Here is a 144,179-nt window from a genome sequence, read left to right on the forward strand (position 1 = left end):
TAGTTACTGGTTTTTAGGGAGAAAACTCTACTTGTTCTTTGTTCTCAAACGTGCTTTCTTCGTTTCCCCAGCTTCATGCGCCTGTTTTTCTGTGGCTTGCTCCCAGTTACCTAAATATAATGTTGTGTCCCTAGCCCAGAAGGGGAGAGAATGTCACATTACCTCTTAGGAGGCAGTTGCTTAATACAATGTCCCTTTCTGGAGGCAATTAGAATAGCTCTTCATTCTTTGTAGGTGTTTTTCAGGGGAGGGCCTGTGTCCTGTACTAATTTTAGGTGTAAGGAGGAGAGACGATGTGACCTGGTTTTAGTTTAAGAACAATCATCCATGTAGGGACTGGCAGTTTGTGTGAAGAAATGACCTTCATGTGCAGGGCCAGAATTCAATTACCGCTTCTTTTCAAGTACACGCATGGCACCGCAGCACAGCTCACCCGGTTTTATGTCCACTTGATATTTAATATATTTCATTCAGAAAATGGTGTTTTTACACTTGGCTGTCTCAAGGGTCAGAGAGTAAATCAGTGTCACAGGATTACCAGTGCTGCACAGGGAAAGCCAAGATACTAAAAAAGCACGAGGTCAGACGCATTCAAGGTCACACTAGCCCCACTAAGCTGTTGAGGAAACAACGTGACTACGCAGACAAAAACTTGAACGTTGATGCTGATGCCCAAGTAACTTTTTGTGCGGGGTACAAGGCACACCTCGAGTCACAGGAGCGTGCGGGTGGGTGCCCTGAAGCGAAAATGACCCCGCAGCCGGTTACTGGGGCCAGGGGTGCCGGCTGCCGGGGGGACCGTGCGAGTGGGGGCCGCCCCAGCGCCCCCCGCCCCGGCGCGCTCCCGGAGCCCCGCAGGTGCCGGCGGCGGCCGGGAACGCGCATGTTAGCCAGGCGTTGGGGAGGGGGGGGGTCGCCGCCGTGTCCCCGGCGGAGGACGGCGACCGCCCCTCTGCAGCGCGCTGCGGGCAGGACGCCTGCGCCGTGCGCTGCCGGCGGCGGAGGGCGGGCGCCGCATCCCCAGAGCTCGGAGCTGCGGGCACGGGCGCCGGCATGAGCGGAGGCTCCACCGCGCCCAGCCGGAGCTGAGCCGGGAGACAAAGGGGAGAGGTCTGCCGCCATGGGGGAGCCGTTCCGTGCCCAGCCCGCCGCCCCGGCGGGGCCGCCATCGCCCGCCGCCTCCTGCTCGCTGCTCGGCGGGCTGCTGCAGAACGGCTTCCACCCCCCGAGCCAGCCGCTGAGCCACGGCGGCTGCGGGGAGGCGCCGCACCCGCTGCTGCTCCGCCCGGAGCTGCCGCCGCTCAGCCACGGCTCCGCGGCCAAGAAATGCCGGCTGCGCCGGAGGGTGGACTCGGGCCGGCGGCACAGGCCACGTAAGTGACGAGCGCGGCGGGCTCAGCGCGGCAGCACTGCGGGGCGGCCCCCTCCGTGCGGCGCTGCCGCGGCCCGGCCGGGCCGGCGTCGCCATCGGCCCCGCTGTCAGGCGGCCGCGGGTCCTGCCCTGCAGATCGCCGCCCGGCCGGGGCTGGCGGCCACCCGGCTCCCGCGCCGCGGGCGTTCCCCCCCGCCGGTGGCGGCCCGGGCGGGCGGAGCGAGGGCCCCCGGTGCCGGCCAATGCGGCGGCGGCGCCCGGGCACAGCCCCGCTGCCGCGTGGGCCGGGCCCGCCCTGCGCCAATGGGGCGGCGGCGGGCGGGGAGCGGCGGCCCGGCACAAACGCGGGCGGGCGGCGGGCGGCATCTTCGTGCCGTGCTGTGCCGTGTCCCGCGTCGGGCGGCGCCCAGGGTCCTGCCGGCCTCCGCCGCCTCCTGGACGCGCCCATGAAGCTCATAGAGCCCAAGCAGTGCTGTGAGTAGCGCCTGGGCGGGCGGGGGTCGGCCTGGGTGCCGCTGTGCGGCGGGAGGGCGCAGCGGTCTTGGTACATGCGCCTTCTCCTTCCCCAGAGGCTGGCAGAATTAAGAAAAAAGTAGACCTGGGAGCTGAGTGCAAATCATTCGGACTGAGGCGGGGGGGGGGGGGGGGGGGGAAGTATATTGCAAGCACGATAAATTTGTAATACACTCCTTACGGTCATTGCTTGTGGCTTTGGTTGGTTTGGGAGATGTTCATGAACTGGCTGCTCATGTTTTGTTGCAAGGCTGTGAGTCTCAGACATCCATATTTGTAATGTACTTAATTGTATAAAGTTTGTTGATTAATGGTATGTTTTACTTACTTGATTACAGCTGACTTCTTACATTTAGGTATGGAGCTATTCAATAATTTCATGGTGAAACTCTACAAGTAAAGCAATCCCATGGAATTGGAGTACTCTGTTTCTTTACAGTCTCACTTTGCTAGCCCTTCAAATAAAGCAAACGAATGTTTTCTTCTTTGTTAAAAGTTCAGCATGTTCCAAAAGGGTAATCAAGGATAGTCAGGATCGCAGCTACCTGCTGCCAAAACTTAAAGATGTTTCTTACTCAGTAGGAAGTAGTGTGCATTCAGCTAGTCTGGATTACTACTTTTTTCTTTCTTTTGAAATGAATACTTAAAAAACTTTTCTGTATAAGTCAGAAGAATAGTCAGAAGGAGCCTTGAAGAGCTGCAGCTTTCACAAGGCTACTTATTAGCCAGTGCCTTCTCTGGCGTTTTTAAATGTTTTTGCTGAGCTACACATGCTATTTTACCTTAGAATGTTCTCAGTATTGATTAATCATACATAGTATTTGTAGATATTTAATTTAGTCTTCTACCAAATTTAGCGTATTGGTGACAAAATCATTCTCTGACAGAAACTGGTTTTGTAGTCTTTGTCTAGCTTCACACTTTCATTCAGGAACAAAAACTGCAGAACTTGGACTAACTTATGTTTTGATTTGGTGTAACTAAGAAGGGTCAGCACTTGCATATCAAACTCTTCATAATGTTAAAAACTATTTTGAAACAAAGAACGAGGCTTTTATGTATTCATGTAATCACTTGAATAAGAAAGAATGGGGAATTTGGTATTTCCCTCATGTTACCGAAAAACTCGGAATAAAACTTATCAACACCAATTTGATGCAGATAAGCAGACACTTCTTTATTAACGGCTGGGTGCACGGGTGAATCCTTTCACCAACGACGCACACCATGCACCAAAATCATACATCTTATGTGGAAGTACTCATACATATTCATTAAGTATTCATGCATAAACATAACAATTCCTGGAAATCATTATCATACTCTCCTCCTATTTCCGATTCTGCACAGTAGAGTCCAGAAGCACCTGGAAATGGGTCTGGGGTGTAATGTGAGTCGGTGGGTAATGAGTCGGTGGTCGCGATCTCCCCCTGTCGGAGTTACCTATTGCCTGAGGACACTGTTTCTTGGCTTAAACTTACATGTTGCTTCAGCCGATTTCCCTATTTTCCCATTAATTTGGATTCTGACATCTCTCTGCATTCTTTCAGGTTATTAAATACCTTATAAGTAAAATTATCTTGAATCTTAAGCCTGTTATCTATAGTTCTAAATGTTCCTACTAGGTGATTCTGACCAATTCTTTCGGCCTTGGTACAGGGCTGTACAGGGGAGTTCGTAGTAGCCTCGGTTCCTGTATAGAGTGCAAATGCAGCATAGGATTTTTACTAAATATCTCTTATAATTCTATATTCCTATTAAAATTAAACAAATTAATACTAATCTATATTAATAACATATCAAATCAGTAACATTGGTATACTGCTGTTGGATTGGGGTGTATTTATTTATTTAAAGTCTCATGAACAGCAGCTTGTAGTTGGCACCACCTGTCAGCTTTTCAGTGACCAGTATAAAAGGAGCTGATGGTTTGTTTCTTTGGGTGGAGGTAAGCCTGGGGTGTTTGTCATCTCTGCTGGAATCTGCTCTTAATACCTGTTTAACAGAGCATCTTGTCTCAGGGACTTCTTTTCTAATGCATATTAGGTGATGATTGCTGGGAGTTCTGTGTTGTTACTTCATATCAAACTAGTTGTCAACAAAATCCCTTTGAATATTGGAGCATTTTTAAGAAAGAAAAGAATGTGGTAGAATTTTCTTCAAGCAATTGCAGTAGAAGCCCTAAAAGCATAGATCTAGAACAAAAAAAAAAAATAATTTTGAAAAACATGGCAAAAAATGAAAGGCGAAGCATTGAAGAAGTGGTCATAGGACTCGGAACTGACCTTGTTTTGGTTCTGTTGTTCTGACTTACCAAAAATATTCTGAAAATAAGAATTCAAAACAGTAAGTGGAAACATGCATATACTGATTATCCTTAAAGATTCTGTAAAATGTAGGGAAATTTTATTACAGCTGTGCTCATAGAACAGGAAGAGGAAGATGTATCCTCAGGATATTTTCCTGCAATTTTGGAGCGTTTTTGCCAGACTTCCAACAGTGATGTGATAAAAGCTTCCAGACCTCTCTGTTTGGAAGAGCTCTGCCTTGGGTAATTTTCCTGCCGTCCTCAGCATGGGCCAAGGGGAGCTGGGGGGGCTGAAGCTTTGGCAAGAGCATGGTTTTTTTTTTTTCCCCCTGCAACTTTCTCTGTCAAATGGCCCTCAAGAAAAATAGCCTTCGCTTGTGCCTTAGACCCAGAGCCAGCACATGGTTCATCAAATGCATCTGTTATCTAAGTGCAGTGAAAGGTGGGGAAGGAGGGAAGAAAACAGGTGAAAAAAACAGAGTTTGTTTTTTGTGGGTTTTTTGTTTGTTTGTTTGTGGTGATGTGGGTGTGTTCGGGGTTTTTTTTAATAACTAATTAAGTTCTCTGATTTGATTTCTTCTATGCCCAGGTAGCACCCATGCCAGCAGGAAAGGGTGAGGGGGCGATGAGGCCCCTGGGTGGGAGAGGAGGCCAGAGCCCACCTGGGGAGGCAGGAGGGGTTGAAGTGTCTCACAACTGTTGGCTGGGGGATTTGGCAGGCCTGACAGCAAACAAAAAGGAAAATCAATATTGTGTTTTGTTTCTACCCTTAAGAAAGGAAATATTTTAAAAGGAAAAAAAAATCAAGAAAAACAATGAATGTATTTCTTTCAGTACTGAAAACAAGAACCAGATTCATACTGCCAGATTCGGTCTGCAATCACCCTTCCTTTACTTTTTGAATATTATTGAGGTACACACGTTTATGACTGATGAGCTTTCTTAATGGAAAGCACCATGTCTGGCAGCAGTGTGACAGCCGCAGGGATTTCCAGCTGGTGCCCCGGCTGAGTAGGTAAATGGCTTAGGATGCAGGTTGCACCCCCCTGCAGATGTTGTTCTGAGCCCTCTGCAGTTCCAGACTGCACTGCACTCTTCGTGCTGGTCTTAGAGCCCTTCCCTCAGCTGGCCTCATGTGAAGGATTGCAGCAGAGGAGTGGGAGGCTCCATGGGAATTTCCTTTGCTGAGCCATCAGGGCTGGTCTGACCTGTGCTGTTGTGTTTTAGGGCACTGCCAAGCACAGGAGTGTTCTTCTGCCTGGCTGGGGCATTCCTGCCACGTAGCATTCCCATTTCTTAGTCTGAAGGACTCTGTTTCAACAACCCAGTGAAGTTTTGTAAGATGTATTTAACACTTAGTAAACAAGCCCTTGAGCTGGCTCGTGTTTTTGCAGTTAATTTAGTACTTTACTAAGCACAGCTACACTGTTGGTTTCTAAATCTGGTGCATTCGGTGTCTTTTTTTGTCCATACAGCACATTTGAGAAGGGTTTTACTAATTGCAGTTCAGTAGTTCAGACCTGTTGTATGTTGAGATCACTCTAATTGCATTCTCAGAGTATGCATAGAGCTTGATGGTGACGCTTATGACTTTATTTCGTTGAAATTGCTACTCCCATCTCATCCATGGAAATGCTTTCTGTCTGAAACACAGCTGCATTATGATTTGCTGTGATAAATGTTAATTGATAAATGAGAGTCAGCGTCTCTTGTTTGAACCTTATTACAGATTCCAAATTAAAACTCAGAAAGCATTTTTCTGGATGCATGAATGGTAAAAGGTATGGGGAAGAATAGGTTTTGGAAAATATGTAGAAGATCCCACAACTGGACAGGCATCATGTTTTTAGCACGGACTGATTCTTGCATTAATCATTAAAGCGAACACTAAAGTGACTCCCGTGCTAATGGATTAAAGCAATGCACTTAACAATATGTATTCCCTGCTCATTGATGTGTGAAAAATCTTTGTTTCCAGCTTTTGTGAATATATTTAGGAAGGAGGTGATTGATGCTCCTGCTACATGCAGTTTTATTGCAACTCAGAGCTGCAGCTGCCTCAAGTTCAGCAAACAGAATCTCCAAGTAAAGATTAAAAGCAGTTTCCGTCTGTGGGAATACAGTAATTCCTGAACTGGGAGAGGTCTGGGTCCCAGTGCTGGTGACCAGATCTCAAAATCATTGCACTTCAGCCAGCAGTGGGAGCTCTCTGGAGCAGATTTCTGTTTGTGGTCATTTATTAGCTAATGTGTGCAGCTTCATTTTGCATGGATGATGTAGCTGATGCATGTGAGGTCCACAGTGCCTCACAGTCAGGTCTTCACATGTTTATCCGCATTAGGAACCTTGTGGTGGGAGTACAAATGCACCATGATCACTTGGAAGACTTACGAAATGACACAGCAGCTCTGATCTGTCAGTCCAGTTCATGATTTCAGTCATTGTCAGTGCAAGATCTGCTGGATTCATACAAAGGTGTATTTCAACACCAGGTTTGTTTAGAAAGGGTAGGAGAGTGAATTTGTACTGATGTATATTCAAACTGTCCTGGCACCAGACTCTTCTGTTGATTTAACTCACCTTAATGCCATAATTCATTAGAACCAACTCCATGGATACGTGTACAGTAAGTGATGCTTTGTACTGAGCAGTGGCAAAGAGCAAGGGTTGTTTTCTGTTTAACACGTGTACAGCACACACAGGTTTGCTAGTCTAATTCTACGTACGTATGGATCTATCTTAAGGTTAATTTTTTTTTTAGATGAACACCTGTAGTTCTGCATAGTGGAGCCTGTTGACTTCAGAAAGTATAATTGCATGTGAAATGTCACACAACCCTTTCCACTTAGTTCTGTTTAAGAATTTTGCAGTAAGCAGGGTGCTTTATCCCAGCCTGTGAGATAGCGATGTTGGTTTGAGTTTAATAGGAGTGTGTTTAGTGTATGTGTTCAGAATGTAATATGTGTGTTTTTGTGGATGTTGACAGTGCTTACGTATTGTATAATGAGCGTTGTCTGTTTTAAAGATTGGATAGAGGATTGCTAGGTTTTAAGAATGAGGGGGAATTGTTTCTGTTACTATTTGGTGCATCAACGTCCCTTCCTTATGCCTCTGCATTGTCTATGTTTCTCTGTTTTTACTCTCTTCATTTATTGTAGAATGTGCTTCTTCCAAAAATTGTGTTCAGAAGACCGCTTAGAATATGGAATTTAATGGCATAGGAATGAAAGACTAATTAAAATGAATGGATTGTGAGGATGTGGGCTTGGGCTGGAGGAGAAGGAATGGGTGTACGTGGCAGGTGAACAAGGAGGCGGTGGGTGATACGGAGCTGTGGATGAGGTTGTGCTGTTCTGATAATGCCTTCTGTGTCCTTACCATTGATCAAACTGCTGTGGATTTTAGAAGGTGACTCAGGCTTTGTTTCTGTGGTCTGGTCTGTACAGATGTACAAGTGCAGTGTTTGGTTAAATTTGTGCCAGCTCCATGTAGGTGCTGGGATCTGTCCATGGGCAGCTGACAGGAGGTGGATTGGAGATACCTGAGCTTCAAACATAGAGTGAGGAAAACAGAATTCTGCCTCTGCACTGCTCTGCTAGCAGTAAGGCTTTTGCTTTTTCTCTCTCTCAAATGGTTTCTTCTAATATTCCTCACTCTCCTCTCTGTAAGATCACTTTTGTCTATAAAACTTACTTTGCCTTATCATCATCTTTTTTCCTCTTTTTTTTTCCCTCAATCCTCTTCTTTTCCTCAGGATTCTTGTAGGATTCTTAGCTGTAACCTTTCCTGCTGCCTCTGCTGGTTTGGCTTGCTGTCTCGTGATTGAAGACTGTGCTTCTGACCTTACTCTTTAATTTCTACAAACCTGTGTGGCACCCCTCAGAAGTGCCTTTGAGTGGCTGGAGCTGAAACCTGGATGAACAGTTCTTACTGAACCTGTTTGCCTTCGGGTGGCCATCATGAGACCGTAGTTGGTGGAACTTGGTCAAGAAACTCTGGTTTTCATTGTAATATCCCTAAATAATTAAGTGTGCACACCAATCTGTGTGGACTAGAAACGCAGCACCATAATTTTCCATACCCTGCTGCTTCATTTATTTATACATTTTTAATTATATTTAAATTTAAAGCTCTGCTTTCTAGGAATACTTTTTCCATGACTTTTTTTTTATATTCCAACTACACTAATTTATTTCTTCATACGCTGTCCCGTTCTGCTTAATTCTGTAGTAAAACCTATGACAGACAACTTGCTTAAGAGCAGTACAGGTAAGGCCGTGTAGTTCAAAAGTAGTTACTTGTTTGAAAAGAATTTGTAACTTGAATGAGTATCATCTGACAGTATGTACAGTAAAACTTTAAGGTGGTTTGCTCTTTCTCTTGTTTGAAGTAGAATAAGATTTTGCTTTAGGAAATTGGCTTCTTTAGAGCAGTTGAGTACTTTCAGAAGTATTCAGTGTGCACATCTATATATTACTGAGAGTGAAGCAGCAATAGGAGATTTATCAGCTGACTGATGCTGATTACAGACATCTCGTTCTGCAAATAATTTGTTTTCTTTCAGGTAAAAAATGAGGATACAGTAATTTTTCACCCAGTTAAATCCACAGTGTATTAACTTTCTTTGCCAGTATGGATTTTCTGTATCAATAGCGATTTTGAGAAGAGAGACCTTTTATTTGCTCGTGGAAGAGGCCAAGCAGCACACACTGACCCATTCCCTCATTCAGACTGCAGCTGGAATTGGGTAGTGAGGCTTGTAATGGACTAAATGAGCTGTCGGAACTTTGCACTCCCTGAATAAGATTCAGCAAGCTTTTTCCTAGTTTTTAGAAGAAAGAAGATACTGAAAATTGAGATCTTCATGTACTTTGTACAAGAAGTAAATTTAACTTAGGAGATCCACACATAGAGACGTACACGCAGTTGCTGAAGTTTTATTCTTTAACAATGAATGAGTCTGATTCTGAAAATTCCCAAGTTTGTGGGAAATCCCAAATTCTGAAGTTGGAAATGGCTTTAAACTCTGACGCTGTTCTGGTGTTTGACCATCAGCGAGAACCTTGTATAACTTTGTCTGAAGTTACCCTTCTGTAATGTCATTGTCTGTAGGGTGGGTGTGTGGCTCCAGTAACACCTACAAACCACCCAGGGCATTTGGATGAAAAAATTCTGAGAAGTCTTTGGATGATGATGATTTTACAAGGTAGTTTTTAAAATAGCACTTTGAGGTTTGAGTGGTGTGGGTGTTTTTGTTTGTTTGCTTTTTTTTGTCTCCTCTTGAAACATTGTTTAAAATGGTGATAAAATGTGTGCCTCTGGCCTTGTGCAGTTTTTCTAAGTGTATGGGGTTTGGGGGGTTTTTTTGGTAATGGTCTTTACTGGAGGTTCTTTGTTGCTTGCAAAGTTCATTCTGTATGTCAGTTGAATCTGAATTTACTTGTAAAACACGAGGCCTTGGTTTGTTCCTGTAAATTGCTGGGTCATCTTGGTTGACTATACTATGAAATCTAGTATTTGGTGAACTCTGTAAGATAACTCTGCGTTAGAACAATTAGAGACAGTGTGGTGCCACTGGCTCCTTGTGGACAAGCCCTTTGGAAGCTGCACTTCTGCTTTAGTTCAGGGGATGGTTAAAGTGCTGCAGAGGCTCAGACAAGGCAAAGGCCTCCCAGGTTCTGCCACACAGTTCACACGATCTGCTACGCGCGGGGTTCTCCATCGTACAGTGATGCAGTGGGATATTCACATCAACAAGGCTTTATTAAAATACTTGTCATTTGAATCCAAAGGTAACAGACAGACAACCTTCAGTTTTTTCAGGAAAAATATGTGTGGTCGTTTTATTATCAATTTAACATTGTCTTCTAAACCCAGACTCTGTTGTGGATTTAATTTTAAGTTGATCTCTGCTCAGTAAAATACTTAAACCTATGGTAGATTTTTGCTGCAAACAATGGCTTAGGTGAGACTTTTCTTTTTCATAGTTGTTTTCTGTTATGAGAAAGTAGAGATGTAAAGAAAACCAGGGGTGTTCTATGTATTAAAGCATCCCTAACTGTCACACCACCCGGTGGTTCCCTTGTCTGCCTCCTGCGGTTCCAGGTTCTGAGCAGTACCAGGAATTTGGATGTTCAGATCGTCTGACGTGGTAGGAAGGAGTACTTGGGTGTGTGTTTTATCTTTACCACTTACCTGGAGTGAAACAAGAAATTTTTTTTTTTTGCTTGTTCAGATTTATTTGAAGGAATAATGTAATTCTAGTAGTGAATCAAAGGCAATTTTTTTACCCATTTCCTGAAGCCATAGTTATAGGCAAATAATAGTGTTTTTATCTGCAGTGAGAACATGTGTACATTGTGAGTGGTCCTGGTACAATGAAGTGTTGATTTCAACTATTTCACTTGTTCTGATTTCTGCTGTCATTTAGCTTGTGCCTTAAGTACTTAGTGAGCAGCCTTTTATTTATTTATTTTCTAAAAAAGGTACTGTTATACTCTTAAAGACGAAGCATTGCAAGTATTAAGTGATTGTGAATGTAGTGTCAGAGGATTAAAGCCCGGAGCTCACTTTCCCTGTGCAGATACAGTGGTTCCTTGTTCTGGTCAGTGTGATGCCGTGGAAGAGACTGATCACTGCAGTATCTCCCTGCACAAACTGCCCTGAGATCCTGCTGATGGCCAGGCTGCAGCATCAGGCTTCAAGTCTCTTGATGTGAGTCCTTCTGTTTGAAAACCCTCAGGGAAGAAGTGTACCTGTGATACTGCCTGGAAGAGTTAACTTGTTCAGTTTTGAAATTAGGGCAATTTTTCTAATTGTGCTACTTCCAAGAGCTGTTCTGTTGTTGGTTTACCTTTCATATATGGGAGGTTCTGCTTTTGAGAGGCAAAAAAGTTCTGTAGGATTTAAAAAGATCAGTTTTTATAACACCGATTTCTGATCAGGTGTACATAGGGAGGTGGCCAAAGGTAATACCAGCAGTGGTGACTCTGAAAATCTTGGAGTAAAAAGCCTTGTTCACATTTTTTAATATTTGATTAAACAGCTTAGAAGGATTTCCTGGTAGTTATTTGGGCACTAACAAATGGTCAGGCTATTGTAATATGTATGTTAAGCTCTCTCCAACGTTCAGGTGTAATCAGGATCCTGAACCTGGTATTAGCCCTCTCACTGATCATATGGGCCGGGTATATTGATGGAGTGACACTGAATGTCTGCAGGTGCCTGACTTGTCACACACACGGCACCTCTGGGCATGTGAAGCAGGTGGAGTCTGCAGGTGTGCAAGGGTCAGCAGGTGTGTATTGTATGAAAAAGGACCTGTCAGTCACACAGTGTGTTCCCTGGGTTTCGGTGAGAGCATTTCATGGGTAGAGCATTACACCAATGATCCTTCTCCCAGAGGCAGGGAAGGCGAATCACCAGGACACTGGTACCTGCCTAAAGTCACCAGAGAGTCCGCTGGCAGGAGCTGCCTCTGCATCTCATAAATCTCTTGTCCATTTTATGTCCACACAACCACAAGAAGACATTCGTATTGAATTATTTTCTTAAAAACTCTGGAAGTGCTGCTCTATTGTTACAGGCATTGTATTTCAGAATGCTTTCAGGTGTTTTCAAGCGTTATAATTCTCCATATTCAGAGAAAAGAGGAAAAACGCAGACCCCTTTTTTTTTCTTGCACTGAAAAAGGGTTGCACACCCAGATGCAAAATCCCCTCCCAAAGCAGATTTTACAGCTCAGTTATTAACCCCTGGAAAAGAATTCACACTGGGAGTGCTGACAGTTCCCTAATTACAGAGATTCTAATAGAACCCGTAATAATAAGGTAGCACCCAAGTTCGCTGAGCTGCTGTGTCAGCTGTCGAACCCAAGCTCACAGAAATCTCTTTCTGAGTGGAAATGTGGGGTGGTGCCATTCAGGGCTGGTTTGCATCTGCTGTTCTCGGTGAGCATGCTGGCTGATGTATGAAATGGTGTTTTCCTGCCGTTAGGGCTGCCTGGCCTGCTGCTGGAGGTGTGTCTGAACACAGCTGAGGTTATCTCTGTGCCTTTGAAACGAAACCCAGTGCATTCTTAGACTAGATAAACACCAGTGTTATTCTGGGCAATTGAGGAAGGATTAGCAGTGTTAAAAATGTTAATTTTTCTTTTTCGTTAAAAAGATCCTTAAGGCTAACTTCACTTTGAAGCAGCGGTATTTCAGTTACAGTGCAATAGTCTCCACAGCAACACTTGCCCACACGGGGTGGGAAACTGATACACCAGTGACCCAATTTTTCAAGGTCTGTCCACTTTCCATTCTGCTGTGTCATAAGCTAAAGATTTTTCCAACTTACTTTAGACTATAGAAACTAGTTAATGGAGTTGGACTTGGTGAGAGCAAGGGCCTTGAAGGGGCATTGCATGTGCAGTGCTGGAAGTTCCCCTGCGGAACAAATCCTGTCCCAGGTGAGCTGCCGTCCAGAAGTGAGCACTGGGTCACGCTGGGTGCTGTAGGCAGACCACAGTCTCTAGGAGCAGCTGATACTTGGACTTTTTTTCTGGGCTGTGAACACACTGCCAACACAACACCTGGTAGTGCCAAACCAAACATCTGAGCCTGGGTCCTTCTAAGAATTGACCTGATTGAGCTGTAACTGGTAGTCTGGTGTGCTGCGAGACTTCTGGAGTAGGAGAAAGATAGAAAGGGTTGCTGCTAAAAACAAACATCTTCTGTGCTTGATTTTTAAAACATACTTTCAATATGGGATGAAAAAGTACATTTTTAGAGTAATTTTGTGTAGTAAACAGGGCATTTGAGATAACGGTGATGATAGTGTTGATGTGTCTTCAGGAGCTAATCTTTAACATAACGGCTTCTCTGATGGCTGCTCAGACAATCACATTGATCACTGAGTGCTGCTGAGACACAGACTGTGCTTCCAGCATTGATCCATGACAGCATGAGAATACTTTGGGTAAGTAGTCATGTATAAAATTAACTGCAGTTTTATTTTTCAAGTGATGTAATGTCAGGAAAATTAAAGAAGTCTTCACCCATATCAAAAAAATCAGTTTTATTTCATATTTATTGATTATAGTGTTTTAATTAGCATGACTTCATTTCTAAAAAATTAGCAAAATTGTATTGTTTTCCTGAAAGTAAGCAGTTAAGTACTAACTGAAACATAGTTAAATTTCTTTGGCTCTTAGAGCTGGAAGGAACAAGTTGTTTTTGCAGGTGGATTCATAAACATGGCTGTAATATCTAATAATGCAAAGTCTCTTTTCTTTTATGTTATAAATTAAGACAAATGCCAGGATCTGGTTTTGGTGCTACTGGATGTCCTCTCCTGCTAACATTCATTTGGGGGAAAAATGACTGGAAAATGCTGAATAAAGCTTGAAGGCCTGAAGCCATAGGCTGGGGCTCTCCCAGACAGCTGCTGCTTCAGCTGCAGCCATTGAGAACCCTCCGCAGAGCCGCCTCGGAAGGGCCAGGCGCTGCCTTGGGCTGGCAGCCATTTTTAGGCTGTTCTAAAAGCCGGTGGGAGAGCAGTGCTTACCCCTGGAGCCCAGGCTGGGAGCGCTGTGTGCAGGTCATTGCTGCTGACCTAAATCCCAGACCTGGGGTTCAGTGCTGTGCAGTGTGTGTGCTGCACAGCTCAGGGGGCAGCAGGCAGTCACTGCTAGTGCTTTGGGACTGGGACCACCAAAACTGCAGGTCAGGGGGAGACACGAAGGGAAAAGCTCTGCTGTGCCCTGCAGCCACTTACAGCTGCTGTACAGTTTTCTTACTGTTTCTGTTTGCCATGTCCTGATGGCTGTGGTAGTATGGTGTGTGCTATTTAAAGCTGACTGATAAACCAGAGCCAACCCAAGGTGTTGCAGGATCCCACTTCTCTTGTCCCTTAATCAGCAGACAAGCCATTGCCGTAATGTGGTGGGACAAAATTTCTTGTCCTTTCATGTTGCATCACAGCGAGAACAATGCAAGAATAGATCTCTGTCAATTTTTTCAGTACTTCAAGCTAAAATATCTCAGTTATTTTAAAATGTTCATTTTGAGATGTCAGTGATGATCCATGAGGCTGGGAAGATTCTTAATTTATGAAACCAGTTTGGCTGTCACATCTCACTTTTCAAACTTAATGGATTCAAATTCCAAGTTATTTTTCCCTTGCATTCTGAGTCGCTCATTTTATTTTGTTGATCTGTGATAGAGAAGGTGGCTGAAATAAAACTAGAAGAAAAAAAGCAAAAATTATTAATGTCCAGGTGATAAGGATATGTTCTTGCCCTTATCTCTTCTTCTCGACACCCCTCACCACCTTTAGCCTCACTTTTTTCTGCTTTCCATGCTTCCAGTTTGAAACTGGGTTTTTTATCTTTTTGGTCTGCATTTTCTTCCTGTTGCTCTTTGCTGTGCTCAGATCCTGGTTCTAAAGAGATGGTGAGTCTTATTTTCAGCACTCGATGACTGACAGTGGAATTTCTTTGATGAGGCAGACTGTGCCTGTAGAGTCTGTTCTTTGGCTCTGGCACCAGTACAAGCTTTCCCGAGGGCTCGCTGCTGAATGTGATGCTCATCTCTAGTCTAGACAAAACCTTGGCACCTTTGATTCATTTACTGTCTCTTTTACATTTCCTTCCCTGTATATCCAAACACTGATATTGCTTGGAGTCATGTTTAGAATATTTAGTACAAGCAATTAGAGAGCTTTTTGGCTACTGTCTTTTTATTTTTAGAATCTCTGTGAGGCAGAGTGAGGGAGTTACCTCTGGGGAGTGCAGCTGTCAGCATGTGTTTTAGATTCCATCTGTGGCAGAACTGAATTTCTGCATGGCTCACCAGACCAACCTGCAGCCAGAGGACTGGCTCTGAAGAAATCCATGCTTTTGGTTCCTGAGGTCTTTGACTCAGTCCTGAGTATTCTGGCAGTCATAGCCAGAACACTTCAGTGTTTTGTGGTGGGTCTTTTTGGTTTGTTTTGCCTTTTTTTTTTTTCCGCACCAGGAGTGGGACAAATACAAATGCTATTAAAGAAAAAGTACAAAAAACTTCAGTGCTGGTAGTGGGTCATTACCACAGGTAGTTACAAACTGTACAACAGAAAGAAATTTGCTTGCTTTTGAAATGTGAACCATCTTCTAAATGTAATAAGGGCACAGAGAAGTACGCTGTGTTGAGAAGTGACCCTACTTGTTTGGAGAGCAAAGCACGGAAAGGCAGCCCTGCAGCTGGGGGTCAGCTGGGACCCACTGAAGCCAGGAGCAGGCTGTTGGGTGCCCGCCGCGGGGGCTGCAGGAGCCGGTGGTGCCGGGGCCAATCCTCCAGCCCAGGGGGGCTCTTGCCAGAGCCAGCAGGTTCTGCGGAGGGCAGCGTGCCTGGGCAGCGAGCTCTGGCCCAGCACTGCTCTGCTCTGGGCAGGGGCAGCTGCTTTTGTAGGACAGTGTCACTGGCACAGAGACTCAGACGGGGCAGATGGCACTTGCTGGATGTTTTCCTGAGATTTCTGGCACAGCAGAAGTTGTCTCCAAGAGTCTGACAAAGTTGCCCGTGTAATCCGTTTGTGTTTGTCAGTGCAAGGAAAACAGATTTTTCAGTGTTTTTAATTTGCCTTTAAATAGAGAATAGGAAAAAAAGATCCTAACTCTGTATTTTTTTGTCAGACAACAGCTTAGAACCAGAGAAGAGATACTTATGAGTAAAATAAAACATTCAAATTACCTTAGTGGATCATTGGCAGCAAATTATGTTTCTGTGTTTAAAAACAATGACATATTTTGATTTTTAATTGGAACTGGGCACGCAACTCCTTGAGGTTTTTTGAAAGCTTCACCATTCCCAAATGCCACCTTCAGAGATGTACACATTACAGAACAGGTTAAACTGCCCCTTCAGTTTTCTGCTTGAAATGTGTCATAACAGTTCAGTTAATTTTGTTCAAAACCTGTAAATATAAAGGTTGTGATGGTAAGTAACAGAGCTTTGTCTCTCTGCCAAAAAGGCACTCAGTAGCATCTTGCATTGTCACTACAGATTTTGGACATAATAAAAAAGTAAGCAGTACTAATAATGACCATAGCAAAAACTGATCAATAACACCACTCTATAGATATCCTAATAGCAATTAAAGTGGGAAGTTCATGGTAGTTTTTAATTTTGCAAGGGAAAAAGACTCACTGAGTAAATGCTCGCTATTCCTCTGTGAAACTTCTTGTGAAGGGAGAGCAGCACGAGCCAGAACTGTGGCCTGATTTCACATGTACATCCAACTTCCATCGTGGCTTCGAAGTGTAGAACGGAGAGTCACATGCAGCTGGTTTCTCCATAGCTAGAAAAGTTAGAAACAGAGGGATTTCTGTATTTTCAGAATGACCTCTTGTACTAAGCTACACATTTTCCCCAAAGCATTGTTTAATAAATCTGACACACTAATGGAGTAACTTAAGGTCTGCAGGGAAATGAAATAAAACTTGTCATCTTTTAAACTCTTTTAACCCTGATCTACAGCTTCTGAAAGAGCACTGGGGACGGGGGAAACGGATTTTTGTGGGCTTTGCAGTGAAAGAATAGGTAGCATTATCAAATGAAAAGAGCGTGTTTGTGTTGGTCAAAAATAACCATTGCATGCTTGTGGCTAGGCGTGTTCTTAGGAGGATTGATGCTTAAGTCACTGAAAGGAAGGAGAAGAAGAAGTAATGACTAGAGAAGAAGTTAGTATTAAATTGGAATGAAACTAAACAGAAATCATAGGCTACTATAAAGTTAGTCCTCCAGCATTCTGGAAAAGTCCTACTAAACTGAGAGTCCGAGTCCTGTTTCTGTTCTGTTATTTATGTAAGTGAATGGTGTATCTTAATCCAATTTTAAATGAGGGAAGAAACCTCCAGAACTGCTACCAATTTAACTTTATCTTGAAAGTCTTAGTGTGTTTTACCTGAAAAGTTGAGTTGCGAAGGAGCCTGGCTGGTGAGCTGCAGGAGGCGTGTAACACTAGCTTCTGGCTGTGCGTCCTTCAGAACGTGTTTAAAACGTGTCTGAGATACAGATGATTGGCCCGTGCTGTGTATTCTCAGTGGGTCAAGGAAAATACTGTTTCCTGAGCAAATTAGTATTTTTGGCTCTTTTTTTGGTGTGAAGAGAGGTGAAGGACTGCTATGTTCCAATGCTGGGTATAAGTTAGATTCCTTTCTGGCTGACACAGATTTTATTAATGACACGTACTTGTAAATCCTGTTCGGGTAAATGGAGCAGTTAGAAGATCAGCATCACAGAACATCACAGCCATCATTTAGATGCCAAGAGGTTTTTCCTTCATAAATAGACAAGAAGGGCAAAAGAGCAGTCCGGGGTCATGAAAGAATACTTGGAGTGATACGCGTTCATATGGTTATCATGGAGCAGTTAGGATCACAGTCTGTATCTCAGTTTCCTGCTCTTTCATAATTACAGTGTGACGTTTAGTTACAAATCCTTATTCATATTGGTATGCTCAGCCATCGTTTACTGAAAGAACCAGGACAGTAATTAAATCAGGCACACTGCCTTTCTTTTCTCCTTTGATTTTATATGTACATTGAAATGAAATGTCTTTTTTAATAATAATATCTGCAAGCAGAAAATAAATGTAATCATAATCATTGTGACAAATCAAAGCATACCATCCTATTTAAAGCAATTCTGCATTTTTAGATGGCAAGGGTTAAGTAGGGTGCCAAGTGCTGCTTTTCTGTCCTGCTTTGTGAGTGTACCGGGTCTGGCTGAGCCAGAATTGGTTTTCCCCTGTAACAGCCCTCATGGTGCTGTGTTTTATGTTGGGAGCTGGCAGGGTGTTGATAGCACACTGGTGTTGTGGCTACTGCTGAGTGGTGCTTACACAGCACCAAGGCTCTTTCTGACATTTCCCCCCCCCACAGTGGGACGGGGTGGGCAAAATCTTGGGAGGGGACACAACCAGGACAGCTGACCCGAACTGACCAAAGGGATATTCCAGACCATATGACGTCTGCTCAGTATAAAGCTGGGAGAAAGGAGGAAGGGGGTGGGGTCACCCTTCGTCCTCCAAGGCAACCACTACGCGTATCGGAGCCCTGCTTCCTGAGAAGGCTCGACATCGCCTGTTAATGGGAAGTAGAGAATAAATCTGTTTTCCTTTTTTTGCTTCCGCGCGCGGACCTTTGCTTTGCTTTGCTTATATTAAAACTGCTGTTGTTTTACCCACAAGGGTTGGATTTTTTTTTTCCTTTCTTATTTTCTTTCCCGTCTTTGCCCTGTTGAGAAAAAAAGGGGAAGGGGGGGGGAAGTGATAGAGCGACTTGGTGGGTACCTGGCATTTAGCCAAGGTCAAACCACCAGAGTCTTTTTTGGCGCCCAACGTGGGGCGGGACAACAGCAGTTTATATTAATTGTGCTATAGCTATAGCAGTTAGTAAGCGACAAGCTCTTGTGCTGGTCACAGGTTTGTTTATTGCTCTGCTTTTCTTTATTTTGCTAAGCTCAGGAACATGCTGGAAGAAATTGGGAACATCATGAGTGGTTTTATTCTGCAAGCTCCCGAAGTACTTATTAATTCTTATGTTAGCTCTTTGATACTGTTCATTGATGCTATTTGCCTATTGTGGGCTGTGTGGAGCTCGTTAGGTTTTTGGTGTAAGAGAAGGCAAATTTTGGGTGAGAGAATACCAAAATGTGCCCTGAGGCGGCCTGTCCCTGGGTGGCAGAGGGAGTGGAAGGATTTGGGCAGATTCCTAGGACGGTTATCACCTCCTGTAGCCTGGGATCTTACCCCTGAACAGGCAAGCAACCCCGCAAAATTGACACAACACCTGATAGAAGGGTGCCTTGTCTATCCCGATGAAAATCAGCAACTCCTAGCGCTGTACTGGGGCCTGGCCTGTGCTTATCGAGCTGCAGTTCAGTGCTCTCAAAGGACTGTGGTGGAAACGGGAACTCAAACAAAAACAATAACAGCAGAGATTGCCCCAGTAGTAAAAAAGAAACAGTGGACAAGGAGAACAACAGGTCCATACCCTCGATTAATAAGGGACGAAAAAGAAGAGGAAGAAGCGGGTCCTTCAGCAAAGGGGTCAGAAGAGGGAATAACAGAGCTCAAACAGGAGGCAGAAACTACCTGGTCCCTGACATCATCAGAACTGCGAGATCTGCGGAAAGACTATAGCCGCCAGCCGGGTGAGCGGATTGCTGCCTGGCTGCTTCAACGCTGGGATAATGGGGCTGATGCTCAGCAGCTGGAAGGTAAGGAAGCCCAGCAGCTGGGTTCCCTTGCTAGAGATCGAGGAATTGAAAGGGGAATTGGAAAAGAAACAGGAATTTGCAGTCTGTTGAGACGGTTCCTTTCAAGTGTTAAAGTAAGATATCCCTTCAAGGAAGATCTTACGGACAACTCCCCAGGGAAGTGGACTACTGCAGATGAAGGTGTGCAGTACCTGAGAGAAGTAGCAGTGCTGGAAGTCATCTATGGTGATCCAGATAATGATGAAGCCCCTAAAAATCCAGAGGATGTCCTGTGCACATGGGCCATGTGGAGGAAGGTGATTAAAGGTGCACCATCCTTGTATTCTGCTGGCTTGGCTGCGATGTACTATCCAGAAATGGATGTGGGAGAAGGACTAAGATGTACGCCAACTGTGGAGGCAGTCTCTTCCTGGCTTCAGAACTTTGAAGAGAGTCTTGGTACCTCCTCATCTCTACGGGCGAGTGCCTTAAATGTCAGGAGCACCCCAAGAAATCAGTTCTCTTCCACCCCAGTCAGAGGGAAAGGGAAACCTAGGCGCATGACACGTGGCGAACTTTGGTTCTTCCTGCGTGACCAGGGGGAGAACATGAGGAAGTGGGATGGTCAACCCACCTTCAAGTTGGAAGCTCGTGTACATGAATTGCAAGGAAAGACCCCTGCCAAGAAGACATCCAAGAAGGTTGTTAATGTAGCTGGTGTGAAACCGCAAGAAAGTAATCAGCGATCTCCCAGATACAGGAAGACTGAGATCACCTCCCTTGGCCCTGATGAAGGAGTCTCCGGCCTGGCACGGCAAGGGTCAGACAGTGAATACTCTGACCAAGAACAGGAATAGAGGGCCCCTGCCTCCAGCCAGGAGGAGGAAAGGGATGATCGGGTGTATTGGACAGTGTGGATTCGATGGCCTGGCACATCAAATCCACAGAAGTACCAGGCTTTAATCGACACCGGGGCACAGTGTACATTAATGCCATCAGGCTATAGAGGGGCAGAACCTATCTGGATCTCAGGAGTGACAGGCGGATGTCAAGAACTGTCAGTACTGGAGGCCAAGGTTAGCTTGACCGGGGACGAGTGGGAAAAACGTCCCATTGTAACTGGCCCAGAAGCCCCTTGTATCTTGGGCATTGACTACCTCAAGAGGGGGTATTTCAAAGACCCAAAAGGATACCGATGGGCTTTTGGTGTGGCCAGTGTGAACACAGAGAAAGTCAAACAGTTGTCTAATCTGCCTGGCCTCTCGGAAGATCCTTTTGTTGTAGGACTGTTGCGAGTTGAAGAACAACAGGTGCCAATTGCTACGAGGACCATGCACCGACGGCAGTATCGCACGAACCGAGACTCTCTGGCTCCCATCCAAGAACTGATCCATCAACTGGAGACCAAGGTGTCATCAGTAAGACACATTCACCTTTTAATAGCCCAATATGGCCAGTGCGAAAGTCTGACGGAGGGTGGAGGTTGACAGTAGACTATCGTGGCCTGAACGAAGTGACGCCACCACTGAGTGCTGCTGTACCAGATATGTTAGAGCTCCAATATGAACTGGAGTCAAAGGCAGCCAAGTGGTACGCCACAATCGACATCGCCAATGCATTCTTTTCAATTCCTTTGGCAGAAGAGTGCAGGCCATAGTTTGCTTTCACGTGGAGGGGTGTCCAATATACCTGGAATTGACTGCCCCAGGGGTGGAAGCACAGCCCCACTATTTGTCATGGACTAATTCAAACTGCACTGGAAAAGGGTGATGCCCCTGAACATCTACAGTACATCGATGACATCATTGTGTGGGGCAACAAGGCAGAAGAAGTGTTCGAGAAAGGACGAAAAGTAATTGAGATTCTTCTGAGAGCTGGGTTTGCCATAAAGAAAAGCAAGATCAAGGGACCAGCACAGGAGATTCAGTTCTTGGGAATAAAATGGCAAGATGGACGCCACAGGGTTAATTCTACTCAAAATTATGCCTCCTCAGAGTGCTATGAGTGATAGTTTCTTGGTGCTTGAGGCTATAGCCAGAAAACTTGAGGTGTAGCAGGTAAGTCTCCCTTTGTTTGTAAGTGGGAATGGTGTCGGGCTGTCATTGTCACTTGATGTATTTTCTTTCTTGGTAACAGGCAGATGCTGGAATAAGCCCGCATGTTTTCCCCTCAGCTCGTCCAGGCTCAGCCACTAAAGATGCTGGAGCAGGGATGAGGCGGTCAGGCTCCTGTGAACGGTGACTGCTTCCAGTCCTTGTGTGGTACCATGTCTGCTGCCTCCCGCCATGGTTCCCAAGGGACACACGGCTCATTCTGTAGTGCTGTTACTTCCTTTAAGGATCTGTTCCTAAGATAATTCTTCAGTTCCCTTTCTCTTATTTTTCAGTTATTATTCCTTATTCTCATTGTTCTTTTACAGGGCTGTGTCAAACTATACAAAACCCATTACTGTTGTATGGTTTTACAAAATATTTTTTCAGCTACATTTGAATTTTATTCTTTCCTTCTACCATTTGTTTGTGGTCTAATTTTTTTTAATGGCAGGGTAATATTTCTTGATGTATTAACAGTCCTCCTCTAACCAGTCAGAGTAGCGCATATTCATTTTGTTGTAACGCTTTTGCTCTGCTTCCTTAATTTTTTTGTTTTTGATTGCATTTTAATCCCTTTCCCTTTGTCCAGCTTTTGATGTTATTTAAATTTTGAGCTGTCCGTTGTAAACAGTTGTCTATTATGTTGTTAGTCTTTTGTTTTTGAGGAGTTGTAATGGATTATTTAAGCCTCCTATGTATCTCTGGGACTCTCTGCTTCTACTTTTTTCACAGAAGTAGACTTGAATTCTGTTTTCACTTATTTCTGAATTATTTTCCCCACATGTACTTGAAATCCAAGAGGCTCAAAGTCTTCTGTTGTATGGGTTCAATGACAGTACAGTATCTCTTGGTCAGCAACCTTTGTTACTTTTCAATTCCATACCTTTCTCTATTAGTAAGAGGTTATTTAGAATTTATTTTCCTTTTTATGGATTTACCATACTTATATTAGATTCTTTCAGTATTAGCCTTTTTATTAAAGAAACTGAAAGCTTAGAATTCAGCTAGCAATTGTGAACATGTAAACTCTGATTTGAATTTTTGGTTCTTCTGTAGGTTTGTGAAATCTTGGATCAAATTGCTAAACTTGTCAGAGGGTGCTATGCAAGTTGAGCACAAACTAAAGCACTTTGAATTCAGACGATCTTTCTTAGTCTTAATTCCTCACCTGTAAAATAGGGTGAGTATTTCTAAACTTTGTAGTCAGTTTAGACTTTATGGCTTTTAAGCAAGAATTCTTCTAGGAATTTATACTAAATTTATACATCTGTTGTGTCCTCTAAAACCAATTCAAGGATTTTTGATTTGCTGATTTTTCCCTTTTTTTTTTTAATGATTATGCATGTAAATCTGCTAACAGGACTTCTAAATGATTTTTTTATTTGCCTTGTAAAATGTAGGGCTTAATCCGTTATCAAGCGTTCAGTACATATTTGTAAACTACAGGCTAGAACTAAAATACTGTATTTGTATCACTACTTTTTTTTTAACTGTTGTAAATTCACAGGGAATTGTGAAGAGAGGTGAAGTTGTGTTCGAGGCTGCCAGAAGCCGCAGAATCCCAATCCTGATGGGAACACCTGGAGGTGACCAGAAGAGGACAGTGCGGATTGTTGCCGATTCCATCCCCGACTTGCCTGACCTGGGGCTTATTGACAAGGAGCTGGCAACCAGTGGAGCTGGAAATCCCAAGGTAGAACAGATGATTAGAGACTCTACTAAAGCCTTAAGCAACTTGTCACTGCAATGACAACTTACTGCATTTTAGGAAGCAGCTTCCTGGTTTAGGAGCAGGAAGTCTCCATATCATTATCAGGGTTAATATAACATATTTAAAAAGGACTCAACGTGCCAGTAAAATAACAGAGTAGAGATAATATGCAGTCACAGAATAATTGTGTCTAATTTCTGAAGCTATCTTGAGCAAAGGCAACAAGTCCTTCTAAGGTATTTGAGACATACACTCAGGGGTACTGTCTTTCAGTTTATAATATTACTGTAGAAAACTCTGATTGCTTCTCTTATTGTTATGGGTTGTCTGTTATGTTGAAAGAACTTGTAGCTGGTATCCAAAGACTGTCCCAGACCTATTTCAGATGATGCAGTTCAGACTGTGGTGGGAGAAAGGACTAAACTACTGGCATTTTTTTTAGATACTGCATTTTATTTATTGCTTTTTTTATTGCAATATTGTTATAAAATGGGTTCTGTGCGGGCTTCAACTGTCAGTTCAATACTAAAGTTCAGTGCAATACTATAAAAAACAGTTCAGTTGGTAGGCTTTTTAAGCCATAGCCTATTAGAATGAAAGTTCATTAATTTATACTTTATTCCTGTTGTTGATAGGGACTTAAATCCTGCTTATAAACACCTTGAGAAATAAAATATGAACTGCCTTTGGCTCCATATGCAAATGAGCCATAAGGGCTCAGCATTAGCAGTCTAGTTTTTGCCTCCTGCATATAAAAGGCAATAGTTACTTGTAAATCACAGAGTAAAGAAACTACAATAAAATGAAAACTGGTTTTAGAGTTCTGCAAATTCCTGCAGAAAACCTGTAGAACTATAGGGTATCTTTTATTATTGCCAGCTTGTCATGTATAAAACAGGGAAGAGTAAATCTTGATTTTTTTTTTTTTTTTTTTCCCCCAACTAGTGCTGTGTTTTTCACTTGCCTGAAGAGTAACGGTACTCATAGTTGCAGTCATAGTTTGTAACCAAATTGTTCATATTTACAGATAAAAATACAGTGAAATTTCTACATTAAGTTAATGTGCTAACTTTATATGGGAGCTTCTAGGAGGACTTCGGAACAAAATAGTGTATTCAAAAGCAAATTCAGTACACTAACTGTAAAGTTTGGGTTTATTTAAGCTGGTATATTTTGCATTAGGTACTGTTTGTAGCATTGGGTTGTAAACATACTAAACTGTATATTTTTCAAGAGCTTTTTTAAATTCCAAGTATTCACTGGTTTGTAGTGTAAGTTTCACGTCATATTTAGGTTTGAGCCTTTCTATGAAGGAGCACCAGTATTTTCCTTGCAGTAGAATTGGTGTGTAAGCTGTTTAAGGAATGTTTAATTCTAATTAGAATGCTTACCTCACTTAGTGTTAATTTTTAGATTGGGCTTTGTTGATTGTAAGAACTTGCATAATTGCTATAAATATCTGCTTTAAAACAGATTTGACATATTGCACGAATCTTGAGTTGTAACACTGTTATTGAAAAGCACTTTTAAATTTCTTACTAGAAGGACCATCAGAGTACAACTAATGTTGAGATTTATTTTTTCTATACTGTCTGATGTTACTGAAAGATGTTATTCTTTCATATATTTTTTATAAAATTATAAATTACATTTCTATAAACTAAAACCCTGTCATAGTACCATATGGTCTTTTCCAAAACATTTTCTGTTTGTGTTAACATGTTTATATTATTTTCCCTTGGTGGAGATTAAAATGATGTTGAACAATGCTGACTGACTTTCACTTTCTTTTCACTTCCCGTGTATCTTGGCTGTCAAAAACTTCAAATGGAACAGTTTATTGGAAAGACAAGGAGATGTGTTTTTCATAGTTAATGTAACTGATACTGCAGTGAGTCTTAAGGGTGAGTAGTACAAGGTTTGTCAGCGGCGAATGACTTCTCTAAGAGTTAATGTGTTGACCTCTTAAGGTGAGCTTGGAAGTTCTGTATCCAAATACTTTTTAAGATGTCATCGTAGGGGGTTAAAGTCACTTTATAATTCCAAGTTATGTGCCATTACCTATGTTGTTGAAAGTCCTGTTTTAATTATTTTATTGTTACAGGTGTTAAACTGTAAACTAAGTGTCTGTTAAGCTGCGGTAGTTTGTTAGAGGTCTTTTATAGATCAGCATCTCAGAGAACCAAACATTTGCAGCAGAGCCTGCTAGTTTTCAGACTCACCGGTAAAATTTGTGATTGTTAAGCAACAGCCACACTGACTGCATTTTCAGTGTTCATTGTAAAGTTAGAATTGGTGAACAGGTAACTCCTCCTTCGTACTTTTCAAAAATTTTGATTTAGTGTCATATTTGACTTGGTTGTTAAAACCAAAATATTAATTTCTACACATTAACAAACTGGTCCAAGATAAATGTGTACTATGTTTCAAAAAGAAGTGGTGAAACCATTTCTAAGTTGAATTTAGACCACAGATACTGTACGATTCACAGTTCAGCTTTATTGAGATTGCCTGGCTGTAAAAGGAAGGAAATTGATGTAACATGTACTTGGATCCATTTATGTTTAAGGGGAAAAAAACCCAGTTATTCTTTCTTAAGATGGAATAAATCAGTGATCATTAGGCAAAGTTCACTGAAAATTTCATCATGAAAACCTTGCCTTGACCTACCACCATCAAAATTTTTAGCTTTGACAAGAACTTTTGTGGAACACGAAGACCTATGAAAGTCTCCTAGGAGAATGCCATATAGCCACAAACTTTATGGGGGAAAAGGGTTTTGTTGGTTTTTTTTTAATTGCAGTGGTAACTATAAAATCCTCCCATAATAGGAAGGAGTGTTTCAGAACTGATGCCCTAACTTACAACCAAAAAATTATCTCGAGGAAAGATCTAGTAGGTCTTGTCTTTCATAATAAGGCATTAGTTTGACTCAAATTACTTAGAAAACAGAGAGGATTGTTCAATAGCTTATAGTTAATGTATGAACATGCATTTCTTGCTAGTCATCCATGAGTGAAATTTATTTAAAAAATAAACTGAAAAGTTGGTGTTTTCGTCTATTTGATTTGACAGTTGGTGCATCGAGCTCCAGCCCCCCTTGCCTCTCTGACAGCTGACACGCAGTGTAGAGCTTGGCACTGGAAACACTGGGTGTTGTGCTTACACTGGCTAAATCCTAGCTTTAGATGGTAATAGCAATCTCTTTCATGCTGAAGGTATGATTTTTTTTTGTTTGTTTGTTTGACTTTGGTGTTTTCATTGTGAAGTCCCAGACTTGTATCATGAATACAAGGAAGAATTTGAGTCACACTTTTAACCGTTGAGCATGCCTTCATTCATCCCCTGATGACATCTGTACTTTGTTGAAATCGCCTTTGCAGTTCCCCTTTGTTATCTCCAAGGTTTCTTTGGTCTCCAAGGCCCGCTCAGGACTCCTCCGCTCCCATTGCCAAGCTCTCGTGAGGGCTCTTTGAGCTCCTTTTTTCCATTTGGAACCCTTCCTGCATCCGCATCTGTTACCCCAGTCGGTCTTTCTGTCCTCCCATCCATTCGGTGCACCTCCATTCAGTTCCCCAGCCCCCTGAGGACATCTCTACTTTGTTCGATTCCCTTTTGAATTCGTTGCATCCCCGAGACTTCTTTGGTCTCTCTAATCCCCGTGACAATGCCTCTCGTTTTGCCAGAACCTTTTCTGAAACCATCTTTGTGCTCCAGAGCCATCTATTTGTTTTCCATCTTATCGCATGTCTTATTTGGTATCTGGTATCCCAAAGACGTGTGTCGTCAGCTTAGATCTCTTCCGGAGTTTTTCAGAGAAGAGGATCACCTTCATATGTTATCGATAAATCTCCTGTGGGGGTGTTTGTCATGTTTTGCAATTTATTTTTGTTCTAGCAACTTAGGTGTTAGTTAGGCTGGTTCATACAGTTTCTGATACATGTCATGCAATTCCGTGGTTTTTTGTCTATTCTGTCCTTTGGGACTCTTAGGGGAGTTAGTCAGAATGTCAAGGTCACTCTGAATTGTTGGCAATGTGCAGTAAATAATTTATATTGCAGCCTGTGGTATTTCTGAGAAGGAAATCTTATAGGATCTAATTCTGCTTTGTTCTTTACTCCTATCTAGAACATGGTTTTGTTAGAAGTTAGGTCGCGTGCGTGGTCTTGCTAGAAAAGAAGCGAACCCAGTAGCATTTTTGTTTTTCACAGGAAACTAAAGCACATCGTTTAGGATAATGATATCGCTATTGCATGTACCCAACTACTTCCCGACATCACCCCCCCAAGAGAGATGACAACGACAGCACCGCCACAACACAGACGATGACATGGGCCCACGCCCCCCCCCCCCCCCCCCCCCCGACAGGCGACGACTTCGGCCCCACCCCCCCCAAGACAGGCGTCGAGCTCGCCCCCCACCCCCCCCCCACCAAGACAGGCGACATCGCCCCCCCCCCAAGACCTCGACCCCCCCCAAGACAGACGATGACCTCGCGCCCCCCCCCCCCCCCAAGACAGACGACGACATACAAATTTCTAATGGAGGTCTCTGTATTACCATCCCTTTTTTGCGTAGTTCTTTCCTCCTATTCATGAGGTTTATTAAGTATGGTTGCAAATTGTCTTTTTCCAATACTGGGTGATCAGTGGGAAATTCCATATCATAGGGCATACCATATAGCATTTGGAATGGGGATATTCCAGTATCAGTTCGGGGTTGGGTCCGGATATTCAGAAGTGCTAGGGGTAAGCACTTAACCCAAGACATCTTTGTTTCTAACATGAATTTGGTAAGTTGTTTCTTGATTTCCCCATTCATTCTTTCTACTTTTTCTGAGGTTTTTTGGATGCCAGGGAGTGTGGAATTCCCACTTGGTCCCCAAGGAAGTCAATGTCTCTCTGATTATTTTAGACACAAAGTGGGGACCCCTGTCCGAATCGATTACTTCTATATTTCCATACCTAGGGATGATGTTTTCTAAGAGTATTTTTTTACCACAGTATTTGCTGTAGCTCGAGCGGTGGGAAAGGCCTCCACATAATGAGTGAGATGATCTACCAATACTAGGAGGTATTTGTACCGTCCTACTTTTGGTAGTTCTGTAAAATCGATTTGAATTCTTCCAAATGGTCTGTATGCCATATCCCGTCCCCCTTGAATCTTTTCTCTTAGTTGGTGCTTATTAATTTTCTGGCACGTTAAACAGCTTTTTATTATTTCCTTAGCAACATTATAAATCTCTATGCACATGTATTTAATAGCAAACTGATCTACTAACGTTTGTACTCCCCAGTGAGTTTTAGTATGGAAATCTTTCATAAGTCTCCAAGCCACTGTCTTCAGGAGAACCTTCCTCCAAGCCACTGTCTTCAGGAGAACCTTCCTCCCATCAGGTAGTTCAAGGAGCTGCCTAACCTGTTGTTTGTTTTTGGGAGCCTGGAGAGAAAGAATTCCATTTACCCTCCCTGGGTCTAATTTCTCGCTTTCTTTACTGATCCAGTGACCTAAATACTTCACCTCTTCTTCTACAAATTGCAATTTAGATTTGGATACTTTTAATCCTTGGAGGCTTAAGAAATTTAACAACTTAATGTTTTCCTTTCGTACCATACTAAAGTAACACCTTCCCCCAAGTTATAATCTTTTAAGATGTGTTCGAGGGCTTGTCCAAAGAGGTTAAGGGACTCAGTAAAACCCTGAGGCAAAACTGTCCACCTCAGCTATTGTTTCCTAAAGGTATCTGGGTCTTCCCATTCAAAAGCAAAATAATTTCTACACTCCTCTTTTAGAGGACATGTCCAAAAAGTATCTTTCAAGTCTATTACGCTATACCACTGATTTTCAGGATTCAATTGATTTAAGTAAAGTTATGGGGGTTTGCTACTACAGGAAATCTGGTTACAGTTCTTTTGTTGATTTCTCTTAAGTCATGCACTAATCTATAACTCCCATCTGCCTTCTTAACGGGCAATATTGGAGTATTAAAAGGTGACATACAAGGTTCTAATAACCCCTGATTAAGGAGTCTCTCTATTTCAGGCTTTAAGCCTCTCCTGCCTTCTTGTGGCAAGTGATACTGTTTGATTCTAGTTGGGATCTCTGGGTTTCTAATGGTGACTTCAAAGGGGGTGATATCCAATCTACCCACTGTCTCTGGGGTATACCATACTTCTGGGTTAATCTTTTCTTCATCCGCCACTGTGAGGGGGCATAATCTGACTTTGAGTTCTTTTTCTTCTACTTTCAGATTAATTCTCAATTCTATAATCAGATCCAAGTAAATTATAATCTGCTTCTGGTAATAATAAAAATGTTCTAATCACATATTTGCATTTTGATTCAACAATCACATCATGAAGAACCAGGGCCTCAAATGGTTCACCTTTAGCCCCTATTACACTGATTTTTTTCTGATGATACTTTACAGCCTGGAGGCAGAGCCTGAATGGTAGATCTTTCGGCTCCTGAGTTCACAAGGAACTCTACCTCTTGTCGCTGAGGACCCACTTTAAGTTTTATCAAGGGCTCTTTGTTCTTTGGGTCCCCAGCACATAGAGCCCCTGACCCCACTAATCTTCAGAAAACATTTTCTCATCTTGGATTCTTCTCCAGCAAACCTTCTTCACATGCCCCTTCCTTTTGCAATAAAAACATTCCACTTCCTTCATATTAAAGCAGGCAGAACCATTCAATGAATGAAAATCTCTGATCCCAAAGAAACCATGCTCTCCAGGTAGTCATCACATAAAACATCCATGTTCTGCACAGCTTTATTACATGCAGGTACTGGGGAATGCACAGAACAGTTTTCAGGCTAAAATAATGCAGTTTGCTGCATGTTTGAGTTGTTACACACTCTGCATTGCCTCCTCTCAACCTGAAACTCCTACTCCTGGGTCTAGACATTTAGAGCAAGGGTAGTTTAAATCTACCGAGACTGTTGCCCATGTACTTCCAGATGCAATCAAATAAAGCATCTGGGCAGCTATACCACACTCGCGCTGCGCGGTGTTTACATAGCACATCACAAATTACAAAACTGGTAAGCTCTAGGCCACGGCCTGTTGAGGAGAAAGTCTGCAAAGGGCACAGCAGCATCCTCCTTCTTTGGAAAAGACACAACATTTTTGAGCTGCCTAGTCAGTGCGCTACAATTATGTCAGTTCCCTGTCTTTTGGCTAAGAAGTACAAACCAGATTAGCAGCTCCAAAAGAATGTGGTCTGGGAGCAAATTAGCTTAAACTTGGCTCCCCAGCCCATATACCTGCCTGTATGCTAGAACCCTGATTCTCTTTTTTTTTTTTTTTTCAACTCCTGCCAATGATGTAAGAGAGCTGCCTGCTTGAAGAACAGGCAGCCAGATTAAGCTGCAGATCTGCTCACTTTTTTCCCTCTTGGAGTATTGCTTTCACTCTGATAATGTTTTACTCCAATTTTCTTATTTAAATTGATTCATCACTGTTAAGAAAAAAAAAAAGCTGCTGAAGCTAGCCAAGGGCTTGTATCTATCACAGTGATCTTTTGATCCTTGTCTACAGTCCTTAAAATACCAAGAGGATAGAAAGTTCTAAGCTGTCACCTTCTGATCACCAAGTCAAGCAGGCAAAGGTATACTGAATAATAAACGAGTCAGGAAGAAGTGAAACGACATTTAAATAGATCATTATCTGGGTATCCAAATTGATAACAAGAACAGTACCACCACTTCAAGTAGGAATCCACCTAAACTTTCTGAGCTTCTCTCAGCAATTCCTCTCCCTTGCCAATCTTCTATCTTTTCTAGCTTCTTCCTAATATTCGCCCAAGACTTAGCCACAAACTGACTCTTTAATAATGCCTGCCCCACAGGGGTGGCAGGATCTATTCCCGAGTACAACTGTTATTAATATTCTGCCCTCGGGGAACTGACTCTCTAATTCCTTGAATTATGATCATTCTTAAATCTGCCATGTGGGTTTGGTGGCCTGGGTCTTGATTATTCCAGTTGGGTTTTACCAACAGCCGCTTCTGATCTGCTGTGGGACCCACTTGATGTTGCTGGTCCCAAAGTCTCATACCTGCCCTCCTGATCATATCTCGTTCCTCCATAGTAAATAGAATTCCTAGGATAGATTGTAATTTATCCCAGGTATATAAATTTGGGCCAAGAAACTGGTCCACCTGTTTGGCTACGCCAAGCGGGTCCTCTAATAAGTTCCCCATTTCTTTTTTAAAATCTCTCACATATCCAGTGTTGAGGGGAACAGCGACATACCCTGCTCCCGGTTCCCCTTGTGCCCCCACTCTTGGCACAAGCATTTCTCTAAGGGGGTATAATCTTCCTTCCTTAACTTTGCTTCGGGTAACCCGCTGAGGGGGTCCGGAAGATTCGGGGTCAGAATCATTGGTTACAAGTATGAGCGGGTTAGAAGCGGGGGGGGTGCTCAGCACAGAGCCCCCTCGAGACAGTTTACTGCAGCCTGTCTCTGAGCAGAAGCCTAAACGCTAATTTGGGGCCCCTCGGTGCCCCCTGCCCCAGCCCCAACCCCCCCCCCCCCAGGGCAGCTGGGTGCTCAGGACAGGCCCTCCCGGCTGGGGAGTGGGCAGCTCTTCCCCCTCCCCCCTCCCCCACGCTGGGCCAGGCTCCGCAACACTGCTCCAGGGCTCGGCTTGGGCACGCTGCTCGGGTCGGGCCTGTGGCGCCCCGGGAACAAGCCCTGTCCCAGCTGGAGCCAGCAGCGGGAGGAGTTCAGCTGCCCCCTCCCATGGATCCAGAGGGCTTGCTTTCCCTCTGTCCCATCTTCCAGAGTGCCACTTGCTCGCACTCTGGGATTATCAACCTCCTAGTGGGATATCCGGCAATTCTTCCTTGCCCCCACCCATGGATCCAGAGGGCTTGCTTTCCCTCTGTCCCATCTTCCAGAGTGCCTTCTTTCACACACACACACGCTCCCCTTATTCGTGACTCGCTCCTTCGCAGGCTACGAGAACTGCACTACTAAAGGGTCCGCACTCGGGTGATCTCTTCGAGACCTCTCACTCATTCGCACTCTGGGATTACCAACCCCAACCGAACGGATAACTGCACAAACGCAAATACTTACTCCTCCCCGGAGTCTTCGATCGGTCTTCGTGCACAAAATTTAAGGGGTTCTGCAGATTCTTTTGCTCACTCCCGAGTCCGAATTAAAAGGGGTTCAGATATCCAGCGTTTTGGCCATGAGATCCTCAGACTGGGGGTATCTGAAGATAGGGCGCCTCCCCTATCTGGGGTTTCGCACCAAAAGATCTGGATCTGAGTCACGGCACTAAATTTGTTATTGATTAATTGTAATTTAGTGGGAAATAACCACTTCTCAATTTTTAGTGATGAATAAAATTTTATTAGCAAGCGGCGAGTGAGCAAAACAGCGCTGGGTGTGCCGGGAGTCTCTGCTCTACCAAGACACACACCTTACAGGACAGCACTGAGTCCCTTTATAGTGTAGGCTTCATCCATATTCATGATGGGCGTACCCTGAGGGGTCTGCAAAGTTGTAAACAAGTTTCCCGGGCTTTTCTCCTGTTTTCCCGGGCTTTTCTCAGGTTTCCGTCACAGAAGGGGGGATGACTCAGCACAAGTGTTTTTGTAGTGGCTTGGAGATGGGGGCCATTTTAGGTCCCTTCTAACAACTGATTTTAACAATAGAAACTATATACATATATCTTATTTCTTATTTACATAAGAGAATTACAAAACTGTTCGGCCACAACATCCTGACTACAACTTCTTTTTCCCCTTGAGATTTGAATAACAAATACCATATATGTTTTATTGCAACAGGGAACGAGACTTTCTATGTCTGTATGTGGAAGAGGGAAAAAAAGCATCTCTCTCAACTATTCTAGCTAGACATACATACCTCCAAACCAGACAAAACTGGCTTACTCCTCTAACCCAGGAGGGAACACACAGTGTCCATCAGAGGCTAGAAAGGTCACAGAGCTTCTATTTTCCTTCTTCCAAACTAGTCCACAGATGGGAATCGGTGCAAAACAGAAACACACCACACCTTTGGTTTTGCTCCTCAATCACCTTCAGTAGCAGGGAAGTGTATGTCTGAAAGAGCATTTAAGCACAGAGTTAAGTCCAAACACCACAACTAATCTAGAGTTAAGACTTTAGTACTTGAACAACATGACTTTGCTTTCTGATAGATAAAACAAACATTTGCTTAGGTTTTTGATGCTGAACAACATTTAATATGTCCTTGTGAAATTAAGCTGAAACCACAGACAATAAAACTCAAATGCTAATCTTTTTAAAAATACCTTTTTTATCCATGTTTGCAAAGAATCAGAGTCTTGTGTAGAAAGGGGCTGTGCTATAAATGACAAATGTGTTCCTAAAGGCTCCAATTACCTAGTAACAAAGAAGGGAAATAACCAAACATTATGCTAACATTGGGTTGGTTTGCCATAGTTACATCCTCTGATGTTTCTGTGACTGGTGACCTTTCAGAATAAATACTACAGGGAATAGTCTGTTCTGTGAAATGCATTTCATTTTGTTCAAGAGGCCAATTTAGTGCTTTCAGGTTTTCACAAGGTCAATACAATCTATGTACACACAAAAAAAGAAAAACAGAACTACACAGACTTCTGTCTTTTCATTAGATACACTGTGAAAAAAACCCAAAACAATAGAAAGGAACTTCCAGGATCTCTCCCACACAGAAGGCAATTTGCATTTCACTGCAGGAACTTTAGTGTCACCAAAATCTTTGTTTTCTTGCAATAAAACATAACTAATACACACACTTGGTCTAATGGGAATTTAAGACTCAAAGAGACCATCTGGGTCATTGAAACAAGTTCTTTGAATCAATGATTAACCTGAAAGGGTCTAAGAAACATATATGCCAAGTACCACAGAGCATAGATGGTGTTCTATTATCTCACAACGTATGACTGAACACCTTGGGACCAAAGCATTATTTTGACACACATAAAGTCCTAATTATACACATTTATCATTCTTTTTAACCCAGAATGGTAAAACAGACTCCTTGATCTCATGAACACTGCTAATCAAATTTGCTGTATTTATCCTTAATTTTGACAGAGAAGTCAGATAAAGAAGCCTCGGAGTTACTTTGGTGCCAGACATTTCACACACGGGAAAAGAAAACAAAAGCATTGTGTAACTCCTGTACAACAGGAGACAGAGATACCTTTTTTGTTTACAAAACCTCTGTATATCCACTGAAAACAGAACTGATAGTGCTAAGACATCAACCCCTCATACTTTTTGTCTGACTGCTCTATATGTGGCAAGCACCAACTGATTTGCGTTTCCTCCCTTTATAAAATTTACTTAAAATACCAAAGGAGACATCTATCTTAATTTCATTTCCTCTTAGAAGGGAAAAAAAAAAAAAAAAAAAAGAAAGAAAGAAAGAAAAAAAAGAAAGAGAACAAGCACACAAACCAGACAGGAAGGTACAGCTACCCCTGCTGCAGTGGTTATGAGGCATCAGTGGTCATGGATTGCAAGTGAGAAAATCCCCACAAATTACATGACATGATCTAGTCTCCATTCACAAGCACAGCTGCAATCTAGCATAAGATGGAATTGATACGCCTGACCTAAAATCCTAAACCAAGAAAAGCTGCCTGATTTATGACCTCCTTATTATTGCCAGTTTTCAGTCCTTAGATCCTCCCAGAACATATAAACTAAACAACGCACACATAAACCAAGTAATTTTTAGCATGGATTAATTCCCACATTTTGAAGCAAATGCAAACAGCACTGGATAGACACATCATGACTGTTTTCATAGGAGTAGCAAAAACTACCTAATCAATTAAAACATTAAAAAAAAATATATATATGAATTTCCTGCAGAGAGAAATAGGCTGGAACCCTACTTTCACTGAATGAGAAAGTCTGTGGTTAAAACATAAAAAAAATATTCTCTGCCCCTATTAAATTTGATTGTAAGCAGACTGATTTCAGTCACAGCACAGACTGGCATAAGGAAAAAGGAAGAAGACATAGTTCTACATTTAAATACTTTGCACTAATGTAGTGCTCTGTACCCAGAGGTCTTCAGACACTTCATAAAGTGTGAATAACTGCTCTTCTCATCTCCCATTTAAAGAAACAAAAGCAACAATGCTAAAACAAAAAGTAGTGAGAGAGCTGAGAAAGGACTTGCAGACAGGTCTCACCTCCAAACCGAAACACGTATTTGGATCAGTTTGACCCAAAATGAAAATTAAAATATCCATGCCCCCCAACTGGAAAATTCAGTTGCAGTATTCCAGAGTCATTCTCCGATTTTTAACTCATTTGCCTAGGCAGGATCAGTGCTGACATGGAAATATGAAAGACTTCTGTTTGAAAAAATCAGAATATCCTGATTTTCTTAAAAGGAATTCCCATTTTTCTCAGCCAGTCACAGATTCAGGAAACACCTTCAGTTCCTGAGAAGTTGTATTCTCAGCAAAATTGGCTATTAATTTAGCAGTGCTTTGCGTTGGCCGATTAGCAGTCAAACCTACATTTCATCAGACAGAACATGCTGTCTTCTATTTGATATGGCAGAGCCCTGGAAAGACTCCTCCTTCATGCTGTTTATTGAAAACAGGATCCATTTAGGTATAAAAACCAAACAAACAAGCAAAAAAAACCTCTTGCAGTTTCAGCAAGTTAACTCATCAGTATTGGCTTCTGTGATAGATAGTAAACTATTTATTCATCAAATTCAGTTAAAACAATGGAGAAGTAAATCACCACCTGAGCTATGTAAAGCTAATATTGCTACATTGTATAAAACTAACCGACTAACAGCAAGCCTTAGCTTAACTAAAATAATAAATCAAGGCTGTGTAGGGGGTAGGTAGAAGATATAGTGGTGCGTCCTTATCAGAGCTTTAACAGAGACATGTAGAGACAAGAGGCAAGCAGAGACATGTCAGAGAACTACAGAGGCTGCGCAGAAACTTGGGGTGAAAAGTTCAACGGCGAGGAAGAGGAGATACTTCATCTCTACGACCACTATTCAGGACTCTGCGACCACCGCCCAGAACTGTTGAAGTTTACTGCGCAGAGAAACCTCATTAAAATATGAAGCGGGGGTAGGCGGGGATAGATTATGAATATATATGAGAGTTTCATTAATATACATCACTTTGTAACACATAAGCAAGACGAAAAAACTTCGAAAGTGCGCGCCGTTGGTGGAGTTGAACTCCCCGGCCGCCCAGCGCTGTTTTGCTTGTTGCCGCTTGCTAAATAAACAATTGGAATTTTTATTGGCCCTGTCTCACATCAATTTGAGAATTTACCTATAACAGCTTCCTTTGTTGAAGCACCTTGAGCCTATTAGAAACATACACCTTCACTGACATCTTGCTGTTCTGCTTGGAAAATTCAGCAAAAAGCTACCTATTTATCTTTGCATGTACATCCACATAAGTTATGTCAGCTGGCTGTCACCAGTGTGACCAAAGTTCTAGGCACACAGGTTACTGACCTCAAAACACGCTGTTTGAAGTCCTTGTTTGACGTAATTTGTGTTATTCTCTACGTCAATAGCTATTTCATCTGTTGTCTACTATATTTACAACTGAACAAAATAAAGAGAATAGAAACTATTACTCAATGCAGTTTTCCTTAGACATTCTCCTGTCTCACTACAGGAATAATTTCAGCTATGCTAGCAAATATCCTGCCTTTTAAGAATAAGGATGTATAGGTATCTGCAATGAACATGAATAATTTCTAATGTTATTAAAAACTCAAAACTTCCAATTTAAGAATCATAGTTGAGAAACATGAACCCCTCACAAAAATGTGCCTGACTTTCCTCTTCATTACTTCAGCTGAAAATCATTCAGAACTACTACAATAAAATCATGCTCCATATTTTCACTGCACGATGAACATGCAATGTGGAGGTAGTATCTGACTTTTTTTAGGGAAGAGTGTACGTATAGCCAAATGAAACTGCGTTCCCAGCAACCAATAACACTGAACTTTGATATGAATTAATGATACAGAGGAAGGGCAGGAACAAAGGGAACTGGGGGGCAAAGGGGAAGATAAGCAACAGACTTGCCTAAAAAGAGGCCAGAAATCCCAAACTTGTGGTCTGTGTTCTCTTCCCATCAGAGGCAGGCATGGGCATTAGCTGTGGTTTCAACAGATCAGACCTGCATTGTGATATTCCCTTACAAACTGCAGCCAAGGAGGAGGGGCAGGGCAGGGAGAAAAAAAGAAGGAGAACAGAGACAGGGGGTTACAGCCAACAATACAATATATCCATCCCAAGCAAAGATGGCATGGATCTTCTATCATCCCCATGTCAATGTTCTCAATAATATTCATCAAACAATTTATTAAGAATTCTGAGGTGAAAAGTTTGTTCATAGGAATGTTCCTGTGATGAGGCTTTAATAAATCACAGTTCCTGTATGGAAAGAAATACATACCACATTAGACTTCCCTTGTCAAAGTTCACTGCTGAGATTCTTGGTGGCCACAGCTGCTTTAGACACCCAGTAGCTACTACAGCATTCACCTAAAACTGAAACCAAAACATCAGATAAGAAAAATTGGCATGTGTAACACATACTCAAGCAGCACTGTGGCATAATTTGCAGCGTATAGCTACATTTGTTATACCTGAAATCAAGCCTCATGTTTATTTGTAACAGCAATAGCCATCTGATTAAAAAAATAATAAAACTATAGCATCTATTTCTGAATCATTTGTCTTGGATAATTAATTTGCCAAGAGCATGAGTCACCCAGTTAGAAATGAGTTAGAAAATTACTCATTTCTAACTTTATACTAATATTATCCTTAAAATAAAAGGATTCCTCCCTTACCCCTAAATTGTTGCATGTTTTGTTTCTTTTCACAATGCCAAAATCTGCTTTATACAGAATTTTTGGATTGTTGGAATAATTATCTTAGGTTTATAACGCCATTCACCCAGAAAGATCTTACGGTGCTTTATAAATGTCTGTGTATTCTTCAGTGCACCCACATACATGATGCAGTACATGACAGTACTTGGCAACACTATACAAAAGCACCTGACTGGAACTGCAGTCAGATCCTATAATCTGTTGAAACAGCAAAGGGAAACTCAGATGCACAAAACTGAATTACTAACAACAGAATTTTGCTGTTTACAGCTCAGTTTTTGCAAAATGGGGTTTATTCTGACTACAGAGGGTCAGATCAGCCAGTGCTTGGTAACACTCATCATTTCAGTGGAAACCTTTCAATTTCTTCAGATTTCAGCTGTGAGCAAACTTTCAGTAAGGAAGCCTGGCCTGCTTCAAAACTCTTCTCATCCTTGGCTGCAGCATGTTGTGACAACATCAGGGCAGCATTAAATGGAGAACTTTATGCTGAACAACATTTGGAAATACTCTCTCTAACTCTGCAAGTCTGGATATGCCCAAAGGCTGCAATCCAGCCAGCCTCCTGCATATTTGACTCCTTGCTGAAGAATTGCCAAAGATGCAACTTCAGAAGCAATTTAGCCAATCTAAGACTGCCTAATAGATGAGAAGCAGCCCTGCTCTTTTGTCCCACCAGCATTTCTGCCTGCTCTTCTGCTGTCCCAGCACCTGTTTGGCCACATGGATCTACTTGCTGATTTGGCTGAAAATAATGGTATAAAAACATGTTTAAAAAACTAGCTGCTCATTAATCAACCCTTTGAGAAGCAACAGAGACTTCATGAGTTTTCATCATCTTTCATCTGCTGGTGCACTTTCAGGGAAGAAGACTGTGCTTCTCTTCAAGGACTGCAAAGAACACTGTAGTCCCATCGCATGGCACAAATACAGGCTCTTCTTTTCAGGAGTATGACTTCATTCTATGCAGGGCAGATGTCTAGTGTGTATTAAGCTCCCTGCCTTCTGTTTTTCCTACAGGATGGGCAATGGCCAGCCTGAAATACTACTAAAACATAAGCTTACAAAAGAAAAAAAAAGGAAGATGAGCTCAGACCACTCAGACCAAAACAGGAAATGCCCTGGGCCATTTGTTATTGTCAAAGAGCCATTATTTTCAAGTCCTTTAAAGATGTGACTGGTTAAGAAATTTGTTTTCTAAATGTTAATTCCTTGCCCTTTTATCATGCTTTAGGATAACTGTGTTACCCAATATTAGACATTAAATTTAACATCTAAACTAAGAGGCTAGAAAGCAAGGTTCCTCCAGGGGGCAATTCAGGTTATGGTTATATTGCTTAGCTGTACCATGTAGCATAACTGGAAAGAACAAGAGTTTAACTTAGGCCTGAAACTATTCTGAGCATTTCTCACCACTGGCTCTACAGGAAGCCCAAGTTAAAACATCTGAAGGTCAGTGGCATGACTATCCCACTCCAGTCACATCTTCACTTAAGTTCAAGGAGAAGCCCTGAGTGCCCAAAACCATGATGACATTCCGAGGAATGGTACATAACATCAGAGAATGGCACTAGTTTCTGAGGTCAAGACAGACAGTTGACACTTGCCAAGGATAAAAGAAGCTCTGTCTTGGGTGTCAGAGCCAGAAAGATGAGTAATACTACACTGAAATACTGTAATGGCTGCACTGTAACATATCCTGCTCCTTGGATTTAGCCCATGTTACATGAGCAGTAAGCTTCTTACTCTTGAACCACATCTTTTTGAGGCACCTTATATTTTTGAGACACAGAAGTGTCCAGTCTTCTGGCTTCTACACAGAACTATATATACATATATATATGTACACACACCCCCCCCTTTAGTGGAGATCTTTCAGTTTCTTCAGCTATCAGATAAATATCTGATATTTATTTAGATATATCTTGGTATCTTGGCCAGTTTCCCCATTTCAGAATGGCATGACTCTAGATATGTATTGACTTCATGTTCCAATTTATTTACCTTGTTAAGCTTCTAGTAAGAGGACAGCAACAGTTGAGAATGTAATGAGCAACAGAATGCCTTTGGTAAAGTTTTCTGGGCTGTTCTGAGGGCTCTGGGACCATTAGACAGCTATTTACAGCCTCTGTTTTACATAACACTACAAAAGAAGAAACAGTATTCTCAAAAAAGTAATCCTAAGGATTAAAGCTTGAATTTCTTACACCATGAAGAATTTCCATAAGCAGCCTGGAACTGAAATAAAACTTCTGAAACCTCAGTTGAAATAAAATTCAAACATATGTTTCATTTCAGGAAAGTCAATCCTGAGATTTTTACCTTTAAATAATGGTTACCCATGTTGGTATTTACACAGCTCTGTGGATGATTGAAAAAGAATCAACAACACATGGAGAGAAATAGTTTTACTAGTAAGATTTGGAATTCATGCCCAGCCCTTAACCTGGAGGTTTCAAGCTAACATACTGTCTGCAAAAAAAAATAATTAACATCATGTATGGCAAAAAGTGCAAAACAGGCCTAGTCCCAGACTTAGAGATAAAAAGACATTATGCAAATATTTGCAGAACATAGGCACAGGTTTAGAAATTAAAAAAAAAAAAAAAGAAAAAGAAAAAAGGGGACATTTTAGGGAACCAAACAATATTTGGATACACAGTTCAAACACCCTTCATGAAATATAAGCAGCACATATAAAAAACATTTTCTGAAGTAGCCAGTGTTCCTGTACTGTATCTGTCCTTCTGCATTAACCATACCACTCTATTTTTATGTCCAAAGGATGTAACCTTGAAACCCATAGGAAAACTAAGATGGCTGTGTGAAAACAGCGGCAAAGCTCATACTGACTTCTCTAAGTACAGGATTCGATTTATTATTCCAGCTGTATAGCCATTTCTAACAGTACGTCCTGAGACATCAGTAGAATGTCGACTAGGAGAGAAGAATATTACACACCTAGTTGATACCAACCGTCACTCTTTCTGCTTGTGCTTTCTATGGCAAGGTTTTCAGTTATGTGATTACCAGTAACTCAAAAATGCCTGGTTTACATGATTCAGCATGATCACAACCCAAAGTGAGACAGTGTACCGGCTCTGGCTGGGATGGAGTTAATTTTCTGGGGCACATCACAAATGCCCCAGAAACTATATTTAGCAACCAGTTCTACGGAAAAGCCATCTATGCAGACTTTTCTTAAAAATAAGACAGCACACAATTTAAGAGCAGTCATCTTTTCTTGTATAAATACACTTTCACAAAAAAACCTTTGACCGTATATTTTTTAAACAATAGTTTTACTATTCACAACATGTATCTTAAATACCTGATAGCTAAGCTATTTGCTACATGACTATGAATCAGTCAGACAAAACAGACTGAATGTTTTGACATTTGACAACAAATTGCATCAGACATTGACACTGACAAACAAAATGAATCAAACAGACAAAACATTTACAGGACAAATACTTGTGTCACAATGTGAAAACAGTTCTTACCATTTTCTCCAACGGAGGCCACTTTTGCTGTTACATTGACTACTGTGATACTGTGTTGTTTGGCCTGATCAGCCAACTCCTGTCTAAATGCTTCAGCCCCTTTCAGCAATAAAGAAGTAAAATACTTAGCCATCACTGGTGGTCTTACAGCATCTGTGCCAGAGTTACAGAAAGACCCTAGAAAACGCAGAAGAAAAATAAAAGTTGGGTTTTTTTCCCCTCCAGTTAGTAAAGCTTCAGTTTCCTTTGGTAGTAAAACATATAAATATATATATACGCACATACATACACAAAATATTTCTCAATTATTATTCATCTTGAGAGTCTATTAAATTTTACTCCAGATTGGCAGTTTAAATGAGTAGGGTATGTCACAGAAACATTTAAGAAACATACTTTATCATCATTTATGCTGTGATGATGTTAAAAAGCTCCTGTGAGGTTAAGAATGCACTGTATTAGGCAAACATGAGTACAACTGCGCTAATGGAAGGCCCAAATGATCCTGCCTTGAAAAGCTTCCTAATCATAGTAACAAAAGATTTAAATGGATGGATGGATGGATGGATGGATGGATGGATGGATGGATGGATGTAAAAAATATACAGCACACTAATACTGAAAAAAACTGCATTACTAATTCCTCAAAATATCCAAGCCATTCACTTATTTTAGTTGCTAGAGCCAGTATAGAACACTATTACTGTGAGGCACTTGGTTACACACGCTTCTTTAAGAGCTGTTCGAATTAAAGTGACCTGAGAACCTAAGTACACTCATACACTTGGTAAGCGTAATGATCCAAGACACACAATTATGTTTTCAGGTACATTTTTAAGCCTGTTGATGAGAGATAGAAGTTTCTGATTTCAAAATGCTAGATCTGACCTTCAAAACAGTAATCATTTATATTACCGTATTGCAGAGAATAATCGATTTTGAAACTATTTGGTTTAATTACAAGATTAAAAGGTTGGTTAAAGCTGAAATGATCTCTTTAGCTCATCAGAGAATTATGCAATAAATCAAAGGGTAGAATGAATAACCAGGGTGGAGGGAGAAACAGCAATAGCTTTTTTGTCTCAGTTGCACTCTTTCCAAGGACTAAGTCTTGAGTTATTCAAATTGAACAACATACATCTTAGTAAATATAGTTCAAATCTTCTCCTATGTAAAACAATACAGCTCCTGCTCAAGGAGTAATACTATGTTTGCCATGTACATGCTTTCAAATGAAGCTATGAAGATTTGAAAATTATATGCTGAGCACATGTAGCACATTTTTATAACACAAAACCCTGTCATGGGACCAGGTGGCCTCAATGCATCTATGAAAAGCACACATGCAGCAGTACCTAAACATGCCTTAACACAACCATGCCTCCAGCTGTGAGCTCCCTGTCTCTTCTCTTCTCAGTGAATGACTTTAAACGACCACAGGGCAACAGGCAACCCCAACACCTTACTTGCCACAGCAGCCAGCCCTGGCGCTGGGAAGTCGCCAGAGGCCAAGTGTCAAGGCCCGAGTCCAGCACCAGGCGCTATGGCTTGCCTCCAGCAGCCCATCAGCGATCCCCTCCTTCCTCCCCAGGCCCCCGGCCGGCTATTTCACACTGCCATGTGCTGCTCAAGCCCCCTCTTTGCCGGTGGGTCTGGGATTCATTTTCCAGACTGTATTTTATGCTTCCAGAGCACCTCAAGGGAGCGGCCTCATGACCATCCGCCAACTCCTTCCTCCCACCCTGCCCGAACTCCCGCAATTACTCAGTTAACCAAATTACCCACGAAACAGCCGCAGCATTTGGAGGCTGGCGGCTGGCAGAAAGCCCCTGCCCCTGGGGAAAGGGCCCCGACTACAGATACCGCCGGGGACGGCTGCGGCTCCGGCCCCACACCGCCGCGGGGCTCCAGCCAGCCACCCCCCACCCTGCAGGGCCAGACCCCGCCTGCTCCCGGCCGGGGACGCCCAGCCCCGCTCGGATCTCCCGGGCCTCGACGCTGTCACCTGCCCCCGGGGCGACGCCTCCCGAGCTGGGGAGTGCCCGCGGCAGCCCCCGGGCCGAGCTGCGCTGCCACGCTGGGCGCCTTCTGCCGGGGCTGGGCGCGAGGGCCCGGCGGGGTCGGGGCGGCGGCGGGTGGGCTGTGGCCTCGCTTCGCGCCGAGGCGGCTTCCGCCAGCGCTGCCGGGCCAGCGGGGCCGGTGGGGCCTTGACGGTGGGGCCGAGGTGCTACGGCTGGACGTTACGGCGGGCCTCGCGCTCCGGGCCCCGTCACCTTGTCTCCCGTCGTTAATTTGACGTAAGTTCAGGTCCCTTTGAAGGAAGAGACGCTGTGCTGGCCGACTGACACCGGACCGCAACGTGAATATCGTCTGCTTGCCAGTGACTGCCTCTGCGCCCCTCGGTTCAAGGGAAGGCTTGAACGTATGCACGCTGATGCACAACAATTACACGGACAAACTCAAGTCATTTTTCTCTTAAGTTTGTGCCTTTAAAGCTAATCTTGAGCAGGAAACAAGCAAATAGTTGAAGAATTGAAAGTCAGCTGTGGAAAAAATATATTGGATGAACTGGGAAATGTGACACTGAAGAAGCAGCTTATTGCTTAAAAGACATAAAGGAAAATATACCTATATCAGTAAAGAAGAATGCACAAATCAACAGCCTGCAAAGTCATGAGTTCACAAAATCAGCTGTATATGACTTAGAAATAATGTCACCTGAAGGCAACTGATGGCACTGGGCCAACGAGGGTACCACTATATAGGTTCAAATTAAAGGCAGTGTGAAATGCACCCACAGGACTGTGCAAATCACAAGACAAATGACACGCACTGCCCTGAAAGACAGGTGAAAAGGGGCTGATATGGCAGACTACCAAGAAGGTAACGCAGCACACCATTTTCCTCCAAGGCACCTCTGTGACAAGGAACGGGAGCTTTCCTGCCAGTCAGCTCCAAACAAGCCCTGCAGAAGAAGGACTCTCCTCCAACCAGGATGGGAAGGCAGCGCTGTCAGGGCACAGGGAAGCGCAGCAGAACCAGGAGTGCTGAGGGGAAACTGAAGTGCTTTGTCAGTTCCCCGGGGAAGATGAGTTGAGTACAAAGACGCTGAAGCCAGTTCTGGTTTGGCTGCTGCTCAGATGTGCTGAAGGATGCTGGGCCAAGTCCCAGAAGTGTTGACTGTGTCTCTAATTTCTTCTGACAGCAGTGTAAAAGCTACCCGAGATACGCTGTCTCAGAGGGCATCATCTCATCACTCTGATGAGGAGACTATCCACAACTTTTCAATCCTGTCCCAAATATAAGGAGCATAAGTTTCTAAGGGTAATGACGAGAGCTGTAACAAGTAATTCATAAAAAAAATCTTTTCCCCTTGCAGAGTGGCACCCTTGCTCCACAAGTTATAGAGGACTTAAAAAGAAACATAATCAAATTTCAGGAGCTAATGAGTTAACACTTTTGGCAGCAGATATTTTTGTTGCAACTGGCTGTCCTTGCACAAACTACTTTAAGGAGAATATATTGGTGAAAAGCCATAAAGGTTATTTACATAGATAGAGTTTCATCATCTCCCACTCCAAAACAGGCTGGGTTGGTTATGCTGATGTAATGTTTTCTTTATCATGGTTTGTGTGAGGCTAGGAGCACATGTTAGATTGTGTTTTGCTCTTTTAGTATGTTGATGGTAGTCCTTTGAGATACTAGTTTAAATTATGCAGCATGTGCAGTATTTTAAAATCAGTTTCAGAAATCTAATATTCAAACAAAACCAAAATACTGCTTGTACTATGAGCTTTGTTATGCCCCAAGTTCTGCAGAAAACAGCACCCAACATTTTTAGGAATATACCTTGAAAAATATTCCGAGAAGATCTTCAGTTTTCCTTTTCAACAAGTAGAAGAGAACAACTTTCAGGTTTGCTCACAGGAGCTAATTTTCCCCTTTATTTGAGAACCATTCTCAGTCCCTTCCTGGTATGAAAAAGGTGGTTTGGCATTAGGTTAGTTCAGTAGTTTGAATTCACTGTTCTGTTCAGGATAGAAACTAAAATACTTTTTAAAAAGTTAGCCTAAGTCTTAAAGAATGTCTACAAGAGCTTTTCGGTTTTGTTTGGCAAGCAATTTCAAATCCAAAATCGCATCACTTTCTGCTGTTAAAACACACCGACTCTTGCAACATGGCCTGCATCTGAACTGAAATCAAGCACACATCTTTTACTGATACGACACAACCTCTGTTTAACGAAAGATGGGATATAATCTTAAAGACAACCTCATCAAAGCAGCTGATACAGGATCTGTGTAGAATTATTCTTTTACAGAATTGCTTGCACTAGCTGGCATTTTCTTCAAATGAAAGACAAACGTTTGGTTTTGGTAGTTATTGACTACTTTCAAGTTACTTTTCCTTTTATTTCAATTTAAAACAGGCAGACATTCTTTATTAAAGTTCAAAGAATTCCTGTCTGAGTCTAAAGAGAAACTTATGGTGATTTTTGTTACCTAAATCCGTACATTTCCATACCCTGACATTCTAGAAAAGGATGATCTGTTTGGCATTATGATACTGTTTTGAAAATGAAGCCAAAGGATTTCTCTTACTGATGTTTAAGAAATTAAATCCCTATCATGCAAACCTGGTACCAAACAGTAATTTCCACCTGGGGAAAGTTTTAAACAAAGATACCTTACAAAGTGTTTTCTACAGCTGTCACTCTGTCAGTATTGTAATCCAGGATGAGGAACAAGACAGCCTGAATTTAAAATTGGAGTTTCCCAATTGTGCTGATCCCTGCTCCGATATAGGGCATCTGCAGCTTGAGCACGTCACCTGGCCTCTTCCCTTTCACTGCCTGCAAACAGTGATTATATACAGACTGCAAAGCCTCAGCTTGCCTCTCAGCCTGCAGAACGCCTGTGGAAACAGCATCACTTTCATCACCCAGAGTATCGACAAGCTCGAACTTACATACATCCTTCTGCCAGACCTGAGGGACCAAAGCCCGGGCACTGCAGACGGTGAGGCAGGCAGGTGAGGGCAGGCTGCGGGGCAGGCCCGGCGAGGCCAGGGCGCCTTCCCGGGGCAGCCGAGGTCGTGCTGCCGCTGAGAGGGCGGGCCCTGGCGGCTCTGGGTGCCTGCAACACAGAAGCCTCAGAGAACACCCCTCGCAGCGCAGCGCGCCCCCACTGCGAAGCCCAGCCGCCGCCTCAGAGGAAACCTCCCCCCCGCCCCGCCAGCCGGGCTGCCCGGCCCGGCCCGGCCCCGCCGCGTGCCCCCCCCCAGACTACATTTCCCGCCGAGCCTTTCGCCGCGGCAACGTCCGCCCTCCCTCGCCGGCGGTCGCGTGACGGCGCCGAGCTCTGCCATTGGTCAGATTTGAAAAGAATCGCGGCCGTGCCTTAGTTTTGTTGGTGAGTCGCAACGGTTGCTAGGGCCGCTCAGCAGAGCCGAGCGGCTCTCGCCTGGCGGAGGTCGGTGGCTGGGCTCGCTCAGCCTGCCGTGCGCTCTCCGGTAAGGGGTTGTGGGGCTGTCGGGCTGCCGGCCGCTCGCTAGAGGAGGGAAGGAGGCGGCAGTTTCGACCTCGGGGTCGCGGAGCTGGGAAGCGGTGCTGGGGGGGTCTGCGTGGCGGGCGGTGCTGAGGGGTCTGCGTGGCAGGCGGTGCTGAGGCCTCTTCCCCTCGCTTCTCCCCTGGCACTACGGTGGGTGAAAACTTGTGGAGCGGGGGATGTGTGTGTGAAAACTTTTAGGTACTGCTGAGGGGCGTGCAAGTCACGGGTAGCGTCCAGGGCTATGACCAGGCCATGCGGCAGTGTCCCGTAAGAACGGGACAACACTGCGAAGCCTTGCAGTGAGAGATTGGTAATTGCGGAGGAAAACTTTTCTTTTAAATTTTTTAAAGTGTAAGTACTGATGCGTTATGTTTCTTTATAAGCTGCCAGCTGTGAGGTTTGGAGCCTTTTCAACCCTTGTGCTGTCTGACAGTGCTACAGGTTGTGTGTGTACTGTTATAGACTATCTTGCCAAAATGATGCAAGTTAGGACAAATTAAATTTCAATTATTTATTTTAGCAAGCGGCAATAAGCAAAACAGCGCTGGGCGGCCGGGGAGTCCCTGCTCCACCAACGGCGCGCACTCACTTCCCGAGGGTCCGTCTTTTTTATATCCTCCGCCTTCCGTTATCGGGTCTCTCTGAGAAGGTGTATCCTGCGTCTGCGCACTTTGCAGCTAGGGGGTCGCTCCATCCGGGTCTTCCTCACGTCACCAGCTTCTCGTATTTCCTACTTTCCTGAGAGTGGCTCACAAAGTCTTTGTTTATATCTTACAGAATATAGACACTACCCCCTTTTTTTTTTTTTTTTTTTTTTCTTCTTCTCCCCTTTGTCTTTCTCCCCTTTGTCCTTCTTCCCTTTCTCCCTCTTTTCAGTCTTTTGCCTAGTAGGAGTCCTTGCTTCAGCATTTCAACTTAGATAAGCACTTACAGTCAGTTAGTCGTTACACAGTGTAATAGTTAAGATTAAGCTTAGGCCAACATAGTTTATGGAATAACATGTCACGAGCTCCCAGTATCTTCAATGGAATTTGATGAACAAACAGTTTACTGTCTATCACATGTACCGTGACCAGGTTTTGCTTTGTGTGCCATTCTGGATACCCTTCTCTTAAGGTGTCTGCAGCTCTAAACTCTGTTGTCACGATAAGCAGAATTACAATAACGTATCCCAGTATACAAGTACATTTTAGAGGCTACAGCCGGGCAGTATACCTGTTTACCCCAGAACATCTAAGGTAATTACAGTGCTGTATGACACAATGTGCAGACAGATGGACAGTTTGCATCTTGTGTTTTACATGCTATTAGTGGTTCAACCTGACTTATCTGAATGCTGGGCTCATATGAATGCTTTGAATTCCAGCTTTGCATACATAGCTTAATGTTTGTATTTTGCCCCTTAGGTAAAAAAGCACAGAGTGAGAGCATAATCTCGACAAATCACACTTTAAAATAAGCTTATATTTAAAACAACTAAACTGTCAGTTACCTAACAACTATGTTTCCTGTCAAGGTCTGGTAAGAGTTTTGCCCTGTGACTTTGTGTAGCTGATGAGGAAGACTTCTAGATCGTGACAGCACAGGTATGTTTCTTTCCAGTAGTAGCTTATTCCCAACTTGGTGTTTGTTCAAGCTTTGTCAGTATTTCAGGCCAAGTTTTTCCTGGTTTTCATATAGTTGTCTGACAAAAATAAGAACTGTAGATTAAACTAAACATTGCTGCTTAGTTTATGTATAGCTTTACCTCATTTGCCTCTTGGTGAAGTTTGTCTGGCTTCATGAAGCCTTGTATCTGCCTTTTACAAGCTAGATAGTCAGGCTGAACTGTTAAATGTTTTGACACCAAAGTGCTGGCATATTTCAGGTTTTTTGCTGGGCGGAACAAAAATATTACGACTGCTTAATAGGCAACACCTTTTCTGAACCAGCCCTGGTCTGTCCACTGTTTTAATGAATGCTGTGTGTTCTCCATTAGTATTTAGAGACAAAATATATATACACGTGGCTGTAGCATAGACATGGGAATGTAGTATTAGACCATTGACTCATCATGTCCAAAGCTTCAAAACTGTAGGAGACCATGTGGTAGATGTCTAATTGCTGGAATGCTTGCTGCCATAGTCTATGAGCCCAGTGAGTTGCTGTCATAGTCTGTGAGCCCAATGAGTTAAACTTAATTCATAACAAAAGCTGCCAAGCCACATCTGTAACATCACAGGAAAAAGCAACTGGAGAGTGAAGGGCAGACAAAATATGCTAATATTTTGAAATAAAATGCACTTTTTAAAGATTATTTTGAAATCTACCTGTCTACTATCAACGCTGAATCAATTTACTTTCATTTTCTATAGCAAATTTTCACTGCCCAGATTCTGAGATGCACAAAAATCATTAAATTTTGGATTAATAGATGAATTGCTGATCTATAAAATGACTGAAAAAGTTACTAAAAAGCAATTCTGTAACTTGCCCTCTGGCATGAGGTCTAATTTTCTAGTGTCCCCTTAATAGCTAAAACTATATGCTAGTCTTCAGAATTTTTCTGAACTCTGTCATGCATTAAGCTACATTGTGTTATATTTATAATACCAATTATTTATCAGGTCCTGCAGAGATAACCATGAAGTTTGGGTTACTCTTGCAATGAACTTTTATTCTAAATGGACACAATAATGGGATGATGGAGAAACGGATGTGGAACAATATGATTGTTTGGTGTTTTTATTTTTTAATTCTATCTTCCTTGTCAAACATGGGTTTTAGCAAGGTTGTGGTATATGAGTAAGGCTTTTTCCCTCGTAAACAGTTGCTTTGCATTGAAAGAAGAATGGCTGGTCTTGTTTCATCGTGATGTGAACTCCATTGCAGACCCTCTCCCCAGCTATCAGAAACTTGCTGTGTAAATTTTGAATAGGATAAAGAAAGCTTTCTCCTTAAAGAAACTGCAGCTATCAGTTTCAAATTGACTTGTCTTATATAAGAGACTTCAGAAGCTCTATGTTATGTGATCAGAAAACAAAAGAAGGATTTTATTTTATCTCGCAGGATGGAACCAAATTTGGATAAAGAGGAATTTTTCAGACCATCCTATATTGCTAGTGCTGAGCCACTTCAAAGAACAGGGCCAGTAAGTGTGGAAGACCTTAAAACAGATCTCTCTGGTGATTTTTCTTTGGTTTCTTCAGACTCGGACACAAGCCAGGTAAGAAAGCTTTAACGTTTGCATTGTTTGGATATTTTTTAATAAACTTAGTCTTTTCATCAATACGAATAATCAGAATTTTACAGAGAAGATGAAAAGCATCTTTAGTATGTTTTTAATTTGGAGGAGATAGATAGGATTAGACTAAGTTGTGTGGCACTGCATTGATACCTTATTGGGCGCATCAGTCTTGGAGCAGCTTAATCATAGAATGTTTTTGTGGGTTTCATTCTTGATTTCTCATTGCCTTAGTGTCGTGTGTGTGTGTATATATATATGCTGCAAGATTATGAACTCTTAAGTTATCACAGCGAACTTCTGCAGAGGCCTAAGCACTTGTGAAAACTGATGTAGTGAATTACTTTTGCTTCTCTTGTCATCAAATAAGTCTGTTCAAAGTAGCCTGGTGAAAATAAAACTGCCTTAAGATGCTAGCTATCCAACAAAGAAGCTAGTCAAATTTCTAACTTCCTTATTTTTTTTTATTTAAGAGGAACGTTTTGGAGCCTAAGGGACACATACAAGTTTGCCTGCGTATTAGGCCATTTACATCGTTGGAGAGAGAAAATGAATTGCAGGTGTGACATTTATATAGCTTGAAAATACCTTAAATGTATGCTTGGGGTTTTTGGTTTGTTTTTTCCTCTAAGCTGAGCTTTTCATACACTTTTCATGCCTGCATTGTTTCTGGTTCCTTTTAATAGAGCTGTGTTTCGATTGAAGATTCAACAAGTGTCATACTGAAGCCACCCCAATATTCTTTGAGTCGACTGAGTGAAAAAACTGTTGGACAGAAGTTCACTTTTTCACAAGTAAATGAATTGTCTTTAAAAATTTTTAATCTTTTCCTGGAAAAATTTGTTTAACTTTATATTATTAAATAGCAATCCAACTAGATTTTTAAACTGTCAATAGTCTTTAAGATTATAAACATACAGAATTTAAAGGATTCTTTAAAAGTCTCTAATGATTGCTGAAACAAAATAAAGATGTTTCTTGGTAATGCTCAGGTGTTTGCCCCTGAAACAACTCAAGAAGAATTTTTTGAAGGCACCATGAAGAAACCAGTGCAAGACTTCTTAGATGGATATAATCGTCTTATTTTTACATATGGCGTTACAAATGCTGGGAAAACCTACACATTCCAAGGTATAAGTAGAAATGTGTTCTTGAATGAAATTCCTTTTTTTTTTTTTTTTTTTTTGAGAGGATTACTTCTAGCAGAAATATTATAACTCTCTCCTTTATTTAAGCTGTAGGCCCTGTACATTGGCTTCTCTTGAATAATAATAATAATAAATAGCCTTTGAAAGTCTCCTTCCATAACCAATATCACTAAACTGCCAACTGACAGTCACTGCCAGAGTTTACGTAAACATACAGTGGTATTGCTTTGTAAGGCTGTAATAATTTCAACCAGGTGTATGTGACTTCTTTTTTCCTCCAAGTATCTAGAGGGTGGAGGGGGGAGTTAAGAAAATATGTGTTCTGTATATCAGAATGTGAAAAGTGTGTAAGTCCAGACTCATATTTTTTTAATCATTATTATAAAGGTCATATGCATCTTATATGCATTGTCTCCAAATAAGGAATAGTATTTGAGTCCGTTTCAATTATTACAGGCAGAGCATAAATGTTTTGAAACATATTTGAGTACTTCCAAGTATTTCTGTCTTGTCTTGAGTTTCTGAGTTTATCAATAATATCCTAGGAGACCTTGTCTCCTGATGTACTGTTTCTGTACTGTTAAAGCTCAATATCCTTTCTGGTTGGAAGATGTCATTCTTTAATTATTTTTCAAAACATTTTAACAAATAAGGTGGCTTGATTTAGATGGAAACAATTTCTCCTGTAATAAAATGGCAGTTCTAGATTCTATAATGCTTATTTTATACACAGAAGTAGTAGAAGGACAATATGTCTTATGCCATATGAAATTGATCTTTATTGAAGTGACATTGTCTTCTAAGTGATCTTCTGTTAGGTAGATTATAACTAAAGACTACTGCCAGTATTTTCAGTTATCATTAATCTGGGGCAATGATGGCATGCTCTGTCCTAATAAATAATAGGTAAATAACAACCCCCCAAAATTCCTAAAGTGTACAGTCCCGCATGCTTGGCTAGTTTGGGCTATATTGTGTGGGTTTTCAAGACTTTTTGATTCATGTCTTTTCAGACTCTGCAGACTTTTTCATGCTATTATATTTTTCTAGGACTTAACTATCAACTTGTGATAAGAACTGTCAGGGCAGAATGTTGCCTACGGGGTGCCATGATTTCCTCTTCTGTTATTCCCAGTATTGTCAATATAGCCTTTCCTTTCTGGCAGTACATGGCAGTCTGTATTCAGTCAATGGTAAGGGACTTAAGTGAAAGATGCAACAGTTTTTTAGGACTGTTCATTGTTTGCCAGTGACTGCTACTTTGTTCATGTGAGGTTGAATTACAAGTGGCATTACGAGAAACAAAAAATTACGAGTAGATGAGGAGAAACAAATGTAATCCAACAGTACTTTAGTATGTTATTTGGTTCCTAGCTTGGTGTTTGAGTGCCAGCTAGATTTTACATAGGTTCTGACTTGGGCAACACAGCTAGTGCTGTAACTGGTGAAAGCCCATCTGTCTCAGGAGCGGTAGGAGTTATCAGAGGCTGGAAGATAATGCTGTCAGTCTGAGACAGGATAGTTGTTTCTCTTCCATTCTCCCCTCTTTCCTCTCCTCTCTGGTTTAGAAATCAAAGTTAAGTGAACCCTTTTTAAACTTGCATCTGGATTCAGAAAGATCAAGTGTTCACCGAGGCTTTTATCTGACTCCTTTTTGCCTTTCATGTGCAAAAGTAGGATGCTTTGGTAGGAAAGGGTCTGGGACAGGGAAAGGAGTGAGTCTTCACAAGGCTTCTAGAACTTTTTTGGTAGGGTCTGTGGAATTAGTACAGGACTGCAGCTGAGAGAGGAGTCATCAGTTGTATTTGCAGATTACTTCCTTGAGAGAGAGAGTGAAGGCAGCCTATGAAATGCAATTGAAAAACTGCAAATCTCTATTGAATGTGTGTTGGTTGTGGTTGGTCTGTTTTTTGTTTTTTTTCCTTAAGGCTAAGTTTATGCAGAACACCCCATCAGTTTTTATGTTCTGCCCCTTACTGTCTAAGGGGTAGAGCATGAGCTGTTGCTGAAAGCCAAATACCTTTCAGAACACTAATGACATTGCTATTACCTTGAGAATAAAAAACCCACTGCTTCGTGCTGTAAGTGGCCTCCAAATCCATCATGTATGCCTTGAGATTAGAGTTGCTTATCTTTCTGTCTTTGTTTATTTGTATATCTTGTTCACAGTAATAATTAGGGTCTTTCTTTGGTATGTTGCTTTCAGGGACAGAAGATGACATCGGTATTCTGCCAAGGACTATGGATATGTTGTTTAAAAGTATTCAAGGGAGGCTATACACAGCAATGGATTTCAAACCCCATCGGTGCAGAGATTATATAAGGCTGACTAGAGACCAAGTGAAAGAAGAAACTGCTATTAAAAATTCAATACTTCGCCTAACAAAAGAGGTAGAGGAGCACTTCTTTCTGTACTGACGAGTACATGCATCTTTAGATAGCTCAATGTTACCATGTTCATTTTTCAATGGGAAGCAACTCTCTGTATTTAAGTATGGAAGTGTCTTTGCTGTCAGGTAGCTCTTCAGATGAGCAGCAAAGTGAGCAATATTGCTGATGAACCCTGTTCTGTGAATTTCTGCCTTGTGGCTGAATACTTTATAGAATGTAAACACTAAGGTTTTTTTCTATAGTTTGAGCATCTGATAATTTATCCTCTGGGGTTACTGGTGCTTAATAAGGATGGAATGCAAATAGTCTCGCCATCTGCGGGGATGCTAGTAGGTCTGCTCCTTTAAACAATTTACTCTCTTCCAGGATACTTGAAAGAAATGAATGATTTTGAGGTTGTTCCCCTCTTCCAGTCTATGCCAATAACCTCAAAGGAAGCAAAGGGTTTTTTGGAACAGCAGAGCTATAAAGCTGTTGGATTTCTAAAGATTTGAATTCAAACAGGTTTCTGCTGGACTTTATTCTTAAACAGTTCACTGTTGAGTAGTCCAGAAATACACTTCAGTTTCATGAATTGCTTGGAACTCTAAAGCTGTTTAGTCCAATTACAGTTGTGGGGATTTGTATTTTGTATAAGCATACCTTTTTCCTGGTGTCTTTAACTCTGAAATGAATGCAATAATGTAAGAAAACTGAGCATATGCTAGGAATTGGAACTAGAAATGGATTGCAGTGCATTTTTTATTTTTAGTGAAAAGAATTATCTGCCTAGTGGTATGCTGGGTTATAATACAGTGGTGTGGCTGTTGTGGGATGGAATCTATCTGTTACCTTGATTTTTATCCGAGTTACTTAACTAGAATTCTCCAGTGTGGAAGGCAGGTGGCAGCAGAATTCTTCAAGACTTCACTTCAAAAGCACAGGCGTATGTTCTATCTAGCTCTAGCAGTCTTTAAGGGCTTCAGAAAAAACAATCATGTATGTGTCCCCTGTAGTTTTGCCACTAAATCTCTAAGCTGAAGTATTGTTCTTATAACAACAGTTTTCAAAGTTTGCACCTACTTCAACAGAGGGTGGGTGGGTGTTTTATATGCGTAAAGCTTAAACCTGAAAGTTTTGATTACACACGTATTTAACTATTTCAGGAATTGCTTTATGGAATCCCAGCTTTATATGACATATGCTCTTGACATATGACATATGCTCTTGACAAAACATTAAAAAAACCCAACCCAAATCACACCTGTGTTTTAATCCATGTTTCTTCTCTTAAGCATACTGGTTTTGGTAGACGAGTTGCACTTCTTTGCAGTTCTGTGCCTAAAAAAACCAAACAACCAAAACTAAGAGTGGGAGTGGAGTGTGTGTGTATTAACCTCTATCTGTAGGGATTTGTTTTACTTTGGTTTTTTTTTGTTTTTTTTTTTTTAAGAATTCAGCAGAAGGAAGTTTTCCTTCTCTTTCTAAAACCTGGGCTTTATTTCAACTGTGATACAGCCTGTATCATGTAGTAGTAAGTTGTTCACTTAATTTCTTAAGTGAACAAGTGTTCTACATTTACCTCTATTTCTGAGAGTTGACCTAGGAAGCTGTAAGATACGGAATCCTGAATTAGCAAAATACCAATACTAAAAAATTTCCAGACTCTCTAGATTCACCAGGTTAAGAATAATGTGTAAACTACAACTGGAGTTCCGCAAATCATCCTGTTAAATCACCCTGTTTCTCTGTGGGGTCCCACCCCTCTATTTTTCTGTGGCTAGTTTTCCTCTGGCTCAGGGAGCTGAAGTGCTCTGTACTGTGATAGGGCCTGATGTAAGGGAAGTGTCAGGGATGAGTATTAAGGTAAGAACAATCCTTTCAATAGGAGTGAACAGGTGCATTGAACTAGACATGATGCCTAGTCAGGATCTTTGTATTGGCATATTGCAACTACACTGTATTACTGTCTAGTAGGAGCTGTTACAAAAGGAACTGGTGATCTACTGTCAACGATGTATCGTAAAGCCTCTGTTCTCTTTTGTAGGTAGACCATCAAGATAGCACTAACAGCAAAGCACCAGTTGGTTGTAAGGGTATGTTTTATATTAAAGAATTGCAATTAAAGCAGGCAAAGAAGCTTTCTTAAAGTCAACAACTGACTTCTGGCCTATGTTAATAATAAAATGACTGCTTGGCATTTTTATATGCCTGTGAATTGGATAGTGATCAATTTATCTGGCCAGAAAACACAAGGATAAAATGGTTAGAAGTTTACCTGAACAGACATTAAATGAGATGAAACTATGGCAAGGAAAAATAGTACTACTTATGCTATGGTCTCTAGTGGTATCCTGACCCTGTATGTAATTAGATAAACCTAATTCTAGCATTTAAAAACTACCTAAATACTAGGTTTGCTTTAAAATGTTAGAATGATATGTACTTGTCAGTTTGATTCTTTTAAAGACATTGAAGAGACTTGAATAATTCTAACAAAGCTGCATGTTTTTGATAGAATTTGCAAGTGGGAAAGGAAGTGGTAGATGAGGTGTCTGGCAGATATGTAGGGTAAGCATGTGACTTCCAGATATTTAAGAAAGGGGAGAAAAGTTTCAAGGGATTTTTGTCTGGGGTAAGTGCTTTTTAGAAGGCTGCTGTAATATCAGTCTTCACTTACTAATTTTTTGAATAAAGTTTATTTTACAAGGTCTATACTGACTTGTAATATTTTGTACTTGACAGATTTGGAAGAACTCTTAAAAGGCTCAGAACAATCTAGCACAACTGTGAAAAATCACGTGAAATTTTCTCTTTGGGTTTCATTTTGTGAGATTTACAATGAATGTTTTTATGATCTACTGATTCCTATGTCAAATGACAAGAAAAGAAAAACACTACGCCTTGCTCAAGACGTCAAGGGATGTTCTTATGTAAAAGGTGATTAGAATACATTGCAAATTGCCAAACGTGTAATTTGAGAAGTCAGTCTTCCTGTAATAATATTTATTTCTAGATTAGAAAACTCCTAACTGTATTCACTGTGGCACTAGAAATGTCTGCCTTGGGTATGAAAGGCAACAATCTACATACACAGAAGTATCTGTACCTTTAATAGTGTTTTCTCTCTGTTGTTAACTGTAACTCTTAAAAGCCTGCGTGCACTCCACTGACTTGATATTTCTCTGAAATGGGAGAAATATTGAGAACAATTGACAAATTTTTTAGTGTTTTGATTTTTTCCATTTTCTTAAAAAAGACTCCAAATTCTTACCTATAGTTATAATTGGCTCAACAGTTCTATTTTGTTAGTATTTTCAGAGAATATGTGAGAAAGTTCAGTCTGACTGCAAATTACATTTTACAGTACTCTAATGAAGCCTGTGATGTGATTTGTTGTGGGTTGGGGGAGGCGGGGGGTTAGCAGAACTCTAACAGTTCAGTGTTTGTTTCTGGCCATGGAAATAACAGGTTTCAAATCCTATTTGATTTATAGGTTCTTTGGAAAATCAAGACACCAATTCTAGATTAAAGGCTTTTTTGGAGGTGTTTGGCCTGCTCCTTTTATCTTTTATATGCCAAATTATAATTCAAAAAGCTGAATCAGATGATAAACCCAACTCCTTCATTTCTTCAAAGACTAGAAGAGGTGTGAAGTAGGAAATAGTCTGCTTTGAGCTATGCTTCAGCATAATCTCTTTTTATAACATTTGGAGGTATAAGGCTGTTCCTGATGTTCTTGAGGAAAACCAGCTGATGATTTTCTTATTTTTCTTCGTCACAGCTGGTATTTTTGCTAGTACAATTTTGGTGACCTCTAGTTTAACAGAGGCCATAATGTTCATATTCTAAGTTCCATTAGTAGGGTTGTAGGTATTTACTCTAGCCCATACCAAGGTGATATACAGTCATCATATTGCAGACAAAATTCTTCACTGATTTTCTTTTTTTTTTTTTTTTTTTTTTAACTTGATGGCCCTGAAAGATGTCTAGGTGATTTTCCCCCCACACCCTCAAAATCGTAGGCTAAACCAGAGAAGCTGTCCAGGTAGAATTCTGCCTTGATGAGTATGAACATAGGGCGTTCATGCTCATATTAGACCCTGTGCTTTGGCTTTTCAGAGTGGAGGCTAAGGTTGCTCACTTAATTTGGATGGAGCATATTTCTGTGTGCTAATAGGATGAAATGATGAGAGATATGTGCTCTTCCTTTCCCATGGAAGGAAGAATCTTGATTTTGTCGTCACATAATTTCTGTCTGAAGCATGCTTAGTAAAATGTTTTTGTCTCAAATAAACGTATTATTCTTGGTGTGCATACGTTATCCCCTAATCCCTTCTTTCTTTTTGATAATGATATTTACAAGATTACTGTGTTTGTTCTTCCTAAAGGTCTGCAGTGGGTTCAGATTTCTGATTCTAAAGAAGCTTTTAGACTTCTAAAACTGGGGTTGAAACACCAGAGTATCGCAAGCACGAAGCTAAATACTTTCTCCAGCAGAAGGTGAGAAACTTTTTGAATAGCACTGGGCATAGGATGGTGTCTGGGAGGAAGGGGGAACTAAAATATGGATTGTGGCTTTTAGGAGGGGAAGAGGCTTTAACAGGGTCTAGATATCTAGGTTTGGCATCCTTTAGCACTGTGTGACCCAATGTTTTTAGTCAAAAGGATTCAATCCGTCAGTAAGATGAACCTGTACAAAAGCTAACAGATTTATCAAATACTGTCCTTCAAGCAAAAGCACTTAGCTTTATTCCATCTAAATGTCTGAGGAAAAAGCAAAATAAAGGCTACACCAGCATCTCTTTAAAAGTTTGTATCTGATAGAGTATATGCTGAGACAAGTTGACAGATTCAACAGTGTTTTGAACAGATGTTGTGGAGGCTAAAAATATTTTGAAGGTATTAGTCTACTTTATCTTCTCTGCTGATTTAAACTTTTCCTTTTAGTCACAGCATATTCACAGTTAAGATACTAAAAATTGAAGATTCAGGAGCCCCACAAGTGACCCGAGTCAATGAGTAAGTTCAGAGCAGAGACCCTCTCTTCTTTTGTGATGAAGTTGTCAGTTATCTTCTGTGTTGGTGTACTGGTACTGACTATATACCCAGTGCTTCCTGGTAGAAGCTCATGCACTTTCTACCCACTTCCCACTCCTTTTCCCCACTTTCTACAATCATGCAGTATTTGGCCCTCTATCTCCAGCCATCAGGTTGCAGTGCTGTTCTATATCTTGTCCCCTCTGTTCAGCACAAGTTTCTGTTAGCCTGCTATATACCTGAACTCGTCTAAGTCCTCAAAAGGAAGAGGATGGCCGGGGGGGGGAGGGGAAATAAGAAGTGTGTTGGGAAAAGATTTGTCAGGAAGTAATGTAAAATTTGATTGGGAAAGCAACACTGAAAAGAATGGAAGTGTTTGTGCAGATGAAGATCAAGAAATTCTTCCTCTAAAAACAGTGATCATTTTAAAAAGTGAATAATTTGTGCATGTTCTAAGGTAAATAAAGGGAGTTTTCCTTATCTGTTTTCAGATTGTCACTGTGTGATCTTGCTGGTTCAGAAAGATATGCCAAGACCCACAATGAAGGTCGTAGATTGAAAGAGAGTGGAAATATAAACACCTCTCTTCTGATTCTAGGCAAGTGTATTAACGCACTCAAGAATTCTCAACAGTCAAAGTAAGTCCTTGTACGAATTGCAAACTGGTTGTGGCTTTTAGGTATTACCTACAATGTTTAAAATATGCAATGCTAATACTAAGTTTTTGGTGGAAATGATGTATAGACTTGTTGATCTACCAAAGTCATCTTAAACTTGCCTTGTTCTGCTCTTTAAATCATCAATTCTAATCTCCTTTAAGCATGCTATTGTATATTTTAGCAATTTAACTTTACTCCTCTGAGCTTGGTTTATCAAAAAATCAAACTTTGGAATAAGTTTAAACCCCCCTTTTCACCAGTGTCATAGTAAGTGTCAAATTTTTAGCCTTTTATTACTCCTTACGAACTAACTCAACTGTCTAATACTTCTAGTGTAACATTTTTTCATCAGCAGAACATTGCTGTGCTATCATAACTGTGCACCATTTGACAAAATTTGTCTGTTTTTTAATAAATACTGACATAACTTAACACTCTCCTCCTGATCCAGCTAACCATATGCAGACAAAAGAAAGCCTTCCTGCTATTTATGCCCTACCTTGGGGATCTAAATAAGAGTGAAATAATACAAGAAGCTAGTTGTCTAAAAAACAGTACAATATATAGTCACAGCTGGATATAACTGTCCAGGAACTGCTTTCTCCACATGTTCTCATTTGCAGCTCTATTTCTGTCCCAGAAGTTAAATGAACCCAGTCTGCTGATGGATGTGCTTTGCCAAATTCACTTACCCCGTAGCACTCTTCCTGACAGCCTGTTCAAAGTCTGTAACACCTTAAGATGAAGAAGCTTTGCTAGCGTGTGTTCCTGATTATGTTCTGTGAATTTACAGTCTGTCTTATTTTTCTGTTCCTTCCAGATAGGAAGGATGCATTAAAACTAGCGGCTGCTTAGAGGGCTGTTAATGTATTCAGAATGACTTCTTCTGATCCCAATAACTTGGAATTTTAAGAGATCATGCTTCAGAGCATTTCTTCTATATTGTTAAAGTGTTAATACATGCCCTTTGCAAGTTGAATAGGAAATAGAAACTTTCTTAAAATTATTTTGGACTACCAGTCCTGCAGCAAAGCTATTTATGAGCTGTCTATGTACTCTGGTAGGAGTGTCACTGCCTTCCTGAGTTCTGTAGCACTGTCCATGTAACTGAATAGCTGTTATGTGTCCAAAATGCAGGCAACCTATTTGGTGGCAAGTGTGCGTTCAGTCATGTTTTAGGAATTCTCATAAAATTTCCTATAAGCATCAAAAACTACATCCCCAGCTGTTAAATTCAAGGGCACAAATTGTGATTTATTTTTTTTTTTTTTTTAGGAAGTGCCAAACTGCTGGGAGATTAGGAAGAAAGTTCTGAAAAGTATCTCCATATGTTTGGTGTATACTCATTTTCTTGCCTAGGCACTTGCTCTTGTCCATTCTCAGAGGCCGGATACTGAGTGAGAGAGATCTCTGATGATGTTGGATACTGCATGCCTAGAACTAGATATATTCTCTTCATTAATGTGGAAGGGAAGAGAGAGGTTGGGGTATAGTTTGGTGTAGCATGAGCTGTGTGACCTGCCCAAGGCTAAACGTTGAACACTTTCAGTTTAAGTGCTCCCATTGGTTATATTGCTATAGCCTATCTAAGATAATGGCTAAAGCCACAGTCACAACAGCCACATGGTCTCTCTACAAACAGCTGCATCTAGTCCAAAACAATTTTAATTTATTTAATGACTACTACTTTAATAAATATTTTTAAGTCTTCATGCTGGGTAGCTTTTACACTGACTGGAAATTATTAAACATCTGGTCATCTGTTCTTTTGTCTTTAAAGGTCGCAGCAGCACATACCCTTTCGGGAAAGTAAACTAACTCATTTCCTTCAAGGATTCTTCAGTGGAAAGGGGAGTGTATACATGATAGTAAACATAAGCCAATGTGCTTCAACGTATGATGAAACACTCCATGTGTTAAAGTTCTCGGCCATTGCACAAAAAGTAAGTGTGTTGCAGTTTATCTTGATCAGTACTTCTGATTTGCCTTTAAAGAGCAGGTTCCCTCACTCCTAAGAATATGAATTTAGTGACTGGGTTTTTCTGTCTCATGTTGCAATCGTATTTTCTGATTGCTCCTAGTCAGGCTTTATTTCCTTGTAAAGCTTTTAAAAAGGCTTTGTTGGGACATATATTTCCTATTAAAAATCCGTAATTCCCATAAAATATCCAGCCTGACAAGACACTTGCTATATTTGGAAGAAATTCCATGAGATCTGGGTGAATTTTTCTTCTGTAGTCATAGCATGCTCTCACCTAGTAGCAAGTCTAGCTGCCCCATATACTACTGCTATCTTAATGTGGAATATTGCTCACCTGAGGTATGTAGGTTGAGCACCAAAGAGAATTTGAAAGGTTGTCTTTATGTCCTCAGGAGCTTCAGTGGGAAGGTGGAGGTTAAGCAGAATGAGTAGGAGTAAGTGCAGGGATAGAACCCTGGTGGAGTTGGAAGACAAAAGTATTGGGGATCAGTGCTGCAGCCTTAATGGAAACCATGGAAAACTTCTGTTGACAGTTAAATATGTTCAAAGGACAAGAGATCCAGGCCATTAGAATGTGGGCTCATCTAAATGGGTTAAGTACAACACTAAAACAAACAGAATTTGTTGGATGGCATTTGTGTAATGCAACTAGAAACTCAAAGTATAGGAAATACAGAAATCTGAAGGTGCATGAGGTGGCAACCCTCTTGTACGTTGTCAAGCTAGTGAAACTTGGTGTTCCTGCAATCAAAAGAAGGGTTAGACTCTAAAGTGACTCCTTTATACTCTAGCTGGAAACCGGTTGAAGTAGTGACTCTGAACAGATGATAGACTGGGGGAGTACTGTGCTCAGGAGACCTATAGGGAAGTGCAGCGGGTATATCTTGGAAGTGCCAGTAGAGGATTAAAAAATACTGAAGACTTTATTCTTTGTTTTCTGGGTAGGTTTTAGCTATGGACACATCTGTTTTTGTCCAAGATCAGTCATTTGACCAGAAATCAACAACATCATCACTACTTAGTCACATTAAAATGCCAATTTCAAGGAAAAGAGTTACTGTCCTATGGGACAGGAGCTTAGAAGATGTGATTGAAGATGATAATGAGATGGAGGAACAGCATATGTCAGGAGAAGAAGCAGTGCAGAAACATGAAGATAATAAAGTTATTATGGGAAAAAAAGAGTACATGGTATGTGCCAGGGGTATGTTAAGAATTAGCGTAGCATGGAGTCTTGAAGCAAGGTATTATTCTGGTTTTCCCCCCTCTCACCTTTTTTTCTGATCACCCTTATTTTATCTAAATCCAGCATTAAGAACTAAAAGTGGGATTACTCATGATGTGATGATGCCTGTTGTGGGAAAACTCTATAATGTGTCTGAATATAGACCAAGCAGTAAGAATTGCAGATTTGGCTTTCTCTCCTTTTGGTAGCCTGTGGTCAATGCACAGCAAGTATTACCTGCTTTTAGCAATACAGAAGACTGTTTCTCTGTATTCTGTGTTCAAGAAAATGCTGAAAACTGTTCCTTAAGGAACAGCAAATTTAGTCACTTCTAGGGAAGATGAGGAGGGAACTGAGGACTAGAAACTGTTTTGTGGAGGTTTCATTAATATTGTCCCAAAAATGAGCACCTGGAAAACAAGAGCCAAATCCTGTGGAGCTTAAGCCTGTTTAAGACAACTTCAAGAATTCTTGTAATAAAATGGATGTTCTTTACAAATGCCTGCTCTGTGCAAACTTATAAACTGCTGTGTTAGTACCAAAGAGATCTTCTGATCTACTCATAAATCTTCCTGTTTATGAATAAGCTAATAAAAGAACTGGAAGAAATTTTGTCAGGTGGAAGGGTAAAGTGGTGTTGTAGTGTTTGAGGAATGAGAAAAATCTCACTTATGGGAAACCATGTCGTTATGAAAAACTTAATACTAATGGTAATTCTAGATGCTGCTGAATCTCATAGAAGAGTTGAAGAACAAACTTATTGCTGAAAAGAAGAATAAGTTACTGCTGGAACTAAAGATTCGTGAAGAGGTGATGCAGGAATTTGCCCAATATTTTGCTGAGCAGGAAATATATTTCAAGTAAGTTAGCTTTAAGTGGTTTTTAAAGTTAATGATTAAAAAAAATTAAATTCCATTCATTTATTTCTTAAATCTGTCTCTTGGCTATAAGAGACCACACTCTTCTGCTAGACTTACTGCCTCTGTTAATAGATCAGTTTCTGTTTGGACTATGAGTTCAGGAAAAATACTGTGTAGGAAAGGCTTTGATTTGGGGCACATAGGGTGTGTGTGTGTGTGTGTGTGTAATCTGTCAGCAGTGTTCCTGTAGAGCTCTCCCTAACAGAAGAGCTTTGATAGGATGTCTGTAGAAAGAGTGACACTTGCAAATTCTTTGGTTACTGCAGTCTTAGTGATACTTCAGATGGGTATTCTGGCTCAAGAAGCTTAGAAAAAATGCTTGTAGTCAAGTGTTAGCCATATCTGTGTATATATGTCTCCCCCTCATTCTTCAGGAGTGTGCGTACTCTGGTGTAGCAACACCATTTTGTGTATTGTTTTATTGTGCCAAAATAAAGAAAAAAACATCTTTGTTTATAGGCAGCTGTACTAATAACTTTGTAGCAGCTCATACTAGCTAGCTTTTATCTGACTTATTTTTCCTACTATAGTGAGTTCCTTTCTTATGAACGAGAACGGCTTCAAGAAGATTCTGACAGACGCCTGGAAATCTTCAAGGAACTTGTAAATGGTGATCTTGAAGACATGGATGAAGAAAATGAACTAAAGGATAAGCGTCGCAGTGAACAAGCTGGACCTCTGGTATTATGCCCCTGATAACATCCCTTTCACTAACTACCTGTTATGGTGATGGTACGTCTCAAGAATTAGAAGAATGGTTTCAAGGAATTGCATGCTGCCTAACTGTATCCTCAGCAAGATATATTTATCATGTTCAATAGGAGTAGTTGCTGTGCCTCGGATATGCATTTAGGAATCTGGGGTTTTCTGCATTTCTGCAACACAAAGTGAGAATTACTGTGTACAAAGAAACTGGGGGAAAAGCTGCAATTATGCTATAAACTGTTGCATTGAGTGCCTGTTTAAGGTATTTGAAGCTGACTTCTAAGACCCCATATATGGATGGTACTGGAGTGGTCCCAGAGACTTCTTTCCTCTTAAGGCTATTGTGGCTACAACTGAAGCAATGAGAATTGTATATACACTTAAGCATAACTAAACTCTGAAGTTGAGGCTGGTTCTTGTGAGTTTCGAACCCTTTGTTTTTAAAAAAACAAGGAGGAAAGAAAGTCAGTGTTTTAAGTACAGCTTAATTTGATAAGTTACCACAAACTTATTTGACCTCACAAACTTTTACTGATATTTGAAAATTTCAGATGTATTCCTTCTAAAACTGTTTGCTTGCTGTGTTCATTCAGTGTTCTCATCGGGTAAAAATGCTAGCTTTTATATTAAATTTGGAGGGGATGCTTTTGTGGTGGTATAAAAGGGAATGTGATGGTGGGCCGTTAAATGCTTTAAAAATAAAGTAGCTGTTACTTGATGCTGGAGAATTCTGTGTGAAGGTAGAGAGAAACTGGCAATCAAATTGCCTGTGAACCTACAAGATGGCTTTGAAGTCAGAATTAACTGTACTTAGATGTTTGAGTACATAACGTTCTTTGAAATTTTCAGTAGAAATAATGGATATTGTGTAACTATTTGCTACTTCTAAATGGATATAAATTATCTTTCAGGATGGAGAACATGGCATAGGGCCAGGCACCTACATTGATCTTGAGGATGTTATTGATTCTCTGCAGAATGATGTCGTTGATACCAAAAAGCAGGCGGAAGAAACATACAGATACATTGTGTCTCTGGAGGACCCACAGGAAGCTATAGGTTGGCTTGAAAAGCAACTGGGAAAAACTAGCACTGAACTAACTCAGACCAAAGAAAAGCTGACAGAGAAAACCAATGAACTAATCAAAATTGAAGAACAGCTGACACAGAAAACCAAAGGTGAGCTGGGTGTGTGTGTGATGTGAAAGAAAAAAGAAATGACACTGTAAAATAGAAATAATCCAGTTGAGCAGGATTTTGGAACCAAATCGTATGTTACCTCTATAGGTGGTAATCAATTGTTTTGTGTATGTTTGGGTTGAACAATTCCACAGGCCTTGATTATTTCATTTTTAAGACAAAACTTAGAACTGTCAGTTGAAGACTTCTGAATTGTGGGGGTAACATGTCAACATTATTTATTCTTGATTTCATGGTTATATTGTGATCCCAGCACTTCACATTTTGCTGATGCAGTGTTTTCAGGTATTCTGTGGAACATTCATAGATAAAAGTATCAATACCTCATAATATGATTTCAGCAGAAGTCTCTTGACATGATCTATATTTTATACGGGTTACAGGGCCCAATTCTGTTCAAAAAAACCTGAACTTTTGAAATGTGTCCTGTAAGTAGAAGCCAACACAAAAATAAATGAGTCTATTCAAAAGCTACTAAAGTACCAGAAGATCTGGAAAAATGGATTACTGAGTAAACCATGTAATAGCCACTTATTTGATGCAGGCTTCTCTTCCTGTTACAGACTTTGAAATGCAGATGATTAAATCGGATGAGGCTGCTGAGCAGCTTAAAGAAGCAACTGAGGTAACTTTCTCAAAAAAAACTTGTGCAAAATTACTTGCTTTAGTACAAAATTTCAGTAGCTTAAAATGCTATTGTAGTATGTTTCTAGCTTTTTTTATATCAAGCTTAGCTTAACTGATCTTGCTTCTAAATGCATTGTATAGTTCAAGAATTTAGCATTGACTGAACTACTTTCTTTTCTAAGAAAATGAATACGCAGAATAAAAGGATTCAAGAACTAATGGACATCGCAGAGCAAAAAGATGATGCTATCACGAGACTGCAAGATTTGATATCCTGTTTAGAAGAAACCATAAAAGACTATGTAAGTCTTAGACATCTCAATTTTCTGTTTACAAAAAAATTAAATCTGTGCTTATAACGGACTTGACTATTTTGGAAAATTGAATTTTTCTGTAAGTAATTGCTACTTTCTTGAAATGGTAGCAGGCGAAGTTGGCATTACAACTGAAGTTACGGCAAAATGTGTGCAGAGGTGTGTGTGGAAAATAGGATTTCTGGAAGCAGTGATCTGGAGTTACTATTGGAGGACTGTCGATGAGACTATGAAGAGCCACTCTAAAGAAAAAAACAACACTCAAACTGGGAGGACTCCAGCTGTGGGAAGAGAGGGATTATGTCACTGTCTTTTTTATTTTTGCCTGAATGGAAGAGGAAGGAAAGGAGGTTTTGCTGCAGCAAAAGCTCAAATTTAATTGAAGTTAGAAGTTAGTGTGAGAAGGACAGTGGTTGTGTAAATTGGCAACAAAAATCAGTGTGTCCCACCTACTACCATGATGCACACAAACTTTCTAAGGCAGAGCAATAATATGAATGTATTGAGCAGAGTTTGATCTAAGAGTGGATGGCCAGGGTATCTCTGCTTTTGATGCGATCAATAAAATTTGCAGCTGGCTAGTCTGCTGCTGGCTGCTGAATGCCAAAAGGCTGGCTTGGCTACATGTACACAGGTTAAAAAAAAAAAAATCAAAACATGCGGTTAGGTGTTTTTTTGAGCCTGATGCCCTGTAACCTGAAATGTAGTTCTGAGAACATTTTAAGTTAAACTTAGGCAGCGCTCTGATCCATTTTTCTCTTCCACTGTGAACTTAAAGCTTTGACCATACTTAATCTTCTATTCCCTCTCTGCCTCTGAGCAACTTAGCTTTTCAATAGTATTAATGCTCAGAGTGGTAACAGTTGTGATGACTGCTTCCTATCACTGCTCCTTCCAAGAGACAGGCTCTAGCTCTGTCCAGTGTTTCTATGAGACTGTGTGGGATGAAACTTAAAATGTGACAACAAACCTCAAGTCTGTTCTATAGATCATTATTTTTTTTAATGAATTACTTAGATGAGTGATTGGTCCTTGGCAACCGGCATGGCTTGCCACTTGTGTCATCTTGTGAGTAAAGAAACTTTATTCTTGGTCAAATACATAGTCTAAAGTATGTATGACAGAACTGACTAGGCTTTCAAATTGCATCAGATCTTTCATGATAAAAATGATCTGTGGCGTTGCTGAAGGTGGTTAAGACTCCCAGCTCTACCAACTATGACAAGAAAGTGATGAACTTGTAGAGCTGACCATTGGCCCTTTGAGCAAATCATGGATTTCCTCAACTCTTTTGACACTGGATACTTCAGGTGGTAAACTCCTTTTGCATTTCGTAGTTTCCTAGTCTCTTGCTCTACTTTCTGTACAGTGCAAAGCATTGTGCTTATTACTGTCTGAAGGTGTACCTGCTTTTTGTTTAAGCAACTGATCTGTAACTGACTTGTTCTTCTGACAACCCATATACAGGTTACCCAGATAGATTTGTAAAAATATTTGCATCTAAAAGATTACTAAGCCTATTAAGTGCTCACTTTGTAAAACTTCAAAGTAATTGATCTTATTTTAACACAGGACAACACTGTAACTACCATTAAAAGAAAATTGGCAGAAAAGAACTCTAATGAACTGATTGAAAGCAGCCAATTCAGGGATTGTGAGGAGACTCTATTGAAAGTGGGAAGAAAACGTTGCTCTGAAAGTAAGCCTATTGTGGAAAAAGTCAAACCCTGAAACATGAACTAGCACAATAACAGTTTTTGCAGGTTTGATAAACATTTAGCAGTGGAACAATAGTTAGGTTTTCGTATAATACAAGCCTTAGTCTGACATTAACAATGAAATGCTCACCTAAATCAAGTTGATGAGAATCACTTCAGAATTTTGGATTTGGAAAGTTTAGTAGAGATACTCTATTTCTTTCTAATAGAGCTTTAGATCTCAGGAAATGGGGGAAATTACTTGTGATGAAGGCACTTTGGGAGAGAATGGTGGGAACTAGGATGGGGGCTCATCTGTAAATATATTTTCAGATCTGTGTGCAAAGGAAAAAATAATTGAAGATATGCGGATGACATTAGAAGAACAAGAACAGACTCATATTAAACAAGATCAAGTGATTGAAACCAAATTAGAAGAGACCAACAGATTAGTTTGGGGTAATCTCTCCATGGAAAGGGAGCAAGGAGACAAAATTGTTTTGGATGTATTGTGATAGCTGCTTTAAATCTCTGTTTTGATTTGCTGAGTGTTATTTAGGCATTAATTTTATATAGTACATAACAAACTTCTAACAGTTAAAGGCTTCTGTTGTCCCTCTGTGGTCATGGCTGATAAATCCAAGTAACTTTAGTAGAAGGATGTGAATGTGGTCAAATATGCATTTAAGACTATGTTATATAACCTCATTTTGTGTGCTGACTAGAACTGGAAGCATGGAAGCAGAGATATAGAGAGCTGGATAACCAGAGCAATAGTGACTGGCAGCAAAAGATGAGCAAAACCACAGAAAAAAACATAGATGAAAATGAGGAATTAATAAAGCTGCGAAAAGAACTGAAGGTAAAACATGGTGATGTAATTCATACTTAGGTTTAAAGCCATAACTTTCATTTAGGAGTCTACATTTTTTTTGTGTTGCTATCTTCAAGAACTAGGGCACAATGTGGCAAGTTCTGGTAAAGGAAACCTCCTCTAAAAACTGCCGTGCATCAGTGCAGCAAAGTCTGGATGTGGTGTCTTTGTAATATACAGCATCACTGATGCTCCATAATGGAGTGCACCCTTCACTATGTTATGCTACCATGGACGGTGCTTCTCTAGCTGGGCTCCTCTTAAAATTGTCTTGAACAGATGTCAAGAGTTGGATTGTTTCAAGCCTTTTTCCCGTCAGTTGCTTGGGCAAATAAATCAGACTGTTTAAAGATCTTGTGCTTGCTGTGTGACCTGTAAGTCCTTCCTGTTAGACTAAGGATTTACCTCTTAATTCTCCTTGGATTAGAAAGTAGACTTTTTTCTCAAGCAGCTTTTCAGGTCCTATGTGGGAGAATGTCTGACAAGAGGTTTGATTGTGGCAGAGAAGGAGGCAAAGTTGCTGTGATTGAAGCGACATTCTTAGTTACACACTCTCTCTGTTTACCATTCAAATTTTGCTGCATTTTTTGCCTTTCAGTCTTGAAGTAGGTTTTTTAACATGTTCTGCAAGTATAAAAGATTGGGAATTTGTAAGTAAAAAGGGTCTTTTTGCCATTACCTTTGGTGTAACTTTAATAGTGTTTGTGACCTACCCAGAGCATTTTTTAGAGGGAAAAAAGTCTGTTCCCTGAAGATGTGCCAGTCCGAATAATAAGTTCTGAGAACTGCTGAACAATTTTTTTAACTGGAAAGGAACAAATGAGAATATAATACTTGCACTTGGGAATATGCTGGAGTAAAACTGTGCTAGTATTTCTGTTATCTTTTTGAAATTAATGAGTTTAATGGTAATCTGGATTTTAAGACTTCTTTTTTTTGTTGCTTAATCTCTGCCTATGGCTTTATTTCTGGTTCCACTAAAATAGGAAAGTGAGACAAAGTATCAAACTGATAAAAAGAATTGGCTGGAGGAAAAAATGAGACTCATGAGTGAAGTGAAAGAAGCTGAGAGCCATCACAACAGAGAAATGAGAAAATTTGCGGATGACAGAGAACGTTATGTAGAGCAGCAAGCAGAAATTGTAAGTGACTGGAGGTCTCGTCAGAGTCCTCTAGCATAAGTCGTTAGTACAGAGCAGATCTCGTGTCAAGTGTTAACAGTGTGGGTGCTTGAGGGGAGCTGGCCTTTGTCAAAGTCCCCTCATTTATCACATGACAAAGCCTACATGAGATCATCTCAATGTGAAAGGGAAGAATAGGAGTGTCACAAAATGAAAAAGCGTGATACGTAATGGAAGTTAGTGTGCCTGTTCCTTTCTATCCTATCACGACCATCACCTTCTTCAAACTTCATCTTGTGTGTAAAACACCAATAAGTAACCTATGCTTAAATGAATTGCTACTTAATGAAGCTAAGAAAACATACTTTGAAAAACAAGATTTGTTGCTTGGCTTTTCTGAAAAAAAAAAAAAGGGGGGGGGGGGAGAAGCCTATGAGGCTTTAGAAGGAAGAGAAGAAGCAAGCAGTAGTTGACAAAAAAAGCCTCTTTCCAGATCTTTCCAGTAAAAATACTTGGTCAAAATGCTAGTGGTTTTGCTCCCATACCACTTTCAAAGTAGAGTGACTGATAGTTAATAACAAGGTGGATACCCTGCCTGGTCACTGGGCTGTATCAAGGTTGTAATTTCTTAAGCATATGAAATTATTGTATGAATCTGTGCAATCTAAAACTGTACTTGCATCTAGAAGTAGTTAGCAATGACCTTCTGGACCTGCAATCAGTACAGGGGGATGTTAGGAGCTTGGGACTACTTTCACTTTGTCTGTGACTTTGCTTGCCTGAGACTTTCCAGTAATAAAATCAGTAAGTGGGCAAGCAGGAGTGGTGGTTCTTGACAAAAATTCTCTTCACAAACAGTATAAATATAGATACAGTTTTTTCTCATTTGAAGCATGGTTTGCTTTTGTATATTTGTAGTGAAACTAGTTCTGTGTGAGCTTTTTAAGATCTACATAGGCTCTCAAGTCTACTGAGGCCATAAAATAGTACTGACTATGCCAAACTAAGCTGTCAGAACAGTTCAGATGGTTTGTAGAAGTGGTGTTCAATTCTAACCTATTTTTTCCCCCATTCAGGAAAGACTTGCTGCACAGCTGGTAGAAAAGGACAACAATCTTCAAAAGTGGCGTGAAGAAAGAAATAAATTAATAGAAGCTTTGGAAGTACAGCTCAAGACTTTGGCTTCTATCACCATACAAAAAGATAAAGAAATAGCAGAACTGAAACAAGCTGCAGTAAATGATTCAGGAAAGGTCCTCTCTCATTCTTTCTGTCGTTTCTGTGGGATTTTTTTTTTAGTTGTTTTTGTGATTTTTCTTTTGTTATTCACTAACTCTGCAAAACACTATGTTTTGGCTCTATTCCAAACATATTGAAATTGTTTGCAGCTAATACAAAAAAAAAAAAGCTTTATGCTTTTCTGAAACTGAATTTGTAACAGTAACTGAAGTTTCAAAAAACTTAGTAGTTCAAATAAACACTCAAGTCTATTTGATCATTTGATTGCAATTTGATTAGACTGGAAATCTGAAACAACTATCACATCAGCTGCCTTTTGCACAGAACCAAGAACTTCACAAACAATGGGAGGTGAAATTTATAACCCTACATAACTAGATTAAAATAAAAATTTTGCATTGCATCTTCCCAGGCTGTTGTATGACCTTTCTTGGCTTTAAGTAGAGGCCACTCATACATGAAGTTGTTGGCTTTTTGTTGGACAGCTGGCTGTTTGAGCCTGCAATTCTAAAACTGGTGCTACTGAGTAATTGTAATGATGCTCATGCACATGTTAATTTCTTTTGCCAATCCTGCAATTTGTGGCAATTTTTGCTATGTTTATTAGGATGAGGGAACTGATACAGAAGAACTAAGAAAACAGCTGGCTGAGAAAGATGACTTTATAAAGGAATTGAAACAAGGCGTTACCCATAAAAGTCTTCAGTCTTTGGCAGAAGTACCTTTACCTGAAGGACAAGATAAAATAGATCAGTCTGTAAACAAAGAGGTATGTTTGTTATATTTATAGAAAGTATGTACTAATGATATGTTGTTAGTAACATCTTTGTTTTGTTGTTTTCTCAGTATATATTTCAGCAATGTGGGGAATCTCCCAAAAGTTACTTTCTGTAGTTCTTCGTACTTTAACTATATCATTAATTCTGAGTTCTTGTTTATTCTTCTCTCTCCCTCTTTCAAGTTCCCTCTCAGAAAAAGAAGTACTTTAGTTAAGAGAATACCACCTCTCTATACACTATAAAACTTCTGTACCTGAGGGAAAAACTAGTTAACTAATCCAGATTCTAGAGATTTGAAGACATAATATTTGTGATGTCACCTCTGTTTGGTTATGTCAGTGCTAAGGGGATTTCAGCTCAGACAACTTTCCTGATACCACCTATAGTGTGGTAGTAGAGATGGTTCTGTAATTAGAGCTGCCAGCCCGTATGGGGTTCACAAGAACAGAACGGTATCTTGCATCTTACTTAAAAACAAAACAATATTTGAAGTTTACACAAAGAAAAGATCGACTTTGCATATTTCCTGAACAAAAATTGAAAGGCTTGCACCTGTACTGAGCCTTCTGATTCTGACCAAATCCCTGTGTGCTACGTGAGCAGTATTCAGTGAGGTAGTTTTCCTCCCAAACTGAATTAATGCTCCGTGACTCCATTGCTAACTAGTAATGAAGAGAGCTGAACATGGATTTCCTAGCAGACCCTCCCCTGGCTGCTAGAAGATGCGATTCTCCTCTTGTGGCAGAACTGGACTGAATGATGAAATGCATCTCTTCATCTCTCTCCTGTCTACTGCCAAATAAGACTGGCCAGTTTCTTGCTACTTCATCAATTCAGCTGGTGCCGTATAGATAAAGCTTGTGATGTATGAGGGAGTAGAGAGGAGCTCTCAGAATGGTTATTGCTTTATACAGCTTTGTAATGGCAGCTAAGAGAGCACCATAAAATTAGTTATTTTTGCTATAAAATTAGTTACAGAGGAGAATTGTTGTGAACAGTTGGTGCTGAAGTATTTACCTCAAGCCAGTAGCCACAGTACTTGATGTTATGAATAAGGAGAGGCTACTACCAGGATTATCATGTGATAAACTGTTATGGTGTGAAGTGAATGGGGTAGAGTTTTGGGGGGAAGTCAAATAATTCTCAGGAAAGATACAGTGGAGATAAAGAAGAAAATCTAAGGTGATCAAGACGATGTGTGTCTCCTGCCTTGTGAGGAGAGGCTAAGAAGCTGGCACTGTGATTAGGAGAGGTTAAGGCCACCAGAGGGTTGTGGGACTGAGGTTTACAAAATCATGGTTGCGGTGGGTAAACAGAAGGCAGAACTGTCCTTGTTAAAATCCTGCAAGAACTGGGCAGCACTTCGTGAAACTAATAGGAAATAATTTTAAGACAGCTAAAATAACATATTCCTATATGAAGCAGCTAGTAATTTTCTGGAGGTGGTGGAAACAGTTACTGTCAGCAGGGATTAGAAAAATTTTGTAGTAGAAATCCATCAATATATTTTTAAATGGATACTCTGAGGGTTAGACAGTGGTGTAGACTCTGACAATTGTAATGCACAGCTAAGAATGCTGGGAGAGTATGGAGAGGACAGATGACAAGGTGACCAGGATCACTATCTTATCCTTAAATAGCATCTCCCTTTGCCACTCTTGGGGCAGAATATTGAACTAGACGGACTGTTGGTGAGACCCAGCAGGGCACATCTCATGATGGCATCGTGAGTAGAGGTTACTGCCTTAAACTTGTGTTGTCTCTCAGCCCAGGTGTTCATTAGCTGTCTGCACTTGAGCTTTTATATTGTAGCTTTAGAAAAATCAAAATATTTTGAGGTTTACAGTTTAGCATAATCTCTTCTCGTTCTAAATATTTACAGTTTATAGAAAAACAAAGCAGGACTAATCCTATACTTTGTCAAGTATTTCAGTTAGATATGATGCAGTTAAAGGGAATTATTCATTATCTCAATGTCCTAGCAGTGCCTCTTCATTAAGTGAGGTTGGTACAAAACTGAAATTTAAAAATTTTATGCAGTTGTATGGGTTTTGCTAAATGCAGAATAGGGAAGAAAATGTATCCTGTTGTCTGAATAATTCTAAAGTTTTATTCTGCAAACACCTTTCTTGGTGATCAGATCACCTCATTTTAGTGGCTTTTGGTAGAAATAAAAGATGTATAACATAATCATGTGAATAGCTATATCTGACTTCAGCTGCATGCTCTTGAAATCCTACCTCTCACCAATGCTTATGAAGTGGCTGATTATTAGATAAGTCACTTGAAACAAATATATAAACCCTTTTAAATGGATGAGCAGTAGCAGGGCAAATTGGATTTGCTTTCTTCCACTACAGGATTCTTGTGTGTAGCTGTGTTAGCTAATGACACTAGCCATTCCTGTGTAACTTTTTGATGGCTAACTCTCATGAAGTAGCAGTTATAAAGAAAAATGTTTATATTAGCCGACTCCATTCTTGGGAATGCAGTGGTGCTTGTATTCTTACTCAGAATCCCAGCAGAGCCTGTTGCAGAATGTGACTATCTCTGGGCTTTCCATGAGCTTTGATCACTTTCCTTTTTGAGAGGAGGAGAGTGCCCTTCGAGAAGCCACAGCAGCTGCTCTGTTTGGGACCCCACCAGCAGCAGTAGTAGCAGCCACCTGCAGTTTCTAAGCACCAACCACCCCAGCAGCCTGTCTTTCAGGTTTCATTCAAACAGCTGCTGAATCCATTCCTGTATGCTAGCCAGCAGCTGAACTGCTGCCACAGAGATGCAGGAGCTGGGAGGACCACAGCTCTCACTTGCTGGTTTTGCTAAGAAAAACAGGTTGGGTGGATGGTGGAAGGTAAGTGCTGCTGAGGAAGAAGAATTGTCAAACTGATTTTTCCATCCCACCCTCACTGTGCAGTTCTTGCAGTTTGGCTGTAAGCAGGTACAAGACAAGGTTTTCAGCTTGTGGGCTGCGGGCTGCCTTAATGCCTGCTCTTCCTCCAGAGAACAGGTAGTGATGTAGAAGCCTCTCATAGGTTGAATTTGGCTTGTAGCTTGCTAGTTGGACCTTGTTGCTTACACAACTTCTCTGGTGTAGAAGGGGAAGGGAAAATTCCTTAAAGATAGGCTAGAGAAAGGTTATACTTTTCTCTCAAAAGCTGCTATCACTGCCTAGCTCCTAAGGAGCAGCAGAGTTAAGATGAAAGTCATGTCCATTCTACTACTGCTACTTGTGAAATCTGTGACTGTCTCTGCCCTTGAGCAAAATGACTTGGAAACAAAGTATCAGGCTGAGTTCAAGTTCTGTCACTGTAGATAGAAACGTTAACTTTTTAAAATGTAACAAAAAAGTTTTAGAAAGTAAGGGTTAAACTCTGCTATGGTTGAAGTAGATTCCTTCAATTAGAAGTGTTCTGAAAGTGAAAGCTGGGAAATGGAATGCTTACTTTGCAATCCATTGGGGAAAGATGTGTATTATGGGTTTTTTAACTCAGTTATTTTAAAACTTGTGTTCTTAAAATTTCCATGTATTTGCAGGAGCATTCAGAAATTGTCCTTGACTCTTCAGAAGTGTCCACAGAAAGTGGAAATACTAGTCGGTTCCCAAAACCAGAGATGGAAATTCAGTTCACACCTCTGGAACCCGATAAGATGGAGGTGAAACACCAGGGCAGCACCTTACCAGCTACAGTTAAAGTGCTCAAGCCAAGAAAGAAAAGGACAAGTGAAGAGAGGGATGAGGTATGACCTAGACCAACTGACAAAATGTGTTGTGTAGTCTTTCAATTTATTACTCTGATCATTTGTTAAAATCCTATCCTTTTGATTCTCACTGAGATCCTAAGGATATATACAGAGAATATTTAAACCTCTTTCCCCCCCACCCCCCACCTCCTGCCAAGGTGTGGATCTCTGGCCTATGTTGAATAAAGTCATAGATTTCAATTTATCCAGACTCTGGACGCTTGTCCCTGATATGTACTTCCTCTTCACCTTTTACATTTCTCTCTCCTTGCTCTTACTATTTGCTTCTGTAGCTGTGATCTGCAGGATTAGAGACCAGTTCAATAGAACTGCTTCTTTTGGTTTAAGCAATCATTGGTATCAACTATAACCTCTTCTAATAGGCAATTAAAAGTTAAGCCTCTGGGCTTAATCATTGCATTTCAGAGTTTCAAGACCACTTCCTTTGACTTTTTGTCCAGTCTGTGTTTTCTTTGATCTTTTTGTATTTAAAGGGAATATACAGAACTAATTGCACGAGCACCTGAACCTCCCTGTTTTCTGTAGAACTTAATTCCTCTTTAATTCCTTCAGTTGTGCTAGGTTATATGTGCCAGCGTTCTTAGTGTGCTGTGGTGTTTATGTGCGAGACTAAGGCTTCACAGCAGTTCAGGGTGGTAAAAATCTTCACTGCTCCTACTTGAACCGCACATTTCTTTCCTCTGACTTTTATCAACATTAGCATGAACAGAGCTATTTCTAAGACACAAAGACTATGAAACCCTAATACCTCATTGTGGTGGTACTTACTTGTAATCCTACTTGTGGGGCTTATGAATCTCTGTACTTCTAAGGACTTCTGAAGCTGACAGGTGAGTATAGGGAGATGACCTGTGGGTCATTTGCATAAGTGGCAAGTGATCACTCTGAGTTTGTCTCAGCTGGAGAGTGAAGTGTCTGATGGTTTTCTAGCATTCTCATTCAAGTGTTCTCAAGTGATGTTTTTTTAATCTCTTAGTAAAATAGTTAAGAGAAACGGTCACTTCAGTGATTAGTGTTCAACAGTACTTCAATAAACTCATTTTGTTAAACTTGGATTGCAAAAGTAACTGTTAAAAGTTGTGTAAGTTAATTCATCTGGAATTGAACGCTTCATTCTGGAATAATGTCCAGATTTGATTTAAACTTCCTATGTCTTGAACCAATTTTCTTTGAGAGGAGTATTCTCTTAGGCTGCTGGAAAAGTAAGTGTAAAAATAACCATCCTTCTGAAGGCACTGGAAAAGTACTGAACCTTATCTACAGATGAATATATTTCATCTAACATAGTTATCCATGTTTTGAGAAGACTGTTTTACCAATCCATTTATAAATCCTTTCATAGCGTAGATGTTCATATCCTGATGGGATAACATTTAGCTAAGTAATTTTTCAATAACATGGAACTAATTTTAGAAGTATCTTATTGCTGTTTTATTCACCTGAATGTTACTCTTAAATCACAGAATCATCTAGGTTGGAAAGGACCTTGAAGATCATCTAGTCCAACCGTTAACCTAGCACTGGCAGTTTCCAACTACACCGTATCCCCCAGCGCTATGTCGACCCTACTCTTAAACACCTCCAGGGATGGGGACTCCACCACTTCCCTGGGCAGCCCATTCCAACGCCCAACAACCCGTTCTGGAAAGAAATACTTCCTAATATCCAGTCTAAACCTTCCCTGGTGCAACTTGAGGCCATTACCTCTTGTCCTATCACTTATTACTTGGTTAAAGAGACTCATCCCCAGCTCTCTGCACCCTCCTTTCAGGTAGTTGTAGAGGGCGATGAGGTCTCCCCTCAGCCTCCTCTTCTCCAAACTAAACAACCCCAGTTCCCTCAGCCGCTTCTCGTACGACATGTGCTCCAGACCCTTCACCAGCTTCGTTGCCCTTCTCTGGACATACTCGAATAATTCAATGTCCTTTTTGTAGTGAGGGGCCCAAAACTGAACACAGTAATCGAGGTGCGGCCTTACCAGTGCCAAGTACAGGGGCAAGATCACTTCCCTGGCCCTGCTGGCCACGCTATTTCTGATACAAGCCAGGATACCATTGGCCTTCTTGGCCACCTGGGCACACTGCTGGCTCATGTTTATCCGGCTGTCAATCAACACCCCCAGGTCCCTCTCTGACTGGCAGCTCTCCAGCCACTCCTCCCCAAGCCTGTAGCGTTGCTGGGGGTTGTTGTGACCCAAGTGCAGCACCCGGCATTTGGCCTTATTGAAGCTCATACAGTTGGCCTTAGCCCATCGCTCCAGCCTGTCCAGATCTCTCTGCAGAGCCTCCCTACCCTTGAGCAGATCAACACTCCCACCCAACTTGGTGTCATCTGCAGACTTACTGAGGGTGCACTCGATCCCCTCGTCTAGATCACCAATAAAGTTCTTAAACAGTAGTGGCCCCAAAACCGAGCCCTGGGGGACACCACTCGTGACCAGCCACTAAGTGGATTTAACTCCATGCACCACAACTCTTTGGGCCTGGCCATCCAGCCAGTTTTTTACCCAGCAAAGCGTGTGCGACCATCCAAGCCTCGAGCAGCCAATTTCGCCAGGAGAATGCTGTGGGAAACGGTGTCAAAGACCCTACTCAAGTCGAGGTAAACTACATCCACAGCCTTTCCCTCATCCAATAAGCAGGTCAACCCTGTCATAGAAGGAGATCAGGTTTGTCAAGCAGGACCTGCCTTTCATAAACCCATGCTGACTGGGCCTGATCATCTGGTTGTCCTGCACGTGTTGTGTGATGGTACTCTGGATGAGGTGCTCCATCAGCTTCCCGGGCACTGAAGTCAAGCTGACAGGCCTGTAATTTCCTGGATCATCCTTCCGACTCTTCTTATAGATGGGCGTCACATTGGCCAGTTTCCAATCTGTCGGGACCTCCCCGGTCAGCCAGGACTGCTGATAATGATGGAAAGTGGCTTGGCGAGCACCCCAGCCAGCTCCTTCAGCACCCTCGGGTGTATCCCATCAGGTCCCATAGACTTGTGTGTGTCTATGTGATGCAGTAGGTCACTGACTGTCTCCTGGATTGCAGGGGGGTCGTTCTCCCAGTCTCTGTCCTCTGGCTGAGGAGGCTGGATTCCCTCAGTCCAACTAGTCTTGTTATTAAAGACTGAGGCAAAGAAGGCATTAAGGACCTCAGCCTTCTCCTCATCACTTGTTACCATGTTTCCCCCCGCATCCAGCAGGGGATGGAGACTCTCCCTGGTCTTTCTTTTGCTGTTGACATACTTATAGAAACATTTCTTGTTATCCTTGATTGCTGAAGCCAGGGTAATTTCCAGCTGGGCTTTAGACCTCCTGATTTCTGCCCTGCATAGCCTCACTGTGTCTTTGTAATCACTGTGAGTGGCTAGTCCCTTCATCCAAAGGCTGTAAACTTTCCTTTTCTCCCTGAGTTGCAGCCAAAGCTCCCTGTTCAGCCAGGTTGGTCTTCTCTGTCGCTGGCTTCTCTTACAGCACCTGGGGACTGCCTGTTCCTGAGCCATTAACACTTCCTTCTTAAAGAGTGCCCAGCCTTCCTGGACCCCTATACTGTTCAGGATTGTCTCCCAAGGGATCCTTTCAAGCAGGTGCCTAATCAATACAAAGTCAGCCCTTTTGAAGTCCAGGATGTCAGTTCTGCTTAGCCCTCTCCTGGCCTCTCTAAGAATAGAGAACTCTATTATTTCATGATCACTGTGCCCTAGTCGGCCTCCAGCTGCCACATTGTCCACCAGTCCTTCTCTGTTCACAAAGAGGAGATCCAGCAGGGCACCTTCTCTGGTTGGTTCTCTCACCAGTTGCGTCAGGAAGTTGTCTCCCACACATTCCAGGAATCTCCGGGACTGGTCTCGCTCTGCTGTACTGTACTTCCAGCAGATGTCTGGGAAGTTGAAGTCTCCCACAAGAACAAGGGCAAGCGATCATGAGATTTCTTCTAAATACTTATAGAATATTTCATCCACCTCTCTGTCCTGGGTGGGTGGCCTCTAGTAGACTCCTACTACAACATCTGCCCTGTTGGCCTTCCCCCTGATTCTAACGCAAAGACACTCTACCCTGTCTTCGCTACACTTGTGCTCAAGGCAATCATAACAGTCCCTAACATACAGCGCCACCCCACCACCTCTCCTTCCTTGTCTGTCCCTTCTAAAGAGCTTGTAGCCATCAACAGGCGCACTCCAGTCATGGGAGACATCCCACCATGTTTCTGTAATAGCCACAACATCATAATTTTCCTGTTTCATCATGGCTTCAAGCTCCTCCTGTTTGTTACCCATACTGTGTGCATTGGTATACATGTACTTCAGATGGGCTGATGTTTTCCCCCTTCCCCCTTCAAATCTAGTTTAAAGCTCTGTCAATGAGCCCAGCTAACTCCTGTCCCATGATCCTCTTCCCCCTCTGGGACAGGTGCATTCCATCTAATGCCAAAAGGTCTGGTGCCCTGTATACCAACCCATGATTGAAAAATCCAAAGCCCTGACTGTAACACCAGTCTTGGAGCCACAAGCTCATCTGTTGAGTTCTCCTGTGTTCTTCTTCATCCATCCCTCCAACTGAAGGGATGGAGGAGAACACAATTTGTGCCCCCGACCCCTTAATCACTTTCCCCAAGGACCTGAAATCTCTCTTCATTGCTTTAGGACTTCTCCTAGTAATGTCGTCACTACCTACCTGAAAAACCAGGAGAGGGTAGTAGTCCTTGGGTCTCACTAGAGTGGGGAGTTTTGCCTTGAGGTCATTGACGCGGCCCCCAGGGAGGCAGCAGACTTCCCTATGAAGCGGGTCCGGTCTGCATATGGGGCCTTCTGTACCCATATTTAAATATTTAAATATTTATCTTCATGTTACATATGCCAAACAGATTATAAAATGATTCAGTAACTTTAACTGTTACAAGTCTACTGAAGACACAGTTTGTTTTTTTAAATTTCCTAAAACTGAAAAGCATTGTGAAAACTAAAACTGAGGGGAAACCTGTAGTGCTAAAATAACCACATACTGCTCATGTCAAATTTTTTTAAAAATGAAACAAACTCCCTGGTGTTTTAGAAACAAACAAAACCAAATCTTTTTCAGAGGCTCCCTTCTAATTAAAGAACAAAATCCTCTTTCCATTTTCTGATGCTGTTATCAGTTGGTATGGCTGTCGGTTATCTGAAATCTCTCAGCACCACTTCACAAGATAGAAGATGTCATTAAAAGACAGCTTAACAATGGCACTGTGCTACCAACCTGTTTTTTATATACTTGTCACCATAAATCCAAATTTACACTTAGATTTATTAATTTCAATTTGGGTGTTGGCTTGTCAAATCTCTTAAAGTCAAAAGTATAGGAAATAACAGAGAGAAGAAAATAGTAAATGTCAGAATGGTTTGACTACAGGCATTTCTAGTTCCCTTCCACAAGTTTGTTTAGTGTTTATTTCACGTTTGAATAGTTACCTCTATCCAGCAGTAGTCAATGCCTCCCTACTGTTAGTCATAGCATTTAAATAGTGGCTGCTTCTGTAATATAGGTAATCATTATTCTTTCCGGAAGAATCCTAGTTAAAATTTGTCATGTTTATTTTCTTAGGATTTTGTGAAAAGTGAGAACAAGAAAATGCAAAACCTGCTATGACTAATTCACCTTCTACAAGCAACAAGAAAATAGTTTGGTTTTGTTCAATTTTGAAGTTAGTTTCTCCTTTCATAAGTCCACCTTTTCTGTAAAGGTGGACTTGTGAAAGGAGCAAACATTCTTATGCAGCAGTATCTTAATCCTTATCTATGTATTTTAATAGGATTCTTAAACACGTACGTTGTCTTCCTACTAAACTTTCTAAGCTAACCAAGGAGAGTCAGTCTGTATTTGCCCAGAACGTGTACTGGCTGCAGCGTACAGGGATTCCCAGGGAAGGATGTTGCATGCTGAGTAGTTATGAAGACTAGTTTGAGCATACTCTTAGCATATGTCATGTTATAGGCAATTCCTTTTGAAGTAAAACTAAGGTTTGTGTCATCTATATGCATGACAACTATAAAAATATGATTTTAGGCCTTAGTAGTAACCTAGGCAGGCTCAAAGGGTGGACAGAAGATTTATTTTCACCATCAGTTTTCTTCTGTTTTATAACTAGAACAGCTAGTCTAATGAAATACTCTAAAACTTTGAATCTACTTTTTTAAAAGAAACTATTTGTTTCCTATATTACTCATGCCCTTAGATGTATTCTGTGAAACTGACAATTTTTTTTCTTTTGGGTATAAAATAAGGTTGTCTACATTGCTTGCTGCGGCAGTATCATTAATGAGCAGAGGTTTCGGTAGCAAAGCTCAAAATGTCAGCTTGAAAATAACATTGAAGCCAAACAAAATGGAATTAAACTTGAAGATAAGTCAACTTTTTGACTTAAACAATGACTGTGTATTTCTGTACAGATGTCTTCTACACAGAAGAAAAGAAAAGAATACCCCTTAAAGCAAGAATCTACTTCACGTAAAAAGTCAGCTAAAAAGAAAGATGGAACACTACAAAAAATTGGAGATTTTTTCCAAAGTTCTCCTGTTATTTTTCACTCTAAAGGTTTGTACAGAATAAATAAGGCTTATTCCATGTTATCTGGGTATTGTAGAATAGCTTTTTTCTACTGTAATCTGTTAATGTATGTGCTGTTAAAGGCCACGTCTGCTGCATCCAGTTGTTCTTTCATTTATGAAACAATGGAGTCTGAGCTGGGGCCTGCTCTGCTGAATCTTGCAGAGTAGAAGAGGCCGACTGGATTACAAGGACCACATGGTTCTAAAGTTTAGGTTAAGTGTGAAAGGTAAGCCAGGTAGAGCGAAAGGATGCAGTGTGGACTATGTGCATATAAATTTATCATAAAAGCAATGATAAGCTCAAAATGTCTGAGTTACTTTGTTCTTGCTTACAGTAAAACAGTTAAAGGCAATTTCAGAAACTTGACCTGTTGATCTAAAAAAATCAAGAGTTGAATTCAAACCCAGATCTGACCTTGTTCTATAAGCAATCTCCCCCCCACTTCCTGTTTTGTTTCTGTGGAAATTGTATTAATGTTTTTTGAAGTATGTATGTAGGAGAGGAAGATTAGTTCTACAGAATCTGAAAGCCAGTATCTCCAGAAAATATGTGGAAGAGTTCAATAAACTAGCTCTGAAGCAGTTAATGGATTTCAAGTTTAAGTATAGCCTTGGGAAAATTAACTGCTAGGACCTTCCATTGAAGAATATATTTTTATTCTTTCCTACAGTAAGACATGATTTCTGAGTTACTGGGTTTTTTTTAAAAAAAAAGATTAAAATTAGCAGAGGGCACAAAGAATCACCAGTGTTAAATTCTAAAAGACACTACTATTTGGCTGGTTAAAACAAGGTTAGTCATTATTCACGATGCACAGTTAAGATAGTGGGATTTCTAACATTTTTCACATTTGTCAGAGTGGTTCCATGAGGACAACATGTCATTATCAATGGAAGCCAAATTCAGAGTAATCAAAATTTCACCCTGGAAATACTTTATTTGAGCAAATGAGGTCTAATTTGTAACCTTTATTACCATGTCCTGTATTTTTTCCCTCCTTTGCATAACTTAGTATTGATTGGGATCTCTTCTTTCCTTCTAGCTCATAAGATGCACACACTCATCTCTTCATAGAGCTGGTACTAGTTTGATAAAACTATACAAGTACATAGAGAAAATTGACTCAACCTTGTGCTTCTGTCAGTACAAAGAAGTTAAGCCTGGTTTTCAATTCCTGTTGTATTTAACATCCAGTGAAATCTGAATCCCAATTGATTTTTTTGGTGCTATTTAAATGTGTCCTTTAAGCTTTTGCATTTGAAGCTATAGAAAACTGTTTCAGGATATAGAAGACTGTGGTAGTCAAATACATACCACGTCTGAATTTTTATGTTTAAATTTCAGACTACATCTCTTTCATTTTTAAACTGATTTTAATAAACCTTTATTCATTAAACCTTTATTCATTAATTTTGAGGCTCATAAAACCAATAAGACATTGATTTACAATAAATTTTTTCTTGTAGCAAAGAAGCTGATGGCAACAATAAGCTCTCCCAAGTCTGCAGAACCAGAAAATGTCAAAGGAAAGGAGCTCAAGCCAAAACGATCTAAGAGAAAGCTGTGTTCAACGGACAGTTCTTGCCCTCTAGATATCCCTGATTCTTCGGTAAGTGATTACGGGTTAGTGTTCTGTCCGCTGTAATCTATTTCTGTAATCTGGGCTTAAAATAAGCTATTGGGGGGACAGAACAAACCTGATTGAGTCAAGTTGCAGAAGAGGTTTGAAAGTACTGACTTATTTCTTTTGGTCTTTTCTTCCTGATGTGTTACTTTAATTTTCTCTGTTTTCTCGCTTATCTTCTCTGTGTGTGACTGCTGACTTGTTGTATCACCTATATAGCAGTCATGGCGATATCTTCACATTTGGAGTCTTAGATACCTTAGCTGTGGTATGTGGAGTGTTACTTTTTCCTCTAGTACAGCAGTTGAGTCTTAATTTGTTTTTCCAGTAGTTGGTGTTCATTTAAGAGTAGCATGAAGGGATAACAGAAATAGAGACCATTAAGGAATCCATAGATTTGGAATAGCATGATTGAAACACTGAAGAGAAAGGTCTGCATGTACGATTAACTTTGCAGGGCAAGTGAGCATCTGAGGTAATTTCCGATTCCTTTTCTGCCCAGCTGCTATTAGGGTTACTTTAGGATTTGGATACACCCATGCTTTTCAAAGCACAGTTTCAGTAGTCTTCTGCGTGTGCTTAAATTGCGTTGCCCTGTCTAAACCAGCCTATAGAGAGTCTTATAGGCCAGGGCTTGATGGACTGTTTCTGAAATCCAGCTTTATGGTTTTGTCAGTAACTAAAGTGCTGAGCGTGCTCTGGCTGTTAGAAGTACATCTCTTCATTCTGTTCAGTCCTTTTTCATTCGCTCTGGTGAGCATTTGCCCATACTGAGTTATTCTGTTGACTTTTCTGTAAACTGTATGAATAGATGCAGCAGTAACCAAAATGCTGTCCACAGGAGGCTGAAGGAAATGACAGGAAGGCAGGGCAAAAGAAGCTAAGGAGCTTGGAAGTGGAAGAAAAAGTTAAAGACTGAATCCTGGGAAAGTCAGAAAGCTAAAGAAATTTAAGCTAAAAATATGTTTTCTGAATGCTTCTTGTTTCACAAAATGAGTATTAGAGATAAGAAGTGAGAGCTGCTTTCAGATCACTGTTTTCTTTGGACTTTGATATTTGTTTCAGCAAAAAAAGGGATTTCATATGTTCCCAGTATTTTTTGCTTATTATGATGCACTAAAATGGTGTCTCTGTTCTGGAGACCTCTGACTAGAAGATAATAGGCAAAATTCGTTCTGAAAACAGCTTCTGGGAAAAAACATGTTGTTGGTTACATGGGTCTAGAAGTACATGTCATTTGTCACTGAAGAAATGCTGAGTAACTCTTGAAATATCATCTTTTTCAGGTCTTTATAGAAAAAAAGAGAAGGAAAGCGATCAGCTAATCATCAAGCGACAGCTACGCTCAAAAAGAGCTAAATAATCTTGCAAAAGCATGTTTGTATTTTCTTAGTTAAGGCATATTTACAGTGTATTGTTTCAGGTGATTGTATATAGGAAGTAATAGGTACTTAGTCATGCTCCAAAGTGTTTATAGAGATGTATAGAATTGTTCTGATGGGTTACTGTTCTGATTCCATTAAAGTTGAAATACTGTTCAAGAAGTTTGTGTCTGAATATTTTTTTTTTAGGAATGGTGTCTCTGGAAGTGTTCATAATTTATCCATTGTGCAGTAAGAACTATGCCTGTGTGGAATGGTTTAAGTTGTTTTTTTCAGCTGGCCAATATACCAACCATAACTTTTAATGAAAAAAATATGAGTATGCAATAAATTCTGTGAAGTGACAAAAAAAGGAATTGGCACTATGTGGAGAAATATGCTTTTTATCACTGGTGTGGTTTAACTGTCTTTTATTTACTCTTCTAAAGGAATTTATAAGCACAATATTATTTCTTTGGGGATTATAATATCCATAGATAATTATAATCTGCTATTAAAGTGACCCACTCTCAGACATTTGACGTTTTATTCCAACCATCCAGTTCTGCTCAACTAGAACAGCTATATGTAGTAAGGTTTCAGCTTATAATCAGTGACTGAGTAAACATTTAAAACCCTTTTGGTTTCACCAATGTAGCATTTACCTAAGTCACGGGCAGTGACTGTATTTCGTAGGATTTTGCACTGTTTGAGGAACAGTCCTGATCACCTTTCAGAAAGAGCTGAAATTACATTGACAAGGACCTGCTGTTGGCATGGATGGAACAAGACAATCCCAGTAAGTGATCAGGTACTCTAACTTGTTGCTCATGCAGCTTTCTTATTTTTATTTTCTTGAATTAATGCCAACCATACAACACTGTTTTTACGTGGACTATTGGATTATTTTGATTATTACTGCATTTTGGTCTGTCACCCATCATCTATATGATTCTATGATGCCTTTGTTTAAAGAACTCCTTATCAGTCTGTTTTGCACGTGTATAGCACCACAGGAAGAATATCTTGTCTACAGGATTGCATTTTGAGGTTTGGTATTGTCTTGACCACAAAAATTTTTCAGAAATTCTCTGTCAACATTGAGTCTGAGATTTATTTTTTTTTTTGTTCCCTCCTTCCAAGCCATACTGGTTCATCAGCAACAACCAGTTGGTCTGTAGAGGCAGTGATAGTTTGCTCATACAGCCAGATAAGTGCTGCTTATTTTTGATAGTACAGCTGCAACTTTACTGTCCTTTTGAAATGATTCCATGATTTAAGTTATAAGTGGGGTTTTCTGTTTGTTTTCTTGGACTGCTGCTCTCTGTTGTCTTTTGTTTGATTGAAGACAAAAAGAATCAGATTGACTTGAACATGAGATTAAAGTTGTTTTTCTTGAGAGGGAAAAAAAGGGACTTTGAATACCTGTTGCAGTTTTGTTTTAACAAATGTGATACCTTTAAAAATGCAAATCAACGTAAAAATGGTCATTAGTATTTCTTTAGTAGAAGTAGTTTTCCTTTCCTCTTTATGTGACTGTAACTTAAATGTGCTGTGAGTCAGTTCAGTGGCAACAAATTCTGACATGGTTTTCTCTGCTGTTATCCAGTAGATTGTCTGAGCATGAAATGTCTTTTCATAAGGATAATGCATAGTTCAGTTCTGTAGATCCTGACTTGTAAGATCAGATTCTCATACTGTCTTTTCTCTAGTTTCATGGCTGTAAAATGGAGTTGTACCCCTATACTCTTCAACAAAGAAAGATTGATATTTTATTCTTTCTAACTTGAAAGTGACAAAGTGAGCCTGATCCACCAATCATTCAGTTCTTCCATTGCTTCAACTTTTTGTCTTCATCTGTCTGTGTGAATGAGAACTTAGATTTCCTTGTCAAGCTTGCTCTTGACATCTTCTTTCTTCCCTCTTTTCGTTCTGTAAAAGAAAGATGTAAAATTCAGGTGATGATCAGATAATTCTAAATAAAAATAAATGCAGTATCTCTTTACAGGCAGGATTTTATACTTTGAGCCCCTTTGTCCTTCCTGAGATCTTCCATTTTCTGCTATCCGTGTCCAGATACCTGGATTGATCTTTCAGGGCTATAGAAGAGCACAGCAGTGAAGATTCTTGCCTCATGTAGGTGCTAGTTGCTCATTTTACAGAAGTCTCGTAGCTGGAGACAGTAAATATACAAGGTGAAGTCATATAACAGTCTTAAACAATAGGACAGTACTTGGAATAGTTATTCTTTGTCTTTCTCTTAACATTTTGTCTGGTTTTCTCCATTTTTAGCAGATGTTCTCAGTCAGCTGTTCATCTTGACCCTTGTTGCTTTCTCTGAACAGTTTCAGTTAATTTTAGAACCCATCAGCATGTGCCTGTTTAGCTGGATTGTTCCTTCCATTGTGTATAACCTGGCACTTGCCTGCAGTGAAATTCATATGTCATCGTGTTGTCTTGAATGGCAGTTTGATTGCTTATTAAATCATCAAATGGCCTTATAGCTCTTATTTCACCAAAAAACATCTGCAACATAAGCGCAGGATTGGAAGAATGCTGAATTACTTGATTGTTGCGTGTAGGATTTCTTTATTGATTCAAATGTGTGGAAGTAATAGAAATATCTTCAGCCATTTGACATCTCTGAAATTACTGATTGATAGCTCCCCGTATCAAATACAGTATTTCATAGTTTCAAATAACTTGTGCTTCTTTCTGATTTTGTTGGTAAATAACAAGTGTCAAAACATTTAACAGTTTATTTCAATGACTCTGGTAAATTTTAGTTTAGTTATCTGCAACTAACTAGGAAGAAGAATCTCTCAAATTAGTCAAGCCACTGTGACACTCGGGGATGCCCCTGTATTTCCACCTGTGTTGCCAGTTTTTCTAAGTTCTTGTATTTACTAAAATTCTATCAGTGTTGCTGAGCTATCTGGAGGCTGTATGACAACCTGTTTTTTCTGGAAGTCATTTGAATGGGTGTTTTCAATATAATCTGGGCATTAGAGTAGCTATATACACATGTACAAAAATGTTGTCTGTTTCCCTTACCCTGTTTTTCTGTCCCTAAGGTAGTCTTTGCAAGAATTGCACTGAATTAACTTCCTTCACAGGTGGAGACTTGGTTATCAAACTCCATGGTTACTGATTTTGAATATATACAGAAATAAAGCATGCTCCCTTTGCTTTGGTCAAGGGATGGTGATTTCTGTACTTCCTACAGCTCTTGGAGTTTGAGCCTGTGTGTTGGAAGCCTAGAAAATGGGTCAGACTTTGTGTACCACCTTTGTCTATGTCAGGAGTATCAATTATTTCCTGAGCAGGAAGAGCACAGGTGTGATAGGAAGGAAAAAAAAGAATTCAAGCAAAAAGGTTTTTTTGGTACTGTCACATATAAAGGTGTCACTTTCAGTTCTTTGGCAGTAATGGGAAATAATTTTTTTCCTGGTCAATACTGAGACTGGCTGGGTATTGTCATTCTTTCAGCTCCTCTGGACAGCGAAGCAAAAAGGTGTTTTAGGACATCATTTGCCTTTTGCCTTCTGACTTTTTCTCATAAGTGCTGTAACTGATTAAAAGCTGAGCATGAATAGGCCTACTCTTTAATTTAGTCTTACCTTAGTGTAAGATTCATCAATCAGCTTGCAGAGCACAGAGAATTAGTGTTAGTCTATTAATGGAGGAGAGATCAATTCTTTACCTAGCAAAGACCAAAGGCAAGCACCATTTCATGGAAATTTGGTCTATGTTTTCACATGGTAATACTGAAACTTTTCTTGTTCTCTTCAGAACTCCCTTGGCCGCAGGAAGGTTGTACTCCAGCAGTGTTGTGTGATGCGTGTATCTCTGCAGCGTTGGCTGACGAGGGGAATACAAGCTTCTGTGTATGGATTTTGGTCATGCACTGCTGGTGTGCTGAGAGAACTCAAATCCCACAAAGGAAAGTCTCCTGGGGTACCAACAGTGACTTCCACTGGTTTGCTCTCCCCGCCCCCCACCCCCATTTGGGTAAATCTAGTTCCTGAAACTATCTGCAATAGGACAACCTCGTTCAGTATCAATCTCTTCTATGCACTGAAAACTTTTGATACTTAAAGTTTCTGTTTCCCAACAGAATAAGCTTATAACCTTATAACTTTAATAACAGTCTCTTAAGACTTGGCCTCACTTCTTTGGTGTTTTGTTTTCCCACACAAGGAAGGAAAGTCTTCTGTAGTATGTAACACCTGAATCCTGCAAAGTGCCTGGTACAGCAACACCGCTGTCTTTGAAGAGTTCCTTTTGAGCACGTCACGCTGGGGATAATTCTTAGAAAATAGCCTATACTAGTGTCAAGCTGCTCCAACTTTTCCAGTGGTTAAGCCTCATTTTGAAAAGACTATTCCTTACTCAACTTCAGCTTGTTTGGGGTGAACACTTTCTCTTTTGCCATGCTCATGGCACTCCAATTACAGACATAATGAAGTTTTCTGGAAGGAAAATATGAGGACACTACTTCATATAGGTCAAACTTTTCTCTTTGAGAAAACAAGGAGGAACAGTGGCACCATTTGATCAGACAGCTCATAAAGTGAGGGGAACTGTTTCTGGAGTTGAGAGTGAGACAAGGGAGCGGAATATTTTTGGGGTGATTTTTCAGTAATAGCTTTCCATAGATAATGTAAGTACTTGAACGTTAATGAAACTTGATTAGGGCTGTGAGAGAGGAAAAAGAAAATATTTTTAGTAAAACATGCTTACTTGGGTCTCTGCAGTCGGTTACCATGTCTCACGTACGACAGCAAAATCCCCAGGACATGGCGCTGAGGCACTGCTTGAGATAGCCGGTCTCCACACCAGGAATTTTATCTGGGAGGTGCAGGGGGGTGGAAATGTTTTGCTTTGTTTTAAATTAACGCACTTTGCAGCCTGTTTAGCCAAGCTGCATAAAAAGTGCAGAACGGGACCCTGCTGGACTAAATTCACTTGACACTACCCGTGCACACAAGCGATTAGAATATATAGCCCTGGGACAGGGTTTTGTTTCTTGGGTCAGGATTCTGAGACAAAGTGTTGGTTTATATACACTGATGCCTACTGTAACCTGTTCATCCATTGCTGCACATGAACGTTTCACAGGAGTTTATATACTCTCTTTTAACAAAGACAAAAGGTACTTCCGTTGTAAAATTCATTGGGCAGAACTAGAGGTCCTCCTAGGCTTGAGAAAAAGGATGAGATCAGATTCATTAAGGGAGAGTTTGTTTCCAGAGTTCCTGGATTCAATATTTATAGGTCTTTGTATTGATGGATAAAGTTGGACTCTTTTTTTTTTTTCTGCCTAGAGATGTTGACACTAAACAAAAGCAGTATTCTGCTATAGGGGTGCATTTCATGTAGGTGCTATAACATTGTTTTATCTTTGAATTATCTATGAGAATAAGGATTATTCTGAGAAGCAAGCTTTGGCTTATTTCAGAACGTAATGCCAAATTGTACCTTCCCTGCTGGGCACTTGAAGCCTCCATGTGCTCACAGATTGCTGCTGAAAAATGAGTTCTGAAACTCTTGTCTGGGGACAAAGACAGTTTTTGGGAGTTTAACTGAAAGATCAGCTTTTTCAATTCATTAAATAATTAGATTTGGGTAAAATGAGCTTGCACCTCTTTCACTTCGTTTTCAACTGTTTAAAGTGTGATTTGCTTTTAACAAGGAGTCCCTTTGAATCATAGACGAATTGCTAATGTGATGCTTCAGTGCTGTTTCATGTCAGATTAGAAAGAATAGAAAGTTCTGGCTAAATAAATGAAGTGGATAAAGGAGAGGCAGCATGTGTAGATGAAATAACTCAGTACCTTAAACAGCATGTCTATTTTAGATCTCCTGAAGGTATCATACCTTACGAGCAGGTATACTTCGTCTTGGAGACCCCATGTCAAGTGGATAATTCTGACTGCATATGGAGAAAGCTATCCACCTATGCTCCTGTGTGCATGACGGACCAGGGTAGATTTAGATGTTCTTTTCTTGTCATCTGTGGTCAATAACCCTTAAATAGTACTTCTGCTCTGACATGTGTTATTGCCTCAAAGCAGCACCAAAAATGATTGCACAGGCTCTGTGCAAAACCCCAAAGACTAATCTTCCCCTGAGTGACCTTTCAAACTTCGGGTGTAGTCAGACAAGCCAGCTGAAAGGTTCTTGGCTGGCAATATGTCCCCATGCAATCTCCTATGGATTCAGTTGCTCAAAGGATAGAAGTATGGGAGGAAGCTGACATGAGTGAGTACTTGAGAGTGTTTGACAGGAGTGAATTGCCTTAAAAGCAGCTGGCAATAGAATGAACGGTTATATTTTCTGAAGAAGACAGAATTACAGTATTTGTTGCTGCACAAATAAGCTTTTTCCTTGCTTGTAGACTTGTGATATCCAGGTTTGTGTTCTGGAGAAAATGATTGGTGAAAAAACCCACATAAAATATGTATTTATATTTAATTACCTTATTAAAAACTTCAGCTGTGGAAGTTTAACTTCTTGGTGTTAGCCAGATGCATCTGCACGTGGTTGCTTATTAAATCATCAAATGGCCTTATAGCTCTTATTTCACCAAAAAACATCTGCAACATAAGCGCAGGATTGGAAGAATGCTGAATTACTTGATTGTTGCGTGTAGGATTTCTTTATTGATTCAAATGTGTGGAAGTAATAGAAATATCTTCAGCCATTTGACATCTCTGAAATTACTGATTGATAGCTCCCCGTATCAAATACAATATTTCATAGTTTCAAATAACTTGTGCTTCCTTCCCACCTTCCCACCATCCACCATCCAGAATCCCCCATCCACCATCCCACAATACACCATCCACCATCGACAATGAACTTCCCACAACCCACCATCCACCATGCACCATCCCGCAATACAACATCCACCATACACCGTCCACGATCCCACTTTCCACCATCCACCTTCCCAACATCCACCATCCCACCATCAACCATCACTCTTCCACCACACACCATCCCACATTCTTACATCCACCATCCAACAATCACCATCACACAATCCACCATCCATCTCCCCACCATCCACCATCCAACTTCCCACCATACACCATTCCCATGTGACACCCATATATAAGAAGGGTTAGAAGGATGATCCGGGAAATTACAGGCCTGTCAGCTTGACTTCAGTGCCCGGGAAGCTGATGGAGCACCTCATCCAGAGTACCATCACACAACACGTGCAGGACAACCAGATGATCAGGCCCAGTCAGCATGGGTTTATGAAAGGCAGGTCCTGCTTGACAAACCTGATCTCCTTCTACGACAGGGAGACCTGCTTATTGGATGAGGAGGTTAGTGCCAATCTCAAGAGGAACGCAACATTCGTGACTCCCAGGCAAGACAGCTACTACACAAGTACCTAAACAAGGAAGTTATAGAAGTAGATGCATTTGAAATGATTGTTCTTACAATTTGCTAACCTGTTCCACACATAACATTTACAAGATAACATTGTTTGAAGTTTGGCAGAAACTAGTTTTAAAAGTATTATTTGACTTACTCTAAGGAGATGCATGCAATGTCTTACTCCACAGGGAAATGTGTACATTACTTCTATCCCGTATTACTTATTTTGGTTTGGGTTTTAGGATAGCATTGGAAAGGACAAAAAAATATTAACACGGGAGGCAAAAGTACCTAGAAAAAAGGAATCCAATCAGATAAAAACCGTTATCTCCTTCCAGTATTAATGAGACCTGGGCAAATGCTTCCAGTAGACAGCAGAATGCCTCGGGGTCAGATTGCAAAAATGAAACACTATAGCTTGAAATGGTCGGTGAGCCCATTGAAGCTGACTCTGATTAACTGCAATCTGCAAATTACTTGAGCAAATATTTCCATTCAAGGAATCTTCAAGTTATTGATCATGTGACATTAGAGGCAAAGTCACAGAAGGGGTGAGAGTGAACAACTTGGAACAAGAGACGTTAACAGAGCTTTCACCTGTACCAAATATTTTATAATATGCTATTACATCACAGAAGCACTTTTTAAAAAAAAAATACCTTTGGGAGACCTTGGCTGGTCCGAGGGATCAGAATGTAAGTTTGATATTGACCTTGAGCAGATAAACGTGTACCCTTAAGAGGCTTGAAAGTCCCAAGAAGAGCTGAGTAAACAAGAGTAAGGAACTACCAGACCGGAACTGCCTGACCGCAAGGAAAGGAAGGTTATTGAGGGTGCAACAGAGAAGAGGTCATCCAATCATGAACTGTTAGTCTCTAATTAAACCAATCATATATGGATACATACTCTTAATAAAGTTATAAAAAAGCTTGTTAGAACAATAAAGTAGCCATTTTGCACAATTTGGTGTTTGTCGTGTCCGTCTCAACAGCGACACACCATCAGCCATCCACAATGCACCACCCACCATCCACAACCCACCATCCACCTTCCCACCATCCAATATCCACCATGCACCATAAACCATACACCATCCACTATACACCATGCACGATCCTCCATCCCACCATCCAACACCCACCATCCATCTTCCCACCAACAACCATCCCACAATACTGTCTACCACCCACCATCCACCTTCCCACATTACATCATCCACCATCTACAATGCAACTTCCCACCACCCACCATCCACCATGCACCATCACGCAATACAGCTTCCACCATACATCTTACACCAACCCACCATCCACCATTTACCTTCTGACCATCCACGACCCAATATCCCACAATACACCATCCACCATCACACAATACAAGATCCACCAGCCACCTTCCCACCATCCACTGTCACCCACCCACCACCCACCATTCCACAGTCTAACATTCACATTCCACCATTCACCATCCCACAATTCACCATACACCGTCCTCCTTCTACCCAAAACACAATACAACATACACCATGCACCATACATCGTCCACCATCCCACAGTCCACCATCCATCATCCACCTTCCCACCGTTCACCGTGCACCATCCACTATCCCAAAATGCACCATCCACCTTCCAACCATCCAACTTTCACCATCCCACAATCCACCATCTACAATACCACAATCCAACCATGGCCATGCACCATCTTTTTCCCACCCTCCACCATACACCATCGCCCAGTCCACCATCCATCATCAACCTACCAACATCCACAATCCACCATCCCGCAATTCTCCATACAACATCCACCATCCACCATCTACCATCAATCATCAAGCATACACCATCCACCATCCCACAATCTACCATCCAACATCTCACCATCAACCATCCTCTATCCACAATCCACCATCAACCATCCCGCAATCCAGCATCAACCATCCATTTTCCCACCGTCAACCATCCCACAATACACCATCCACCATTCAAATTCTTCTTTCCAACCATCCACCCTCCCACCACCTTCCCACCATCCACCATCCGGAATCCCCCATCCACCATCCCACAATACACCATCCACCATCGACAATGAACTTCCCACAACCCACCATCCACCATGCACCATCCCGCAATACAACATCCACCATACACCGTCCATGATCCCACTTTCCACCATCCACCTTCCCAACATCCACCATCCCACCATCAACCATCACTCTTCCACCACACACCATCCCACATTCTTACATCCACCATCCAACAATCACCATCACACAATCCACCATCCATCTCCCCACCATCCACCATCCAACTTCCCACCATACACCATTCCCATGTGACACCCATATATAAGAAGGGTTAGAAGGATGATCCGGGAAATTACAGGCCTGTCAGCTTGACTTCAGTGCCCGGGAAGCTGATGGAGCACCTCATCCAGAGTACCATCACACAACACGTGCAGGACAACCAGATGATCAGGCCCAGTCAGCATGGGTTTATGAAAGGCAGGTCCTGCTTGACAAACCTGATCTCCTTCTACGACAGGGAGACCTGCTTATTGGATGAGGGAAAGGCTGTGGATGTAGTTTACCTGACTTCAGTAAGGCCTTTGACACCGTTTCCCACAGCATTCTCCTGGCAAAACTGGATGCTCACAGCTTGGATGGGCACACATTTTGCTGGGTAAAAAACTGGCTGGATGGCCAGGCCCAAAGAGTTGTGGTGCATGGAGTTAAATCCACTTGGCGGCTGGTCACGAGTGGTGTCCCGCAGGGCTCGGTTTTGGGGCCACTACTGTTTAAGAACTTTATTGGTGATCTAGACGAGGGGATCGAGTGCACCCTCAGTAAGTTTGCAGATGACACCAAGTTGGGTGGGAGTGTTGATCTGCTCAAGGGTAGGGAGGCTCTGCAGAGAGATCTGGACAGGCTGGAGCGATGGGCTAAGGCCAACTGTATGAGCTTCAATAAGGCCAAATGCCGGGTGCTGCACTTGGGTCACAACAACCCCCAGCAACGCTACAGGCTTGGGGAGGAGTGGCTGGAGAGCTGCCAGTCAGAGAGGGACCTGGGGGTGTTGATTGACAGCCGGATAAACATGAGCCAGCAGTGTGCCCAGGTGGCCAAGAAGGCCAATGGTATCCTGGCTTGTATCAGAAATAGCGTGGCCAGCAGGGCCAGGGAAGTGATCTTGCCCCTGTACTTGGCACTGGTAAGGCCGCACCTCGATTACTGTGTTCAGTTTTGGGCCCCTCACTACAAAAAGGACATTGAATTATTCGAGTATGTCCAGAGAAGGGCAACGAAGCTGGTGAAGGGTCTGGAGCACATGTCGTACGAGAAGCGGCTGAGGGAACTGGGGTTGTTTAGTTTGGAGAAGAGGAGGCTGAGGGGAGACCTCATCGCCCTCTACAACTACCTGAAAGGAGGGTGCAGAGAGCTGGGGATGAGCCTCTTTAACCAAGTAATAAGTGATAGGACAAGAGGTAATGGCCTCAAGTTGCACCAGGGAAGGTTTAGACTAGATATTAGGAAGTATTTACAGAACGGGTAGTTAGGCGTTGGAATGGGCTGCCCAGGGAGGTGGTGGAGTCCCCATCCCTGGAGGTGTTCAAGAGGCGGGTCGACATAGCACTTAGGGATATGGTGTAGTTGGGATCTGTCAGTGCTAGGTTAACGGTTGGACTAGATGATCTTCAAGGTCCTTTCCAACCTAGATGAATCTGTGATTCTGTAAGTACTCTGAGTGATGTCAGTGAAGGATCTCCTCGCAAAATATAAAACAAGCTATGCACATCATCATTAGTTAGGCCCAACAACAGCTGTATCCAATTTATGGCTCCCAACAGTTTTTGTAAATCATTTAAAGTCTTAACATCAGTTTTAAGTTTAACCTGTTGCAGGACAATGGTCTGTTCACAAATTCTCCACCCCAGGTACAGCCACAGTGATGATATCTGTACCTTTTCAGGCGCTATTTGCAACCCCACTTGAGATACTGAGTCTTTGGTTAAAGCAAGAGCCTTTTCCATGATCTCCTGTGTTTCTGCTGCTATAAGGATGTCATCCATATAATGATATATAGCAGCCTGGGGGACTGTGGCATCGCTGGAGAACAACGGACATGTTGTGAGTGGTCCAGACCAAGGGGCCTCACTGTAACAGCAAGCTGCAGCTGTGTTCAAGGACAAAAACAAGGCCGAGACGTCCTGAGAAACTACATTCCTGCCCAAGAGATAAAGATGTTGGAATGTGGAAAACAGAGGGTCTACCTGGGGGGAGAGCAGCGCGTGGACACCACACTGGGACCAATCATAGAGGGCAGAAAGGCACGTGAACAAGTAGCTTTAGCCTATTAGCAATAAGATAGCGGCGCGTGAAGCTTGTGATAGAGTATAAATTGCTGTGTAGCCTTTAATAAAGTGACATCAACTTGATCAAATTGGTCATCTAAGTTGTGTCCGAGACTTCCGCGTCAGCAACTGGCGCCCGAACAGGGACCCGAGGGAGCCTCATTGAAGATACGCGGGACTCAAGCCCTGGGGAATTGGGACCCTCCCGTTGGTGCTCGCCCGAGCAAGAGAAGACGGTCCGGAGGGGGCGGAAGCAGCCGTAGCAGGTGCTGCCCCGGCACCTGGGAAGACACGCGCGCAATCGTCGGGAATCTCGCCCTGATCAGGTGAGCGGCTGGGGAGGAGATGGGGTCCACGCTGGGTAAAGAAGAAGCAGCAGTGGTTAAGCTCCTCCAACATATACTCTCTAAGAGAGGATTATCTTATCAGGGGAACCTGAGGAGGGTGCTGTTGTGGGCTCGGCAGCGCGGACTAATCCCCTCAGTGACCGCAGCCTTTGAACCTGCTACTTGGAAAAAGATCATTGCGGCGCTGTGGGATGACATTAGCTCAGGCTCTAAAGACAGTAGGAAACTCTCCACTGTGTGGAGATTGGTCCTAGACACTCTGAAAGAACTGAAAGCGGAACTGCAGACCCCCGCCTCTGCTTTCACTGCCCGGTCAGCAGAGGCAGAACGCGCTGGCTCTCAGGATTCCGTCACTGCTGGGACGTTTGTGGGATCCCTGTTCCCCAAGGCGGCTCCTAAAAGGAGGGACGGGGACGCTTCACGCGCAGCACCTGTGCGGCAGGAAAATCAAGAGCAAAAATCAACAGATTTACTCCAGATCGACTCCCCCTCCCCTCAAGCCCAAAAGATCAATCACCGGAGCGCACGGCCCCGCCCCTCTCCCGCCACCCCCCGCCCGACCCCCCCGCCGCCGCCGCCACCTCGCCAGAGGACGGCGCTGACCCAGCCCTGCCCCCGCCCTCGCCCCCGATACCCCGGTGCAGAAACAATCTCGTTATGATTTACAAGATCAGCACTTGCAAGAACTCATGAGAAAATTAGAGCAATTTGAAATCCGAATGCAGCAAGCGGCTCAGCCCACCCCTACAGCACCGCCACCTCCCCCTCTTCCTATTAACCCCTTCCTCCGCGACACGGGTGGGGAGGGGGATGGTCAGAGGGAAATGGTGGCTATCGGGTCGCTGCCATCGTCGGCCCACATGGGAGGGGGGCCACTGGCTCAAATGGGAGGGGGGGCACTGGCTCAAATGGGAGGGGGGGCACTGGAACGCGCGAGTGGTAATGATAATCCAGCAAGCCGATGGCTGGGAGTTATTCGGGATTCTATAATAGAGGGGCAGTTTAACGAACTTGGCCCAATGACGTTCCCGGTAACAGTAACCCCACAAGGCAAGGAGTGGGAAGCCTTAGATTGGAAAGTGATTAAGGAGGCAAAATTAGCTGTAACACAATATGGGCTGAAATCACCATATACAAATTCAGTAATTCCGCATATCTTTACAGCACATTTATTAACTCCGTTTGATGTGCGCATGATTGTACAAATCTTACTAACAGCTTCCCAACAATTGCAATTTTTCCAACGTTGGCAAGTGGCCTGTGACGCTGCCGCAGCCACACCCCATCAGCAAGGAGATCCTCTGTATGAGGTGCAAGCTCAAACGCTGACAGGTGCAGGCCCTTTTGCTAGCTCCAACTGGGAAGTCGGATTTCAACCAGAAGCATTACCGTTAACCGAAGAATTGGCCTTAAAAACAATGAAAAAGCAGCGCCAGCATTTACAGGAATAAGACAGGGGCCCACGGAGCCCTATCCAAAATTTATTGCCTGACTACATGCCGCTATTGATGTTAATCCTGAGTTACATGATGATGCTTGGGGGGCTTGGGACTTTCTTAGTTTTATCACTATCATTACTTATGATGGTGCTGATGGGAGGGCTGAAAGAGTCTTCAGTCTTAACCGCCTGTGGCCGAGACAGGCACTGCGCTCTCGCCCCCGCCCCCCCCCCCCCGCCAAAAGCAGCAGTTTTTACAGAAGCTGCTGACACTGGCATGCAGCGCCCCACATAATCAATAAGCAATGGCTTTATATATTCTTAACAGTGTTTTGATGTTTGCAGCGTTTATCATTTTATGTTGTGTGAGTAATAAGTGTAAGAGGCCTCTTTGTGTGATTGCTTTGCGTGTGCGAGATGCAGCCCAGCGGCAGCTGCGGACTGCAGACTTCTTTGACAGAGTGCCATAGTACCCGCTGGGTCATCGGTGCTGCCTGTTTGTTTGGGCTCAGTGTTTGAAGTGTCATAGCTGAAATAACTCCTCTAGCAGGAGGCAGTAATTCTGTATTAATTGTTGTCTTGAATTCAGGTGCATACTCTGTGGGGAGAGTGCACCTTTGTACCATCTATCTGAGAAGGGTATTGTCATAAAAATCATCAACAACCTTACAGGGGTTGTTCGTTTTACCAGAGGTCATAGACGCATGTTCAGTAACAAAAGGGTCAAAAATTACTCAGCTTGTTATTTTACTACAGCTCCTCCTAATAGTATGCCGAGAGGCTGGGGTGACTCAGGATTTGGATCAGCAAGTACTCCCGAAGTATTTTCAGCTCAGACAGGAAGACAAAGTCGACCTCTGATAAAATGTAACCTCACTAAAGCAGAAGAATCTGTTGCACTGACAGGCATTTTATATTCTGGTGTGGATGTGACTGTAATATCTGCGAGCAGATTGGCCGTTAGCTCGGGTAACTCGAGTGCTTTTCGGGGTTGGTGGTCATGTTGTAACGTTTCAAAGCAGAGATCTCATCCATGTAAGGGGCCCAGAAAACTGGGTAGCAAATATTCATCCATTTATATTGGAAACACCTATTACATCATGGGGTCGTGACTGTATGGCTCCATGGGGAACTCAAATTGCATGAAATTTGTCTTAAGGGCCACTGCAGCACAACCCACCCCTAAACCCACCCTGAAACTAACCTGGAAAACAGAATCATCTGTGTGGGTGAGTCAGTGGCCCTTGCCAATGGAAAAGTTGTTCCACCTGAATGATTTAATTCATGAACAGTTAAGTGCAGGACATATCGTACCTACCACCAGTCCTTGGAACCCCCTGGTGTTTGTTATTTTAAAGAAAAGTGGTAAATGGTGACTTTTACATGATCTCCAACACATTGATTCCCCTAAACTGGCATCTTGTAATAAATGATCTGAAAGATTGATTTTTTCTCCATTCCCTTGCATCTGGATGATGCATCTAAATTTCCCTTTTTTGTTCCCAGTATTAATGTTAGTGAACCTGCAACACGGTACCACTGGGTTGTTTTACCATAAGGCATAAAGAATACTGCCACAATGCAGGTCTCCCAGGCTGTTATATATCATTATATGGGTGACATCCTTATAGCAGCAGAAACACAGGAGATCATGGAAAAGGCTCTTGCTTTAACCAAAGACTCAGTATCTCAAGTGGGGTTGCAAATAGTGCCTGAAAAGGTACAGATATCATCACCGTGACAGTACCTGGGGTGGAGAATTTGTGGACAGACCATTGTCCCGCAACAGGTTAAACTTAAAACTGATGTTAAGACTTTAAATGATTTACAAAAACTGTTGGGAGCCATAAATTGGATACAGCTGTTGTTGGGCCTAACTAATGATGATGTGCATAGCTTGCTTTATATTTTGAGAAGAGATCCTTCACTGACATCACCCAGAGTACTTACAGAGAAAGCAAAAACAAGATCTCCACCGTGCAGCTAATGCCATCTCAGAAACACGGTAAGCACGGCTTTCACATGCAATTTTTCCACCAAAATGCCAGGGCAATACAAAACCAGTTTTCTTTATCAAGGCATCAGGCTGAAGACATCATTGCGACTTGCCCTGAATGCCAGAAGGACTCCCTCTCTTCAACAGCCAGTGGTGTCAACCCTCGGGGACTCACTCCTCAGAATTATGGCAATCTGACATCACTCCCTTTGCTGCATTTGGATCGTTAAAATAGGTGCCGTCAATATTGCAGCACTTCTCATCACAGATATCAGATCAACAAGAAATCCAGGGCAAGGCTCAAGTCCTGGAAAGTGTAACTGGGAAGGACCATATCCTTTAATAACCTGGGGAAGAGGTTATGCTTGTGTTTTCACAGGTTACAGTCCCGGTGGTTACCAGCAAGCTGTGCGCAACTACACCTGAGGCGTGAGAGGCAGCTTTTGGTGGACACTCAGGAGCCAGCTGTGTGTGCTGTGGATGCCCCTGTGTCGACAGTTTGTGGTCTCTTCAACTGATCATTTAAGCAGAATGTATGGGTAATGCTTGCTGCTGCAATAGGACAAAATACACTATCTCTGTCCTTAATCACACTGCAGTTGCCAACTCTTTTAAGAGAAAATGCTAACAGTAATTGCAACTCCTTGATGAAATTTATAGGCTTACTAGTCACTAGTGAAAGATGTAGCTTAGACAGAATGTAGCTATTAATAAGGATGAAATGCTGTAAGAATGTGTGTATTTGACTTTCTTTCTTTAGCAATATTAAGAATTAGGAACTTAAGTGTTTAACCTTATTAGAAACTCCCTTGGTTTTCCCCCTTGAGTGGTGGCCAGGCTCTGGGTGGAACCCAACAGGAGGATGAAATCAGATATTTCCGCTCAAAGAAAATTGCCAGTTATTTTGGCCTGTTGATTTGGATATATGAGGCTGGACCTGCTTGCAGCGACTTTGGATGCCTCACCTACAGATGGACGCATCGCGTAGGATTTCTGGTTTGTGAGGAAGGGCACTCTAAATTCTCGATGCATCCAGGGTTCCCCAGCAATTGCGGATCTGAATGTTAGCACCCCATTAAGCAAGCGTGTTATTTCGTATTTTCCTTACTGTTTATTTTTGTAGTATTTAGTCATATCCCTTAGTTATGGGTACTGAAATTAGCCTACTCTTTTTTACCTAATAACTGTAACTGCTGTATTGTCTCTAGCATTCTGTGAAGCTGTTTTAAGTATGCTGTGTTTTTTTGAAGTTTGCCTAACCCTTAATTGATAAAGTCTCGAAATAAGTCTTGCAGGTGCTGCTGCAAAACAAAGAAAGGGGAGTTGTGGGAGGCATTGGCCTGTCAGCCTTACACAGCCTCTAAGCAATAGCTAGGGTTGATGAAGAACAGGCCTTGGAAGATAGATAAGAAACTGCTGAGATGTGTCAAGGTAGCAGGCAAAACCAGCGGACAGCTGCAACACTGAACTGTGAAAAAGTACTAAGCTGTGAGAAGTTACCATTGTGGTAGGGCAGAATGCGCCAGAGAATATGGGAAATTAGTTCAATTGATCCGTGAAACTGATAACGGACCAGCCTATACCTCTCAAAAATTTGCTCTTTTTTGTCAACTCTGGGGTATACGTCACATCACAGGTATACCACATTCCCCCACGGGGCAAGCCATAGTGGAGAGAGCGCATCAAACTTTAAAAGTGCTTTTGCAAAAACAAAATGGGGGAGAGGTCTTGGCTGCTGCAGAACCATTTGCAAAAGCGGTGTATGTGTTAAAGTACTTACGGCTCACAGGTGATAGGGAGGAACCACCAGTAGTAATACATAGCATGGATCTGAAATCTGATATAAGCCGGTGTGGAGATGGTGCTTTTGCTCAGTACAAAGATGTTACTATAGGAGAGTGGAAAGGACCTGTGGAACTAAAAATGACGGGTCAAGGCTATGCCTGCGTTATTACCGATACTGGCACTAGATGGGTTCCGAGTCGATGGGTGCGACCCTGGAAAAAGGAAGTTAAGAAAGATGAAACAGAAACCGAATGAGATATTAACTTGGAGCGAGGGTTATGTTTGTGTTTTCACAGATGCCAGCTCTCGCTGGGTTCCTGCTCGGTGTTTGGCCTGTGTTGGAACCTGTCTCAGGGTGAAGGATGGGTGGTCTCACAACCAAACGCCACCGGAAGCCCTGAAAATCCGTTCTCTACGTGCTTGGTAGAAATACCTGTGGATACATGGCCGAATCCACTGCAGTTTTGGCTTAGCAAACAAACTAATGCTACTTCTTTGGCTTTAAGTGGTCTTTTAACTGATGCTGATAGTGTCAGACATGCTACGTTATAAAATAGAGCTGTGATTGACTTTTGCTTCTAGCGCAAGGACATGGTTGTGCTGAATCTGAAGGAATGTGTTGTATGAATCTATCTGATCATTCAGAATCTATTTTTAAAAGCATTCAGCAATTGAAGGATGGACTCAAACGCTTAACAGAAGATGATGGCTTGGACTGGCTGACAAGGATGTTTAAAGGTTGGGGATTATCTGGTTGATTGATAACATGAGTCAAAACTGTCGGAGTAGTCCTTTTGATTGTAGTGACTGTGCTCTTAATGCTGCCTTGCCTTATAGGCCTTCTGCAAAGGGGCTTGCAGAGGACTGTCGGTGCAATGTTTTTAGCACAGGACCACAGAGGGGTCTGGATTGCTCAAAAACAAAAAGGGGGATTTGTGGCATCGCTGGAGAACAACGGACATGTTGTGAGCGATCCAGACCAAGGGGCCTCACTGTAACAGCAAGCTGCAGCTGTGTTCAAGGACATAAACAAGGCCGAGATGGCCTGAGAAACTACATTCCTGCCCAAGAGATAAAGATGTTGGAATGTCGAAAACAGGGGGTCTACCTGGGGGGAGAGCAGTGCGTGGACGCCACACCGGGACCAATCATAGGGGGCAAAAGGGCGCGTGAACAAGTAGCTTTAGCCTATTAGCAATAAGATAGCGGCGCGTGAAGCTTGTGATAGAGTATAAATTGCTGTGTAGCCTTTAATAAAGTGACATCAGCTTGATCAAATTGGTCATCTAAGTTGTGTCCGAGACTTCCGCATCGGCAACCATCCACGTTCCCACCATACACCATCAACCATCCTCCTTCCAACTTCCACCACCCCCCATCCTCCAAACACCTTCACACCATCCACCATCCCACTGCCCACCATCCACAGTCAGTCATCAACCTGCTCATTATTCACAATCCACCATCCCACTTTCTTCCATCCACCACCCACCATCCAACCATCCACCATCCCACAATCCACAATTTATCATCCACCTTCCCACAATTCACCATCCACCATCATCCAACCACCTTCACACCTTCCACCATTCCCCATCCCAAAATACACCATCCACAATCCACCATCCTTTTTCCCTGAATCGAACATCCACCATCCACATTCTCACAATCCACCATCCACCAACAACTTTCACACCATCCACCATCCCAAAATCCACAATCCACCATGCAACATCCCACCTTCCACCATTCACCATCCACAATCCACCATCAACCATCCTACGATCCAACATCCACCATTCATCTTCCCACAATCAACCATACCACAGTCCAACATCCACCATCCACCTTCCCAACCTCAACCATCCCACAATCCACCATCCACCACCCAACCTCCTACCATCCACCTTCCCACAATCCACCATCTGCCATCACGCAATCCACAATTGAACATCCAGCTTCCAACATCCACCATCCAGCATACCACAATCCACCATCCACCACCCACCAACAACCTTCAGACTATCCACCATCCACCTTCCCACAATCAACCATCCACCATCCTCCAACCACCTTTACACCATCCACCATCCACCGTCTCAAAATCCAGCATCCACCATCCAACTTCCCAACATCCACCATTGAACATACACCATCTCACAATAGATCACCATCCTTCTTCCAACGACACCACATCCCCCATCCACCTTCCCACCATCCACCATCCACCCTCCAACCATCCACCATCCACGGTCCTACAATCCAACATTCACCATCAACCATTCCACAATCCACCCTCCACCATCCACCATCTGTCACGGTCCACTCGTTGGACTCGTGATGGTTCGTTTGCTACGATCTCGAAAGTGCAAAATTAAGGTGACCAACACCAAAGGGGATAGCAGTAATCAAACAGTGAAACTTTATTGTGTTGCCTGTGAAGCGGCACGTGATAGTTTGAGATGGGTGAAAGAAAGGAGAAAAGTAAAGTTAAGGTTAGAGAGAGGGGAGAGAGAGGTTATAGCTACCACCGCTGATCTCACGATGTCCTAACGGTCCCGGGTCCAGCTGAGGCTGCATCGTCGATCGTCGTGGTCCTTGGTGGGGAAGCTTCTCATTTTCTTTGTCCAGAAGTCATCTTTTATGCTCAGGAACACACCTTGCTCCACCTCTGCCTCAGGGGTCTCCGCCCTTCTCGAGTGAGGCTACCACGCATGCACGGGGAGGAGTGTCTGAGGCGTGGTCAGTCTTGGAGGTGGGTAACCTTCAACCAGGTGTTGTGTTCTGGTATTATAATGAAACAAAGTTAGTCTAAGGTTCATGATTTCTTCATCGATGTTATGGCAACAGTCGCGATCCATCTTTTTTGACAATGGCTGTGCAATTAACTCTAACAGCTCCGGCTAGGCCCAGGTACCGAACAATAGCACAACACTCTTTGTATTACACGGCTCAGGCACCAAAGAACAGCACGGCACTGCCTGCACCACACGGGTCAGTGCTCAGGAGAACAGCACAACACTAGCTGTGCCACACAGTTCTGCATTCAGGAGACTTTGCAGCACATTCCACTCCAGAGATCGACAAATGTGTTCCAAAAAGGTCGTTGTCGGGTCCCTCAATGTCCATGTCCCTGATGACAATGTTGAGACAATGCTGATCTTCTGACCGACTCTTACACATGGCCACCACTGACATGATGCCCTCTGTGACATGGCCTCCACAGTGACATGGCCACCACTACACCTGCTGTCCACTGTGACCTAGCACCCACAGTGACATGGTCACCATTGACGCGCTGCCCGCTGTGACATGGCCCCCATAGTGACATGGCCACCACTGACCTGCTGACCACTGTGACATGGCCCCAATAGCGACATGGCCAGCACTGACCTGCTACCCACTGTGACATGACCCCCACCGTGACATGGCCACAACTGACACGCTGCCCACTGTGACATGGCCCCCACAGTAACATGGCCTCCACTGACCTGCTGCCCACTGTGACATGGGCCCCACAGTAACATGGCCTCCACTGACCTGCTGCCCACTGTGACATGGCCCCACAGTGACATGGCCACCACTGACCTGCTGCCCACTGTGACATAGCCCCCACAGTGACATGGCAACCAGTGGCCTGTTGCTCACTATGACATGGCCACCACTGAACTGCTGCACACTGTGACATGACCTCACAGTGACATGGCCACCACTGACCTGCTCCGCACTGTGACATGTCCCATACAGTAACATGATCACCACTAACATGCTGCCCACTGTGACATTGCCCCACAGTGACGTGGCCACCACTGACCTGCTGCCCACTGTGACTGGCCACCACAGTGACATGGCCACAACTGACCTACTGCCCACTGTGACATGGACCCCACAGTTACATGGCCACCACTGACCTGCTTCCCACTGTGACATAGCCCCCATAGTGACATGGCCACCACTGACCTGCTACCCACTGTGACATAGGCCCCATAGTGACATGGCCACCACTGACCTGCTGCCCACTGTGACATGGCCCCCACAGTGACATGGCCAGCACTGACCTGCTGCCCAGTGTGACATAGCCTCCACAGTGACATGGCCACCAGTGGCTTGTTGCTCACTGTGACATGGCCACTACTGCACCGCTGCCCTCTCTGATATATCACCCACAGTGACATGGCCACCACTGACACGCTGCTCTCTGTGACATGTCCCAAACAGTAACATGATCACCACTGACCCGCTGCCGACTGTGTCATGTCCCCACAGGGACGTGGCCACAACTGACACGCTGCCCACTTTGACATGGCCCCCATAGTGACATGGCCACCACTGATCCGCTGCCCACTGTGACATAGCCCCACAGTGACATGGCCACCACTGACCTGCTACGCACTGTGACATAGCCCCCATAGTGACATGGCCACCACTGACCTGCTGCACACTGTGACATGGCCCCCATAGAGACTTGGCCACAACTGACCTGCTGCCCACTGTGACATAGCCCCCACAGTGACATGGCAACCAGTGGCCTGTTGCTCACCTTGACATGGCCACCACTGACCTGCTGCACACTGTGACATGACCTCACAGTGACATGGACACAATTGACATGCTGTCCACTGTGACATGGCCCCCATAGTGACATGGCCAGCACTGTCCTGCTGCCCACTGTGACATAGCACCCACAGTGACATGGCAACCAGTGGCCTTTTGCTCACTGTGACATGGCCACCACTGACCTGCTGCACACTGTGACATGACCTCACAGTGACATGGCCACAACTGACACGCTGCCCACTGTGACATGGCCCCCACAGTGACATCGCCAGCACTAACCTGCTGCCCACTGTAAAATAGCCCCCACAGTGACATGGCCACCAGTGGCTTGTTGCTCACTGTGACATGGCCACCACTGACCTGTTGCCCACAGTATCATGGCCCCCACAGTGACATGGCCACCAGTGACCTGCTATCTACTGTGACATAGCCCTCACAGTGACATGGCCACCAGTGGTCTGTTGCTCACTGTCACATGGCCACAACTGACCTGCTGCACACTGTGACATGACCTCACAGTGACATGGCCACCACTGAACCGCTGCCCACTGTGATGTAGCACCCACAGTGACATGGCCACTACTGACCTGCTCCAAAATGTGACATGTCTCAAACAGTAATATGATCACCACTGACATGCTGCCCACTGTGACATGGCCCCACAGTGACATGGCCACCACTGACCTGCTGACCACTGTGACATGGCACCCACAGTGACATGGCCACCACTGACCTGCTGCCCACTGTGACATGGGCCCCACAGTGACATACCACCACTGACCTGCTGCCGACTTTGACATGTCCCCCATAGTGACATGGCCACACTGACCCACTGCCCACTGTGACATAGCCCCACAGTAATATGACCACCAGTGGCATGCTGCCCAATGTGACATGGCCACAACTGACTTGCTGCTCACTGTGAAAGGACCTCACAGTGACATGGCCACATCTGACACGCTGACCACTGAGACATGGCCCCAACAGTGACATGGCCACCACTGACCTGCTGCCCACTGTGACATGGCCCCAGAGTGACATGGCCACCAGTGACCTGCTATCCACTGTGACATAGCCCCCACAGTGTTATGGCCACCAGTGGCCTGTTGCTCACTGTGACATGGCCACAACTGATCTGCTACCCACTGTGACATGACCTCAGAGTGACATGGCCACCACTCTACCGCTGCCCACTGTGATGTAGAACCCACAGTGACATGGCCACCACTGACCTGCTCCCCACTGTGACATGTCCCAAACAGTAACATGATCACCACTGACCTGCTGCCCACTGTGACATGGCCCCCATAGTGACATGGCCACTACTGACCCGCTGACCACTGTGACATGGCCCCCACAGTGACATGGCCACCACTGACCTGCTGCCCAATGTGACATGGCCCCCAACGTGACATGGCCACCACTGACCTGCTGCCCATTGTGACATGTCCTTCACAGTGATATGGCCACAACTGACCTGCTGCCCACTGTGACATGGTCCCCATAGAGACTTGGCCACAACTCACCTGTTGCCCACTGTGACATAGCCCCCACAGTGACGTGGCAACCAGTGGCCTGTTGCTCACTGTGACATGGCCACCACTGACCTGCTGCACACTGTGACATGACCTCACAGTGACATGGTCACAACTGACACGCTGCCCACTGTGACATGACCCCCACAGTGACATTGCCAGCACTGACGTGCTGCCCACTGTGACAGAGCCCCCACAGTGACATGGCCACAAGTGGCTTGTTGCTTACTGCGACATGGCCACCACTGACTCGCTGCAGACTGTGATGTAGCACCCACAGTGACATGGCCACCACTGACCCGCTGACCACTGTGATATATCACCCAGAGTGACATGGCCACCACTGACCCGCTGCCCACTGTGTCATGTCCCATCAGTGACGTGGCCACCACTGAACTGCTGCCCACTGTGACATGGCCCCCACAGTGACATGGCCAAAACTGACACGCTGCCCACTGTGACATGGCCCCACAGTGACATAACCACCACTGACCTGCTGCCCACAGTGACATAGCCCCCACAGTAACATGGCCTCCACTGACCTGCTGCCCACTGTGACATAGCCCCCACAGTGACATGGCAACCAGTGGCCTGTTGCTCACTGTGACATGGCCACCACTGACCTGCTGCTCACTGTGACATGTCCCCACAATGACATTGCAACCAGTGGCCTTTTGCTCACTGTGACATGGCCACCACTGACCTGCTGCACACTGTGACATAACCTCACAGTGACAGGACCACAACTGCCACGTTCCCCACTGTGACATGGCCCCCACTGTGACATGGCCACCACTGACCTGCTGCCCAATGTGATATAGCCCCCATAGTGACATGGCCACCACTGAACTGCTGCCCACTGTGACATGGCCCCCATAGGGACATGGCCAGAACTGAGTTGCTGCCCACTGTGACATGACCTCACAGTGACATGGCCACCTCTGAACCGCTGCCAACTGTGATGTAGCACCCACAGTGACATGGCCACCAGTGACCCGCTCCCCACTGTGACATGTCCCAAACATTAACATGATCACCACTGACATGCTGCCCTCTGTGACATGGCCCCGCAGTGATGTGGCCACTGCTGACCTGCTGCCCAATGTGACATGGCCCCCACAGTGACATGGCCACCACTGACCTGCTCCCCACTGTGACATGGGCCCCACAGTGACATACCACCACTGACCTGCTGCCCACTGTGACATAGCCCCCATAGTGACATGGCCACAACTGACCTGCTGCTCTCTGTGACATGGCCGCAAAGTGACATGGCCACCACTGATCTGCTGCCCACTGTGACATGGCCCCCACAGTGACATGCCCACCACTGACGTGCTGCCCACTGTGTCATGTCCCCACAGTGACGTGGCCACCACTGACCCACTGCCCACTGTGACATAGCCGCACTGTGACATGGCCACCACTGACCTGCTGCCCACTGTGACATGGCCCCACAGTGACATGCCACCACTGACCTGCTTCCCACTGTGACATAGACACCACAGTGACATGGCAACCAGTGGCCTGTTGCTCACTGTGACGTGGCCACCACTGACCTGGTGCACACTGTGACATGACCAGAAGTGACATGGCCACCAGTGACACGCTGCCCACTGTGACATGGCCCCCACAGTGACATGGCCACCACTAACCTGCTGCGCACTTTGACATGGCCCAACAGTGACATGGCCAGCACTGACCTGCTATCCACTGTGACATAGGCCCCACAGTGACATGGCCACAACTGACCTGCTGCTCACTGTGACATGGCCCCAAGTGACATGGCCACCACTGACCCGCTGCCCACTGTGACATGGCCCCCACAGTGACATGGCCACCACTGACCTGCTGCACACTGTGACATGACGTCACATTTGTTATAGACTATCGTGCCAAAATGATGCAAGTTAGGACTAATTAAATTTAAATTGTTTATTTAGCAAGCGGCAATAAGCAAAACAGTGCTGGGCGGCTGGGGAGTCCCTGCTCCACCAACGGCGCGCAATCACTCCCCGAGGGTCCGTCTTTTTTATATCCTCCGCCTTCCGGTATCGGGTCTCTCTGAGAGGTGTACCCTGCGTCTGCGCACTTTACAGCTAGGGGGTCGCTCCATCCGGTTCTTCCTCACGTCACCAGCTCCTCGTATTTCCTGCTTTCCTGAGAGTGGCTCACAAAGCTTTTGTTTATATCTTACAGAATATAAGCACTACCCCTCTTTTTTTTTTCTTCTTGTTCTCCCCTTTGTCCTTCTCCCCTTTCTCCCTCTTTTCAGTCTTTTGCCTAGTAGGAGTCCTTGCTTCAGCATTTCAACTTAGATAAGCACTTACAGTCTGTTAGTCGTTACACAGTGTAATAGTTAAGATTAAGCTTAGGCCTACATAGTTTATGGAATAACATGTCACGAGCTCCCAGTATCTTCTATGGAATTTGATGAACAAACAGTTTACTGTCTATCACAATCCCCCCTTTTTCTTTTTATCATTTTGTTCATCAAATCGTTGCAATTCTTGTTGACTTAATAGGAGAGTTTTTTTCAATCTAAAGTCATCATCTAATTGGTCGTTTTTGGCTTTAATGAGTATTGGACGGGTGACAGATATCAGATATGTTACCCGTTGCATCATTCTCCAAGTTATGACATATAATATTATTGACAAAGTCAAACTGATTAAGATTAATATCAAGAGAACCACAATGGGGTGACACAACTTGTTCAAGATGCCTGTAGCAGTAGGTGACCATCCAAAAAGGGTGTCCCACCAGTTATGTTCTGCATTCTTTTTTGCTCTTTCCAAGACTCGGTGTATTTCTTCCACATTGTGATGAACAGTTATTAAGGTTTTCTGTCCGTTTTCTCTAATTTTCTCTAAAATTCTAATTAAGTCTTTATGTTGAAGTAACTGCCTAACCAAAGTGAGATTCATTCCAATGGGTGTAGGTTGTAAATTATGTATTAATGTATAATTGGATTGCAGGAATTCGTAAGACATGACCGGGGCTAAATAGGAAAAGTCACATCCAATTATCTTTGTGAAATTGCAAACACAGAGATTTGAATAATTTTTTTGTTTCTACTATGATCTTGTCTACGGTTAAGAATTCACAAACCGTCCCCAAACATACACAACCTTTGCCAATATATATAAGTACTGTTTTAGGATTTTCATTGGGATGGACCTCAAAGTGACAAATATTTTGTTCAGTATCTAGACAAATATCTTGTGCCTCAATTGCATTGCCTTCACAAATGAATCCTTGTTGTTCCCGTACAATGCAGGACTCTAGATTGACAGTTTGCCATTTTTCGTTTACCTTTCAGGCCCATGCTCTATGCTCAAAAGGATAGAGTATGGTCCCGTTGTGATTCAGCCCTAATGCAATGATAGGATAAATTTGGTATATGGTGGCATTGTAAATAGTGAGTATAAAGGTAGTAGCTGTGTTTGTGATGGGGTCATAGGTAAAGTTTACCAGGTTCCACCAGGATTGGAGTTCCTTTTCAAAATTAGTAGCACTGTTCCAAATTATTCTCCGAATTTCAGTAGGAAGAATACCTTCTTCACCTTCTCTTATAATTGAGGCAGCTATCGACTGCATCCATATTTGTGCCTGGATGCAGCTGAGAGCTAAAGAGAGGTTATTTTGGAGCACACTGAGTGCATCTGTAATCAATTCATGATCCTTTATATTTACCTTTTCCCCTTTTGGTAATACATTTGACAACAACCACTGGTTAGCCCCCAAAGCCAATAAGGAAGATCGCAAAGGCCTTTGTATATTAGTTAAATCACTAATTGAGGTAGCCAATTTGTTCATTATCACCTCCGAATCAATACTATTTAAAACTCCCAATCCTGTTCCCAAAGCACCGGTTAAGTCTCTCTGCGTTCTTTTTGTGTGAGGAGTTTGTTTTTGCAGCCAGGTTGTCCATCCCTCGTAAGAAGTCTTTAGGAAAGGTGAACATGCTGGCTGAATATTTGAAACATTATTTTGCATCAGCAATTTAACTTGTTTGAGAGACCACGCCGGGTTAAACAGCATTTGTTGTTGACCTGTATTCCTAATTGCATATGGTCCAATTTCAAAAATTCTTGGGCTAAGCACGACTGTTGGTTGTGTTGGAACAGTATGAGTAGTCCGAGTAGTCTCTTTGGGAGCGTGGGTTGTGGTTGTTGTAGTTTCCTCCTGTATATTCAATGGAAATCGGAAAGATATAGCTTGATCTCTTGACCTAGTTCCTCCCAAACAAATTATGGACACCGGTTGGGTTGCAGTAAATGCATACCAACAGACCTCTGACTCACAATGGGTTTGAGCTATTTTAGATTCCGTTTTGTCTCTGATAACGATTTGAGTAAAAGGGGCTGACGGACGGTTTGAATTAAAGGGTGCCGACTTATTATCACATTTACATTGAATACTCTGCAGCCTATCTGTATCTCATCTCCTTTTTTAGCTGTCCAGGTATGGGATGAATTCTCCCATTTATATGTTTGGAGTGTTAGGTTATTGCTTAGTATGGCGGTTGCTAACTCTGTCCCATACAAATCTGCATCCATACTTCCTGTATGTCCATAATAAGCATCTGTCCAAGGCCATATAATTTGATTAGTTAGGGTATGTTCAAAAGGTTGGTGGGATTGGTTAGTCGTTCTAGCCCATCCTGGTAGTGTATTCATTGTGGCTAATACACCTAGCCAGACTATCCAATAGCTCCAATAGAAGACTGGCGGGATTCTATTGATTAGCATATTTTTTCTTAGTCTCTTTTGTATCAGGGTGTCTGGCACTCTCGTCTGACCCTTTTCCCTCAGAGGCCTTTTTTTCTTCAGAGTAGGGCAGTAAAGTTTTCCCCACTTTGGTACGTCTCTGCCTCCTCTGCCTACTCTGTTGCTTAGAGCAGCAGGGTGTTCCATCTTCTTGGCAGCAGCCGTATTCTTCAGGGGTACGTTTGCCTCTATTCCTGGGACACATAGGTTTCCCAGTTTTTATCTTTGACCCCGGGTTCATGATAGGGGACCCAGGAGATGTGCTTTCTACAGATCACCCTTAGGTTCTGAGGGTGTTATTCAGTAGGCCAATTAGGGTGAGTGCACTCTCTTTCAAGATTTATCCTTTTAGTAAATATTTTCTGTCAAATTTTAGAATCTTCAATTATTTTCCTGTTTTTACTCCAATTTTTAGGGCCTGATTAGTTAATCTCCATTCTCGTTAATAACACTAATTACAACTAGACCGGAGATTTATTCCATGTGCATTATGAATCCCCCAGCCTTCTTTACATACATTACACTTTATGCATATAAAAGAAAAACAAATACAAGTTTCAATTGGACAAAAATATCAGGGCCTCACTCATCGAGTCCTTCGTAGGTTCTTATCTCACAATGTGTAGAGAGTTCTTTCAGGTTTTCCGAAGGGTGACTCGTAGATCCCCAGGAGGGCTGGTCACTTTCCAGGCTGGATCCTGTATAGGTCCCTTTACTCGGCTTGCGTGTGTCCACCCCTTCTCAGCAGTCCGAACAGCAGTTTCTGTAGTGATAAGAGCAACATAGGGTCCTTCCCAACGGGAGCTCAAAGAAGATTCTTTCCATGATTTGATTAGTACTTTATCTCCTGGTTGGATTTGATGCATGGCCACATCCAATGGAGGCCTTTGTACTACCATCCCCCGAGCCTGTAGTTGTTTTCTCCTTGCCATTAGCTGTATCAGGTAGGACTTTATCTTTAATTCTTCAAGTTGGGGGTGATCCGGTGGCATTTCTAAATCATAAGGCATCCCATATAGCATTTCAAAGGGAGAAATGCCTACATCAGTTCGGGGCTGAGTTCTGATATTTAACAATGCTAAAGGGAGACACTTTACCCATGACATTTTAGTTTCTAACATTAGTTTGGTAAGTTGTTTTTTTATTTCTCCGTTCATACGTTCAACTTTCCCTGAGCTCTGCGGGTGCCACGGAGTGTGGTACTGCCACTGTGTACCCAGGGCAGCCAAAGTCTCTTTGGCTACTCTGGATACAAAGTGTGGACCCCTATCTGAATCTATTGTTTCTATTGCTCCATACCGAGGTATAATTTCTTCAAGTAGTATCCTTGTTACTGTGTGAGCTGTGGCTCGGGCTGTGGGAAAGGCTTCTACGAATTGAGTTAAATGATCTATAATTACTAATAAGTATTTATACCTCCCCACCTTTGGTAATTCAGTAAAGTCTATTTGTATTCTTGCAAAAGGTCTATGAGCCAATTCTCGCCCCCCATATATTCGTTTTCTTATTTGATGTTTATTTACTTTTTGACAAACGAGACATTCTCCTATCACTCGTTTGGCTATATCACATATCCCAATGCACATGTATTTAGTTGCAAATTGATCCACTAATGCCTGAGTTCCCCAATGAGTGTTTTTATGGAATTGTTGCATTATTTTGGTAGCTATGGGTTTTGGGAGAACTTCTCGGCCATCCGGGAGTTCCCATTTTCCATTAGCTTTCTGTTGAATCCCCATTTGATTTAATTTTGCTTGTTCTTGAACAGTAAAACTTAAAAGTTCATAGGATTTTCCATGAAAAAAGCACCACTTAAACCCTGGTCTTTCACATACACATTCTATGCCATCTACTCCGTATTCTTTCCAGCAACCATAACAGGGGAGGTAATTATCTCCACAATTAACACACCGCTTTCTGTCCTCTATCGGATCATCCAAGTCCAGTGCTGATAGCGCTGCTCTCTTTGCCTCTTGATCAGCAAGGTTATTCCCCCGTACTAAAGGATTTAGCCCCCTCTGGTGTCCTTTTACGTGTACTACCGCAATTTCGCTGGGCCCTCGTATAGCTTGCAAAATTTGTGATATTAATTCCTGATGTACTAGGCCTTTCCCCGAGAATTGATTAAGCCTCTTTCTTCCCATATTTTCCCAAAGGTATGTACTACTCCAAAGGCATATCTAGAATCAGTGTATATAGTTCCCACTTTTCCATTTAGTAATTGTAAAGCCTTTAATACTGCATATAATTCACATGCCTGTGCTGACCAGCTGGGACTCAAGGGTCCTGATTCTATCACCTTAAAAGTTTTTCCATCAATTATGGCATACCCTGATTTTCTTTTCCCTTCTACCACTCGAGAGGATCCATCTACAAATAATTTTTCTCCTTTCCCCAATTCCTCTTCTTCCAAATCTGGTCTTATCTTAGTCTGCTCCTCGATGTTACGGAGGCAATCATGAAAAAGATCTTGACTAGGTTCTCCATACAAAAATTGGGCTGGATTTTGTAACGATGTTGTTTCAAGGGTCAGGTGGGGGGACGTAATGAGGATTGCCTCATATTTTACCAGTCTAGCATCGGTTATCCATTTTTCTGCTTTTTGCTGTAACACACCTCTAATATTATGGGGTGATAGTACCCTTAATTCACTACCAAAAGTTATTTTATGCGCTTCCTCAACTAACAAAGCAGCTGCCACCACAACTTGTAGGCATGTAGGCCATCCCCGACTTACGGGGTCCAGTAATTTTGAGATATATGCTATTGGTTTCTTTTTTCCTGCCCATTCTTGGGCTAATACTCCAAATGCAGTTCCTTCCTCTGTGTTGACAAATAAGAAAAATGGTCTTTTTAGGTCGGGCAAGCTCAGAACAGGAGCATTTACCAATTCAGTTTTTAATTCTTTTAACCGTTGATCATCTTCCTGAGTCCATTTTAATAATCCATTTTTAGTTATTTTGGTGTATAAAAACTTCACCTTTCCACTATACCCTTCGATCCACTGCTTACAATATCCAAATAGCCCTAATAGTTGTCGGACTTGTTTTTTAGTTTTTGGACTTGGTAGGGAAAGTATCCCTTTAACTCTTTCTGGATCTAATTTCTTAGTTCCTTGACTTAATCGATGCCCTAAGTATTTAACTTCCTTTTCAACAAATTGCAATTTGGATTTTGACACCTTCAATTCCTTTAAGCTCAGGAAGTTTAACAATTTGGTACTTTCTTCCCGAACCCTTTCCTCATCCTCCCCTGCTATTAAAAGATCATCTACATACTGGACTAGGGTAAGGGTATCTCCTATCTGGTAATCCTGTAAAATTTGTTCTAAGGCTTGCCCAAACAGGTTTGGGGATTCAGTGAAACCTTGGGGTAGGACTGTCCACCGGAGTTGAGTTTTCCTGTGGGTATCTGGGTCCTCCCACTCAAAAGCAAAATAGTTTCTGCATTCTTCTTTTAAGGGACAGGCCCAGAAAGCGTCCTTCAAGTCTATTACACTGTACCACCGGTCATTCGGGCCTAATTGACTTAAGAGAGTGTGTGGGTTAGCTACTACAGGGAATCTAGTTACAGTCCTTTTGTTAATTTCCCTTAGGTCATGGACTAATCTATACCCACCATCTGCCTTCTTGACAGGTAAAATGGGAGTATTAAAAGGGGACATGCAGGGTTCCAATAATCCCTGCTTTATTAATCTCTGAATTTCTGGTTTTAATCCTTGCCTTCCCTCCAGAGGTATGGGATATTGCTTAATCCTCACCGGTACCTCAGGGTCCCGGATGGTTACCATAAAAGGTTCAACATTCAGTTTTCCCACCGTATCTGGAGTGTACCATACTTCAGGGTTGATTTTAGCCTCATCTTCAACCCGTAAGGGGCATAGTTTGATTTCAAGTTTGTGTTCTGTTACTTCCAAACTAATTCCTAATTCAATCATTAGATCTCTCCCCAGTAGGTTATAATCTGCCTCAGGTACTAACAATAAGGATCCCACCCCCACTTTAGAATCTGTTTCAAGGAGTACATCTTTAATTACCGGTACTCCGAATGGTTCTCCTTTTGCCCCGACTACTTGTACTTTTTCTGATGAAATCTTACATCCTTGGGGCAATGATTGAACAGTAGATCTCTCCGCTCCTGAATCTACTAAAAATTCTACCTCCTGTTGCTGAGGACCTACTTTTAACTTTATCAAGGGCTCAGTTCGTTCTCGGGTCCCCAGCAAATAGAGCCCCTGACACCCCTAATCTTCTTTAAACATTCTCTCATCCATCATTCTCCTTCTGCAGCTCTTCTTTGTGTGACCTTTTCTTCCGCAATAAAAGCAGACAATACCCCCTTTTTCTCTCTCTCTCTCCGGTTCCTTTGATCTATAGCCTGTTCTTTGACCTTCTTGTTTTCTCCCAGCACTGTTCACTCTCTGTCCTTCCCTTATCGCAGCTACCATCATTCTGGTATGTTTCTTTTGAGTCTCGTCCTCCCTTCGGACATAGGCTTTCTGTGCTTCCCTCAGTAATTCATCCAACCCCCGATCCTGCCAATCTTCTATTTTTTCTATCTTCTTTCTAATATCTATCCATGCTTTTGCCACAAATTGTGTCTTTAACAATGCCTGTCCCACTGGGGTATTAGGGTCTAGTCCTGAGTAAAGCTGAAGATTTTTCCTCAGTCTCTCTAACCACTCAGTAGGAGTTTCATCCTTTTTCTGATGTTCACTAAAGGCTTTATTTATATTTTGTCCTCTAGGGACTGATTCTCTTATACCCTGGATTACAATCGTCCTCAGGTCTTGCATATGACCTCTATCGATTTCATTTTGATTATTCCAATTAGGTCGATTTAGAGGCCATTTTACATCTGCTGCCGGACCTTGCTGATGCTGTTGATCCCAAATTCTCATTCCTGCTCTCCTGATCATATCCCTTTCTTCAACAGTGAATAGTATAGCCATTATGGCTTGTATTTCATCCCAGGTATAGATGTTTGGTCCTAAAAACTGATCCACCCGCTCTGCCACACCTAAAGGATCCTCCAATAGATTCCCCATCTCTTTTTTAAATTCTCTGACGTCCCCTGAATTAAGAGGGACAGTCACATATCCCATGCCAGGCTCGGGTCCTCCCATCGCAACCTCCCTTAGGGGGTACAAGCTACTGTCACCCCCCCCCATTCTAGTTTGACTACGGGTTATTCGTCTTGGTTCTTTCGGGGATTCAGGTGGAGAGTCTGAATTCTCTGGGTCCTCCGGCGCAGTCGGAGGAGGTGAAGGCGCCGGAGGTGGGGGTGGAGGTATGTAAGGAGGAGGAGAGGTGGGAGGTTCGTCCTCATCACGTACCTTCTTTTTCTTAACTTTTTCCTTTAGAGGATATAGATTTATTCGGGTATCTGATGCTATCCATACCTGTGCATATTCACTCTCCTCTAAATTAAAGGGTTCCCTTGAGTTGACATAAATGTTTAGGGCTTGGCAGACCCATTCTTCAAAGGTCCCAAAAACAGGCCAATAGAGATGGTCGCCTCTGATTTGTTTCCCTCCCCAAACTTCCATACAATAATAAATCATTTTTGCTTTGTCCTTACCCCGCCTAGAGGGGTAATCTTCCCAATGGTTTAACATCAAGCCTAAAGGGCTATCTGGTGGTATTTGGGGGTACCTCACCTCGGGTCCCAAATCACCCATGGGATCAGAAAGCTTGCTCTTCTTCTGTCCCATCTTCCGGAGCGCCTTCACACACTCACACAATTCGCTTCCCCCTTTTCGTGACCCAGTCCCTCGCGGGATATGGGAAATGCACTACCGAGGGGTCCGCACTCGCTTCGCCCTGCTGGGCGTCTCACACACCACGCTCCGGGAAACTCAACCCCAACCGAACGGTAACCGGCCTATACTCACGCAACCCTGCGTCTTCGTCCGGGCCTTCGTGCACAAAGATTACGGGGTTACCGGTATTTTTTTGCTTGTTGCCGAGTTTTGGAGTTCGTCGGTAGAGGGCGTGATGTGATAGCACTCAGCCGGGGCCAATGAACTCAGTGGGCGCGCAGCCCCGTATGGGGCTTCCCACCAGATTGCCTCTATCCGAGTCACGGCACCAATTTTGTTATAGACTATCGTGCCAAAATGATGCAAGTTAGGACTAATTAAATTTAAATTGTTTATTTAGCAAGCGGCAATAAGCAAAACAGCGCTGGGCGGCCGGGGAGTCCCTGCTCCACCAACGGCGCGCAATCACTCCCCGAGGGTCCGTCTTTTTTATATCCTCCGCCTTCCGTTATCGGGTCTCTCTGAGAGGTGTACCCTGCGTCTGCGCACTTTGCAGCTAGGGGGTCGCTCCATCCGGGTTTTCCTCACGTCACCAGCTCCTCGTATTTCCTGCTTTCCTGAGAGTGGCTCACAAAGCTTTTGTTTATATCTTACAGAATATAAGCACTACCCCTCTTTTTTTTTCTTCTTGTTCTCCCCTTTGTCCTTCTCCCCTTTCTCCCTCTTTTCAGTCTTTTGCCTAGTAGGAGTCCTTGCTTCAGCATTTCAACTTAGATAAGCACTTACAGTCTGTTAGTCGTTACACAGTGTAATAGTTAAGATTAAGCTTAGGCCTACATAGTTTATGGAATAACATGTCACGAGCTCCCAGTATCTTCTATGGAATTTGATGAACAAACAGTTTAATGTCTATCACAATATCGACATGGCACCAACTGACACGCTGCCCACTGTGACATGGCCCCCATAGTGACATGGCCGCCACTGACTTGCTGCACACTGTGAAATGACCTCACAGCGACATGGCCACCACTGACCTGCTCCCCACTGTGACATGTCCCATAGAGTAACATGATCACCACTGACATGCTGCCCACTGTGACATGGCCCCACAGTGACATGGCCACCACTGACCTGCTTCCCACTGTGACATGGCCCCCACAGTGACATGGCTACCACTGACCTGCTACCCACTGTGACATGTCCCCAACAGAGACATGGCCACAACTGACATGCTGCCCACTGTGACATGGCCCCCACAGTGACATGGCCACAACTGACCTGCTGCTCACTGTGACATGGCCCCACAGTGACATGGCCACCACTGACCCGCTGCCCACTGTGACATAGCCCCCATAGTGACATGGCCACCACTGACCTGCTACCCACTGTGACATAGCCCTCATAGTGACATGGCCAGCACTGACCTGCTGCCCACTGTGACATAGCCCCCACAGTGACATGGCAACCAGTGGCCTATTGCTCACTGTGACATGGCCACCACTGACCTGCTGCCCACTGTGACATAGTCCCACAGTGACATGGCAACCAGTGGCCTGTTGCTCACTGTGACGTGGCTACCACTGACCTGCTGCACACTGTGACATGGCCCCCATAGTGACATGGCCACCACTGAGACGCTGCCCACTGTGACATGGCCCCCACAGTGACATGGCCACCACTAAACTGCTGTGCACTGTGACATGGCCCAACAGTGACGTGGCCACCACTGACATGCTGCTCACTGTGACATGGCCCCAAGTGACATGGCCACAACTGATCCACTGCCCACTGTGATATAGCCCCCATAGTGACATGGCCACCACTTGCCTGCTACCCACTGTGACATAGCCCTCATAGTGAAATGGCCACCTATGACCTGCTGCCCACTGTGACATGGCCCCCACAGTGACATGGCCACCACTGACCTGCTGCCCACTGTGACATGGCCCCCATAGTGACATGGCGACAACTGACCTGCAGCCCACTGTGACATAGCCCCCACAGTGACATGGCAACCAGTAGCCTGTTGCTCACTGTGACATGCCCACCACTGACCTGCCGCACACTGTGACATGACCTCACAGTGACATGGCCACCACTGACACGCTGCCCACTGTTACATGGCCCCCACAGTGACATGGCCACCACTGACCTGCTGCCCGATGTGACATGGCCCCCACAGTGACATGGCCACCACTGACACGCTGACCACTGTGACATGTCCCCCACTGTGAAATGGCCACAACTGACCTGCTGCTCACTGTGACATGGCCCCAAGTGACATGGCCACAACTGACCCGCTGCCCACTGTGACATGGCCCCCATAGTGACATGGCCACCACTGACCTGCTGCCCACTGTGACATGGCCCCCATAGTGACATGGCCAGTACTGACCTGCTGCCCACTGTGACATAGTCCCCACAGTGACATGGCCACCAGTGGCCTGTTGCTCACTGTGACATGGCCACCACTGACCTGCTGCACACTGTGATGTAGCACCCACAGTGACATGGCCACCACTGACCCGCTGCCCACTGTGATATATCACCCACAGTGACATGGCCACCACTGACCCGCTGCCCACTGTGATATATCACCCACAGTGACATGGCCACCACTGACCCGCTGCCCACTGTGATATATCACCCATAGTGACATGGCCACCACTGACCTGCTGCCCACTATGACATGTCGCAGAAAGTAACATGATCACCACTGACCCGCTGCCCACTGTGTCATGTCCCCACAGTGACGTGGCCACCACTGACCTGCTGCTCACTGTGACATGGCCCCAAGTGACATGGCCACAACTGACCCGCTGCCCACTGTGACATGTCCCCATAGTGACATGGCCACCACTGACCTCCTGCCCACTGTGAACATGGCCCCGATAGTGACATGGCCCGTACTGACTTGCTGCCCACTGTGACATAGCCCCCACAGTGACATTGCAACCAGTGGCCTGTTGATCACTGTGACATGGCCATCACTGACCTGTTGCACACTGTGACATGACATCATATTGACATGGCCACCACTGACGTGCTGCCCACTGTGACATGGCCCCCATAGTGACATGGCCAGGACTGACCTGCTGCCCACTGTGACATAGTCCCCACAGTGACATGGCCACCAGTGGCCTGTTGCTCACTGTGACATGGCCACCACTGACCTGCTGCACACTGTGATGTAGCACCCACAGTGACATGGCCACCACTGACCCGCTGCCCACTGTGATATATCACCCACAGTGACATGGCCACCACTGACCCGCTGCCCACTGTGATATATCACCCACAGTGACATGGCCACCACTGACCCGCTGCCCACTGTGATATATCACCCACAGTGACATGGCCACCACTGACCCGCTGCCCACTGTGACATGTCCCAAACAGTAACATGATCACCACTGACCCGCTGCCACTGTGTCATGTCCCCACAGTGACGTGGCCACCACTGTCCTGCTGCCCACTGTGACATGGCCCCACAGTGACATGGCCACCACTGACCTGCTGCACACTGTGACATAGCCCCCACAGTGACATGGCAACCAGTGGCCTATTGCTCACTGTGACATGGCCACCACTGTCCTGCTGCCCACTGTGACATGGCCCCCATAGTGACATGGCCACCACTGACCCACTGCCCACTGTGACCTGGCCACCACAGTGACATGGCCTCCACTGACCTGCTGCCCACTGTGACATGGCCCCACAGTGACATGCCACCACTGACCTGCTGCCCACTGTGACATAGACCCACAGTGACATGGCAACCAGTGGCCTGTTTCTCACTGTGACATGGCCACCACTGACCTGCTGCACACTTTGACATGACCTCACAGTGACATGGACACCACTGACCTACTGCCCAATGTGACATAGCCCCCATAGTGACATGGACACCACTGACTTGCTGCCCACTGTGACATGGCCCCCATAGTGACATGGCCAGCACTGACCTGCTGCACACTGTGACATGGCCCCACAGTGACGTGGCCACTACTGACCTGCTGCTCACTGTGACATGGCCCCCATAGTGACATGGCCACCACTGACCTGCTGCCCACTGTGACATGGCCCCAACAGTGACATGGCCACCACTGACCCGCTGACCACTGTGACATAGCCCCACAGTGACTTGGGCACCACTGACCTGCTGCCCACTGTGACATGGCCCCCGTAGTGACATGGCCACCACTGACCTGCTGCACACTGTGACATAGCCCCCACAGTGACATGGCAACCAGTGGCCTGTTACTCACTGTGACATGGCCATCACTGACCTGCTGCACACTGTGACATGGCCCCACAGTGACGTGGCCACTACTGACCTGCTGCCCACTGTGACACGGCCCCCATAGTAGACATGGCCACCACTGACCTGCTGCCCACTGTGACATGGCCCCCATAGTGACATGGCCACCACTGACCTGCTGCCCACTGTGACATAGCCCCCACAGTGACATGGCAACCAGTGGACTGTTACTCACTGTGACATGGCCACCACTGAACTTCTGCACACTGTGACATGACCTCACAGTGACATGGCCACCACTGAAGTGCTGCCCAATGTGACATAGCCCCCATAGTGACGTGGCCACCATTGACCTGCTGCCCACTGTAACATGGCCCCCATAGTGACATGGCCACCACTGACCTGCTGCCCACTGTGACATAGCCCCCACAGTGACATGGCAACCAGTGGCCTGCTGCACACTGTGACATGGCCCCACAGTGACGTGGCCACTACTGACCTGCTGCTCACTGTGACATGGCCCCCATAGTGACATGGCCACCACTGACCTGCTGACCACTGTGACATGGCCCCAACAGTGACATGGCCACCACTGACCCGCTGACCACTGTGACATAGCCCCACAGTGACTTGGGCACCACTGACCTGCTGCCCACTGTGACATGGCCCCCATAGTGACATGGACACCACTGACCTGCTGCCCACTGTGACATAGCCCCCACAGTGACATGGCAACCAGTGGCCTGTTGCTCACTGTGACATGGCCATCACTTACCAGCTGCACACTGTGACATGGCCCCACAGTGACATGGCCACCAGTGACCTGCTGCCCACTGTGACATGGCCACCACTGACATGCTGCACACTGTGACATGACCTCACAGTGACATGGCCACCACTGACATGCTGCCCACTGTGACATGGCCCCCGTAGTGACATGGCCACCACTGACCTGCTGCCCACTGTGACATAGCCCCCACAGTGACATGGCAACCAGTGGCCTGTTACTCACTGTGACATGGCCATCACTGACCTGCTGCCCACTGTGACATGGCCCCCGTAGTGACATGGCCACCACTGACCTGCTGCACACTGTGACATAGCCCCCACAGTGACATGGCAACCAGTGGCCTGTTACTCACTGTGACATGGCCATCACTGACCTGCTGCACACTGTGACATGGCCCCACAGTGACGTGGCCACTACTGACCTGCTGCCCACTGTGACACGGCCCCCATAGTGACATGGCCACCACTGACCTGCTGCCCACTGTGACATGGCCCCCATAGTGACATGGCCACCACTGACCTGCTGCCCACTGTGACATACCCCCCACAGTGACATGGCAACCAGTGGCCTGTTACTCACTGTGACATGGCCACCACTCACCTTCTGCACACTGTGACATGACCTCACAGTGACATGGCCACCACTGAAGTGCTGCCCAATGTGACATAGCCCCCATAGTGACGTGGCCACCATTGACCTGCTGCCCACTGTGACATGGCCCCAACAGTGACATGGCCACCACTGACCTGCTGCCCACTGTGACATAGCCCCCACAGTGAGATGGCAACCAGTGGCCTGTTGCTCACTGTGACATGGCCATCACTCAGCTGCTGCACACTGTGACATGGCCCCACAGTGACGTGGCCACTACTGACCTGCTGCTCACTGTGACATGGCCCCCATAGTGACATGGCCACCACTGACCTGCTGCCCACTGTGATATGGCCCCAACAGTGACATGGTCACCACTGACCCGCTGACCACTGTGACATAGCCCCACAGTGACATGGGCACCACTGACCTGCTGCCCACCGTGACATGGCCCCCATAGTGCCATGGCCACCACTGACCTGCTGCCCACTGTGACATGGCCACCATAGTGACACACGCCAGCACTGACCTGCTGCCCAATGTGACATAGCCCCCATAGTGACATGGCCACCACTGACCTGCTGCCCACTGTGACATGGCCACCATAGTGACACGGCCAGCACTGACCTGCTGCCCAATGTTACATAGCCCCCATAGTGACATGGCCACCACTGACCTGCTGCCCACTGTGACATGGCCCCCGTAGTGACATGGCCACCACTGACCTGCTGCACACTGTGACATAGCCCCCACAGTGACATGGCAACCAGTGGCCTGTTACTCACTGTGACATGGCCACCACTGACCTGCTGCACACTGTTACATGACCTCACAGTGACATGGCCACCACTGACCTGCTGCCCACTGTGACATGGCCCCCATAGTGACATGGCCACCATTGACCTGCTGCCCACTGTGACATGGCCCCAACAGTGACATGGCCACCACTGACCCGCTGAAAACTGTGACATAGCCCCACAGTGACTTGGGCACCACTGACCTGCTGCCCACTGTGACATGGCCCCCATAGTGACATGGCCACCACTGACCTGCTGCCCACTGTGACATAGCCCCCACAGTGACATGGCAACCAGTGGCCTGTTGCTCACTGTGACATGGCCATCACTGACCTGCTGCTCACTGTGACATGGCCCCCATAGTGACATGGCCACCACTGACCTGCTGCCCAATGTGACATAGCCCCCATAGTGACATGGCCACCACTGACCTGCTGCCCACTGTGACATGGCCCCCATAGTGACATGGCCACCACTGACCTGCTGCCCACTGTGACATAGCCCCCACAGTGACATGGCAACCAGTGGACTGTTACTCACTGTGACATGGCCACCACTGACCTTCTGCACACTGTGACATGACCTCACAGTGACATGGCCACCACTGAAGTGCTGCCCAATGTGACATAGCCCCCATAGTGACGTGGCCACCATTGACCTGCTGCCCACTGTAACATGGCCCCCATAGTGACATGGCCACCACTGACCTGCTGCCCACTGTGACATGGCCCCAACAGTGACATGGCCACCACTGACCCGCTGACCACTGTGACAAAGCCCCACAGTGACTTGGGCACCACTGACCTGCTGCCCACTGTGACATGGCCCCCATAGAGACATGGACACCACTGACCTGCTGCCCACTGTGACATAGCCCCCACAGTGACATGGCAACCAGTGGCCTGTTGCTCACTGTGACATGGCCATCACTTACCAGCTGCACACTGTGACATGGCCCCACAGTGACATGGCCACCAGTGACCTGCTGCCCACTGTGACATGGCCACCACTGACATGCTGCACACTGTGACATGACCTCACAGTGACATGGCCACCACTGACATGCTGCCCACTGTGACATGGCCCCCGTAATGACATGGCCACCACTGACCTGCTGCCCACTGTGACATAGCCCCCACAGTGACATGGCAACCAGTGGCCTGTTACTCACTGTGACATGGCCATCACTGACCTGCTGCCCACTATGACATGGCCCCCGTAGTGACATGGCCACCACTGACCTGCTGCACACTGTGACATAGCCCCCACAGTGACATGGCAACCAGTGGCCTGTTACTCACTGTGACATGGCCATCACTGACCTGCTGCACACTGTGACATGGCCCCACAGTGACGTGGCCACTACTGACCTGTTGCCCTCTGTGACACGGCCCCCATAGTGACATGGCCACCACTGACCTGCTGCCCACTGTGACATGGCCCCCATAGTGACATGGCCACCACTGACCTGCTGCCCACTGTGACATACCCCCCACAGTGACATGGCAACCAGTGGCCTGTTACTCACTGTGACATGGCCACCACTCACCTTCTGCACACTGTGACATGACCTCACAGTGACATGGCCAGCACTGAAGTGCTGCCCAATGTGACATAGCCCCCATAGTGACGTGGCCACCATTGACCTGCTGCCCACTGTGACATGGCCCCAACAGTGACATGGCCACTACTGACCTGCTGCCCACTGTGACATAGCCCCCACAGTGAGATGGCAACCAGTGGCCTGTTGCTCACTGTGACATGGCCATCACTCAGCTGCTGCACACTGTGACATGGCCCCACAGTGACGTGGCCACTACTGACCTGCTGCTACCTGTGACATGGCCCCCATAGTGTATGGCCACCACTGACCTGCTGCCCACTGTGACATGGCCCCAACAGTGACATGGTCACCACTGACCCGCTGACCACTGTGACATAGCCCCACAGTGACATGGGCACCACTGACCTGCTGCCCACTGTGACATGGCCCCCATAGTGCCATGGCCACCACTGACCTGCTGCCCACTGTGACATGGCCACCATACTGACACACGCCACCACTGACCTGCTGCCCACTGTGACATAGCCCCCACAGTGACATGGCAACCAGTGGACTGTTACTCACTGTGACATGGCCACCACTGACCTTCTGCACACTGTGACATGACCTCACAGTGACATGGCCACAACTGAAGTGCTGCCCAATGTGACATAGCCCCCATAGTGACGTGGCCACCATTGACCTGCTGCCCACTGTAAGATGGCCCCCATAGTGACATGGCCACCACTGACCTGCTGCCCACTGTGACATAGCCCCCACAGTGAGATGGCAACCAGTGGCCTGCTGCACACTGTGACATGGCCCCACAGTGACGTGGCCACTACTGACCTGCTGCTCACTGTGACATGGCCCCCATAGTGACATGGCCACCACTGACCTGCTGCCCACTGTGACATGGCCCCAACAGTGACATGGCCACCACTGACCCGCTGACCACTGTGACATAGCCCCACAGTGACTTGGGCACCACTGACCTGCTGCCCACTGTGACATGGCCCCCGTAGTGACATGGCCACCACTGACCTGCTGCACACTGTGACATAGCCCCCACAGTGACATGGCAACCAGTGGCCTGTTACTCACTGTGACATGGCCATCACTGACCTGCTGCACACTGTGACATGGCCCCACAGTGACGTGGCCACTACTGACCTGCTGCCCACTGTGACATGGCCCCAACAGTGACATGGCCACCACTGACCCGCTGAAAACTGTGACATAGCCCCACAGTGACTTGGGCACCACTGACCTGCTGCCCACTGTGACATGGCCCCCATAGTGACATGGCCACCACTGACCTGCTGCCCAATGTGACATAGCCCCCATAGTGACATGGCCACCACTGACCTGCTGCCCACTGTGACATGGCCCCCATAGTGACATGGCCACCACTGACCTGCTGCCCACTGTGACATAGCCCCCACAGTGACATGGCAACCAGTGGACTGTTACTCACTGTGACATGGCCACCACTGACCTTCTGCACACTGTGACATGACCTCACAGTGACATGGCCACCACTGAAGTGCTGCCCAATGTGACATAGCCCCCATAGTGACGTGGCCACCATTGACCTGCTGCCCACTGTAACATGGCCCCCATAGTGACATGGCCACCACTGACCTGCTGCCCACTGTGACATAGCCCCCACAGTGAGATGGCAACCAGTGGCCTGCTGCACACTGTGACATGGCCCCACAGTGACGTGGCCACTACTGACCTGCTGCTCACTGTGACATGGCCCCCATAGTGACATGGCCACCACTGACCTGCTGACCACTGTGACATGGCCCCAACAGTGACATGGCCACCACTGACCCGCTGACCACTGTGACATAGCCCCACAGTGACTTGGGCACCACTGACCTGCTGCCCACTGTGACATGGCCCCCATAGTGACATGGACACCACTGACCTGCTGCCCACTGTGACATAGCCCCCACAGTGACATGGCAACCAGTGGCCTGTTGCTCACTGTGACATGGCCATCACTTACCAGCTGCACACTGTGACATGGCCCCACAGTGACATGGCCACCAGTGACCTGCTGCCCACTGTGACATGGCCACCACTGACATGCTGCACACTGTGACATGACCTCACAGTGACATGGCCACCACTGACATGCTGCCCACTGTGACATGGCCCCCGTAGTGACATGGCCACCACTGACCTGCTGCCCACTGTGACATAGCCCCCACAGTGACATGGCAACCAGTGGCCTGTTACTCACTGTGACATGGCCATCACTGACCTGCTGCCCACTGTGACATGGCCCCCGTAGTGACATGGCCACCACTGACCTGCTGCACACTGTGACATAGCCCCCACAGTGACATGGCAACCAGTGGCCTGTTACTCACTGTGACATGGCCATCACTGACCTGCTGCACACTGTGACATGGCCCCACAGTGACGTGGCCACTACTGACCTGCTGCCCACTGTGACACGGCCCCCATAGTGACATGGCCACCACTGACCTGCTGCCCACTGTGACATGGCCCCCATAGTGACATGGCCACCACTGACCTGCTGCCCACTGTGACATACCCCCCACAGTGACATGGCAACCAGTGGCCTGTTACTCACTGTGACATGGCCACCACTCACCTTCTGCACACTGTGACATGACCTCACAGTGACATGGCCACCACTGAAGTGCTGCCCAATGTGACATAGCCCCCATAGTGACGTGGCCACCATTGACCTGCTGCCCACTGTGACATGGCCCCAACAGTGACATGGCCACCACTGACCTGCTGCCCACTGTGACATAGCCCCCACAGTGAGATGGCAACCAGTGGCCTGTTGCTCACTGTGACATGGCCATCACTCAGCTGCTGCACACTGTGACATGGCCCCACAGTGACGTGGCCACTACTGACCTGCTGCTCACTGTGACATGGCCCCCATAGTGACATGGCCACCACTGACCTGCTGCCCACTGTGATATGGCCCCAACAGTGACATGGTCACCACTGACCCGCTGACCACTGTGACATAGCCCCACAGTGACATGGGCACCACTGACCTGCTGCCCACCGTGACATGGCCCCCATAGTGCCATGGCCACCACTGACCTGCTGCCCACTGTGACATGGCCACCATAGTGACACACGCCAGCACTGACCTGCTGCCCAATGTGACATAGCCCCCATAGTGACATGGCCACCACTGACCTGCTGCCCACTGTGACATGGCCACCATAGTGACACGGCCAGCACTGACCTGCTGCCCAATGTTACATAGCCCCCATAGTGACATGGCCACCACTGACCTGCTGCCCACTGTGACATGGCCCCCGTAGTGACATGGCCACCACTGACCTGCTGCACACTGTGACATAGCCCCCACAGTGACATGGCAACCAGTGGCCTGTTACTCACTGTGACATGGCCACCACTGACCTGCTGCACACTGTTACATGACCTCACAGTGACATGGCCACCACTGACCTGCTGCCCACTGTGACATGGCCCCCATAGTGACATGGCCACCATTGACCTGCTGCCCACTGTGACATGGCCCCAACAGTGACATGGCCACTACTGACCTGCTGAACACTGTGACATATCACCACAGTGACTTGGGCACAACTGACCTGATGCCCACTGTGACATGGCCCCCATAGTGACATGGCCACCAGTGACCTGCTGCCCACTGTGACATAGCCCCCACAGTGACATGGCAACCAGTGGCCTGTTGCTCACTGTGACATGGCCACCACTGACCTGCTGCACACTGTGACATGACCTCACAGTGACATGGCCACCACTGACCTGCTGCCCACTGTGACATGGCCCCCATAGTGACATGGCCACCACTGACCTGCTGCCCACTGTGACATAGCCCCCACAGTGACATGGCAACCAGTGGCCTGTTACTCACTGTGACATGGCCATCACTGACTTGCTGCACACTGTGACATGGCCCCACAGTGCCGTGGCCACTACTGACCTGCTGCCCACTGTGACATGGCCCCCATAGTGACATGGCCACCACTGACCTGCTGCCCACTGTGACATAGCCCCCACAGTGACATGGCAACCAGTGGCCTGTTGCTCACTGTGACATGGCCACCACTGACCTGCTGCACACTGTGACATGACCTCACAGTGACATGGCCACCACTGACCTTCTGCCCAATGTGACATAGCCCCCATAGTGACATGGCCACCATTGACCTGCTGCCCACTGTGACATGGCCCCCATAGTGACATGGCCACCACTGACCTGCTGCCCACTGTGACATAGCCCCACAGTGACATGGCAACCAGTGGCCTGTTGCTCACTGTGACATGGCCATCACTGACCTGCTGCACACTGTGACATGGCCCCATAGTGTCGTGGCCACTACTGACCTGCTGCTCACTGTGACATGGCCCCCATAGTGACATGGCCACCACTGACCTGCTGCCCACTGTGACATGGCCCCAACAGTGACATGGCCACCACTGACCCTCTGACCACTGTGACATAGCCCCAAAGTGACATGGGCACCACTGACCTGCTGCCCACTGTGACATAGCCCCCACAGTGACATGGCAACCAGTGGCCTGTTGCTCACTGTGACATGGCCATCACTGACCTGCTGCACACTGTGACATGGCCCCACAGTGACGTGGCCACTACTTACATGCTGCCCACTGTGACATGGCCCCAACAGTGACATGGCCACCACTGACCCGCTGAAAACTGTGACATAGCCCCACAGTGACTTGGGCACCACTGACCTGCTGCCCACTGTGACATGGCCCCCATAGTGACATGGCCACCACTGACCTGCTGCCCAATGTGACATAGCCCCCATAGTGACATGGCCACCACTGACCTGCTGCCCACTGTGACATGGCCCCCATAGTGACATGGCCACCACTGACCTGCTGCCCACTGTGACATAGCCCCCACAGTGACATGGCAACCAGTGGACTGTTACTCACTGTGACATGGCCACCACTGACCTTCTGCACACTGTGACATGACCTCACAGTGACATGGCCACCACTGAAGTGCTGCCCAATGTGACATAGCCCCCATAGTGACGTGGCCACCATTGACCTGCTGCCCACTGTAACATGGCCCCCATAGTGACATGGCCACCACTGACCTGCTGCCCACTGTGACATAGCCCCCACAGTGAGATGGCAACCAGTGGCCTGCTGCACACTGTGACATGGCCCCACAGTGACGTGGCCACTACTGACCTGCTGCTCACTGTGACATGGCCCCCATAGTGACATGGCCACCACTGACCTGCTGACCACTGTGACATGGCCCCAACAGTGACATGGCCACCACTGACCCGCTGACCACTGTGACATAGCCCCACAGTGACTTGGGCACCACTGACCTGCTGCCCACTGTGACATGGCCCCCATAGTGACATGGACACCACTGACCTGCTGCCCACTGTGACATAGCCCCCACAGTGACATGGCAACCAGTGGCCTGTTGCTCACTGTGACATGGCCATCACTTACCAGCTGCACACTGTGACATGGCCCCACAGTGACATGGCCACCAGTGACCTGCTGCCCACTGTGACATGGCCACCACTGACATGCTGCACACTGTGACATGACCTCACAGTGACATGGCCACCACTGACATGCTGCCCACTGTGACATGGCCCCCGTAGTGACATGGCCACCACTGACCTGCTGCCCACTGTGACATAGCCCCCACAGTGACATGGCAACCAGTGGCCTGTTACTCACTGTGACATGGCCATCACTGACCTGCTGCCCACTGTGACATGGCCCCCATAGTGACATGGCCACCATTGACCTGCTGCCCACTGTGACATGGCCCCAACAGTGACATGGCCACTACTGACCTGCTGAACACTGTGACATATCACCACAGTGACTTGGGCACAACTGACCTGATGCCCACTGTGACATGGCCCCCATAGTGACATGGCCACCAGTGACCTGCTGCCCACTGTGACATAGCCCCCACAGTGACATGGCAACCAGTGGCCTGTTGCTCACTGTGACATGGCCACCACTGACCTGCTGCACACTGTGACATGACCTCACAGTGACATGGCCACCACTGACCTGCTGCCCACTGTGACATGGCCCCCATAGTGACATGGCCACCACTGACCTGCTGCCCACTGTGACATAGCCCCCACAGTGACATGGCAACCAGTGGCCTGTTACTCACTGTGACATGGCCATCACTGACTTGCTGCACACTGTGACATGGCCCCACAGTGCCGTGGCCACTACTGACCTGCTGCCCACTGTGACATGGCCCCCATAGTGACATGGCCACCACTGACCTGCTGCCCACTGTGACATAGCCCCCACAGTGACATGGCAACCAGTGGCCTGTTGCTCACTGTGACATGGCCACCACTGACCTGCTGCACACTGTGACATGACCTCACAGTGACATGGCCACCACTGACCTTCTGCCCAATGTGACATAGCCCCCATAGTGACATGGCCACCATTGACCTGCTGCCCACTGTGACATGGCCCCCATAGTGACATGGCCACCACTGACCTGCTGCCCACTGTGACATAGCCCCACAGTGACATGGCAACCAGTGGCCTGTTGCTCACTGTGACATGGCCATCACTGACCTGCTGCACACTGTGACATGGCCCCATAGTGTCGTGGCCACTACTGACCTGCTGCTCACTGTGACATGGCCCCCATAGTGACATGGCCACCACTGACCTGCTGCCCACTGTGACATGGCCCCAACAGTGACATGGCCACCACTGACCCTCTGACCACTGTGACATAGCCCCAAAGTGACATGGGCACCACTGACCTGCTGCCCACTGTGACATAGCCCCCACAGTGACATGGCAACCAGTGGCCTGTTGCTCACTGTGACATGGCCATCACTGACCTGCTGCACACTGTGACATGGCCCCACAGTGACGTGGCCACTACTTACATGCTGCCCACTGTGACATGGCCCCAACAGTGACATGGCCACCACTGACCCGCTGAAAACTGTGACATAGCCCCACAGTGACTTGGGCACCACTGACCTGCTGCCCACTGTGACATGGCCCCCATAGTGACATGGCCACCACTGACCTGCTGCCCAATGTGACATAGCCCCCATAGTGACATGGCCACCACTGACCTGCTGCCCACTGTGACATGGCCCCCATAGTGACATGGCCACCACTGACCTGCTGCCCACTGTGACATAGCCCCCACAGTGACATGGCAACCAGTGGACTGTTACTCACTGTGACATGGCCACCACTGACCTTCTGCACACTGTGACATGACCTCACAGTGACATGGCCACCACTGAAGTGCTGCCCAATGTGACATAGCCCCCATAGTGACGTGGCCACCATTGACCTGCTGCCCACTGTAACATGGCCCCCATAGTGACATGGCCACCACTGACCTGCTGCCCACTGTGACATAGCCCCCACAGTGAGATGGCAACCAGTGGCCTGCTGCACACTGTGACATGGCCCCACAGTGACGTGGCCACTACTGACCTGCTGCTCACTGTGACATGGCCCCCATAGTGACATGGCCACCACTGACCTGCTGACCACTGTGACATGGCCCCAACAGTGACATGGCCACCACTGACCCGCTGACCACTGTGACATAGCCCCACAGTGACTTGGGCACCACTGACCTGCTGCCCACTGTGACATGGCCCCCATAGTGACATGGACACCACTGACCTGCTGCCCACTGTGACATAGCCCCCACAGTGACATGGCAACCAGTGGCCTGTTGCTCACTGTGACATGGCCATCACTTACCAGCTGCACACTGTGACATGGCCCCACAGTGACATGGCCACCAGTGACCTGCTGCCCACTGTGACATGGCCACCACTGACATGCTGCACACTGTGACATGACCTCACAGTGACATGGCCACCACTGACATGCTGCCCACTGTGACATGGCCCCCGTAGTGACATGGCCACCACTGACCTGCTGCCCACTGTGACATAGCCCCCACAGTGACATGGCAACCAGTGGCCTGTTACTCACTGTGACATGGCCATCACTGACCTGCTGCCCACTGTGACATGGCCCCCGTAGTGACATGGCCACCACTGACCTGCTGCACACTGTGACATAGCCCCCACAGTGACATGGCAACCAGTGGCCTGTTACTCACTGTGACATGGCCATCACTGACCTGCTGCACACTGTGACATGGCCCCACAGTGACGTGGCCACTACTGACCTGCTGCCCACTGTGACACGGCCCCCATAGTGACATGGCCACCACTGACCTGCTGCCCACTGTGACATGGCCCCCATAGTGACATGGCCACCACTGACCTGCTGCCCACTGTGACATACCCCCCACAGTGACATGGCAACCAGTGGCCTGTTACTCACTGTGACATGGCCACCACTCACCTTCTGCACACTGTGACATGACCTCACAGTGACATGGCCACCACTGAAGTGCTGCCCAATGTGACATAGCCCCCATAGTGACGTGGCCACCATTGACCTGCTGCCCACTGTGACATGGCCCCAACAGTGACATGGCCACCACTGACCTGCTGCCCACTGTGACATAGCCCCCACAGTGAGATGGCAACCAGTGGCCTGTTGCTCACTGTGACATGGCCATCACTCAGCTGCTGCACACTGTGACATGGCCCCACAGTGACGTGGCCACTACTGACCTGCTGCTCACTGTGACATGGCCCCCATAGTGACATGGCCACCACTGACCTGCTGCCCACTGTGATATGGCCCCAACAGTGACATGGTCACCACTGACCCGCTGACCACTGTGACATAGCCCCACAGTGACATGGGCACCACTGACCTGCTGCCCACCGTGACATGGCCCCCATAGTGCCATGGCCACCACTGACCTGCTGCCCACTGTGACATGGCCACCATAGTGACACACGCCAGCACTGACCTGCTGCCCAATGTGACATAGCCCCCATAGTGACATGGCCACCACTGACCTGCTGCCCACTGTGACATGGCCACCATAGTGACACGGCCAGCACTGACCTGCTGCCCAATGTTACATAGCCCCCATAGTGACATGGCCACCACTGACCTGCTGCCCACTGTGACATGGCCCCCGTAGTGACATGGCCACCACTGACCTGCTGCACACTGTGACATAGCCCCCACAGTGACATGGCAACCAGTGGCCTGTTACTCACTGTGACATGGCCACCACTGACCTGCTGCACACTGTTACATGACCTCACAGTGACATGGCCACCACTGACCTGCTGCCCACTGTGACATGGCCCCCATAGTGACATGGCCACCATTGACCTGCTGCCCACTGTGACATGGCCCCAACAGTGACATGGCCACTACTGACCTGCTGAACACTGTGACATATCACCACAGTGACTTGGGCACAACTGACCTGATGCCCACTGTGACATGGCCCCCATAGTGACATGGCCACCAGTGACCTGCTGCCCACTGTGACATAGCCCCCACAGTGACATGGCAACCAGTGGCCTGTTGCTCACTGTGACATGGCCACCACTGACCTGCTGCACACTGTGACATGACCTCACAGTGACATGGCCACCACTGACCTGCTGCCCACTGTGACATGGCCCCCATAGTGACATGGCCACCACTGACCTGCTGCCCACTGTGACATAGCCCCCACAGTGACATGGCAACCAGTGGCCTGTTACTCACTGTGACATGGCCATCACTGACTTGCTGCACACTGTGACATGGCCCCACAGTGCCGTGGCCACTACTGACCTGCTGCCCACTGTGACATGGCCCCCATAGTGACATGGCCACCACTGACCTGCTGCCCACTGTGACATAGCCCCCACAGTGACATGGCAACCAGTGGCCTGTTGCTCACTGTGACATGGCCACCACTGACCTGCTGCACACTGTGACATGACCTCACAGTGACATGGCCACCACTGACCTTCTGCCCAATGTGACATAGCCCCCATAGTGACATGGCCACCATTGACCTGCTGCCCACTGTGACATGGCCCCCATAGTGACATGGCCACCACTGACCTGCTGCCCACTGTGACATAGCCCCACAGTGACATGGCAACCAGTGGCCTGTTGCTCACTGTGACATGGCCATCACTGACCTGCTGCACACTGTGACATGGCCCCATAGTGTCGTGGCCACTACTGACCTGCTGCTCACTGTGACATGGCCCCCATAGTGACATGGCCACCACTGACCTGCTGCCCACTGTGACATGGCCCCAACAGTGACATGGCCACCACTGACCCTCTGACCACTGTGACATAGCCCCAAAGTGACATGGGCACCACTGACCTGCTGCCCACTGTGACATAGCCCCCACAGTGACATGGCAACCAGTGGCCTGTTGCTCACTGTGACATGGCCATCACTGACCTGCTGCACACTGTGACATGGCCCCACAGTGACGTGGCCACTACTTACATGCTGCCCACTGTGACATGGCCCCCATAGTGACATGGCCACCACTGACCTGCTGCCCACAGTGACATGGCCCCCATAGTGACATGGCCACCACTGACCTGCTGCACACTGTGACATAGCCCCCACACTGACATGGCAACCAGTGGCCTGTTGCTCACTGTGACATGGCCATCACTGACCTGCTGCACACTGTGACATGGCCCCCATAGTGACATGGCCAGCACTGACCTGCTGCCCACTGTGACATGGCCCCCGTAGTGACATGGCCACCACTGACCTGCTGCACACTGTGACATAGCCCCCACAGTGACATGGCAACCAGTGGCCTGTTACTCACTGTGACATGGCCACCACTGACCTGCTGCACACTGTTACATGACCTCACAGTGACATGGCCACCACTGACCTGCTGCCCACTGTGACATGGCCCCCATAGTGACATGGCCACCATTGACCTGCTGCCCACTGTGACATGGCCCCAACAGTGACATGGCCACTACTGACCTGCTGAACACTGTGACATATCACCACAGTGACTTGGGCACAACTGACCTGATGCCCACTGTGACATGGCCCCCATAGTGACATGGCCACCAGTGACCTGCTGCCCACTGTGACATAGCCCCCACAGTGACATGGCAACCAGTGGCCTGTTGCTCACTGTGACATGGCCACCACTGACCTGCTGCACACTGTGACATGACCTCACAGTGACATGGCCACCACTGACCTGCTGCCCACTGTGACATGGCCCCCATAGTGACATGGCCACCACTGACCTGCTGCCCACTGTGACATAGCCCCCACAGTGACATGGCAACCAGTGGCCTGTTACTCACTGTGACATGGCCATCACTGACTTGCTGCACACTGTGACATGGCCCCACAGTGCCGTGGCCACTACTGACCTGCTGCCCACTGTGACATGGCCCCCATAGTGACATGGCCACCACTGACCTGCTGCCCACTGTGACATAGCCCCCACAGTGACATGGCAACCAGTGGCCTGTTGCTCACTGTGACATGGCCACCACTGACCTGCTGCACACTGTGACATGACCTCACAGTGACATGGCCACCACTGACCTTCTGCCCAATGTGACATAGCCCCCATAGTGACATGGCCACCATTGACCTGCTGCCCACTGTGACATGGCCCCCATAGTGACATGGCCACCACTGACCTGCTGCCCACTGTGACATAGCCCCACAGTGACATGGCAACCAGTGGCCTGTTGCTCACTGTGACATGGCCATCACTGACCTGCTGCACACTGTGACATGGCCCCATAGTGTCGTGGCCACTACTGACCTGCTGCTCACTGTGACATGGCCCCCATAGTGACATGGCCACCACTGACCTGCTGCCCACTGTGACATGGCCCCAACAGTGACATGGCCACCACTGACCCTCTGACCACTGTGACATAGCCCCAAAGTGACATGGGCACCACTGACCTGCTGCCCACTGTGACATAGCCCCCACAGTGACATGGCAACCAGTGGCCTGTTGCTCACTGTGACATGGCCATCACTGACCTGCTGCACACTGTGACATGGCCCCACAGTGACGTGGCCACTACTTACATGCTGCCCACTGTGACATGGCCCCCATAGTGACATGGCCACCACTGACCTGCTGCCCACAGTGACATGGCCCCCATAGTGACATGGCCACCACTGACCTGCTGCACACTGTGACATAGCCCCCACACTGACATGGCAACCAGTGGCCTGTTGCTCACTGTGACATGGCCATCACTGACCTGCTGCACACTGTGACATGGCCCCCATAGTGACATGGCCAGCACTGATCTGCCGCCCACTGTGACATAGCCCCCACAGTGACATGGCAACCAGTGGCCTGTTGCTCCCTGTGACATGGACACCACTGCCCTGCTGCACACTGTGACATGACCTCACAGTGACATGGCCAGCACTGACCTGCTGCCCAATGTGACATAGCCCCCATAGTGACATAGCCACCATTGACCTGCTGCCCACGTTGACATGGCCCCCATAGTGACATGGCCAAAACTGACGTGCTGCCCACTGTGACATAGCCCCCACAGTGACATGGCAACCAGTGGCCTGTTGCTCACTGTGACATGGCCACCATTGACCTGCTGCCCACTGTGACATGGCCCCAACAGTGACATGGCCACCACTGACCGACTGACAACTGTGACATAGCCCCATAGTGACATGGCCACCACTGACCTGCTGCCCACTGTGACATGGCCCCCATAGTGACATGGCCACCACTGACCTGCTGCCCACTGTGACATGACCTCACCGTGACATGGCCACCACTGACCTGCTGCACACTGTGACATGACCTCACAGTGACATGGCCACTACTGACCTGCTGCCCAATGTGACATAGCCCCCATAGTGACATGACCACCACTGACCTGCTGCCCACTGTGACATGGCCCCCGTAGTGACATGTCCAGCCCTGACGTACTGCCCACTGTGACATAGCCCCCACAGTGACATGGCAACCAGTGCCCTGTTTCTCACTGTGACATGGCCATCACGGACCTGCTGCACACTGTGACATGGCCCCACAGTGACGTGGCCACTACTGACCTGCTGCCCACTGTGACATGGCCCCCATAGTGACATGTCCACCACTGACCTGCTGCCCACTGTGACATGGCCCCCATAGTGACATGGCCACCACTGACCTGCTGCCCACTGTGACATAGCCCGCACAGTGAAATGGCAACCAGTGGCCTGTTGCTCACTTTACATGGCCACCACTGTCCTTCTGCACACTGTGACATGACCTCACAGTGACATGGCCACCACTGACCCGCTGACCACTGTGACATGGCCCCCACAGTGACATGGCCACCACTGACCTGCTGCCCACTGTGACATAGCCCCCACAGTGACATGGCAACCAGTGGCCTGTTGCTCACTGTGACATGGCCACCACTGATCCGCTGACCACTGTGACATGGCCCCACAGTGACATGGCCACCACTGACCTGCTGCCCACTGTGACATAGCCCCAATAGTGACATGGCCACCACTGACCTGCTGCCCACTGTGACATGGCCCCCATAGTGACATGGCCACCACTGACCTGCTGCCCACTGTGACATAGCCCCCACAGTGACATGGCAACCAGTGGCCTGTTGCTCACTGTGACATGGCCACCACTGACCTCCTGCACACTGTGACATGACCTCACAGTGACATGGCCACCACTGACCTGCTCCCCACTGTGACATGTCCCATACAGTAACATGATCACTACTGACATGCAGCCCACTGTCACATGGCCCCACAGTGACGTGGGCACCACTGACCTGCTGCCCACTGTGATTGGCCACCACAGTGACATGGCCACCAGTGGACTGTTGCTCATTGTGACATGGCCACAATTGATCTGCTGCCCAATGTGACATGACCTCACATTGACATGGCCACCAATGACACTATGACACCTGTGACATGGCCCCCACAGTGACATGGCCACCACTGACCCGCTGACCACTCTGACATGGCCCCCACAGTGACATGCCCACCACTGACCTGCTGCCCACTGTGACATGGCCCCCATAGTGACATGGCCACCACTGACCTGCTGCCCACTGTGACATAGCCCCCATAGTGACATGGCCACCACTGACCTGCTGCCCACTGTGACATGGCCCCCATAGTGACATGGCCACCACTGACCTGCTGCCCACTGTGACATAGCCCCCACAGTGACATGGCAACCAGTGGCCTGCTGCTCACTGTGACATGGCCACCACTGACCTGCTGCACACTGTGACATGGCCACCACAGTGACATGGCCACCACTGACCTGCTGCACACTGTGACATGACCTCACAGTGACGTGGCCACCACTGACCTGCTGCCCACTGTGATTGGCCACCACAGTGACATGGCCACCAGTGGACTGTTGCTCATTGCGACATGGCCACAACTGATCTGCTGCCCACTGTGACATGACCTCATAGAGACATGGCCACCAATGACCCGATGACACCTGTGACATGGCCCCCACAGTGACATGGCCACCACTGACCCGCTGACCACTCTGACATGGCCCCCACAGTGACATGGCCACCACTGACCTGCTGCCCACTCTGACATAGCTCCAATAGTGACATGGCCACAACTGACCTGCTGCCCACTGTGACATAGCCCCCACAGTGACATGGCAACCAGTGGCCTGTTGCTCACTGTGACATGGCCACCACTGACCTGCTGCACACTGTGACATGACCTCACAGTGACATGGCCACCACTGACCTGCTCCCCACTGTGACATAGCCCCATAGTGACATGGCCACCACTGACCTGCTGCCCACTGTGACATGGCCCCCATAGTGACATGGCCACCACTGACCTGCTGCCCACTGTGATTGGCCACCACAGTGACATGGCCACCAGTGGACTGTTGCTCATTGTGACATGGCCACAATTGATCTGCTGCCCAATGTGACATGACCTCACATTGACATGGCCACCACTGACATTATGACACCTGTGACATGGCCCCCACAGTGACATGGCCACCACTGACCCGCTGACCACTCTGACATGGCCCCCACAGTGACATGCCCACCACTGACCTGCTGCCCACTGTGACATGACCCCCATAGTGACATGGCCACCACTGACCTGCTGCCCACTGTGACATAGCCCCCATAGTGACATGGCCACCACTGACCTGCTGCCCACTGTGACATGGCCCCCATAGTGACATGGCCAGCACTGACCTGCTGCCCACTGTGACATAGCCCCCACAATGACATGGCAACCAGTGGCCTGCTGACCACTGTGACATGGCCCCCACAGTGACATGGCCACCACTGACCCGCTGACCACTGTGTCATGGCCCTCACAGTGACATGGCCACCACAGAGCTGCTGCCCAATGTGACATAGCCCCCATAGTGACATGGCCACCACTGACCTGCTGCCCAATGTGACATAGCCCCCATAGTGACATGGCCACCACTGACCTGCTGCCCACTGTGACATGGCCCGCATAGTGACATGGCCAGCACTGACCTGCTGCCCACTGTGACATAGCCCGCACAGTGAAATGGCAACCAGTGGCCTGTTGCTCACTTTACATGGCCACCACTGTCCTTCTGCACACTGTGACATGACCTCACAGTGACATGGCCAGCACTGACCCGCTGACCACTGTGACATGGCCCCCACAGTGACATGGCCACCACTGACCTGCTGCCCACTGTGACATAGCCCCCACAGTGACATGGCAACCAGTGGCCTGTTGCTCACTGTGACATGGCCACCACTGATCCGCTGACCACTGTGACATGGCCCCACAGTGACATGGCCACCACTGACCTGCTGCCCACTGTGACATAGCCCCAATAGTGACATGGCCACCACTGACCTGCTGCCCACTGTGACATGGCCCCCATAGTGACATGGCCACAACTGACCTTCTGCCCACTGTGACATAGCCCCCACAGTGACATGGCAACCAGTGGCCTGTTGCTCACTGTGACATGGCCCCCATAGTGACATGGCCACCACTGACATGCTGCGCATTGTCACATGGCCCCACAGTGACGTGGCCACCACTGACCTGCTGCCCACTGTGATTGGCCACCACAGTGAAATGGCCACCAGTGGACTGCTGCTCATTGTGACATGGCCACAACTGATCTGCTGCACACTGTGACATGACCTCACAATGACATGGCCACCACTGACCCGATGACACCTGTGACATGGCCCCCACAGTGACATGGCCACCACTGACCCGCTGACCACTCTGACATGGCCCCCACAGTGACATGGTCACCACTGACCTGCTGCCCACTGTGACATGGCCCCCATAGTGACATGGCCAGCACTGACCTGCTGCCCACTGTGACATAGCCCCCACAGTGACATGGCAACTAGTGGCCTGTTGCTCACTGTGACATGGCCATCACTGACCTTACTCCCCACTGTGACATGGCCCCACAGTGACGTGGCCACTACTGACCTGCTGCCCACTGTGACATGGCCCCCACAGTGAAATGGCCACCAGTGACCTGATATCAACTGTGACATAGCCCCCACAGTGACTTGGGCACCACTGACCTGCTGCCCACTGTGACATGGCCCCCATAGTGACATGGCCACCACTGACCTGCTGCCCAATGTGACATAGCCCCCATAGTGACATGGCCACCACTGACCTGCTGCCCACTGTGACA

The 144,179-nt window shown here is 45.0% G+C and overlaps 1 long non-coding RNA gene and 1 pseudogene across 1 annotated transcript; one reads left to right on the top strand and one right to left on the bottom strand.

Moving 5' to 3' along the window:
• Window positions 1-15,209: 15,209 nt before the first annotated feature.
• Window positions 15,210-46,639, bottom strand: LOC141938497 (uncharacterized). The gene is made up of 8 exons (XR_012627311.1): window positions 46,601-46,639; window positions 45,482-45,603; window positions 41,633-41,809; window positions 37,685-37,779; window positions 37,312-37,430; window positions 33,106-33,302; window positions 16,364-16,514; window positions 15,210-16,130 (listed from the first exon to the last, which is right to left on the bottom strand). It is a non-coding gene; the product is annotated as an uncharacterized LOC141938497 (long non-coding RNA).
• A 433-nt stretch (window positions 46,640-47,072) lies between these two features.
• On the top strand, window positions 47,073-85,810 carry LOC141938498 (kinesin-like protein KIF20B; annotated as a pseudogene).
• The last annotated feature ends 58,369 nt before the right edge of the window (window positions 85,811-144,179 follow it).

Source organism: Strix uralensis, unplaced genomic scaffold, assembly GCF_047716275.1.
Source record: "Strix uralensis isolate ZFMK-TIS-50842 unplaced genomic scaffold, bStrUra1 scaffold_116, whole genome shotgun sequence".
Lineage (NCBI taxonomy): Eukaryota > Metazoa > Chordata > Aves > Strigiformes > Strigidae > Strix > Strix uralensis.